This window comes from Pongo abelii, chromosome 1 (assembly GCF_028885655.2).
Source record: "Pongo abelii isolate AG06213 chromosome 1, NHGRI_mPonAbe1-v2.0_pri, whole genome shotgun sequence".
In the NCBI taxonomy this organism is placed as follows: Eukaryota; Metazoa; Chordata; class Mammalia; order Primates; family Hominidae; genus Pongo; species Pongo abelii.
Genome location: NC_071985.2, coordinates 226,197,172 through 226,340,816, shown reverse-complemented (window position 1 = coordinate 226,340,816; position 143,645 = coordinate 226,197,172). Strand labels below are relative to the sequence as shown.

At 44.2% G+C, this 143,645-nt stretch overlaps 3 protein-coding genes and 1 long non-coding RNA gene across 8 annotated transcripts; 2 read left to right on the top strand and 2 right to left on the bottom strand.

The window, feature by feature from the left end:
• Positions 1-24,901: 24,901 nt before the first annotated feature.
• On the bottom strand, positions 24,902-44,987 carry TNFRSF9 (TNF receptor superfamily member 9). The gene is made up of 8 exons (XM_024231995.2): positions 44,924-44,987; positions 44,036-44,219; positions 42,877-42,984; positions 42,349-42,486; positions 41,864-41,930; positions 39,179-39,309; positions 37,266-37,400; positions 24,902-25,124 (listed from the first exon to the last, which is right to left on the bottom strand). Exons 2-8 carry the CDS (start codon positions 44,133-44,135, stop codon positions 25,039-25,041), a joined length of 765 nt encoding a protein of 254 aa, XP_024087763.2. The 5' UTR covers positions 44,136-44,219; positions 44,924-44,987; the 3' UTR covers positions 24,902-25,038.
• Positions 44,988-64,029: 19,042 nt separating this feature from the next.
• On the top strand, positions 64,030-87,664 carry PARK7 (Parkinsonism associated deglycase). Of its 4 annotated transcripts, none has more exons than XM_002811550.5 (7): positions 64,030-64,141; positions 65,143-65,255; positions 67,742-67,843; positions 71,788-71,847; positions 73,351-73,420; positions 80,061-80,147; positions 87,272-87,664. In XM_002811550.5, exons 2-7 carry the CDS (start codon positions 65,166-65,168, stop codon positions 87,430-87,432), a joined length of 570 nt encoding a protein of 189 aa, XP_002811596.1. In that variant the 5' UTR covers positions 64,030-64,141; positions 65,143-65,165; the 3' UTR covers positions 87,433-87,664. The 4 variants fall into 4 exon arrangements, with proteins under 4 accessions (XP_002811596.1, XP_002811597.1, XP_063576265.1 ...); XM_002811551.4 differs by having other exon boundaries at positions 64,031-64,199; XM_063720195.1 differs by lacking the exon at positions 71,788-71,847 and having other exon boundaries at positions 64,032-64,141.
• A 7,503-nt stretch (positions 87,665-95,167) lies between these two features.
• On the top strand, positions 95,168-97,737 carry LOC129059786 (uncharacterized). The gene is made up of 2 exons (XR_008525873.2): positions 95,168-95,506; positions 96,363-97,737. It is a non-coding gene; the product is annotated as an uncharacterized LOC129059786 (long non-coding RNA).
• A 15,434-nt stretch (positions 97,738-113,171) lies between these two features.
• ERRFI1 (ERBB receptor feedback inhibitor 1) lies at positions 113,172-127,771 on the bottom strand. 2 transcript variants are annotated; one of them, XM_002811547.5, is made up of 4 exons: positions 127,578-127,771; positions 116,943-117,140; positions 116,756-116,832; positions 113,172-115,844 (listed from the first exon to the last, which is right to left on the bottom strand). In XM_002811547.5, exons 2-4 carry the CDS (start codon positions 117,065-117,067, stop codon positions 114,661-114,663), a joined length of 1,386 nt encoding a protein of 461 aa, XP_002811593.1. In that variant the 5' UTR covers positions 117,068-117,140; positions 127,578-127,771; the 3' UTR covers positions 113,172-114,660. The 2 variants fall into 2 exon arrangements, with proteins under 2 accessions (XP_002811593.1, XP_054413037.1); XM_054557062.2 differs by lacking the exon at positions 127,578-127,771 and adding an exon at positions 124,493-124,626.
• Positions 127,772-143,645: the final 15,874 nt, after the last annotated feature.

The following is a 143,645-nucleotide window of genomic DNA, read 5'->3' as shown; positions in this document are numbered from 1 at the left end:
GCCAAAATAAATGGAGATGTTTGAACTCTACCCCGTCCACTGTTCTCTCTGGGTTTGCACCACTTCTCTGATTTCTTTTTTCTTCTTCTTCTTTTTCTTTCTTTATCTCTCTCTCTCTTTTTTTTTCTTTTTTCTTTTTTTTAAGATGGGGTCTTGCTCTGTCTCCCAGGAGGGAGTGCAGTGGCACGATCATAGCTCACTGCAGCCTCAACCTCCCAGTCTCAAGTGATCTTCCCACCTCATCCTCCCAAGTAGCAGGCCCCCACCACCACATCCAGCTAGTTTTTGTATTTTTTGTAGAGACGGGGTCGCATCATGTTGCCCAGGCTGGTCTCAAACTCCTGGGCTCAAGTGATCCGCCCTCCTCGGCCTCCCAAGGTGCTGGAATTACAAGCATGAACCACCGTGCCCGACCTCTTTGATTTCTTAGCACAGGGGCTGTGGTGAATAAAACAGAACCCTGCCCCCCTGGCCAGTGCACTAAGGTCAAATCACATATCACATGTGAGCCACTGCCTGACCCCCCGGCCCTGCCCTTAGACTCTGCGTTGCTAATGAATTCCCATGTCATTCCAGGGATAGAGGCCCATGGACCCCACCCTGAATAAACAGAATAACATTTTTGCAATAAAAAATATGGCCAGGCGCGGTGGCTCACGCCTGTAATCCCAACACTTTGGGAGGCTGAGGCGGGCATATCACAAGGTCAGGAGATGGAAACCAGCCTGGCAACATGGTGAAACCCCGTCTCTACCAAAAACACAAAAATTAGCCGGGTGTGTTGGCACAAGCCCAGGAGTTCTAGGCTGTAATGAGCTCTGATCACACCACTACATTCCAGCCTGGGCAACAGAGAAAGACCCTGTCTCAAACAAAACCAAACCTGGAAGTTGTTTATAATCCTTTGTTTATTTTTTGCCTCTATTATTTTTTATATCTGTCCAGATGTTTAACTTGTATCTTCTTCACTGGCTTTGTGCATAAGGAGAGCACACGACTCAGTTTATGGGTTAAAATTAGGCCTAGGCCTGGCATGGTGGTTCACACCTGTGATCCCAGAACTTTGGAAAGCTGAAGTGGGTGGATCACTTGAGGCCAGGAGTTTGAAACTAGCTTGGCCAACATGGGGAAACCCTGTCTCTACTAAAAATATAAAAATTAGCTGGGCATGGTGGTGGGCATCTGTAATCCCAGCTATTCAGGAGGCTGAGGCAGGAGAATCCCTTGAACCCGGGAGGCAGAGGTTGCAGTGAGCCGAGATTGAGCCACTGCACTCCAGCCTGGGTGATAAGAGTGAGACTCCATCTCAAAAAAAAAAAAAAATTAGGCCTAAACTGAAAATGTCTGCAATGATCTTTTTTCCCCCTCTTAATCCTATTCCCTTTAACTCTTAGGGAACAGAGTGATTCAAAGCTGCTGTGCTCAGTGCAGGAGAAAATTCTCAGGACTGAGAATCTCAGTAAAAGGAAGATGAGGAGTGCAGGCTTGTTTTAAAATCAGTAAATTGTCAATTATTAATTGACAGATAACTACCATCTGATGTGATGGAAACTGAAAAATCCTCCTTCAAAATAGGAGCCAAACAAGAGCTTGAATTGACCAATCTCAATTTTTTACTCAAAAATCGCTAAAGTTCATTCAGGAATTTCATTTTGTAACTGAAATAAAAGAGTTGGATATGCTTCATGGGATCTGTGTATATTGAAAAAGCAGCTTTATGAATTATTTATAAAACTCTATTTGAGTGATTTTCACTTCCAAATTACATGAGGTTTCTGCTTCTAAATTTTCTTAGTCCCAGCATATTTCAGGATATGCATCAAGCCATTATGGTACAAAGTCTGGGTTCTCGCCATTTTCCAAGCCAGTGCTGGATATGCTAAACCCTAGATGCAACATGCATCTTTATATCAGTACTTGAGATAAATAACAGTCTGTGTTTCTGTCATCAGACAAGATAACAGAAGTAGAGGGAGCAAATGCCACATTTCCCTTTCAAATGAAAATGCTCCTGAAAATGCTTCCCAAGGAAAATATTATCAGTATAGAGTAGAATTGTTTTCTAGGTGTTATTTGAACTTCAATGTCTTAGTTAAGCTCAAAAACTGTGTTTTCATTTTTTCTGTAATTAGATACTTGAGTTCTCAAAAGTGATATTGCAGATAAGTGGGGAAGGGATGTTTATCCATGGAAAAAAAAAAAAAAGTGTCCCTACCTCACACCAAACATAAAAATCAGTTCTAGATGGATTAATTAAGACAGAGGTTAAAACTTCATCAAATTAAACCTAAACCCAGATGGCTTTACAGGTGATTTCTACCAAACGTTCATGTAACTGAGCATTAATCTTATAATATTATAGTATAAATTATAGGCTTTGTATACAATTTTAATATGTGTGTGTGTGTGTGTGTTGTTCTTAGTGGAAAATGTTCCTGAGGAAGTCTTTAAGAAGTTTTAAAATGTTATTCCATATAGGTTAAAAAAATAAATTATTCTATTACATAAAAATTTTTATAATATAGTCACTGTAATATCTGATAAGATTTTCTGTGCCAGATGCTAGATTTTTTTCAATTTTTCTTTGACAATTAGGTTCATCAGAACCTGTATATTGAAACAGAAGCTTTTTTTTTTAGACAGAGTCCTGCTGTGTCTCCCAGCCTGGAGTGCAGTGGTGCAATCTCAGCTCACTGCAACCTCCACCTCCCAGGTTCAAGCGATTCTCCTGCCTCAGCCTCCCCAGTAGCTGGGACTACAGGTGCGTGCCCCCATGCCTGGCTAATTTTTGTATTCTTTTAGTAGAGACGGGGTTTCACCATGTTGGCCAGGCTGGTCCTGAACTCCTGACCTCAGGGGATCCACCCACCTTGGCCTCCCAAAGTACTGGGATTACAGGCATGAGCCACTGTGCCTGGCTGAAAAAAAAGCTTTATAAATTATGTATAAAATTATATTTGTGTCATTTTCACTTCCAAATTACATGAGATTTCTGTTTCTACATTTTCTTTGTCTTGGCATATTTGATAATGTGCATTAAGTCATTATATAGCTTCTAAGAATCTGTTTACTTTTTACTATGTTAACAATGAGTTCTTGGGGATATTCCTGTTTGAAAATCACTGTACATGTAGTAAATCTATTTCTGGGATGTCCATTCCCATTCCATTGGTCAACTTCTTTTTCCTTCTGCTGATACCACACTTTGTAAATTACTACATCTTTTAATGCTTGTTTATCTGGTAGGGAAAGTCCCTGTATCCTATTCTTGTTTAGGAATGACTTGGCTATTCTTTACCCTTTGCTTGTTTATATAAATTTTAAAGATTTTAGAGTCACATTGTCAAGTTCCTTGAAAATCCCTGTTGAGACATTTATTGAAACTGTACTGACTCTATAAATCAATTTGGAGAGAAAGATATCTTTACAATATGGAGCCTTTCTATCCATGAACATATTATGTCTCTCCATTTTTTAGGTCTTCTTTAATGTCTTTCAGTAATGTTTCATAATTTTTTTTTGAGACAGAGTTATGCTCAGCCTGTTGCCCAGGCTGGAGTGCAATGGTGCGATCTTGGCTCACCACAACCTCCGCCTCCCAGGTTCAAGCAATTCTCCTGCCTCAACCTCCCGAGCAGCTGGGATTACAGGCACCCGCCACCACTCCCAGCTAATTAGTAGAGATGGGGTTTCACTATGTTGGCCAGGCTGGTCTCGAACTGCTGACCTCAGGTGATGCACCCACCTCAGCCTCCCAAAGTGCTAGGATTACAGGCATGAGCCACCATGCCCGACCATGTTTCATAATCTTTATATATGTCGCATCCTTCTTTTGGTAGAGCATTCCTAGCTACCTTCTGGTTTTGTTGTTACTATGCATTGTTGCTGATAGGTTACAAGTCAACTGATTAATGTACATTAATATTATGGCCAACCGTCTTGATAAACTTCTCTTGTTATTTCTAGTATTCTACAGATTTGGGGTTGTCCATGTATACAACCATGCCATCTGCAAATAAGAATGGTTTTGTTTCTTCCTTTGGAATCTTCAAAATTCAAATTTCTTTTTTCTTGTCATAAGTTACTGTCTAGAAACCCCAATACATGTAAAATAAAAGTGGCGATTGTTTTGTCCAAACCTGTGGCTGGAGTTACTCCCAAAAGTGGAGGCAGGGGAATTCCCAAAAAGGAGTACCACAAGCTGTCCTGAGATCAGGCCAGTTAAATTTACAAAGAAAAAAAGCACTAAATGCCAGCCTTGAAAAAAGCATTTATTAGGGGAACTTACATATTGAGAACTGCAGAGTACCCTCAAGATGGACAGAGAGAGAAGGGGTGCTCTGACTAGGTATCTCACAGCAAGTGGGCTCAGAATATAGAGTTTTGTTTTTTGTTTTTTTTTTTGAGACGGAGTCTCACTCTGTCGCCCAGGCTGGAGTGCAGTGGTGCGATCTCGGCTCACTGCAAGCTCTGCCTCCCGGGTTCATGCCATTCTCCTGCCTCAGCCTCCCGAGTAGCTGGGACTACAGATGCCTGCCACTACGCCCGGCTAATTTTTTTGTATTTTTTAGTAGAGACGGGGTTTCACTGTGTTAGCCAGGATGGCCTCGATCTCCTGACCTCGTGATCCACCCACCTCGGCCTCCCAGAATACAGAGTTATATGAAGGTTTGGTCCAGAGCTAGGGACAGTTTTTTTCAAGTAAACCTAGATACCTTCATCAGTGCCTGGGAATGTTCAAGGCCCTGATTTGGGTTCAAGCCTGTTGGACAAAACCTATACAGTTGGCTGGGTTACTGTGTTAGTCCACTCTCACACTGCTATAAAGAAATGCCTGAGACTGGGTAATTTATAAAGAAAAGAGGTTGAATTGGCTCAAGGTTCCATAGGCTGTACAGGAAGCATGGCTGGGGAGACCTCGGGAAACTTACAATCACGGCAGAAGGTGAAGGGGAAACAGGCACATCTTACGTGGCCAGAACAGAAGGAAGAGAGAGAGGATGGAGGTGCCACACACTTTTTAACAACCAGATCTTGTGAAACCTCATTCACTATCATGAGAACAGCATCCGCCCCATGACCCAATCACCTCCCACCAGGCCTCACCTCCAACATTAGGGATTACAATTAGACAAGAGATTTGCTGAAGACACAGATTCAAACCATATCAGAGAGCAGTCAAGGCAATCTGATTTTCGGTAAGGACACAGAAAGAAAACAGAGGCCTAAGGGACCCTACAGCCATAGTGACCATCTTTATCCTGTTTCAGCTCATAAATAAAACACTTTCAACATTTTCTTATTAAGAATAATGTCTACTTTGAGTTGATGCAGTTAGGTGCTTTAAAAAAATAAAATAATAATGTTTACTAATATTTTCTTTAGATATCCCTTATCAGTTAAGGAAGTTCCTGTCTAGTCCTTTTTATTTTTTGAGACAAGGTCTCACTCTGATGCCCAGGCTGGAGTGCAGCGGCATGATCATGACTCACTGCAGCCTCAACCTTCCCAGGCTCAGGTGATCCTCACACCTCAGCCTCCTGAGTAGCTGGGACTACAGGCATGAACCACTGCACCCGTCTTTATGATCTTTTTTAAACGCTGTTAGATTTTGTTTGTGAACTATATTAACATAAGAAGTTATCCCACAATTTAGTGTCTTGAAACAGCAAGCATTTGTTATAACATGTTTTCTCAGGAGGCCAGGAGTGGCTGAGCTGTGTAGTTCTGGCTCAGGGTCTCTCATGAAGTTGCAGTCAATGTGTTGGTCAGAGCTGAAGTCATCTGGAGGCTTCACGAGGGAAAGATTTGCTTCCAGGCTCACTGTGGGACTGTCAACATGTAGGCCTCTCAGATATAGCAACTGGCTTCCTCCAGAGACAGCAATCGCAGAGAGAGTGAGAGTGTACCCAACTGGGAAGCCACAGACTTTTTATAACCTGGAATCATCAGATGCAAGTCACTCCATGCTCAAGTGGAGGAAAGCTTAGCTCCACCTCCTGAATGTAGAAATATCCAATGAATGGCCAGGCACGATGGCTCACACCTGTAATTCCAGCACTTTGGGAGGCCAAGGCAGGAGGATCACTTGAGCTCAGGAGTTCAAGACCAGCCTGGGCAACATAGTGAGACCTCTTCTCTATAAATAATTTAAAAATTAGCCAGGCATAGTGGTGCATGCCTGTAGTCCCAGCTACTCAGGAGGCTGAGGTGAGAGGATCACCCGAGCCTGGGAGGTGGAAGCTGCAGTGAGCCATGATTGTACCACCACACTCAGCCTGGCGACAGAGCCAGAACTTGTCTCCAAAAGAAGAAAAAAGGAAAGAAGGAAGGAAGGAAGGTAGGAAGGAAGGAAGTGAGCAAGGTAGGTTAAATAATGCGTGGGCATGAAACACCACATTAATATTTTGTTTTGGCCAGGTGTGGTGGCTCACGCCTGTAATCTCAATACTTTGGGAGGCCGAGCCAGGTGGATTACCTGAGGTCAGGAGTTCGAGACTGGCCTGGCCAGCATGGCAAAAACCCCATCTCTACTAAAAATACAAAAATTAGCCAGGCGCAGTGGTGGCCGGCGCCTGTAATCCCAGCTACTCGGGAGGCTGAGGCAGGAGAATTGCTTGAACCAGGGAAGTGGAGGTTGCAATGAGCTCAGATCATGCTACTGCACTCCAACCTGGGCTACAGAGCGAGATTCCATCTCCAAAAAAAAAAATTGTTTCATATTTTTGCCTCTTTTTCTTTTACTGTCCTTGCCTGGTTTTGGTATCAAGGTTACACTGGCCTCACAGAATACCTAAGAGAAGATAAACCACTTTCTTCCATCCTCTGGAAGAGTTTTTATAAGATAGAAATGATCCACTCCATGAAAGTTTAAGAGAACTTACCTGGAAAGTCATCCAGGTCTAAGTTTAATTTGACAAAGATTTTTACTTCTGTTTCAATTTCCCTAATCATTTTATGACTATCCATACATTTTCTTTCTTCTTAAGTCAGTTTTGGTAAGTTACGTTTTCTTCTAGGGAATTGGTCATTTTGTCTGAGTTCTCAAATGTATTGGCAAAAAGCTGTTCATAGTAGTCTGTTATCGCATGGTAAGCTTTCATCCTACATAGATAAAGTAATGGAGCTTGGATGTGAAGCAGGCTATTGGAAGGCTACTGCAGTAATCCAGGCCAGAAATAACGCAGGCATGAATTAGGACAGTGGGAGTAGGACGTGAAGAATGGATTGGATTCTAGAAATACACACTGGGATTTGTCGTTTCATTAAATGTGGGTGGTGAAAGAGAGGAAAGAGTCAAAAGGTACTAATCTGATCTCTGCCTTGGAGAGGAGGTGGAAGGAAAATGTTAGCATTTATGGAGGAAAATGTTAGCATTTACTGTAAAGGTTGCCATTCATTGAGGTGTTCTATGGATCAGGCACTGTGCTACATGCTTTATATGTATATATGTATATGCTATATACATATGTATGTATGCAAATATATACATACAGCTGCTATATACTTGTATGTGTATATATATTCATCTGTGTGTGTGTGTGTATATATATATATATTTATATTCTCATTTAATCCTCACAAAAAGCCTGTAAGGTAGGTGCTATTGTCTTCATTTTACAAATGAGGAAATGGACTTCGTGTGAGGAAACGGACTTCGTGGAGGAGCTGGTTCAATCCAGTGCCATCAAAACAAAAACCCTCGGCCAGTTTGGAACATCCTGGGTTTGAGATGCCTGTGAGGATCCACACAGACTGGCCCAGCAGATCACGGAACGTGTGAGGTCTGTAGGGAAAAGCATTTGAGAAAGAAGGAACAGCAAACTCCAATGTCCTAAGCCAGGGAAAAGTTTAGTGGATTCAAGGAGCAGAAGGAAATCCAGTGACCCTAGAGGGAGTGGGTGTGAGGGAGAGGGTGACGGATGAGGTGGGAGAGAATGGCCCTGGTGGCTGAGAGCAGGGCTGGACTCAGCGCTGGTAACACCAGGCTGGGAGGGAAGCTTTGGGGCTCTGTGGCTCTGGGTAGGGAGGACTGTGGAGGGTGGCAATTCTCCACCAGCTCCTCCAACAGGGTCTGGGATCAGACACAGCCTTTGGGCTCCAGGCTGTCTCTGCCCCCTCCAGGTGGGGTCCTGATGGGACCACCCTGACTTTTTGCATGGAAGTTAGAAATTATCTTCTCTCTGGGCTCTGGGCAGAGTGCCTGTCTCTTCAACAGGGAAGGGGTGATTCTCTGGGGGAAAGCGGGAAGTTGGGGAAGTTCTGACAATGTAGTCATTTTGGTAAAGACTCTGAAAATCATTCCCATTCACATCACAGGGGCCTAAAGATGGCCTGGGTCGTCAGTGTGGCTTTTTCTATACTTCCACTCCCCATACATTTTCTTTCTTTGGGTGACTTGCACGTCATTGTTGGACTATTCAGTTATGGGGGAAGGGCATCCCTACTAAGGAGACTCCTATTTCTTTTTGTTGTTGTTGTTGTTAATCTAATTTTTTATAGGGACTGGGGTCTTGCTATGTTGGCCAGGCTGGTCTTGAACTCCTGACCTCACGTGATCTTCCCACCTCGGCCTCCCAAAATGCTGAAGAAGTGAACCAGCTTCCCCAGCCAGCGCCTCCTATTTCCTTCCCTTTAATTAGGCGGCACGTTAGCCTTTAAGGATAATAGACGCGGGCCACTGGCGGCGTGGTTTCAGGTAAGTCGCTGACCCTCTTTAGCCATCTCCTTCCCGTCCCTGAAGAAGAGGCCTAAGTTAGAGAATGCCGGCGTTCCTTCCGCGCCCAGAGCCTTCCCTTTGATCCCGAGGGAGGCCTGCGCGCTGGTGGTGTCTACTGCCCTCTCCTGGTAGAGTGTTTTTTGTTCTCCAGTTTACTGTCTGGCTTTTCTCCCTCCCTCCCTCCTCCCCCCCTCCTCCCCCCTCCTCCCCTCCTTCCCCTCCTTCTCCTCCTTCCCCTCCTTCGTTTTTTATTATTTATTTATTTATTTATTTATTTTTGAGACAGTCTCGCTGTGTCGCCTAGGCTGCAGTGCAATGGCACGATCTCAGCTCACTGCAACCTCCCTTTCCCGGGTTCAAGCCATTTTCCTGCCCCAACCTCCGGAGTAGTAGCTGGGATTACAAGTTCCCGCCACCATCCTTGGCTAATTTTTGTATTTTTGGTAGAAACAGGGTTTCACCATGTTGGCCAGGCTGGTCTCGAACTCCTGGACTCAAGCGATCCTCCCACGTCAGCCTCTCAAAGTGCTGGGATTACAGGCATGAGCCACCACGTCTGGCCTATTGTCTGATTTTTAAATTCCTAAGGAAATCCAAAAGATTGGGGGTTGCAGGAGTAGACGCTTGCACAGGAGTGTCACATAGCTACATTTAAGTGTCAGGCTTAGCAATAGTAAGAGAAAGAAGGGAGGGAAGAAATGAAGAGCCACAGCCCCTTTAGAGTGTGAGAGCTTTCATTTTTCCCATGAAAATAAACTGATACTTTGTTTTTACTTAACCAGTACTTCAAATTTGGATTTCAAAAACGAACTTCATGTGTTTTATTACCCGTCTGATGTACCTTTCACACAAGGGTTAGGCGAAAGAAGTTTGTTGCCCATAACTGCTAAAGTTAGAATTTTAGAGTTTTGTGATTTTAGAAATTTAGATCTTAGAATAATTTTTTAAAAATAAATTTATCTTACAATCTTTTTTCATTGATTTAATTATAACCTAATTTTGGGGGGTTCTAATATAAATTTTTATCTTATACCTGGCTTTTAAGGAATGTGTCTAATGAAAAGTAAAGACGGCCAAGCACATTATTAGCACTTTGGGAGGCCCAAGGCGGAAGGATGGCTTGAGCCCAAGAGTTTGAGACCAGCCTGGGCAACACAATGGGACCAGGTCTCTACAAAAAATAAAAAATAAAAAAATTAGCTGGGTATGGTGGCACATGCCTGTAGTCTCAGCTATTTGGGAGGCTGAGGTGGGAGAATCTCTTGAGCCTGGGAGGTTGAGGCTGCAATAAGCTATGATTGTGCCACTGCACTCCAACTTGGGTGACAGAGCAAGACTCTATCTCTTAAAAAAATTTTTAAAAAAAAGTAAAGACGTGTAGTTAATTTGTTTTTACTTTGATTTCAGAATATATTCTGATTATTGCTGTTTATTACTTAAATATTTACGTGTTATGCAGTATTTATGTGTTATTAAGACATGGAAAAGGGGCTAGGAGTGGTGGCTCACGCCTATAATCCCAGCACTTTGAGAGGATGAGGCAGGCAGATCACCTGAGGTCATGAGTTCAAGACCAGCCTGGCCAACATGGTGAAACCCTGTCTCTACTAAAAATACAAAAATTAGCCAGGCGTTGTGGCAGGCGGCTGTAAACCCAGCTACTTGGGAAACTGAGGCAGGAGAATCGCTTGAACCCGGGAGGCGGAGGTTAGAGTAAGCCAAGATCGTGCCACTGGACTCCAGCTTGGGTGACCAAAAAAAAAAAAAAGCCCACATAGAAAGGGGACTTAAAGGATAATTTAATGAATACATGCATATCCACTGCCCAGCTTAGAAAATAAACATTGCCAACACAGCTAAATACCTCTGCGATGGTTAATTTCACGTGTCACCTTGGCTAGGCTATAGTACACAGTTTTTGGTCAAACATCAATCTAGATGTTGCTATGAGGGTATCTTTTTTTTATATGTGATTAACTTTCTTTTTTTTTTTCTGAGACAGAGTTTCGCTCTTGTTGCCCAGGCTGGAGTGTAATGTCGCAATCTTGGCTCACTGCAACCTCCACCTCCCAGGTTCAAGCAATTCTCCTGCCTCAGCGAGTAGATGGGATTACAGGCATGTGTCACCATGCCTGGCTAATTTTGTATTTTTAGTAGAGACGGGGTTTCTCCATGTTGGTCAGGCTGGTCTGGAGCTCCCGACCTCAGGCGATCTACCTGCCTCGGCCTCCCAAAGTGCTGGGATTATAGGCGTGAGCCACCGTGCCAGGCCATAATTAACATTTATTAGGTTGGTGCAAAAGTAATTGCGGTTTTTGACATTAAAACTGTGGCAAAAACTGCAATTACTTTTGCACCGACCTAATAAATCAGTAAACTTTGAATAAAGCAGATGGCCCTCCACAATGCAGGTGGGCCTCTTCCAATATGTTGAAGACCTCAAGAGAAAAAGACTGCAGTGTTCCAAGGAAGAGGGGAATTCGGCTTCTAGATGGCCTCCAGGCTCAATACTGCAACATCAGCTCTTCCCTGGATGAAATGAACATCTTTCTTCAGTATTTAAGGACAAGTTGTGTTTCTTCCTTGGTGAATTGTTTCTTATTTTCCGGTGGTTCCAAGGTCAGTAGGGATGTAGGGTTTGTTGAGGTTGGGTTGACGGTTTCCTAGGGAAAGGTGGGTGATCGGTTTTACATTTAGCGCTCTTCTTGGACATTTCGTAGTGATGAGGTGGGGCAGTGTCTTGCCGGGGTGAGGGGTGTCTGGGGGGCTTGTCTTGCTGGGCACACGGTGGGGCCTGAAGGGCTCCTTCACAGCCAGTGGGTGGGTGGGGGTCGGGAACACACGGAATTCTTTCCAGGTGAGCATCTTGTTTTGAGGAACCAACTGCTGCCATAATATAATGTTGCCTTTCAGTCTTGAGGCTTTCACTTGGCCAGCAAGTAATTCTTTCAACACCCGTAGAATTGCATGAGGGGCATGGGGTTCTTATTCAGTAGGGGCAGCTCCTGTTTTCATAAAATTTGTGAAGAAGCATTTCATGATAAGTGGAGTAAATTATACTAAATATTGAAATGGGAATCAATTTTTCTAAACGTTCCTTTCCATGTTCCTGCAAAGATGCTGGTTTCACTTGCATTTGAATCAAGGCACACACCTTTCCTTCGCCCATACAGCCAGAGGCCTCTGCCACAGGAACTGGCGAACATCGTAACTGTTTATCTCACTTTATGACACAGCAAAAAAGAAAGAAAGAAAGAAAGAAGGAAGGGAGGGAGGAAGGAAGGAAGGAAGGAAAAGAAAAGAAAGAAAGAAAGAATGAAAGAAAGAAAAAGAAAGAAAGGAAAGAAAGAAAGGAAGAAAGAAAGAAAGAAAGAAAAAGAAAGAAAGAAAGAAAGAAAGGAGGGAGGGAGAACTTCTAAGATCATTCCAGATTTTTTTTCTTGACTTTCCTCCCTACTGTCCCCTTGAAATTCATACTTGCACACAGAAACTCTTCAAACTTCCTGTCTTGAGTACAGGCTGGACAGAAAACTATAGAGAGACATCAGCACCATGAATGACAATACCAACACCAGTACTAACCCAACACCAACAGTGAGAACACCAGTATGGATGCCAGTACCAACCCAACAGCAACACCACGAACACGGGCAGTAGGAGGAAGGTCCAGGGTGCGAATTCAAAATATTGAACACCAGTTAACATAGCCAAAGAGTCTCTAGTGAAGCCGTGATCAAGGAGAGTATGTGCCTAGTATCTATAAACATGCCACAATTACAATCAGAGAGACACATACGATCATTATTAGCCTTTGCCAGTGAAGCTAAAATAATTATTGAAAGAGTATGGACGGCACACAGTGGCTCACGCCTGTAATCCCAGCACTTTGGGAGACCGAGTGGGGAGGGTCACCTGAGGTTGGGAGTTTGAGGTTGGGAGCCTGGGCAAAATAGCAAGACCCCATCTCTACTAAAAATACAAAAAAATTAGCCAGGTGTGGTGGTGCGCACTTGTAATCCCTGCTACTTCAGAGGCTGAGGTGAGAGAATTGCTTGAACCTGGGAGGTGGAGGCTGCAATGAGCTGAGATTGTGCCACTGCACTCCAGCCTGGGTGACAGAGAGACTCTGTCTCAAAACAAAAACAAAAAAGTGTGAGTGGTTGATCTTATAAACTAGTAGATTTAAAAAGTGAAAGAGTGTGAATGGAAGCAGAGCTCTGACTGTCCTTGGGTGTCAAGAAATCAGGTTATGCCAAGTACAATGGCTCACGCCTGCAATCCCAGCACTTTGAGAGGCTGAGGCGGGAGGATTTCTGAAGACAAAGAGTTTGAGACCAGCAGGGCATCACAGCAAGACTTCATCTTTACAAAAAAATTTAAAAAATTTTTTTAAATTTAAAAAATCTTAAAAATTAGTAGTCCTAGCTACTCAGGAGGCTGAAGTAGGAACCCAGGAGTTCAAGGCTGCAGTGAGTTATGATCACACCACTGCACTCCAGCCTGAGCAACAGAGCCAGACCATGTCTCAAAAAAAAAAAAAAATTAGTGACCACAACAAAATGTAAATAACTAACTGACAGTGAGTTTCTGAGCATTATGTCAGAGATTTTTTATTTTTTGGACTCCCTTAGGCCCCTACTTCAACAACTCCAAACTCAGAGTAGGGGGAAAAGAAATACACAATTATCGTTCCTTCCGGAATACTTAGTTTTTGAAGCCTCAACTTCACAGGTAGTTGTTTACCTTTAAAGATTATGGCTAGTAGGCCGGGCACAGTGGCTAGCGCCTGTAATCCCAGCACTCTGGGAGGCCGAGGCGAGCAAACAGATCACCTGAGGTCAGGAGTTCAAGACCAGCCTGACCAACACGGTGAAACCCTGTCTCTACTAAAAATACAAAAATTAGGTCAGAGGTGGTGGCTCATGCCTGTAATCCCAGCACTTTGAGAGCCCGAGGCAGTGGATCACCTGAGGTCAGGAGTTCGAGACCAGCCTTGCCAACGTGACGAAACCCCGTCTCTACTAAAAATACAAAAATTAGTCAGGCATGGTGGTATGCGCCTGTAATCCCAGCTACTCCGGAGCCTGGGGCAGTAGAATCACTTGAACCTGGAGGCAGAGGTTGTAGTGAGCCAAGATCACACCACTGCACTCAGCCTGGGTGACAGAGTGAGACTCCATCTAAAAAAAAAAAAAAAAGCCAGGTGTGTTGGCTTACACCTGTAATCCCAGCTAGTCGGGAGGCTGAGGCAGGAGAATTGCCTGAACCTGGGAGGTGGAAGTTGCAGTGAGCTGAGATTGCACCACTCCAGCCTGGGCAACAGAGTGAGACTCTGTCTCAAAAAAAAAAAAAAAAACAAAGGGATCATGACTAGTAAACTAAGACCACCCCTAGAAGCCAGTAGAACCCAGTACTAGCCAGATCAGACACCAGCTACACAAGCTTGAGAGGCCACTTCTCCCCCTGGGCCTGGACTTCTATTTCCCCTCTCTGATTTAGAAATTCTGTGTCTCTGTGTTATTGATTGGTATGTAAATTGGCATATATTACTCTGTTCTCATGCTGCTAATAAAGACATAACTGAGACTGTGTAATTTATAAGGAAAAAGAGGTTTAAGGGACTCACAGTTCCACATGACTAGGGAGGCCTCACAATCATGACGGAAGGCAAAGGAGGAGCAAAGGTACATTTTTTTTTTTTTTTTTTGAGATGGAGTCTTGCTCTGTTGCCCAGGCTGGAGTGCAGCGGCATGATCTTGGCTCACTGCAACCCCCGCCTCCCAGGTTCAAACGATTCTTCTGCCTCAGCCTCCTGAGTAGCTGGGACTACAGGTGCGTGCCACCACATCCAGCTAATTTTTGTATTTTTAGTAGAGACTGGGTTTTACCATATTGGCCAGGCTGACCTTGTGATCTACCCATCTCAGCCTCCCAAAGTGCTGGGATTACAGCCATGAGCCACCAAGCCTGGCCTCAAAGGCACATCTTACATGGCGGCAGGTAAGACAGTGTGTGCAGGGGAACTGCCCTTTATAAAACCATCAGATCATTTGAGACTTATTCACTATTACAAGAACAGCACAGGAAAGACCTGACTCCATAATTCAATTACCTCCCACCAGGTCCCTCCCAGGACACATGGGGATTATGGGAGCTACAATTCAAGATGAGATTTGGGGGGGGACACAGCCAAAGAGTATCAGCATACATTTTTGAAAGGTAATTAAAAAATATTTTTTAGGACTGGGGTTACGCCTGTAATCCCAGCACTTTGGCAGGCCAAGGTGAGCAGATCACCTGAGCTCAGAAGTTCGAGACCAGCCTGGTCAACATGGTGAAACCCCATCTCTGCTAAAAATACAAAAATTAGCCGGGCATGGTAGTGAGCCCCTGTAATCCAGCTACTCAGGAGGCTGAGGCAGGAGAATTGCTTGAACCCAGGAGGCGGAGGTTGCAGTGAGCTGAGATCGCACCACTACACTCCAGCCTGGGTGACAGACAGAGCAAGACTCTGTCTCAAAAAAAAAAAAGAAAAAAAATTTTAGGTCAAAAGTGGAATTTTATTTTTAAAAAGTTCTTAAACAGCACTATTTTATTTTATTTTATTTTATTTTATTTTATTTTATTTTATTTTATTTTGAGACTGGGTCTCACCCTGTCACCCATGCTGTAGTCCAGTGTCGAGATCTTGGTTTACTGCAACCTCTGCCTCCCAGGTTTAAGCAATTCTTCTGTCTCAGCCTCCCAAGTAGCTGGGACTACAGGCTCCCGCCACCATGCCCAGCTAATTTTTGTATTTTTTGGTAGAGACGGAGTTTCAACACGTTGGCCAGGCTGGTCTAAAACTCCTGACCTCAAGTGATCTGCCCGCCTTGACCTCCCAAGATTACAGGCATGAGCCACCACGCCCAGCCTTAAACAGCACTCTTGTGCCACAGGAGCACACACAGTACAGAGCCATTTCATCTGCAAAGCATATGTATGTGTTAACCTTACACAAGCCATCCAGGAACTTGTCTTTTGAAAGTAACAGCGTGTTGTTTAAGGAGGATTCATTTGTAAAGCTTAATACATGATATTGCTGGAGTTCAAAATGAAGGCCTCAGAAGCAAGTTTTTCTCTAAACTTCTCCTGCCCTCCTGTCTCTGGCCCCTCATTCTTCCCCCAAGGTTACCGTGAAACTAGAAACCCCCTTCCCCAAGGTGGGTCACAGAAACCAGAATCCCTTTTTCCCAAAGCCAGCTGTAAAACCTGAGAAGATTACTCTAACCGCCCCCCTGCCTTTCTTTGTAAAAACCAGCCATAAAGAAATTCCCTGACCTACCTTGTTTGGCTGTAGGTCATCAGGCTCCCATTCCAGAGAGGGTCCTGCCCCACACCCAGAAGGAATGAAGGCTGCACAGAGAGGCCAAGAAGGACCTGCACAGAACCCCCAGGGTCTCCCCACTCAGTCCATCAGCATCAGATCAGGGCCTTTTTGTCCAGTCCTATCTCTACACGGTTGTCCACATTCTGTTGAACCTAAGCATCAAAACTGACGTCTGCATCTTTGGGTCTTCATTCTGAAGGCTCCCATGTAACATAAAACTATGATCAAATAAATTTGTATGCCTTTTCTCCTATTAATTTGGCTTTTGTCAGTTGATTTTCCACAGCTCTTTAGAGAGCGAAGGAGAAATTTTCCATTGGCCCCCAACAGAATATTTTTTGTTTGTTTGTTTTTGGGATTTTTTCAGATAGTGACTTGCTCTGTCTCCCAGGCTGGAGTGCAGTGGCACAATCATGGTTCACTCAACCTGTTGGCAGCCTCAACCTCCTGGGCTCAAGTGATCCTCTTGCCTTAGCCTCCCAAGTAGCTGGGACTACAGGCGTCCGCCACCATGCCCGGCTAATTTTTTGTATTTTTTAGTAGAGACGGGGTTTCACCGTCTCTATCTCCTGACCTTGTGATCCACCCGCCTCGGCCTCCCCAAGTGCTGGGATTACAGGTGTGAGCCACTATGCCCAGCCAAAATCTGAGTGTCTTAATATAACTTATAAAATCTGGCTCTCTGGTCCCTGCTCACCCTGTGGCTTCCTTCCCCTCTCCTCAATCCCAGCCCTGACCCTCCCTCCCATGTGCCCGGGCCCATGGCTCCTTCTGAGAAGCACACTGCCTGGACAGGCATCGCTTCCTCTGCATCCCGCTCTCCCTCCCTTCTCCCTCCCCCCTCCCTCCCCCTCCCCCTCCCCCTTCCCTCCCCTTCCCCCTTCCCTCCTCTTCCCCCCTCCCCCTCCCCCCACTCTGTCCCTCCCTCCCCCGCCTCCCAGCAGAGCTCCCTGGTGCACAGCTGCCCCTTCCCCGCCACCCCCCCACCCGCCACCGCCACCGTGAGTGCCAGGAGGCAGCTGCTCTCACTCCCCTTTTACAGTCCATCCATGGTGCTTGGTGCCTGGTGGCGTTGTGATGAAGGAAGATTCCTCTTAGAGAAGGCATCTTGTACCCCAGTGTGGATCTTATCAGGTTGGACACGTCATTCCCCTCGAATGAAAGTTCCCAGGCGGGAAGTGAGTTTTACCTTATCATGTGGACGTGTGGACCTTATCAGGTTAGACATGTCATTCCCCTAGAATGGAAGTTCCAGGTGGGAAGTGAGTTTTATCCTTGTGCTTGTGTCCTGATCCAGTTCCTGGTGCAGAGTAGACACCTGGATGGCTACTAGTTCAGTGAAGGAGTCATTTGGATCCCATAGTCAGCATCTTCAATGAATGTGTCGGAATCTGCCTCTTCAATGAATTTGGAAAAGTTGTTTGAAAGGCTTCAATGGTTTAGTGAATTTTAAATACAGCTATCTGAATCAATATTGATGTAAAAACAGTTTTGTTTTTTTTTTTTTGAGACAAGGTCTCACTTTGTCATCCAGGCTGAAAGGCAGTGGTACATTCATGGCTTACTGCAGCCTCGACCTCCTGGGCTCAAATGATCCTCCCACCTCAGCCCCCCAAGTAGCTGGAACTACAAGCATGCGCCACCATGCCTAGGTAATTTTTTGTATTTTTGGTAAAGATGGGGTTTTACCATGTTGCCCAAGCTGGGAAAACAGCATTCTTTTTTTTTTTTTTTCCTGAGACAGAGTCTCACTCTGTCTCTCGGGCTGGAGTGCAGTGGTGTGATCTCGGCTCACTGCCACCTCCACCTCCCAGGCTTAAGCGATTCTTGTGCCTCAGCCTCCCGAGTAGCTGGTATTACAGGCATGTGCCACCATGCCTGGCTAATTTTTGTATTTTTAGTAGAGATGAGGTTTCACTATGTTGTCCAGGCTGGTCTCGAACTCTTGGCCTCATGTGATCCACCCGCCTCAGCCTCCCAAAGTGCTGGGATTACAGGTGTGAGCCACCGTGACCAGCCAAAAACAGCATTCTTCTTTTTTTTTTTTTTTTTTTTTGAGATGGAGTCTCGCTCTGTCGCCCAGACTGGAGTGCAGTGGTGCGATCTTGGCTCACTGCAACCTCCGTCTTCCAAGTTCAAGTGATTTTCCTGCCTCAGCCTCCCAAGTAGCTGGGATTACAGGTGCATGCCACCACGCCCGGCTAATTTTTGTATTATTTAGTAGAGACGGGGTTTCACCATATTGGTCAGGCTGGTCTTGAACTCCTGACCTCTGGTGATCCACCCCCCTTGGCCTCCCCAAGTGCTGGGATTACAGGCGTGAGCCACTGCACCCAATCAACAGCATTCATTTTTATGAGACTAATAAGTCAATTGTTGGAAGCAAAAGGAATCTCATACTGGAAATCTTTAGCATCCTTCTGCACTAAAAGCCAAAGTTGACAAAGAATGGCACCTTATTTCATGATTAGCCTTTATGATTTGATGTTGCAATAGTTATAAAAAGCTTTTTAAAATAAGGTCTTTTTTTCTTATTCTTTTTTTCCTGTGAACATCATAGTTTTGTGTTTTATTAGACAGTCCTTTAAATAAAAATGTTGATAAAGATCACTCTCCAAGTCCTACCACACACAGGGCACACATAACCTGCCCTGGCTGCGGTAGGCATCTCTCACCCACATACGGAAACATCTTCCTGTGGGGGAAGATGCCCACTTTAGTAGTCATCCGCCCCTCACATCAAAACTTTCCATCAGAGTGATATCTTCCACTAAACAAAAAAAATCAAAACTTTCTTCTGAAAAAAACCTGAGCTTGTTTTTAGCATTTAGAAAATGATTTATAATTTTTATATCCCTAAATATGCTAATTTATTTTTAATCATAGAAATTTACATTTATTTCTATTAAACCGAATTATGGAACTTTCTAAATTAAACCCAGAAGGAGATCATTTTATTCTGTCTCAATGTTCCTTCCTTATTAATTGTCATTTAGGGGGAGCAATGACTCACATGCCAAGTTCCTGTGTTTTTCATTTATAGCTTTTGCACATGATACCAGAATAGGCTATGATAAAAATATCACAGTCTGTATCATAAACACAGCCTCCTTTATTCATAGAATAAACTGTGGATTTTCGGTTTGTAATCTGGGACACATGACAGCCTGGCTCGGTTATCTTGGATACCCTAACCCTGTGGGGCATGACCAGTCTCTTTCTGTTTGTGGATAGTGAACAGTAGGTAATTAAACACCATGTGTCTAAAGCCAAGAGGAGAAATCACTTTAGAACTTACAGCATCATGATTCGGAAAGACAAAAATATTCACACCTAGCTTTGTTCCTGAAATGGCACCAGTATACTTCCTAAGCTTTGCTTTGCCTACTATTTGGCAAGAATTGTACAGCCAATAATTGTTCTCTTATTCTTATTGGAACACCAGATGACTCAATTCTGTAAAATTATCAACTCTCCCTAAATTGACCTGTAGATTTAATGAAATTCCAATCTAAATCTTTTCAAATTCAGCTTCTAAAATTTATATTGAAGAATAAAGAACCAAGAATAACCAAGACATCTCTTTTCTTTTTTTTTCCTGAGACAGAGTTTCGTTGTCACCCAGGCTGGAGTGCAATGGTACGATCTTGGCTCACTGCAACCTCCGCCCCCCGGATTCAAGCAATTCTCCTGCCTCAGCCTCCCAAATAGCTGGGATTACAGGCACATGCCACCATGCCTGGCTAATTTTTGCATTTTTTAGTAGAGATGGGGTTTCACCATGTTAACCAGGCTGGTCTCAAACTCCTGACCTCTGGTGATCCACCCATGTCAGCCTCCCAAAGTGCTGGGATTACAGGCGTGAGCCACCATGCCTGGCCTAGCTAAAACATTTCTGAAGTAGAAAAAGAAGGTGGAGGGAGATGTCCTACCAGATATCGAGAGCTGTTGCAAAGCTATTGTAATAAACACAGTGTGATACTGGCACAGGATAGACAAATTGACAATGGAAAAGAACAGGGAGCCCAGAAGCAGACCCATGGCCGTATGGAAACTTGATGGATGGTAGATGAGATTGCAGACCCGCAGGAAAAAGATGAAGTATTGAATACATGGCTCACGACCAGTGGTTACCTATATACAAGGCATGGAATCGGATCACTACCTCCCAACAGGCACAAAAGCCAATTCCTGATACGTTAGACTTAAAGATGAAAGACAAAACTTAAAACTTTTGGAATAAAATGTGAGCAAACCTCTTTATAGTATTGGGGCAGAAAAGGATTTCTTTAGCCAGGCAAGAAAAAATATTAACCATATGAGAAAACAGTTATAAATTTAACCAAATCAAATGAAGAACTTTTTGCTTATTACCAGAAAGACCAAGAAATACACCATTAATTAGAGAAAAACAGGAGGGGCACGGTGGCTCACGTCTGCAATTCCAGCACTTTGGAAGGCTGAGGTGGGAGGATCACTTGAGCTCAGGAGTTCAAGACCAGCCTGGGCAACATAGTGAAACCTCACCTCTGCTAAAAATAAAAATAAAAAAGAATTTTATTAAAAATTTTAAAAAGGGAAAAATAAATTACAAAGGAGATATATATATATATATATATTTTTTTTTTTTGAGACAGAATTTCACTCTTGTCACCCAGTCTGGAGTGCAATGGCACAATCTTGGCTCCCTGCAACCTCTGCCTCCTGGGTTCAAGTGATTCTTCTGCCACAGCCTCTGGAGCAGCTGGGGTTACAGGTACCCCCCACCACACCCGGCTAATTTTTGTATATGTTTAGTAGAGATGGGGTTTCACCGTGTTGGCCAGGCTGGTTTTGAACTCCTGACCTCAGATGATCCACCCACCTCAGCCCCGCAAAGTGCTGGGATTACAGGCGTGAGCCACCGTGCCTGGCCACACAGAAGATATTTTTTAACACATATAACTGACCAAAGATTATTATCTAGAATACATAAAGACATTTTAGGAATCAGGACAAACAACCACGTTTGGGTTTGTTTGTTTCTGAGAAAAGGTTTTTCTCTGTTGCCCAGGCTGAAGTGTAGTGATGCGGTCCCAGCTCACTGCAACCTCTGCCTCCCAGGCTCAAAGCGAGCCTCCTGAGTAGCTGGGACTTAAGGTGCACACCACCACACCCGGCTAATTTTTGTATTTTTTGTAAAGACAGGGTTTCGCCATGTTGCCAAGGCTGGTCTCGAACTCCTGGGCTCAAGCGATCTGCCCACCTTGGCCTCCCAAAGAGCTGGGACTACAGGCGTGAGCCACTGCACCTGGCCCCAAGTTTTTTTGCAAATGGGCAAAAAAGCATGAGCAAGCATTTTTTTAAAAAAATAAACACAAATGATATATAAATATGTGACAAGGTGCTCATCAGTAACCAAGCAAATGCAAACTAAGACCACAGTGAGATCTCATTTTATACCCACTGGCTTGGCAAAATTAAGGGCACCTGATAGTACCAAAGGGTAGCAAGGATGTGGATCAATGGGATACTTACATGACACTTATATGACTGACAGGAGTACATTAGGACAGCCACTTTGAAAAGCAATTTGGCACTGCAGTAGACTATTGTTCAGAAATATTTTCTCCTCTCCCCTATTTAAAGATTATACTTTTCTGCCCTATTGATGCCTGGCTTGGCTGCATGATTTCCTCTAAAGGTTATAGTAGAACCAACTAAATAGGAGCAGAAGTGACAGATATCCTTTTGCCATGCGATGGCTAATGTTCCAAATAGAAGCTGTTCCCTCCACCTAAATCCCAGAGTAAAATAACATGGGACAGAGGCATGCAAGCTTGCAATAGGCATGTCATACAAAAGTGTAAGAAATGGCCAGGCATGGTGGCTCGTGCCTGTAATCCCAGCACTTTGGGAGGCTGAGATGGGCAGATCACCTGAGGTTAGGAGTTCGAGACCAGCCTGGACAACATGGTGAAACCCCGTCTCTACTAAAAATACAAAAATTAGCCAGGCATGGTGGCACATACCTGTAGTCCCAGCTACTCAGGAGGCTGAGGCAGGGAGATCACTTGAACCTGGGAGGCGGAGGTTGCAGTGAGCCAAGATTGTACCACTGTACTCCAGCCTGGGAGACAGAGTGAGACACTGTCTCAAAAAAAAAAAAAAAAAGAAAAGAAAAGAAAAGAAAAAAAGAAACACATCTTTGTTGCTTTGTTGTAATCCATTAAGAGTTGGGGAATTATTTGTTACTTCTGCATAACTTAGCATGTCCTAACTGATGTAGGCACCAGCTCGTAAAGTTGAGCATCACATGCCCTAGGACCCAGCAGTTCCACTTTTAGAAACTTTCCCTGGAGACACTTCTGCAGAGGAGATACATAAAATAACATCTATGACAACATTGCCCATGATTGTGAAACACCTGGCAAAAACCTAACGTCTCTTGGTAGAGGATGGATCTATAAATAATGGCATATTTCCATCAGAGTCAAGACAAATGCACTAAAGCTATACATGACAACACAATGAGTCTTTTTTTTTTTTTTTTTTTTTTTTTTTTTGAGACAGTCTTGCTCTTGTCGCCCAGGCTGGAGTGCAGTGGTGCGATCTCGGCTCACTGCAACCTTTGCCTCCCTGGTTCAAGCCATTCTCCTGCTTCATCCTCCCAAGTAGCTGGGATTACAGGCACCCGCCACAACGCCTGGCTAATTTTTGTATTTTTTGTAGAGACAGGATTTCACCATGTTGGCCAGTCTTGTCTCGAACTCCTGACCTCAGGTGATCCACCTGGCTCGCCCTCCCAAAGTGCTGGGATTACAGGCATAAGCCACCATGCCTGGCCACAATAAGTCTTATAAATATAATTTTGAGTGATTCAGGCAAGTCACAGAAGTCTCCATACAGCCCAATACAATTTTCATAAAGCTCAAAAACAAGCAAAACTAAATAACGTAGTTTTAGGATACATAATTATATGATAAATGATTTTTTTAAGCAAGGGAAAGATAGACTCAAAATTCCTAAGAGAGGCTGCCTGGGGATAGGCAGAAAACAGCACGTGAGGGGAGAAAGCAGCACGTGGATGGCAGCTCTGACCTTGACTTTGACCCTGTAAGTGTTCAGACATTAAATATTCTAGGATTTGTGGTCTATGGAGTCTCTGTCACACCTACTCAACACTGCTCTTGTAGTGCAAAGCCAGTCTTAGTACATAAATAAATGTGTGTGGCTGTGTTCCAGTAGAACTTTACCTGTTGACTCTGAAATTTCAGTTTTATATAATCTTATGTGCCATAAGCTGTTATTCTTCTTTTGATTACTTTTAAATTATTTAAAAATGTAAAAGCTGGCTGGGCCCAGTGGGTCATGCCTGTAATCCCAGCACTGGGGGAGGCCGAGGTGGGTGGATCACTTGAGGCCAGGAGTTCGAGATCAGCCTGACCAACATGGTGAAACCCCGTCTCTACTAAAAATATAAAAATTAGTCAGGTGCAGTGGTGCGCACCTGTAATCCCAGCCACTCTGGAAGCTGAAGCATGAGAATTGCTTGAACCGGGAGGCAGAGTTTGCAGTGAGCCAAGATCGCACCACTGCCCTCCAGCCTGGGCGACAGAGTGAGACCCTGTCTCAAAAAAAATAAAATAAATAAAATTTAAAAAGCTATCCTTAGATCATAAGCCAAACAATGGCAGGCATGCCAGGTTTGCACCTGTAATCCCAGCTACTTGGGAGACTGAGGTGAGTGGATCACTTGAGCCCAGGAGTTTAAGGCTAAAGTGTGCTATGATTGTGCCTGTGAATAGCCACTCCATTCCAGCCTGGGCAACATAGCAAGACTGTCTCAAGCAAACAAACAAACAAACAAAGGTAAATGGTGCACCAGGTTTGGCCATGGGAGTTTGGCGGCCCCCACTCTAGTACTGTGGTAGGACAATGAGCTCACAGGTGTTTATTTTCTCACTGTACTTCATACTTATCATATGCAGTTCATTTATTGGCTTTTGTATAAAATATTATGTTAAAAGTTAAGAATTTTTAGAATGTAACCTGGCTTAAAAGGGAGCAGGACAAAGGCAGAAGGTGTGAGGATGGAGAAGACCATAGGATATACAGACACTTGAACTCTTTCCAAAACTTCCTCCAGGCCTGAGGTTTTTTGCCCTTGACCCTAAACTCAGGCACTCTGCTCATACTCCCCCTGACGGTGGAGCATGTCGTGTTACATGACAGAACCCACGGAAACTTTAGTCGGGTACTTACTGCACCTCGTGGCTTATTGTCATATGTCATATTAGCACCAAAAAACAAACCTGCATTGATTTTGATTATAATTGTAGTTGGACCACTGGACTATGTAATTGAATTTAAACTATAATTTTCTTTGGATTTCAAAAAAACTAGCTCAAGCCTGTTAAGTGGTATCTAGAAAATGCTTTTTTTTATCACCGGCTCTGTCCTCATCTGTCTGTTCTGTTAAAAGTGGTGCATTATTTTGGCCGGGCCTGGCAGCTCATGTCTGTAATCCCAGCACTTTGGGAGGCCAAAGTGAGCCTAGGAGTTTGAGACCAGCCTGTACAACATGGTGAAATGCCATCTCTACCAAACAAAAAACAAAAAACAAAAAAGTTAGTCAGCTGTGGTGGCTCTTCCTTGTAGTTCCAGCTACTCAGGAGACTGAGGCGGGAGGATCACTTGAGCTCCCAGAGTTCAAGGCTGCAGAGACCCGTGATGGTGCCACTGCACTCCAGCCTGGGTGACAGAGTGAGACCCTGTAAAAAAAAAAAAAAAAAAAAAAGTGGTACATTTTTAAAGGCCAACTCATTGGCATTTAGAAAAGAACATGTGTTGGGGGAATCCTGGGTATTATGTAGGATGGTGTTCTTGATTTTGAAAGCTGTGATAGCGGATGACTCATATTTCCTTGCTTCTTTTCAAGAAAGTCCCAACAGCCCTATTGACTTCCATTTCACAGTTCACATCCTTCTTCTTCTTCTGGAAATCGGCAGCTACAGCCATCTTCCTCTTGAGTAGTTTGTACTGGTCTCATAAATGCTAAAAAAAAAAATTTTAAGATACATATATTTTGTTGTCTATTTGACTCATTTAACATTTATTTTGCATAAATTATAGCTGCAGAACATCTCTAAGCAGCAAACATTCTCCCCTTTAATTTTAACAAACTCAGCCAGGCATGGTGGCTCATGCCTATAACCTCAGCACTTTGGAAGGCTGAGGTGGGCAGATCACTTGAGGTCAGGAGTTCGAGACCAGCCTGGCCAACATAGCAAAACCCCATCTCTACTAAAAATACAAAAATTAGCCAGGCATAGTGGTGCACATCTATAATCCCAGCTACCCAGGAGGCTGAGGCAGGAGAATTGCTTGAACCCAGGAGACAGAGATTGCAGTGAGTCGAGAGGGCACCATTGCACTCCAGCCTGGATGACAACAACGAAACTCTGTCTCAAAAAAACCAAAAAACAAAAACAGGCCGGGCGCAGTGGCTCATGCCTGTAATCCCAGCACTTTGGGAGGCTGAGGCAGGTGGATCACAAGGGCAGGAGTTCAAGACCAGCCTGGCCAAGATGGTGAAACCCCGTCTCTACTAAAAATACCAAAAAAATTAGCTGGGCATGGTGGTGGGCGCCTGTAATCCCAGCTACTAGGGAGGCTGAGGCAGAGAATCGCTTGAACCTGGGACGTGGAGGTTGCAGTGAGCTGAGATTGCGCCACTGCACTCCAGCCTGGGCGACAGAGTGAGAATCCATCTAAAAAATAATAATAATAGTAATAATAACTTTAACAAACTCATCCACAAGAGAGGTAACAGCAAGGATGAACTTCCTCTAGAGATTATTTGAAATTTGTTTCCTTTTATCAAATATTTGTATTGGTCTTTAAGAACTATTTTCTTTATTGTCTACATTAGCTAAAAAAAAGTCTTAAGCATGAATCACTAAAGCATAAAATATTAGCCATATCCCAATCATAGCTCTAGTTTCAATTCAACAGCACTTATTTTCGTCTTGAGGGTTACTGAGATTTGAGATCCGATGGTTTCTTTGGAACACAATGCTATGACTCCAAGAATGTGAAGGTATCCCCACTACTTGCATCTGTTAGGAACCAAGAACTGATCTGTGCGTGAGCTGCCAGGCTTTCTTTTACATGTTAGTGAAGTGTTTGTGTTACTGCTCAGCAAATTTCAATCCTAAGCAGATATTTATTTACAGACTGGCAAGGCAAAAAGTCCTACCCCAATTTCATAGGCTTGTTGCTGTAAAAAATAACCTAAACCAAATAACCACACCATCTCCTAGAACTTATGAAAAACTGGCAAGATGTTCAGAAATACCAACGGGATGTCTTTTGAAATTGTTCCAAGGATGAATTTCAAAATGGAGATCGCTTCTGGAAAGATTGAGATGTCATGTTTTCCGTATTTGTCCTGCTGAGTACTGCTGAAAACCTCCCAGAAAGGCAGAGAGAGGAAAGCCAATTGGGTCAGGATCTCCAGACCCAAGAAACAACATGGCAATGGGTTTCTTTCTGCCTCATTTCCCTCTGACTGGGAACTAGAGAAGCAGCACTCTAAAAATGCCAATAGCGTGGACAAAACAAAGCAAAAACCAAGAAGAGGCCAGGCGTGGTGACTCACGTCTGTAATCCCAGCACTTTGGGAAGCCAAAGCAAGCAGATCATCTGAGGTCAGGAGTTCGAGACCAGCCTGGCCAACATGGTGAAACCCTGTCTCCACCAAAAACACAAAAATTAGCTGGGCATGGTGGTGCTCACCTGTAATCTTAGCTACTCAGGAGTCTGAGGCAGGAGAATGGCTTAAACCCAGGAGGCAGAGGTTGCAGAGAGCCGAGACTGCACCACTGCACTCCAGCCTGGGCAACAGAGCAAGACTCCATCTCAAAAAAACACACAAAGAACTAAGAAGAGCTTGTACTCTCTAGTTATGAGACTAGGAAAGGGGCAGCATAGCAAGACTAAAAACTTCTTTTTTTTTCGAGATGGAGTCTCACTCTGTTGCCCAGGCTGGAGTGCAATGGCGCGATCTTGGCTCACTGCAACCTCCGTCTCTCGGGTTCAAGCGATTCTCTTGCCTCAGTCTCCTGAGTAGCTGGGACTACAGGCGCCCGCCACCAGGCCCGGCTAATTTTTGTATTTTTAGTAGAGATGGGGTTTCACCATATTGGCCAGGCTGGTCTCAAACTCCTGACCTTATGATCTGCCCATCTTGGCCTCCCAAAGTGCTGGGATTACAGGCGTGAGCCACCACACCCGGCCCAAAACTTCTAGACAATAACCACTCAATTCTAACAAAACACCACAAAAAACACCGTGGCTCTGCCTGCAAGCCCACCAGGAAAGACTGAGTAGAGAGCCTGGACTTCCGCCCTCACGGTGGATTAAGGCTCATCTCCCCCTCCCTCCTGGGGTGGTGTCAGAGGAGGCCTAGTGGGAGCCGGAACTCCCACGTGTCTAGCAGTAAAAAGGAGACCCTCACCCTCCAAGAGGTAGCGCATAGAACCCAAACTTCCTCCACCCCTGCCTGGCCGTAACGAGCTGCCCATCCTCCTTCCTTCCCTAGAGTGATATCAAAGGAACCCTGAGAAAATACAAGATCTAAATTAGATCCAGAAACTGGGCGTGGGGGCTCATGCCTGGAATCCCAGTACTATGGGGGCTAAGGCAGGAGGATTGCTTGAGTCCAGGAGTTCTAGACCAGCTTGGGTAACACAGCAAGACCCTGTCTCTACAAAACATTTAAAAATTAGCCAGGGGTGCTGGCACATGGCTGCGGTCTCAGCTACTCTCGAAGCTGAGGTGGGAGGATCACTTGAGCCCAAGAGGTTGAGGCTGCACTGAGCCGTGATCATGCCACTGCACTCCCGCCTGGGTAATAGAGCAAGCAAGACCCTGTCTTCTAAAAATTTTTTTTTTTTACTTAGGCCTAAATCTAACAAAACACATACAGAACTTGTATAGTGAAAATTACAAAATGCTGGTGAAATAAATTTCAAAATGTATAAATGAAGAGACATACTATGTTCCTGCATTGGAATACAGTCATACAGTGTATAACGATGTTTTGGTCAAAAACAGACGGCATATATGATCGTGGTCCCATAAGATTATAGTGGAGCCGAAAAGTTCCTATTGCCTCGTGATGTCCAACCATCATAACATTGCAGCACAGCTCATTGCTCACATTTGTGGTGATACTGATGTAAAAAACCTACTGAGCTGCCAGTTGTATATAGTGTAGCATATGCAATTATGTACAGCACATAATACTTGACAATGACAATAAATGACTATGTTAGTAGTTTATGGACTTACTATACCATACTTTTTATAGTTATTTTAGAGCATATTCCATATATATATATATATATATATATATATATATATATATATGTAAAACCAGTTAAGGCCGGACGTGGTGGCTCACACCTGTAATCCCAGCCCTTTGGGAGGCCAAGGCAGGTGGATTGCCTGAGCTCAGGAGTTCGAGACTAGCCTGGGCAATATGGTGAAACCCTGTCTCTACTAAAGTACAAAAAATTAGCCAGGCATGGCGGCATGCACCTGTAATCGCAGCTACTCGGGAGGCTGAGACAGGAGAATCCCTTGAACCCGGGAGGCAGAGGTTGCAGTGAGCCGAGACCGCCCCATTGCACTCCAGCCTGGCTGACAGAGCAAGACTCCTCTCAAACAAAAAACAAACAAACAAAAACCAGTTAATTATAAAACAGCCTCAGGCAGGTCCTTTGGGAGGTATTCCAGAGGAAGACATTGTTCTCATAGGAGATAACAGCTACATGTATGTTTTTTGCCCCAAAGATCTTCCAGTGGGACAAGATGTGGAGGTGGCAGACACCAACTCTGTGTGGGTCTAGGCTAATATGTGTGTTTGTGTCTTAGTTTTTCACAAAAAAGTTTAAAAAGTAAAAAACAATTTAAAAACTTTTAAATAGATAAAAGCTTATAGAATAAGGAAATAAAGAGAAAATATTTTTGTACAGCTGTACAATGTGCTTGTGTTTTCAGCTAAGAGTTCTTACAAAACAGTCAAAAAGTTAAAAAAATTTTTTTAAGTTTATAGGCCAGGTGCGGTGGCTCATGCCTGTAATCCCAGCACTTTGGGAGGCCGAGGTGGGCAGATTACCAGAGCTCAGGAGTTTGAGACCAGCCTGGCCAACATGGTGAAACCCCATCTCCAATATAAAAATTAGCCAGGCGTGGTGGCAGCTGCCTGTAGTCCCAGCTACTTGGGGGGCTGAGGCAGGAGAATCACTTGAACCTGGGAGGTGGAGGCTGCAGTGAGCCAAGATCTTGCCACTGCATTCCAGCCTGGGCAGCAGAGCCTGCCTCAAAAAAAAAAAAAAAATTAAAGTTTATGGAGTAAAAAGTTACAGTAAGCTAAGGTTAATTTATTATTGAAGAAAGAAAACATTTTAAATAAATTTAGGTTAGCTTAAGTGTACAGTGTTTGTAAGACTACAGTGATATACAGCAGAGGTCCCCAGCCTTTTTGGCAAGAGGGACCAGTTTTGTGGAAGACAATTTTTCCATGGACTGGGTGGGTGGGGGGATGGTTTCAGGATGATTCAAGCACATTACATTTATTGTGCACTTTATTATTATTACGTTGTAATATATAATGAAATAATTACACAACTCCCCATAATGTAGAATCAGTGGGATCCCTGAGCTTGTTTTCCTACAACTAGACAGTCCCATCTGGGGGTGATGGGAAACAGTGACAGATCATCAGGTACTAGATTCTCATAAGGAGCATGCAACCTGATCCCTCGCTTGTGCAGTTTACAATAGGATTCATGCTCCTATGAGAATCTAATGCTGCTGCTGATCTGACAGGAGGCGGAGATAAGGCGGTAATGCAAGTGATGGGGAGCAGCTATAAATACAGAGGAAGCTTCACGTGCTCGCCCACCACTCTCCTCCTGCTGTGTGGCCCGGTTTCTAATGGAGTCTCACTCTGTTGCCCAGCCAGGAGTGCAGTGGTGCGATCACGGCTCACTGCAACCTCTGCCTATCAGGTTCAAGGGATTCTCCCACCTCAGCCTTCCGAGTAGCTGGAATTACAGGCACGCGCCACCACACCCAGATAATTTTTGTATTTTTAGTAAAAACAGGGTTTCACCATGTTGGCCAGGCTAGTCTTGAACTCCTGACCTCAGGTGATCTGCCCACCTTGGTCTCCCAAAGTGTTGGGATTACAGACATGAGCCACTGGGCCTGGCAAAGATCATATTATTTTCACGGTACCTCTTCTATGTTTAGATATGTTTAGCTACACAAATACCATTATGTTACAGTTGCCTATGGTATTCGGTACAGTCACATGCCCTACAGGTTTGTAGCATAGAAGCGATAGGCTATACCATCCAGCCTAGGTGTATGGTAGGCTGTACCATCTAGGTTTGTGTAAGTGCCCTCTGTGATGTTCACACAACAACGAAATCACCTAACAACACATTTCTCAGAACTACCCCTGTCGTTAAGTGATACGTGACTGTACTTCACATAGTAAAGTTGTTAATTTGCCCCAAACTGAGACGCAGATTTAACACAATTGTTATCAGAATCTCAGCTGGCTTTTTGTAGATATAGATATTATCCTAAAATGTATGTGGAAATGCAAAGGAACTAGAATAGATAAAACAATTTTGAAATGAAATAATAAAGCGGGAGAGACTACCACCCTCTGCCCAATTTCAGTATTTATGTATAACTACAGTAATCAAGGCTGTGTGGTATCGGCAGAAGAGGAAACACAAGGATCAATGGAACAGAAGAGGGAAACCAGATGGCCCCACATAATTGCAGCCAACTGACTTTTGACAAAGGTACAATGAAAGATGACTAATGTTTTCCACTAGTGGTGCTAGAGCAATTGGACGTCCATAGGCCAGCAACAACAACAAAAAAAAACTTGGCTAAAACCTTTCACACCTTATATGAAAAATTTAAAACGAATCAAGGCTGAGCACAGTGGCTCACACCTGTAATCCCAGCCCTTTGGGAGGCCAAGGCAGGAGGACTGTTTGAGGCCAGGAGTTCAAGACCAGCCTGGGCAACATGGTGAGACTGTCTTAAAATAAAAAAAAAAATTACTCAGGCATGCAGAGAGCCAAAGCCCATGAGACGTGACCAACTCAACATTCCGCTGGAGGCTGTATGATCAAACAGCAAAGTGTTCATCATGAATGCAAGATGTGAGCAAACTCACACTGCCCTGCCACCAAAAGGTTTGCTGAGGGACACTACTCCCTGGCTCCTTGAAGTTATCTATTGAGAAATCTAGCACCTATTGTTCAAAGGATGCAGTCTCACAAGCCTGCTGTGAACCAAACACCAAACGGCTAACTGACAATTACCTGACAACCATCCCCGCTTTCTCACTATCTCTTTTGCCTAATAAATACGGAGGGCTGCGTAAAGCTCAGGGCCCTTGTCCACTAGAGGCAAGATGCCCCCTGACCCCTTCTTCCAAATATACTCTTTTGTCGCTTGTATTTTATTCCCACATTCACCCCCTTTGTTCAGTCCAATAGGTCCGCGGCAAGTGCTGGCACACTCCTGTAGTCCCAGCTACTTGGGAGGCCAAGGAGGGAGGATCACTTGAGCCCAGGAGGTGGAGGCTGCAGTAAGCCATGATCACACCACTGCACTCCAGCCTGGGTGACAAGGCAGAGACCCTGTCTCAGAAAAAAAAAAAAAAATCAAGATTTAAATATGAAATAGAAAACCGTAAAAGTTATAAGAGATAGAGGGAAAAAACACCTAAATCTTTGAGACCCAGGACTCAATGAAGAATTCTTAGACATGACTCCATAAATGAAAAAATCCATAAATTGGACTTCATCAAAATTAAAATAGCTTTTCTCTGTGGAACAGCCTGTGAAGAGGATGAGAAGGCAAGCTACTGACTGGGAGAAAATATTTGTAAACCATATATATGCCAAAGGACTCCTATCTAGGAAATATAAAGAACTCTTGAATCTCAACAGCAAAACAAACAGATAATCCAACTAGAAAATAGGCGAAGACCTGAACAACACTTCACTGAAGAAGATATGAAGATGGAAAATAAGCACATGAAAAGATGTCCACCCATAAGGGAAATGCAAATTAAAGCCTCAAGGAGATGTCACTACACACCTATTAGAACAGCTGAAATAAAAACTGTGGCAATGCAAAATGCAAGCAAGGATGCAGAGAAACTCCGATGAGAATGTAAAATGATATACTTCCTCTGGAAAATAGTTTGACAACTTCTCAAAAACTAAACAAGCACCAAACATATAGCCCAGCAATTGCACTCCTGAGCATTTATCGTAGAGATACAAAAATGCATGTCCACAGAAACCCGTAAATAATTATTCCTCACAGCTTTATATGTAATAGTCAAAACAGGAAGCAAACAAAATATCTTTTAATAGTTGCATAGTAAAACAAACTGTGGCACAAGCGTATCGTGGAATACTATTCAGCAAGGAAAAAGAATGAACCATTGAAACACATAGCAACTTGGATGGATATCAAGGGCATTGTGCTGAGTGAAAAAGCAAAATCTTAAAAAAAGTTCATGTTTGTGAAAGTTGTCAGAATCAAAATGGAGTTTGTCCAGGTTTTGTGTCAAAACCCTGACAAATGGGCCAGGCATGGTGGCTCATGCCTGTAATCCCAGCACTTTGGGAGATCGAGGCAGGCAGATCACATGAGGCCAGGAGTTCAAGACCGGCCTAGCCAACATGGCAAAACCCCGTCTCTACTATAGCCTGGCATGGTGGCGGCTGCCTGTAATCCCAGCTACTCAGGAGGCTGAGGCACGAAAATCGATTGAACCCAGGAGGCGGAGGTTGCAGCGAGTGGAGATCATGCCACTGCACTCCAGCCTGAACGACACAGGGAGATCCTGTCTCAAAAACAAACAACAACAACAACAACAAAACCCTGACAAATGGAGCCAGGGAAGGCCATGAAGGGGGTTTCTTATGCATGCATGCCTGATGAAAACAACTATCACAAAAGATATCACAAAAGATGGCAGAAACCACAACCTTGCACCAAGGCTACTGTATCTTACACAAAAAAATACTTCTGCCGGTATTGATCTTTGTAGCAAAGGATAATTGTTTCAAAATAACTTACATAACCGTCCTCAGTTTTTCTTTTTTTTTTCTTTTTTCTTTTTGAGACAGAGTCTTGCTCTGTCGCCCAGGCTGGAGTGGAGTGCAGGATGCGATATCAGCTCACTGCAACCTCCGCCTCCCAGGTTCAAGCAATTCTTGTGCCTCAGCCTCCCAAGTGTCTGGGATTACAGGCATGTGCCACCATGCAGGGCTAACTTTTTGTATTTTTAGTAGAGATGGGGTTTCACCATGTTGGCCAGGCTGGTCTCGAACTCCTGACCTCAGGGTGATCCATCCGCCTCAGCCTCCCGAAGTTCTGGGATTATAGGCATGAGCCACTGTGCCCGGCCTCTCATTTTTTCTTTTAAAAACTCTTGTTACCTTTACCTCCCTGAATACACCCACCGTATTCCCACTGCAATGCTACTCCTGAAAAAATATCATACTCTTTTAGAGAGCCTCTCTCTGTCTATGATTTAACTTGACACATACCGTATGATTCTATTTATACCATATTCCTTAAATAACAAAAGTATAGAGATGGAAGACAGATAAGTGGTTGCCAGGGGATGGTGGGGAGAGGGAGAGGACCTGACTAGAAAGGAATAGTGGGAGGAGATCTCTGCAGTGATGGATAGTTCTGATTTTACTGTGCTGGTTGTTATATGACTCCACATGTGTGATAAAGGGACAAACAACTACACACGCACACTATGCCAATGTCAATTTCCTGCTTTGCCATTGTACTGGAGGATGGAACCCAGAAACGGCATGAGAGATGTTCCTGTCTTGGCAAATTCCTGTGAATCTATAATTATGTCAAAATCGAAAGTTCTTTTGAATGACCTAAAACCTTTTTTTTTTTTTTGAGACGGAGTTTCGCTCTTGTTGCCCAGGCTGGAGTGCAATGGCACGATCTCAGTTCACTGCAACCTCCACCTCCCGGGTTCAAGCGATTCTCCTGTCTCAGCCTCCTGAGTAGCTGGGATTACAGGCACGCACCACCACGCCTGGCTAATTTTTTGTATTTTTAGTAAAGACGGGGTTTCACCATGGCCAGGCTGGTGTTGAACTCCTAACCTCAGGTGATCTGCCCACCTCAGCCCCCTAGAGTGCTAGGATTACAGGCGTGAGCCACAGCGCCCAGCCAGAAGGAAGGCTTCCCTGACCAGGAATCGAACCTGGGTCGCGATGGTGAGTGCGGAATCCTAACCACTAGACCACCAGGGAGTGTCCTAAAAACTTTTAAAAAATGGATTACGGTTCCACTGAAACTCACTAATTACTCATAAATACTTTTGAAAAGCATTTTATAACGAACTTTGTTGCAGTCTGGGGTGTGGATGGAACTTTGTTGCAGAGATACTCTTTTAAATCAGGATTAAGTCCAGCACTTTGGGAAACCGAGGTGGGAGGATCACTTGAGCCCAGGAGTTTAAGACTGGCCTGGACAACATAGTGAATCCCAGTCTCTACAAAAAAATTAAAAATCAATTAAAAATTAGCTGAGTGTGGTGGTATGCACCTATAGTCCCAGCTAGTTAGTAGGCTGAGGCAGGAGGATTGCTTGAGCTCTGGAGTTCGAGGCTACAGTGAGCTGTGATCGCACCATTGCACTTCAGCCTGGGTGACACAGTGAAACTCTGTCTCAAAAAAACGAAAGACAAAACCGAAATCAGGCTTAAGTGAGAACGTAGAGGTTTAAACTGGAGGTGTAGACCTCAAAAAAAGAATGAAAGAGCAAACCACAGAATAGGAAAAGATATTTGCAGCTCATGAACAGCAGACTAAAAACTTCCTATACGTTAGTGAGAAAAGACACAGACAATCCTATGAGAAAATACTCAAAAGACTTGATCAGGCCCTTCACTAAAGAGGAAATCCAAATAGCCAAAATAACATGAAAAGGCGTCTAACCCCACTAGCAACCAGGAAGCGTAAGTTAAAACCACAATGGGATACAACTATCCACCCACCATATCGATAAAAATAATCTGATGGTACCAAGAGTTATCAGGGGATGTGGAGTAACAGGAACCTCATTATCGCCAGGGGAGTGTAAATGGGGTCCAATAATTTTGGAAAACAGTTTGGCATATTCACAACCAAGATAAACATGTTCCTTGTAGCTCAGCAATGTTATTTCTAGGTTAAAAAACAAAACCAAGCCAGAAACATGTGTTTACGTGTGCTGAGATACACAGACAAAAATATTCAAACGTCATTGCATGTAATAACCCCAAGCTGGAAATGATCCCGCCGTCCATCAGTATTAGAATAGGTGAACAATGATGTCATCATTCAACAAGAGTGTGTAACAATGGAAATCAACTAAAGATGAACTCAGCATGGATGAATCTTCATGATACAACGTTGAAAGAAGAAGCAAGATACAGAAAACACAGTGTGATTCTATTTGTATGAAGTTCACAAGCAGCCCAATAAAACTGTGTTGTTACGTAGCAAAACTACAGCAAAAGGAAGTTAATACCATACAAGTCTAGATGTGGTTAGCAGTAGCGGGCAAGGAGGGCTGTGATCTAGAAAGGGCATGCCAAGGGCTTCGGGAATGGGTTATGTTCCACTTCTTGACCCTGGTAGAGTTATTTGAATGTTTGTTTACAACAGTTTGTTAAACTTTATATTTATGCATTTTTCTGTATAGGTCACAATGTATAAAAGTTCTATATTGCTTTAAAAAGAGCCTTTAAATAAATTAGCATAATTTATTAGATAAGACTTTACTGGCTGAGTGCAGTGTCTCACGCCTGTAATCCCAGCACTTTGGGAGGCCGAGGCGGGTGGATCACCTGAGGTCGGGAGTTCAAGACCAGCCTGACCAACATGGAGAAACCCTGTCTCTACTAAAAATGCAAAATTAGCTGGGCGTGGTGGTGCATGCCTGTAATCCCAGCTACTCGGGAGGCTGAGGCAGGAGAATCGCTTGAACCCAGGAGGAGGAGGTTGCGGTAAGCCGGGATCACGCCATTGCACTCCAGCCCGGGCAACAAGAGTGAAACTCCGTCTCAAAAAAGAAAAAAAAAAGACTTTACTAATGCTGTTCCTGCATATATATTTTTAACAATCTCCAAATAGACACATTCTGGTCTTACATGGTGTTTTGGGTTAAAATTTAGCTCTCAAAAAGCTCCTTTTATTATATCCGTCTTATTAAGTCTTATTAAGCCTGTTATGTGTCATTCTAACGTCCATGAAGACAAAAAACAGGTTGCCTTCCATCTATATACTTTTTCAAATAAATATCCATGGCTTTTGTCTAGTGGGTGCTGACTCTGTGCCAGGCACTTGCTGAGTACCTTATAGAAATAATTGTTGAACAAGTGAATGAATGAAATTCATTATTGAAATTTTTCATGTAATCCATACTGGTGCTGTAATAATTCATTTGTTAAACCCCCTTCAAACTCCCTCTTTGTTCTCCCTGCCTTCCTCAAATATGGGTCTAAACTCATTTTAAAGCAGTTCATCACCCAGAGGGACATAGGGGGAACACGGTTTTCTGATTCTTCTTTGCCAGTGTCCTCCACACCACACACACACATGTGTACACACACATGCACGCACACACAGACACGCATGCACACACACACACACACATACACACACATGCAATAATCCAAAGCTGCAGCATATTTAAATCTGTCATTTTTCTAGAACCGAGGTGTGCTCTTCTATATGCAAGCTTTCTCCACCTCAGCACTATTGACATTTGGGGCAGCATCATTCTTTGCTGGGAGGCTGTCCCACGCATGGTAGGAGTTTAGCAGCATCGCTGACCTCTACTCACTAGATGCAATAGCCCCTAATCACCACCAAGTGGTGAACACTGCAACTGTCTCCAGACACCGCAAATATTCCCAGGGACGAAACTGCCCCTATGTGATAACCACGGGGCTATACGAACCTCATTTCTAGAATTTTTTTTAAATCATATGTTCCTTTCTATTATAAAAAACCTGGCCTTGCCAGAGCTCTAATATGATTATGTTAATCTTACGTTGTTTGAATATATACAGGAGTTTCTTTCTGCCCCGTTTAACAACAGAGAAACGGAGCATGAGGAAGAACAGCAGGAAGAGCAACGCAGTCGACGTCAGTGCAAGAAAGAAGGAGATGATCTGCGGAGAGTGTCCTGCAAAACACAGCAAAAGGAGAAACGCATGCAGAAATGTATTGACACCATGTATATATTTACACTGTAAATATATACCATGTATATATTTACACTGGTAAACTCCTAAGCATGAGAAGAATCACAGCCTTGGGCATCTCCAACCTGCTAATGGAGTAGACTTAGAAAACTTTTAAAAAGGCCGGACATGGTGGCTCACGCCTGTAATCCTAACACTTTGGAAGGCCGAGGCAGGAGGATCACTTAGAGTCAGGAGTTCAAGACCAGCCTGGCCAACATAGTGGTGGCAGGAACTTGTAATCCCAGCTACTTGGGAGGATGTGGCAGGAGAATGGCTTGAACCCGGGAGGCAGAGGTTGCAGTGAGCTGAGATGGTGCCACTGCACTCCAACCTGGGCAACAGAGTGAGACTCCATCTCAAAAAAAAAAAAAAAAAGAAAAGAAAAGAAAAGAAAAGAAAAAGAGAAACTTAATGGCCAGGAGCGGTGGCTCACACCTGTAATCCTAGCACTTTGGGAGGCCAAGGTGGGCAGATCACCTGAGGTCAAGAGTTCGAAACCAGCCTGGCCAACATGGAGAAACTCCATCTCTACTAAAAACACAAAAATTAGCCGGGTGCCATGGTGGGCGCCTGTAATCCCAGCTACTCTGGAGGCTGAGGCAGGAGAATCACTTGAACCTGGGAGGTGGAGGTTGCGGTGAGCCGAGATTGCGCCATTGCACTCCAGTCTGGGTGACAGAGAGAGACTCTGTCCCCCCCTCCCCCAAAAAATAAAAGAAACTCAATAATTGGGCAGTTTATCCTTTCTAGCACATAGAAAATATGGGACCCGGGGGCCAGGTGGGGCGGCTTACGCCTGTAATCCCAACACTTTGGGAGGCCAAGGCAGGAGGATTGCTTGAGCCCAAGAGTTTGAGAGCAGCCTGGGCAACATAGCAAGACCCCAACTCTACCAAAAAAAATAAAAAATTAGCCAGGTGTAGTGGTGCGTGCCTACAGTCCCAGCTACTGGGGAGGCTGAGGTGGGAGGATTGGTTGAGCACAGGAGGTGGAGGTTGCAGTGAGCCAATATAAAGCCACTGCACTCCAGCCTGGCACAGAGCAAGGCACTCTCAGGGAAAAAAAAAAAAAAAAAGAGAGAGAGAGAGAAAGAAAAAAGAAAAGAAAATATGGGACCCTGGATGGGAGCAGTGGCTCACACCTGTAATCCCAGCACTTTGGGAGGCCGAGGTGGGTGGATCACATGGTCAGGAGTTCAAGACCAGCCTGGCCAGCATGGTGAAACCCCATCTCTACTAAAAATACAAAAATTAGCCGGGCGTGGCGGTGCGTGCCTGTAATCCCAGCTACTCAGGAGGCTGAGGCAGGAGAATCGCTTAAACCCAGGAGGTGGAGGTTGGAGTGAGCCGAGACTGCACCACTGCACTCCAGCCTGTCACAGAGCAAGACACTCTCTTAAAAACAAAACAAAAAAAAAAAAAGAAAAGAAAACAAAAGAAAAAATATGGGACCCTGTAATCCCCTTTCTTTGGCATTGATAAAGATATAGACTCTGTTTGGGTGAAGTGTCCTCTGGCACTGCTTACAAATGTGTATCTCAGACTGAATAACAAATGCCTGGGAAGAAAACTTCTGGGTCCCTGAGGGCAGGATTCAGGAAGGAATGCACGTGGGAGGTGCCTATTGTGAGATGTCGTGATATTGGGGCGATTTAGATACAATCTGGAATCACCATAAGATATGCACTTTGATGTAAAGGCATAGATAGCCCAGCTACCTGGCTCTCTCGCAGGGGCAGGCGGGGTCGCAGAGGATGCTCCTGGAGAGAGGTCGGCTGGAGATGGTCCACAGACCACGTCCCTCTCCTTCGTCCCATTCACAAGCACAGACTTTCCATCCAAAGAACAGCTTAGACAGTTCAATGAAAAGAATTTAAATAATTAACTTAGGTCCAGAGGATTCTGATTTAAAACTTTGTCATTTTTTACCCAATGAAGTAGCCTAGTGAAAAAGATATGCGGGTCTGGGTTCGAAGGCGATGCAAAGATATTTTGAAAAACTTCCACTTGGCCATCTGGCTCCCTGCAGCTTTCCGTGGCTCTTCCTTCTGTTCAGTGACAGCTTAGTTCAGGCTGTCTTGCCTGGTTAGTCTCTCACCCCCCGTTTCTTAATTGGACTTGACCATCTCCGGCACAGATGAAGGCTAGCATAGGGTTAGGAGGTCCAGCACTGGCATCAGGCAAACCAGGGTTTGAGCCCTGGGTCTGCTGCTTTCCAGAATGACTTTGGGCAAGTCAAAAAATCTGTGTAACCCCAGCATGGTGGCTCACGCCTGTAATCTCAACACTTTGGTAGGCTGAGGCCAGAAAATCACTTGAGACCAGGTGTTGGAGACCAGCCTGAGCAACATAGCAAGACCCCACCTCTACAAAAATTAAAAAACAAACAAACAAACAAAAATTAACTGATGGTGCATGCCTGTGGCCCCAGCTACTCGGGAGACTGAGGTGGGAGGATCACTTGAATCCAGGAGTTTGAGGCTGATCACTTGAACCCAGGACTTTGACGCTGTCTCCGAAAGAAAAGAAAAAAGAAACCTCCCTAAGCCTCAGTTTTCTCATCTGCAAAATTAGGATTGTATGTGCTGCCAGAACTGTTTCAAAGAACAAACGAGTGAGAGTCAGTGACACACTCTTGCACGTCTGACACGCTGAGTAAATGGTAGCTATCATCATCACCGTCATCGCCATCATTGTTGCTATTGTTGTGACACCTTTCCCTCGTCCCTTTACCTACCCCAAATCCACCCATCCTCCAGAGCCCAGTTCAAACCCATTTTTCCATGCAGACTCACCTTAACAACTCCGAAAAATTTGTATTGAAAGACCTTTTTTAAAAAGCCACTTTCCAACCAGGCATACTGGCTCTCGCCTGTAATCCCAGCACTTTGGGAGGCCAAGGCTGATGGATCACTTGAGGTCAGGAGTTCGAGACCAGCCTGGCTAACATGGTGAAAGCCCATCTCTACTAAAAATACAAAAACACTAGCCAGGCGTGGTTGCGCGCACCTGTAATCCCAGCTACTCAGGAGGCCGAGGCAGGAGAATCGCTTGAACCCAGGAGGCAGAGGTTGCAGTGAGGCGAGACCGCCCCATTGTACTCCAGCCTGGGCAAGAAGAGTGAAACTCCATCTCAAAACAAACAAACAAACAAACAAACAAAACAAACAGACCTTTTTTAAAAAGTCACTTTCCAAAGAGAGAATTCAGCTAAGTCCGAGAAAATAGTCAATATTTTTCTTGTGAATCATGATTCCATTTGTCAGCCACTCTGATGCTGGTAAATTGTAAATGACAAAAGCAGAGGGATACCATGATTCCTGTTTTAAAACACTTTATTTTCTCTCCAAAAAGTCACTTTCCAGTCTGTTACAAACCAATACACTTTTGAAATACAATAAAAATGTAAAAGTAAAATAATAAAAATGATTTTCTAGTAAGAAAATGAAATGGAAAAAGAACAAATACATATAAAATACAACGCCCAGATTTTTATTCTTAGTCAACAGACCACATTACTCTGCCAATTTGCCTTAAAAGTTTCTAAATGTTTACTCTCTAACCCTACACCACTGTCGATGGGGGCACAGGACAAGCCATTTGTGGACCAGCACCCATCCACAGACCACAGTGTAAGTTCTGGTTCCACAAAACAACAGTCACATTCTCTCATATACTATTGGCTTTTTACCACCTGTGATGGCCTTGTGTGCCCAAGTGTGGGCCACATTTTGGAGGGTAATGAGCAATTGTTAGTTTCTTCTGTATCATTCTAGGGGCTGGCATTGAACACATGGAGATGGGCTGATCAATGAGAGAAGATAAGAGGCAACAAAGGAATGAGAAGGAAACAGAAAAGAGGCAGACAGCGGCAAAGTTCCACTGGCAATTCTTTTCCTTTCTTTTGAGACAGGGTCTTTGCTCTGGAGTGCAATGGTGCGATCATAGCTCATTGCAGCCTCAACCTCCCAGACTCAGGTGATCCTCCTGCCTCATCAGCCTTCCCTATAGCTGGGACCACAGGCATGTGCCATTATGCCTGGCTAATTTTTTTATTTTTTGTAGAGACAGGGTCTCACCCAGGCTGGTTTTGAACTCCTGGGCTCAAGGAGTCCTCCTGTCTCAGCCTCCCAAAGTGCTGGGATTACAGGCGTGAACCACTGCAAGTGCCCAGCCTCCACTGGCAATTCTGATCTAAATGTTCCAGGCACTATTTCTGGAGAAAATGCCCACTTTGCCTATTGAGTTGCTACGACCTCACAGTGTTCCCACGCTGCCTATTAGTATGTTACATTCTGTCTACACTTGATGGGTGCAAAAAAGCTTCAATGATAGCATTCCTCATCTTCCAAAAAATTTAACCCAGATTCTCTATTCCATAAACTAAAGGAAATTATACGTACTTTGTCCAGGGTCGACAGACGCCACGTTTCTGATCATTAAATGTCCCAAAGCAACAGTCTTTACAACCTTGTATTAAAAATGAAAGCAATAATAAAAGGGAAGCATTTTAATCATTTTGTAACTTTTCCTGTGATGAACTTAATATAAGTCATTACCGTAATACAATCTGCACAAATTGTTCAATAATTCTTGAAACAACACCCTAAGATGGCTAGTTTTTATTCTAGTTGTACACAAAGTATTGTATATGTCTGAAACGTGTGAAGATTAATGGTTCTGGCATTAACAAATGTTCTGATTTCAAATTATTTCCATTTATGAAGAAATAACAGGAATATTTTATTCATTAAAATATGACATATCATATACTCCCTTGTTACTTTAAGGTTCTACAAATCTGTTTGTTTATTTTCAAAGGATCAAGATCTAAGCTAAGTTTGTCTACATCACAAAACTACACTAGATCAAAGAAACGCAAACGTACCTTTTTTTGTCAATTCTTGACCTTGTTTACAATCCTGTTCACACATGCTGCATCCTGCCCCCAGGCAGTGAAATCCTGGAATGCAGTCACACTCTGCATTGCTGGTGGAGGAACACTCCTTCCTGGTCCTGAAAACACCTACAAAGTCCCCCCAGCCCCCAACATTTTATTACACTTGACCTCCAAATCCAGGAAGCGAATTTATGCTCTGCAGTAAAAATCATGCTCACTGTACTTATAGTGTACCCAGTGATTTTAAAGTTTACTTTTAAATCTCCATAAAGACATTTTTACATTTTGGTAAGTAAAAACTTCTCTCTTGTCAAATGAATGTTTCCTCTAATATTTAGAAAGCTCAGTGCACAAATAATTGCTGTCACTGGATATTATGGTCCTGGACCTCCTGGTTGGCAGAAGAATCAGTCTTTGACACTTGAGATTTTCCAAAGAGAGCAGTTAGTAAATGGGAAAGAAAAGCTTATCTTCCCAATTATCTTCTAGAGGAAGAAAATATCTGTGAACTCATACCTTTACACTGCCTGCATATGTCACAGGTCCTTTGTCCACCTGCGCTGGAGAAACTATTTGGAGGACAGGGACTGCAAATCTGATTCCTGTTATTATCACAGAATGTACCTAAGAAAGGCAGACAATAGTGGTACACGTTTGACAATGGGCAATCGTCACCCAAGGCATTCTGAAGTTTACAAGAAAATAAGATGATAAAAGAATGATGAGTTTTCTAGATGCCACAGTGGTGGACATTAGTTTGATTGACTTCCTAAAATGATACATTTGCAAGATTATTCTTTGTGTAATCACAGAATTAGAAATAACAAGATACAGGCCAGGCGCAGTGGCTCACGCCCGTAATCACAGCACTTTGGGAGGCTGAAGCAGGCAGATCACCTGAGGTCAGGAGTTCAAGACCAGCCTGGCCAACATGGTGAAATCCTGTCTCTACTAAAAATACAAAAATTAGCCAGGCGCAGTGGTGCACGCCTGTAATCCCAGCTACTCGGGAGGCTGAGGAAGGAGAATCGCTTGAACCTGGGAGGCCAATGTTGCAGTGAGCTGAGATCACGCCACTGCACTCCAACCTGGGTGACAGAGTGAGACTCTGTCTCAAAAAAAAAACAAAAAACAAAAAACAAAAACAAAACAGATATTGTAACAAATAAATCAGCAGAAAGAAAATATCTATTGAATAAAACAAAATGATTATCTTGATTGATCTAGGAGATGAATATGACTGGATCCAGGAGGACATCAATGTCCCACACTAAAATTTAAATACGACTGACTATCCCCACTCTGTTAAGCCCTTTACTACCCGCTTACTCACTGCTATGCCCCCAGTCTGAGCACAAAGCCCTACACACAAAACTAACATTTATTGAAGTCTTGCCATGTGCCACGCACTGTTCTAAGCCCTTCATTTGATCCTCCCAGCCACCCTATAAAACAGGTTCTCTTATTATCCCCAGATGAGAAAGTCAAGGCACAAGAGGTTGAATGACTTTGCTGTGTTCACACAGCTAGGTTGTAGCATCCAATAAACATTTGTATATGAATGAATTTTCATTTTCCCTTCCTTAAAAGGGAGCTCATTAGCCCTGACTACTAGACTAACTGAACCATACTTCCAACAGAGCAGATCAAATGCACATGATAACTGGGTACTCACCAGCTGGGCAGTTACTACACGGATCCTGCAATGATCTTGTCCTCTCAAAGTTGAGGACCAGCAACAGAGTGGCTACCATGTTGTAATAGCTGTTTCCCATGATGAAATCTGGCACAGGTATAATACTAGCAAAGCTGATTCCAAGAGAATTTTAATCAAATTAGCTGGTCTCACAAATGTCACTCTGCAAAAGATAAACATTTCCAAGGAAAGGTGGTTTCTCCTTTCAAAATTATCTATATTGCAATCATTACCTATACAATTCTATAAGAGGATAACGCAGGGTTTTTCAGCAACAATTAATGATGCAATATTATGGAAAAGTAGCAATTCATAGAAACCACTAGGACAAGGCAGGCGTGATTAAACACACAGCTTTGTGCCGGTTTGCCAAAGTTTGAGGGCGCATTTTCCATCATGTTCTGCCAAAATGCGGAAATAACAATTGCCAGAACTTTTGGGGACTTTCATAGGTACTTTGCAGTACCATCCAGCAATAATGTCAATTACTTACTGCCCCTGAAATAAACTCCTTACAAAGAGAATCTGTCAGGGGCATCAGACAATTCAGTTCAAGAAGAAGCTATCACATAATCACTCTTCCCCCTTTAGCTGAACACCTAACTACTAACATGTGGAAAGACCTCCCTGTTCAACTCACTAACACATTTTCTTAAACAGAGACATGTTTTGAGATGTGAAGTTTGTATGGTAACAAAACTAAGGAGGGAAAAACTCTTCAGGCTAAGTTATTGATGATTATTTAATGGGCTATTGAAGAGAAGTTATTATATATTAGGAGGAAAAGTCTAGAAATGGGCAAAGGGAGCAAAAGTTCTATCCTCACCCCGTCTAAGTGCCCCCACCCACTCCCACAAATGGACAGACCTTGAGATCTCAGGGCTGCCGGAGAACTTTCCACTCCTTGGTCTTCAGGCTTCTGCAGCTCGGGAGGACTTCAGGTCAAACATAGGAGTGCGGTGACTCAGCCGGGGGCGGGGTCTCATGGGAAATTCCCACCACAGCTCTGTGACAGCTCTGTGAAATCGTTCATTTCATATCTGCTGACCCCAAAATCCCCTAGAGCCCCTGTCCCTGCCTGATAATGGCACTTCAAATTGCTTCTTGGAAGCAGCTCTCTACTGTCAGGATGTGTCACAGATGACGCTGGGAAAAGGCTTTTGTCCCTTAAGATAGCTCTCCAGGACAAAGCATTTAGCATGTCCTTAAAATAGTGGATTTGCGATTAGAGGAATGAAACCAACTTCAAAACAGTGATCAGCATTTTGCCATATGCGGTCCCCTAACTCCATAGTCACTGTAATGCAATAGCTGTCATTACTTGAGCACAGCCGATGTGCCAGGCATCAGAGATGCACTGCGGTGAATACACACTATCCTCGAAAGAACCCTAGAACTTGGTATGACTGCTGTTGTTATTGGGAGAACACTATGCAAATGAGGAAAGTGGGGCAACAGGGAGCTGGCAGGGTTGGAACCCAGGTTGGCCCGGTCCCTTATCGTGTTCCTCCGGGCATGGGTGACAGAGGGAGGAAGGAGGGAGAAATGGAGGGAAATGGAAACAGGGGAAGCACAGCAGTTACACGGCAAGTCAATGACCAGGACATGGTTCGGTGAAGCTTAGAGCTAGGAGGGATTTTTAGAAAACCATGATTTCAATTTTTCTTTAAAAAAAAAAAAAAAAGGCGAAAGAGACCAGGCGCGGTGACTCATGCCTGTAATCCCAACACTTGGGAGGCCGAGGTGGATGGATCATCTGAGGTCAAGAGTTTGAGACCAGACTGGCCAACATGGCAAAAACCTGTCTCTACTAAAAATACAAAAATGAGAGGGGAGTGGTGGCAGTGGACCCCTTTAATCCCAACTACTGAGGCTGAAGCAGGAGAATCACTTGAACCTGAGAAGTAGAGGTTGCAGTGAGCCAAGATTGCACCACTGCACTCCAGCCTCGGCCAAGACTCCACCAAAAAAAAAAAAAAGAAGAAGAAGAGGAAGAGGAGGGCAGAGAAAGCAGAAAGAAAAAAAAGAACAGTAAGAGGAGAGGAGGAGGATAAGGAGAAAGAAGAGGGAGAGGAGGAGGAGGAGGAGAAAAATAAAGAGAAAAGGAGGAGGAGGAAGAAGAAAAGAACAGAAAGAGAAGGGGAGGAGGAAGAGGAGAAGGAAGAATGAGGAGGAGAAAGAATGAGAAGGAAGAATGAGGAGAAGGAAGAAGAGGTGTTTCTGGAGGAGGAGGAGGAAGAGGATGCTCCAGGCTGTAGATGAACCTGCCCATCATTGAGCAGCTGGAGAACCTCAGGAAAACCAGGGGAACTGTGGCTGGGGCAGGCGTGGGCTGGGGAAGGTCATCGAGAGTAGTTTGTGCCGTCGCCCTGCCCCGCGGTTCCCAGCACGAGCTCTCCCGTCAGAACAGGAAAACGCGGAGCGACTCGATTGGGGGACAGCGCCGAGATGCGGACTTTCTGCCGCCTCCTGCAGGCAGAGGGACTCGGAGATCAGGCCGCAGAAGCAGAAGAAGGCAGACGGGAAGGAGGAGGAAGGAAAGGAGCCTTGTGGCTTCTTGTCCGACCCTCCCGCCCTTGGCCCGCGTGCCTGGAGCCAGCCCCACCGCGCCCGCGTTTCCTCCTGCGGGACTTCCCTTGGCCCTGGGTCTGCAGCGGGTCCTGCCGAGCTTCCTTCCCTCAGGCAGCCTCTCTCCCCCTGGCCACTCTCGGGGGTGAGGGGGGTTACCGGTTCCCAGTGATTTTTATTCACTTTGCTCTCTCACGCCTCATGTTCCCCATTCTCCTGCCTCAGTTGTGTAATCTTGAGCAAATTTCTCAACCTCCCTAACTCTGTTTTTGCAAGCACATCTTACAGGTGCAGTAACACCATACATCTTCCTCGTGAGTGAGGATTAAATGAGACAATGAGCATGAAATACTTAGCTCAATGCTTGGCACATAGTTCTCAAGAAAGCAGGAACTGTTATGATCAGACTTACTGGTTTGAAATGTTCCTTCCCTACCTCCCACACTGATCATCAGTAGAGCCACACAGGGCAAGTCATGACAGAAAAGGAGAAAAATGCATGAGCTGCCTACAAAATGTGTTCCCAAATACTGACGGTCATCTGAGAGTCATCTTACCTGTGACATCTGTGGGATCCCTCCTTGCTCCACTTTGGCAGATATTGGCTGAATGTCAGAGTGTCACACCATAAAAATCAGACTGCTGATTCCCTCCTAACACTTTGGAAGTCACCATCTAACCAAGTAACCTCCTCGTTTACATGTGGTACTCTGTTTAACATTGCAGTGTGACATTTAACTGGGATGTATTTCATTTAACTAAATGCTACTCACTAGTCTACGTTTTGGACATTCTGTAGGCAGAGACATTACTTCCTCTGAAAGTGACATATTTAGTTTCCCAGCACAGTAATTAGCTCACTATTTCAGGCTTTTATGCCAGTAACGTAAGAGTCTTTACTGATCTAAGAGTCTCAACATTAGTTTTGCCAGCCCACAGTTAAACAAAATCAACCACTTCAGAATTCTGCTACTGAAGGCTGTGCTCAACTTCACTCAGGTGTTTAAAAAATTCATGGCCGGGACCAGTGGCTCACACCTGTAATCTCAGCACTTAGGGAGGCTGAGGCGGGAGGATCGCTTGAGCCCAAGAGTTCAAGATGACCTGGGCAAGATGCCCAGACCCTGTCTCTACAAAAAATACAAAAATTAGCTGGGTGTGGTAGCATGCGCCTGTGGTTCCAACTACTTGGGAGGCTGGGATGGGAGGATTGCTTGAGCCTGGGAGGTCGAGGCTGCAGTCAGCCATGTTTGCACCTGTGCACTCCAGCCTGGGCAACAAAACTAGACTGTCTCAAAAAAAAAAAAAAAAGAATTCATGTTACCGCATGCATTTTTGTGTGATATAAAATCATCATAATAAGCTAAGTCAAATTATATAGTTAACCAGATACACATACTATCTAAGCTAGCCAAAGGTGTAATACTCTTTTGGCATAATTTTCATTTGCTTCATAATATGTATCGTATTGCTTTATCCATTGTAGCCCTGTAATCTTTCAAATGCAACGAAAAGTTTTTCTGTTCCATAAAACCATCTCAAACTAAATCAGAGATGACCCCAACAAGACAGCAACACTTTAGCAGTATTAATAATATTAATAATATGTTTCATCACATCCTAAGCATCTCATTCTAAACCAAGAAATAGGCTGGGCGCGGTGGCTCACGCCTGTAATCCCAGCATTTTGGAAGGCTGAGGCGGGCGGATCACGAGGTCAGGAGATCGAGACCATCCTGGCTAACACGGTGAAACCCCGTCTCTACTAAAAATACAAAAAAAGAATTAGCAGGGCGTTGTGGCGGGTGCCTGTAGTCCCAGCTACTCTGGAGGCTGAGGCAGGAGAATGGCGTGAACCCGGGAGGCAGAGCTTGCAGTGAGCCGAGATCGCGCCACTGCACTCCAGCCTGGGCGACAGAGTGAGACTCCTTCTCAAAAAAAAAAAATAAATAAACCAAGAAATAGATTTTATTTCATTTTGATTGACTATAGGTCTAATCTTGAATATCTCAAGCAGCTAAATACTTTGAGGCTAAATAGCATGAAGGCCCAGCAATTCTAAACAAGATAAAGAAGACATTTAGAAAGAGAAAGCCCTCAAAATAAGCTTCCTATAAAATATTCTTCTGCCCTTCCAAGGCGCATCTTAGAGGGAATCTCTTCTGTGGGATATTCACTGTTTACACTTGTTTTCTGCCTGAAAGACCTATTCTTTCAAGATTAAGTGTTGGCACCCCTACCCCAAACACCCAAACTAGTAGTCACTATTAGACATACCTGGTGCTTGTGATGTCAGTAGGTGTTCTGAGGCCTGGGAAGGAGTAAATTGTTTTTAAACTAGGAACAAAGAAAATGAGTAGGAATCAAAGAGGAAGGAGGCAGAGTAAGGAGAACGAAGTACAAATCATAAGGAGAGGCGGGTGTCAGTAGTCACTGACTTTGCTCACCTTTCCTCCTTGTTCTGCCCTTCCTCCAGGTGGCATCCACTCATATGCTAAGGCTTATCAATAGTTGTCTCCAACTTCAGACCACCCCCAACACTGTGCAGTCCCCAGCACAAGAGTACAAACAGAGGCCTGCTTACCATGTGTCCAAATATTTAGAAATTGTTCATCAATCCAAATACACTGTTAAGTATGTTCTGTCCAGAGCAGAGACACGAACACACACACACAATGAACACAGAGCTGCATCTGTGACTGGGTGTCTGTCTCACAGTGCTGGCACAGAGACGCATAACTCCGTTCCATCTGCTTTCTGGACCCACACTGCCAGGCCTGGGTGAAGACTCCCCAACATCCCTGGATCCATGTCCTTGAAACTCCACTTGAGGGTGACACCGTGCTGTGAGAGTTGTGAGCTGTGCTGTTGCCTCCAAGGACGGCAGGGAGGGTGTGAGCCATAGGAGTACCAGACAGACAAAAGGCAAGTGGATTTGTCAAATCCATCTCAGATACCAAGGGTGTAACAGATTCTTGTATAATCTATTATTATGCAAGAATATCACAGACAGTGGTATTTCCCTGCAGTCCCAAGTATCCTTTTTTTTTTTTTTTTTTTGAGACAGGGTCTCACTCTGTCACCCAGGCTGTAGTGCAGTGGTGCAATCTCAGCTCACTGCAGCTTCCGCCTCCAGGGTTCAAGGGATTCTTCTGCCTCAGCCTCCCGAGTAGCTGGGACTACAGGTGTGCACCACCTTGCCCAGCTAAGTTTTGTATTTTTTGTAGAAAGGGGTTTTGCCATGTTGCTCAGGCTGGCTATCCACTTGCTTGATCCAATTTTTGGTCCACTTGGTGGTTTTGGAAGTTCTTGTATATTACCATGGAGTTCACAGCACTTATGCACAAAGTCTGAGGAAGCCTTTGTAATGTTAAACAATTCATAGTATTCTTGAATATGCACACATGTAATATGTAGAATAAGAACTGCAGCATTGTTTACTAGAATCACCTAGGACTGAGCCCCAGAATGACAATTTCAATTTTTATAAAAATATTTAAAACAATTTAAATTTCAAAAGATTAAAAATCTCAGTTCTTTAATAAAAATAAGTTTTAAATATGCTATATTTATCTACTATAATTTGATTTTATTCTAATACTTTTGGAACTTTTAGAAAAATGAAAAAATGAACATAAAAACAAATTTAAAATTGTACATACTCAAATTCACACATTATATTAAATACATACAAATGCTGTATATGTTAAGTATAATTATATTTCTTAACCCTTTAAGTCATTACTGTCCAAACACAAATTATGCAAAATTATCTATTGTAACAAATGAAATGAAAGCAAAAAAAATAAATTTTATGGATAAAAATACAATAAATTATGAACTATGTGTGTCTTTTTTTTTTTTTTGAGACGAAGTCTCGCTGTGTCGCCCAGGCTGGAGTGCAGTGGTGTGATCTCGGCTCACGGCAACCTCTGCTTCCTGGGTTCAAGCGATTCTCCCCACTCAGCCTCCCAAGTAGCTGGGACTACAGGTGTGTGCCACCACACCCGGCTAATTTTTGTATTTTTAGTAGGGACGGGGTTTCACCGCATTGGCCAGGATGGTCTCAAACTCCTGAACTCAGGTGATCTGCCCTCCTCGGCCTCCCAAAGTGCTGGGCTTACAGGCGTGAGTCACCATGCCCGGCCCTGTATGCCTTTATTTACCACTAATTTAAACATTTTCAGGTCATCAGAAAACATCTACACATTTGTAATATTAATTAAACTCAGTCATCTTTGCCAACTTTGTTACATAAAAATAATTTGTTATTTAGTTACTTTGAACACTTCTCTGTGAAGTAGAATATTCTCCTTGCGCTTGATTTGCCACTATTAAATATTCGGACATGGTGTGTTGGCTCCATTTCTATACTTACTCCAGGCCCCAAAAGTGTTAGAGACAGTGCTGAGAGACACACAGTTGGTAGTCAATAAGCCTTTATCAAATGAACAAATAAATACATGGATTTGTTCACTCCAGTCCTGCGGTCTGCCTGTCTCTTCATGTTCATGATCTAATGTTTTAATTTCACTCTCTTCCTGGGGAAATCATTCTGGCATGCAGACCCCAACCTAAGCTGTCATTGTCCTTTCTCAGGTCTCATGTAAAATGCTTTTCTGATCACGGCTACCACTGGCCGAGGGCTTACTACGTGCAAGGCACTGTTCTATGTGTTTACATAAGTTCCCACAATTATACCTTAGGACAGCCTTTGTCCCTATTTCACAGGCGAGGAAACAAGGGCACAGAGAAGCCAGGTAGCCTGCCTGGTGCCACCTGGCTGGTAAGGAGCCGAGAAAGGATTAGAAACTTGGCTGTCTGGCTGCAGAGCCCATGCTCTTAACCAGACTCTTAACCTGCCTATGCCCAAGGCCTCGTTCGCTTGTGGGTCCTATGCTTGTGGAGCCCTCAGAATAGGATTCGTAATTCATAAAATATACTACAAAGGATTACAAAGGAAACCAACTGAATTGAAATGTACCTGCCAAATATTTTAAAAGCCAATTTGTGATGCACTAATATATGGACTTAACATATATCTGGCATAATTTCAAACTAATCATGAATCAAAATGGTATTCTGGGATATCTGCAAGAACTGTAATGTGATATGAAGATGACTTACAGTACTATCGGTCCCAAGCCATGAGTACTGTTCCTTCAGCTATGCTTTGTGAATTACTATATTCAAAATGGGAAGAAATGTTAGATTTAGATTTCCATTAGAGGTTAGTGAAAATAAAGATGGAATTTAAATCGAAGTTCACAGACTCCTTGGTTTTTATCTGTGCACCCTTGCACATCTGTGGACCTCAGGGTCACAACCCCTGTATGAAGTCTCTTTGCTGTCGCTCATGCGCTTAACAGTTTGAGCTCTGGGAACTCGCTCTTACTCCAAGAGCAAGCTTCACTTTGATTATTTCTCCAGATGCTGTCATTGTATCTTAAGGCAAAAACTCTATGTCATTTCTGTCCCTTACCATCCTCACCAAGACGGCACATGTTTATGGTGTATCACTTTCTGAGTTCCATTCCTTTGGTCCCTTCATCGCTGAATTTAAACAGATTGCGACTACCAATAAATAAATGTTTTCTAATAATAAGAGCTAATACTTAATGGGTGGCTTCCTGCATTGCAGATGTTATGCTAAACACTTTAAATGTTTTATTTAGTCTCAGAAGACAGATTTTGTTTCCTTCTGAAGAGGCTAAATAAAATATTTAAAGTGTTGAGCATAGGCCGGGCGCGGCGGCTCATGCCTGTAATCCCAGCACTTTAGGAGGCCAAGGTGGGCGGATCACCTGAGGTCAGGAGTTTGAGACCAGCCTGGCCAACATGGTGAAATCCTGTCTCTACTAAAAATACAAAAATTATCTGGGCATGGTGGTGTGCGCCTGTAGTCCCAGCTGCTTGGGAGGCTGAGGTGGGAGAATCACTTGAACCTGGGAAGTGGAGGTTACAGTGAGCCGAGATCACACCACTGCACTCTAGCCTGGGCAACAGAGTGAGACTCTGTCTCACAGATGCACACACAAAAAAGTGTTGAGCATAACATCTGCAATGCAGGAACTCCATGAGGTAAGAATTATTGTTCCTATTCTAATGTGAAGAAACAGAAGCCAAGGGAGTTGAATTCCTGAGATAAGGATTAAGGGCAGAATTTGAGGGTTTACTCCAGGCCAGTGTTCCAGCTTTACTTATATTCATTCATTTAATCCTCATAGTGACCCTGTGAAGTACACAGGTTCTGTGATCCCCGTTTTATAGATGGGGAACCTGAGGCATGAGGGATAACTCATGTGTTCAAGATCACTTAGCTAGCATGGGACAGAGCTGGGCTTAAATCCAGACAGGCTGGACTCAGAGAGTGAGAACAGGCTCTCCCACCACACCATACTGTCACATTTAAGGAATGGAGACACCAGGGATGGAACTGGATGTTGTCTCATTCCAAAGCCACCTTAACATCTGGCCAAGAGGTATGACTAACACAGGAGCTAACTGCAATGGTGCATTCCTGTGAATTAGTAAAAAGATGTGTTGACTCAGCAACCAAGGGTAAGACTGTCAATTCCGTGGTTTAAAAGCTGTGTTGGAAACCACATCAGAGCTCATCTACATGAATGACTACCAAGAAACTGACGATCAATTTAAACGATCTTCATCACATGAAGATCAGAATTCACATGAAGAGCAGAATTGACAGCCTCATAGTAGTCACTTTTTGGAGGAAGTTAGACTAACTTAAAATAAGAGCACGTAATCGAAAACCATAAAGTAAACACGGGCTCTTTATTTTTAAATTCGGATGGAGAGAGATAGTTGCTACATGCCATTAAAGGCAAAACTATTCTTTGGGGTGCAGGTGACAACTGTGATCAAAGCAGTATCACCCCAAAAGGCAACATTATCCTGAAGTAACATAACTTTGTACTGAAGGCCAGCTTCTGGCTGTGGGGTACTAGCTCCCCGTCCCTAGCATTCACCTTAACCCTTGGGAAGGAAAGTACTATTAAAATTAAGTAATATACAAATTCATCTCAACTACTGTCAGTTAACATTCTAGTGTTCTTATTCAACAAATCAAAAGCAAGGCAACACCAGGAGGTGGATTTTGTTTCCTTCCGAGCTTTTTAATGGTGATCAGCATTTTCTACCAAATACTTCCACTCACAAGTCATTCTCCACAAAATCCGTCTCCCATTCTTCTGTGTTTCCATTATAATGGAAGACTGTTGGATAAACCATTGGTTTTCCTAAGATTTTTTTCTTCAGTTAAGTATCACCACACTAAATAAGTATCACCACACAAAATAAGAGTTCCACTGTCCCTGTGTGTAAGTTATAGCTACTCCATATATATGCCTATAGGGTCTGTTGCACTCAACCTCAAGCAATTTCCAAGTTTCATTATTATTATCATTAAATTACTCTCTGTCCCTTATCAATTCAGTAAATTTAACTCAACAAGCATTTATCGAATGTCTAATGCAAATCGGCACATTTTCTAACCCATTTACTTCTCCTGTTTTGCATCCTACAACTCCCCTCTAGCCTGACTTGTTTTTAATTTTTAAATTTTTATTTATTTTTGAGATGGAGTCTTGCTCTGTCACCCAGGCTGGAGTGCAGTGGCACCATCTCGGCTCATTGCAACCTCCGCCTCCTGGGTTCAAGCGATTCTCCCACCTCAGCCTTCCGAGTAGCTGGGATTACAGGCACCTGCCATCATGCCCGGCTAATTTTTGTATTTTTAGTAGAGATGGGGTTTCACCTTGTTGGGCAGGCTGGTCTGGAACTCCTGACCTCAGGTGATCCGCCCACCTCGGCCTCTCAAAGTGCTGGGATTACAGGCGGGAGCCACTGCACCCGGCCACTCCCTCATCTTATTTGGGTTTTCTCGTCAGAAAACAGCATTCTTTGGCCAGTGTCTAAACGAGCACCCTCCCCCCACCATTATTCTCCATCTTCTCTCCCTCCTTTGTTTTCCTTCATAGTACATACCACCACCTGGCATGCTATTTATTTGTGCTTTTGTTTACTGTCTGTCGTTTCCCCATGGAACATAAGCTCCATGAGAGGGGACACTGTTCACTGCTGCATCCCTGGCACCCAGAGCACTCCTGAGAAAACATGACAAGCGCTCCATAAATAACTCTGGAATGAGTTTTACTGTCTTGTGTGGCATATATAGATAAAGTGCCATCCCAACAGTTTTCCCAGCCCTGAGTGGAAGGAAGAGGTTACACAAATAACTAAGGCCACACAGCCGTACAGATTCTATAATACGAGGGCAAAGTGCTACGGGAATAGAGAAAGTTTCCTGGAGGGATTGGCACCGTAACTGGGTTTTCCAGGATGGGTAATACATTGAAAGGCTGATAAAGGCCGGGTGCGGTGGCTCACGCCTGTAATCCCAGCACTTTGGGAGGCTGAGGCAGGTGGGTCATGAGGTCAGGAGTTCAAGACCAGCCTGGCCAACATGGTGAAACCGCGTCTCTACTAAAAATACAAAAGTTAGCCGGGCGTGGTGGTGGGCGCCTGTAATTCCAGCTACTCAGGAGGCTGGGGCAAAGAATTGCTTGAACCCGGGAGGCAGTGGTTGCAGTGAGCCGAGATCGAGCCACTGCATTCCAGCATGGGCGACAAAGCGAGACCTCGTCTCAAGAAAAAAAAAAAAAGAAAGAAAAAAAGGAAAAAAAGGTTGATATGGAAGTAGAGGTATTCCCGGCAGAAGGAAATGCTTTTGCCAAAGCACAAAGGAAGTGAAGTTCCAGGAAGTTCCCAGAACAGATAAACTGAGTGAGGGAGTGTTAAGAGGTACGAATGTGGAAGATAAGAAAGAAGGGATTTTTGAAACACATTGTGGCAGGATTCAAACTTTTAATCCCTACATAGCAGTCACTGCCAAATTCAGCAGATTCACAGAACTACAGATATACGAAAGGTCACTAGAATATAGTTCTCATCCTGGATGTAGCCACTGCTTACCAACCTCCAGAGTAGGTGGGCCTCAAGATAAGGAAGGGATCTCCACGATTCAGTAAAGGACAGGGGGCAGGGAGTCAGCCAGGAAAGTTTTGCTAGATTCAAGTGTCTACCGCTGGGTGGAATATGGATTTTGCCTTGCCCATTGAGAGAAATACTGGCGTAACTCCTTGATCACTGTATGTTTCCAAAGCATTGGAATTTGAAAGCATTATGGAAACAGTATTAGAGAATTATAACAGGAAATAGTAAGGGACTCAACATTTCAACTCCTTTGAGCTTGTTTTATGTAAGATCTCACTAGGTCCTCACTAACCTCTGGGCAGGCATTGCTATTCACATTTGCAAGTAAGTTATCTTAAAGGCTTTTTGATAACCCCTGACTGAAACCCTAAGTAATGCGATCTTACTCTCACTTCAAGAAATAAGATGCTGGCTGGGGGCGGTGGCTCATGCCTGTGATCCGAAAACTTCGGGAGGCCAAGGCGGGAGGATCGCTTGAGCCCAGGGGTTCAATATAAGCCTCGGCAACATAGCAAGACCCCGTCTCTACTTCTCAGAAAGAAAAGAAAAGAAATAAGATGCCATGGAAGGGATGGCAGTGTTTTCCATAAACAACCCGAGAGAAACAAACAGAAAACGCTGTCCAAGCCACAGCCTTGCTTCCACAATGGGCTTTGCAGATTTTCCAATGAGCCACCAACGAGGTGGTTAAAACATCAGAGACTGCATCCGATTCCCCAAGACACCAAGGCTCTCGGGATGGGAACAGACAAGTCGTCGTCGTTCTTTGCTGAGCCTGTGGGCTGCGGTCACCAGGACGAATCTGGGCCCAGCAGGTGCCAAGGGCTCGACCTCCCGCCTTGCATCCGGCAGGCCGCACCCACCCCTCGGAAGTCGGAGAGATCGCTGAGGCAAAGCAACTCCAGGGCGCAGAGACCCACACGCGACGCTCTAAAGGAAGTGACCTTTAGGGGCTATTACTCTCAGGCCAGGCCCAGCAGCACCCGGCGCATTTACGCCGGATCTGACCCCTGCAAGCACCGGCGCGACCAGGCTAGCAGCTGGGAACACGCGATGGTCCCGCCCACTGCGACCTGGCTCGGCCAATCCCGGGTGCCGCATGCTGCGGCCGCCGGAAGTGGACCTACGTCATGCGGGTCAGCCGGTCGGTTTCCGGCGCCCAGCGCCCCGTGGGAGTTGTGTCTGGTGGCCCACGCTGGGGGCCTTTTCACACTGGTGGGCGCAGAGGCGAAGCCGTTCCCAGGCCCCTCACAGACCTCGGTGTCAGAATTTCCCCCCTTGCACCAGCGCCGCCTCAAATGTCAGGGCTCGCCCACTCTTCTCCGGTCTCGCCGACATAACCTTTCGGGGGCTCCAGAGGGGAAATTCGCCGTTTCTGCCGGACCGCTCTAGAGCGTGCCTGAACCCGGCCTTTATGGGATGTTGACAGCTACGTTTATTCAGTGCCCCAGAGGCCTTCTTTATGCCCAGTAACTACAATTTAAATTCCTCCTCTGCTTCATTTTGTAGTCGTCTGGTGAATTTGACGTGAGAAATACGATTAAAATAGGCATAAGAAGTTAGTTGAAATCACATTGTAGAGTTCTGCAAATGTAAAATATTAATTTATAGCAATAAAGAAGGCTGTCAAATAACAGAGGGTGAAAGCAGGATAATACTTGGTCAGCACCTGCTGTGTGCCAGGGGCTGTGACAGATGCTGGGAATTCAGCAACCACCAAGACAAGAAGGTTCTCCCGGCGTTCACAGGACTAGGGGAACACACAATAAATAACTAAAGGCAAAATGCTAGAATGATGCGCTCTATCGAGATGAAATATAGAAAATGATTTATTTTTTATTTTTATTTTATTTTATTTTGAGACTGAGTTTCGCTCTTGTTGCCCAGGCTGGAGTGCAATGGCGCGATCTAGGCTCACTGCTACCTCCGCTTCCCGGGTTCAAGCGATTCTCCTGCTTCAGCCTCCCGAAAGTAGCTGGGATTACAGGCGCCTGCCACCACGCCCGGCTAATTTTTTTTTTGTATTTTTAGTAGAGACAGGGTTTCGCCATGTTGGCCAGGCTGGTCTGGAACTCCTAACCTCAGGTGATCCACCCGCCTCGGCTTCCCAAAGTGCTGGGATTACAGGTGTGAGCCACCGCGCCCAACCGAGAATGATTTATTTGAGAGTGTTTACTTAATGAGATGCCAAATGTTTAAGAGTGACCCATGGAAAAATAATAACTTGGCAGCAGTTTTTTTTTGCTGCTAAGATCAGGATAATTCTGAGGGGAGTTGTTTTTTTGGAACGATGACCAGATGGCCATGGGTGGCTACTACTAACACTGTCAACGCCATTTCTCTGTTATTGCCTTGTGACCTCCACAGGCAGAGCAATATTTCATCATTAAAAGTTGCAACTGCTACGAGAAGCTACGTTCCTTGAAAACAGAGTTTTTGGCCAGGAATAGTTGCTTATGCCTGTAGTTCCAGCTACTTGGGAGGCTGAGGCAGGAGGATCCCTTAAGCCCAGGAGGTGGAGGCCAACCTGGGCAACATAGCCAGGCCCGGTCTCTAAAAAAGAAATAAAACCGGTAGTTTCTTCCTTCGTACCTCCCACAGTGCATAAAGAGTTGTCAAACGTCGAGTTAAAAAGGTAGTGGACAGGATGGGGCGGTTCTGCCTGGAAATTGGAGACTGAACTAGGAAGTGTCTTCATTGTCAGTACTACAACAGTATTTTTTGGTAAATGGTTTAATTTTTTGGTTTTATCCTATGAATGTGTGATGAGAAATATGCATGAACTATAGAGTGTCTTGAGTGTAACTGATTTTTAATATTGACAGTATATAGTGGGTAGAGTGTGAAATTTAGCATCAGAAATCTGAATTTGACCAAGACTGCAGGACCTTATACAGTCATTTCACCCTTCTGGACCTCAACCTTCACATCCGTGGAAGGAAAATTGTAACACCTACCAGGAAGTCAATATATAAGGTCTAAAGCTGATAAATGAGAAATAAAATATTAGCATACTGTTTCAAAATACTGATACACTACCAGAAGAAATAATTGAAAGAGTTGAAAATACTTGCTTCTGGGGAGCAGGGCTGAGGGGAAGGACTGAGTTAGAGGGCTGCTGCTGCATGGATTAACTACTGCTCTGTAGCAAAACCTGGCTGCTACAGTTCACCATTGGGTTGTAGTAACTCTTTTTCAGGTTGTTAGTTGTGCAGGTTGGCTAGGGCCGCTCTGTTCCACATGTTCATTCTGAAACCCAGGTTGAGGGAACAGCAGCAACTTGCCTGGGGAAAAAGCTCTTCCTACAGCAATTCAACAGTAGAAGAGCACAACCTAATCATCAGGGCAGACTTTTCAAGGCTTTGTTACAGGTGTCTGTTAACATTCCATGGACCAAAACAAGGCCAAACCCAAAATCAAGGGATAGGAAGTAGACTCCACCCATGCAGGTGGAAGGGGAGTGAGTACTTCTGAAAAATAATCCAATCTGCTGCAAGTAATACTTGACTTTTTAAAACTGTGCAGTGTATTCACTTGGTAAGAATCAATGCTGTGTCCATTTCATGTCTTGACGGTGATGCGTATGTCTCAGGAATGTTAACTCCAGTTGATTCTCTCTGGCTCTCACTGCTGAAACATCTCTCATCTTTACACTATCGTGGCTGTCTCATGCTGTAGCAGACCAGGAGCAGGAGCATTGTTGACTCCTTTTAGGAGTTTACCACAGGGCCCAGGCACGGTGGCTCACACCTGTAATCCCAGCACTTTGGGAGGCCGAGGCTGGTGGATCACTTGAGGTCAGGAGTTTGAGACCAGCCTGGCCAACATGGTGAAACCCTGTCTCTACTAAAAACACAAAAAATTTAGGTGGACGTGGTGGTGTTTGCCTGTAACCCCAGCTACTCAGGAGTCTGAGGCAGGAGAACCACTTGAACCCCGGAGGCAGAGGTTTCAGTGAGCTGAGATCATGCCCCCACACTCCAGCCTGGGTGACAGAGAGACTCAAAAAAAAAAAAAAGTTTACCACGCGGACTGGATCAAAAAAGCCTATCTTCCTTTGGTTTTCCTTCCATCTAACTGTATCCCTCCTTGGTTCTAGAAGCACACATCTGACCACTTGTCTCTCCTCTCTCTCTGTCATTCCTATTTTCCACACTCCTTCACAGCTGCTTCCTTTGCAAATAGCCAAAAGTGAAGTCATTCCAGAACTCCTAAAAGTTTCTTCTTAAATGTCATATGATTAAAGACATTTCAAACTTTTGCACAAGTTCGGTGTTCATCAATATTCACTTTTTTTTTTTTTTTTTTGGAGACACAGTCTCACTCTGTCATCCAGCCTGGAGTGCAGTGGCATGAGATCATGACCCACTGCAGCCTTGACCTCCTGGGCTCAAGTGATTCCCCTGCTGCGCTGTCAGCCTCTCAAATAGCTGTAATTATTTAAATTTTTTGTACAGACAGGGTCTTGCCATGTTGCCCAGGCTGGTCCCCAACTCCAGGGCTCAAACAATCCTCCCACCTTGGCCTCCCAGAGTGTTGGGATGAGACACCCCGCTCAGCTCCAATTTTTAAAATTAAATAAAATAACACACTCACCACCATTGTAAGAATCACATGAAATATACCAAAGTGCTTTGTAAACTAACAAAGAATTTATTTCTTGAAATAAATGTGGCCAGGTGCAGTGGCTCACAACTGTAATCCCAGCACTTTGGGAGGCCGAGGTGGGCAGATCACTTGACGTCAGGAGTTCGAGACCAGTTTGGCCAACATGGTGAAACCCCGTCTCTAATAAAAATACAAAAATTAGTTGGGCATGATGGTGCACGCCTGTAGTCCCAGCTACTCGGGAGGCTGAGGTACGAGAATTGCTTGAACCTGGGAGACAGAGGTTGCAGTGAGCCAAGATGGTGCCACTACACTCCAGCCTGGGCGACAGAGCAAGACTCTGTCTCAAAAACAAAAACGAAAACAAAACAAAGAAAAGAAACGTGATTTTTTTTTTTTTTGAGACAGAGTCTCGCTCTGTCACCCAGGCTGGAGTGTAATGGTGCGATCTCAGCTCACTTCAGCCTCCGCCTCCCAGGTTCAAGCAATTCCCCTGCTTCAGCCTCCTGAGTAGCTGGGACTACAGGTGTGCACCACCACGCCCAGCTAATTTTTGTATTTTTAGTAGAGACCGGGTTTCACCATGTTAGCCAGGATGGTCTCGATCTCTTGACCTCGTGATCTGCCCACCTCGGCCTCCCAAAGTGCTGGGATTACAGGCATGCGCCACTGCGCCTGGCCAGAAACGTGATTTTAATATCTAAATTGAAACCTTAAAAACACTGATGTATTTAGGGCAGGTGCTTTGGCTCACACCTGTAATCCCAGCACTGTGGGAGGCTGAGGTGGGCAGATCACTTGAGGTCAGGAGTTTGAGATTAGCCTGGCCAGCATGGTGAAACCTCATCTCTACTAAAAATACAAAAATTACCCAGGCATGATGGCAGGTGCCTGCAATCCCAGCTACTCTAGAGGCTGAGGTGGGAGAATTGCTTGAACCTGGGAGGCAGAGGTTGCAATGAGCTGAGATTGCACCATTGCACTCCAGCCTAGGCGACACAGCGAGACTCTGTCTCAAAAAAAAAAAAAAAAAAAAAAAAGAAAAGAAATTACTAGAAGAAAACACTGGGGGGCCAGGCGCAGTGGCTCACGCCTGTAATCCCAGCACTTTGGGAGGCTGAAGCAGGTGGATCACCTCAGGTCAGGAGTTCGAGACCAGCCTGGCCAACTTGGTGAATCCCTGTCTGGACTAAAATACAAAAATTAGACAGGCATGATGGAGGGTGCCTGTAATCCCAGATACTCGGGAGGCTGAGACGGAGAATCGCTTGAACCCAGGAGACAGTGGTTGCGGTGAGCCAAGATTGCACCACTGCACTCCAGCCTAGGCGGCTGAGCAAGACTCCATCTCAAAAAAAAAAAAAAAAAAAAAAAGAAAGAAAACACTGGGGAAATGTTCCAGGGTATTGATCTGGGCAAAGACCTCAAAGCACAGACAACAAAAGCAAAAACAGACAAATGGAATTGCATCAAACTAAAAAGTATATGCACAGCAAAGGAAACAACAAAGCAAAGAGACAACACACAGAATGGGGGAAAATATTTGCAAACTATCCATTTGATGAGGGACTAATGACTAGAATATATTTGGAGCTCAACAGCAAGAAAACAATCAGATTTAAAAGTGGGCAAAAGATCTGAATAGACATTTCTGAAGAGATACAAATGGCCAAGAGATATGAAAAAGGGCTCAATGTCACTAATCAGAGAAATGGAAATAAAGACAGTAAGATATCATCTCATCCCAGTTAAAATGGCCTTTATCAAAAAGGGAATAACATGCTGAGATGGATGTGAAGAAGGAACCTCATACACTGTTGGCGAGCATCTCAATTAGTGCAGCCACTATGGAAAACAGTATGGAATCCTCAAAAGATTAAAAACACAACTACCATATGATCCAGCAATCCCACTACTGGTATATATCAAAAAGAAAGGAAGGGCCAGGCACGGTAGCTCACTCCTATAATCCCAGCACTTTGGGAGGCCGAGGCAGGCGGATCACTTGAGGTCAGGAGTTCAAGACCAGCCTGGCCAACATGGTAAAACCCTGTCTCTACCAAAAATACAAAAATTAGCCAGGCATGGTGGCACACACCTGTAGTCTCAGCTACTTGGGAGAGTGAGGCACGAGAATTGTTTCAACACAGAGGCAGAGGTTGCAGTGAGCCAAGATGGTGCCACTGCACTTCAGGCTGGGCGACAGAGCAAGATGGAGTCTCAAAAAAAAAAAAGGAAATCAATATATCAAAGAGATATTTGCACTCTCATGCTTATTGTAGCACTGTTCACAACAGCCAAAATATGGAATCAACCAAAGTGTTCATCAATGGATGACTGGATAAAGAAAATGTAAATATACACAATGAATACTATTCAGCCATAAAAAATAAAATCCTATTTGCAACAACATTGATGGAACTGGAGGTCATTATGTTAAGTGAAACAAGCCAGGCAAAGAAAGACAAGTATCACATGATCTCACTCATAAATGGGAAGTTGAAAAGTGGATCTCATGAAGATAAGTTGGTGGTTACCAGAGGCCAGGAAGGGTAGCCAGGAGAAGGGGATGAACAGGGTGCTTAATAGGTACAAAAACTGGTAGAAGTGCTGGGCAAGGTGTCAAGAGCCCCAGTATCAGAAAGTGGTCGACTTGCTGGTTGGTAAGAAGAATTTATCAACAATAATATAGGTTTGAAAAAGGAAAGTTTTATTAGAAAGAACGCTGCAGAAGACTGCAGCCTCAGCAAGAGAGAACTGAGCATGCCGCGGTGGATTTTTCATGTCCCTTTTCCAATGTCTCATTTTTTGTAAATTCAATCCAAGTTGGGTTCATTTAGCCAGGATCCTTCTAAGCTCATTCAAGAATTTTGGGCTTTAACTATTTCCTTCGATTTAACCTGGTACCAGGTGCCAACTTTAGATAATAGGGATATCTAATTACTTCTAAATTCCTCAGATAAGGGCTGCTTGATGGTCACCAGGTGATCTGTGCTCTCCTCAAGAGGGAATAAGACCCAGTGTTGGAGAGTTCTGTAGGGTGACTATAGTTAACAGTAATCTGTTGTATATTTAAAAATGTTATTATAGAAGAGAGTAACTGGAATGTTCCCAGTATAAAGACAAATGTTTAAGGTGATAGATATCTCACTTACCCTGATTTAATCATTACACATTACATGAAAGTATCAAAATAGCACATGTGCCCAGAAAACACATACGTCTCTTACATATCAATAAATACAACTTGAGATTATGATGTAAATACATCTGACCAACTTGGTACTTATTAGACTTATGTGCTCAGCATTGCTCTAGTCCTGTGGGTGCAGCAGCATCAGGATCATTAAAAAAAACAAACAATGCTGAGAAAAAAACTCACACCCCTGAGACATCCGGGTGTGAATAAATGCGGAAGAGTCGCCCGAGATCGGGAGACCAGGCGAGGGGGAGAGGTCCAGGGAGGCCTGGATCACAGTCCTAACAGGGGCGAAACGGGAAGGCGCGCCAGAAAAGGAACAACGCAAATGGAGCAGGCGTGCACGGAGCGCGAACTAACGAACCCCTCTGACAACAACCCCAGTCCCTCGGCAGCTCCAGAGACCGGCTCCTCACGGGGGTTGGCCGTAGTGACTGTTAAGTCCCGCGGGCGCCGGGGCAGGCCGGACTGTGCCATTCGTGGGGGGGTTCCATGTGGGAGCGAGCCGCCTCACCCAGGGCTGTCCAGCTAGAAACTCCCCGGTGCCACCCCCGCCTCAGTCCGAGGTAGGCTAGGCCGGACGTGACGCAGCGTGATGCCATGGCGGTGTGAGTGAGTCTGCGCAGTGTGGGGCTGAGGGCGGCCGGACGGCGCGCGTGCGTGCTGGCGTGCGTTCACCTTCAGCTTGGAGTGGGGTGAGTGGTGCCCTACGGGCCGGGGCGCCGCGTCCGCAGGAAGAGGCGCGGGGTGCAGGTCAGGGCCAGCGGGGGCGCGGCGCATGTGTGGGCCGTGGCTCTGGGCGGCGTGGGGGCGCTGGACGGTGTCCCGCTGGCTCAGAACCGGCGCGGGGCCTGGATCGGGGCCGCTCTCGCCTCCGGCCTCCCCAGTGGGGCCCTGTCGCTGGCGTTGGATTTGACTGACCGCCAGCGTGGTGGCAACACTGAAGCGTCCAGAATTTTCTGCCTAACCTCTCGCCGGCATGGAACTGGCTAACCGTTTTATTAAACTCTGTTTTGCGTGGACGGTAAACCCTCCAGATAACCTCTAAATAGGCTAAAAAAAATTTGGAACCTCGTTGAGCTGCTGTCGTTGGCAGTGAGAACTCCGCACGGAGAGAGAGAATGTAGTTGGGTTGACTTCAGTGAGGGGATTTCCATCTTTCTCAGTTATTAAAAAAAGTGTTCAGACATTTAACACTGTTGACCCCCACACACAATTTTTTAGTACAGTTATAACTAAGAAAACAAAAATTCCCTCCAAAAAATTACAGGTTAATTGCGAAAGACCACATTTAAATTTTTGCCCGTGAAATTCAGTTTAGTCGTTTCTCTGAAACAGTGCTTCAAAAAAGACTGTCTCCCCACATTGTGTGAAATGCAGGAGACCCACGTACTTGTGTTTTAAAAAACCCCATTTGCAACATATTATTAAAGTTGGATTTAAGAGAACATGGTAGAAGAAAATCTAAGCAATACTACACCTTTGAGCACCCTCATTATGTTTTCATCTCAGAGCAATTAAAACTGTTATACAAATCAACGTTAAGATAACTGCTGCTTTTTTCGTACTCAGTTGTCTATGAAAACCATTTCCCTAGGAAGTACTCACTCTGCTTGAAAATGCTCCTAAACTTTAAATTTTGGGGTATCTCAAGGTTGCAGTGAAAGTTTTTTGAAATCTTTTTTTTTTTTTTAAGCCTTTTAAACATATAACATAAAAATGGCTTCCAAAAGAGCTCTGGTCATCCTGGCTAAAGGAGCAGAGGAAATGGAGACGGTCATCCCTGTAGATGTCATGAGGCGAGCTGGGGTAAGTCCCACATCGATTTTTAGCCACTCCTGTTTTAAATGTTTTTGGATTTTTAAATCATTTTGAATAAAATATTCAAAGTGCTCTATGAAATATTTCAAATATACACAAAATTTCAGAGATTACACAAGAATAAATACCTGTTGATCCACTGCTCACATTTAGTGCTTGTTAATGTCTTGCCATATTTCCTTCAGACCCATTTCTCTTTTGTTTTGAGCTCTGTCGTCCAGGCTGGAGTGCGATGGCAAGATCTTGGCTCATTTCGGCCTCTGCCTCCTGGGCTCAAACCATCTTCCCACCTCAGCCTCCCAAATAGCTGGGACTACAGATGGATGCCACCACACCTGGCTAATTTTTGTATGTTTTATAGAGACAGGGTTTTGCCATGTTGCCCAGGCTGCTCTCCAACTCCTGAGCTCAAGTTGTCCACCCGCCTCAGGCCTTCCAACTCCTGAGCTCAAGTTGTCCACCAGCCTCAGGCCTCCCAAAGTGTTAAGACTACAGGCGTGAGCCACTGCACTGTCCTTAGACCCATTTCTTTTTTCTTTTCTTTTTTTTTTTTTTTTTTTTTGAGATGGTGTCTCTCTGTGTCGCCCAGCCTGGAGTGCAGTGGTGTGATCTTTGCTCGCTGCAACTTCTGCCTCCCGGGTTCAAGAGATTCTCCTGCCTCACCCTCAGCTGGGATTACAGGTGTCCGCCACCACACCCGGCTAATTTTTGTATTTTTAGTATGGATGGGGTTTCACCATGTTGGCCAGGTTGGTCTCGAACTTCTGGCTTCAAGTGACCTGCCAGCCTTAGCCTTTTACAGTGCTGGGATTACAGGCGTGAGCCACCATGCCCGGCCCCTCAGACTCATTTCTTAAAGAGCAAATGCTTCAAAGAAATACATTTGAAGCCCCCTTTGTAAATTTCTCCAATCCTATGCCCCTTCTTCCTTCTTTAAAGATAACTGCTATCCTCGTGCTCTTATGTATCCATGCATGTGTGTCTTTTTTTTATTTGAGATAGTCTTGCTCTGTGGCCCAGGCTGGAGTGCAGTGGTGTGACCTCAGCTCACTGCAACCTCTGCTTCCTGGGTTCAAGCAGTTCTCTGCCTCAGCCTCCCAAGTAGCTAGGATTACAGGTACGCGCCACCATGCCTGGCTAATTTTTTGTATTTTTAGTAGATGGGGTTTCACCATCTTGGCCAGGCTGGTCTTGAACTCTTGACCTCATGATCCACCCACCTCGGCCTCCCAAAGTGCTGTGATTACAGGCATGAGCTACTGCACCCGCCCCCACGTATGTCTTTAAGGTAGCGTTTGACCGTGGTTCTCATTTTGCGTGTTTATGTATTATCTCTCTCTAACAATAGTGAACAGTGAAGTAGAACTAACTCTGTGCCAGCCATCATTCTAAGTGCCGATAAACCTTACAACAACGCCGTGAGTTAGATATCACCATCCTCATTTTACAGTTGAAGAAACTGAGGCACAGAGACATAAATAATGTACCCACGTCACATAGTAAGTACAAAAGCCAGAACTCAGACCTAGGCAGCCTGGCCCCAGAGTCTGTTAACCCTATACTCCTCTGGTTCTCAGAAATGAAGATACATGTCGATTCAGTTTATCCATTTAAAATTGCTGCTTGGTGTTGCACTGAATGCCACAATCTACCCATTCTTCTAATTACAGCATTACAATTCTGTAATAAGTATTCTTGTGTAGGTTTCCTTGTGCAAATGTGTGGAAATTTTTCCAGGTTATAAATCTAAAAGTAGAATGACTAGGCTGAAGGACAGCCCGTAGTCAGCATGACTAGGTTTTGCCAAGTTGCTCTCCAGTGTCCCAGTTTGTAGTCCCACCAGCAGTGTAGGAAAATTCCCACTTTCCCAGTGCCAGCTCTTGGTATTGTTGACTTTAAAAATTTTTGAAAGATAAAGCAGTATTTCGTTGTTTGGACTTGCATTTCTATTTTACAAAAATAACATGAGGTTTAAATGGCAACAGTAAACTTGCAAGATGAGTTATTAATAGGATGATCATATAACTGGTCACCCAAACCAGAACATTTGTGGGAGAAAGGGTGTTCCAGTCCCACAAAGTACAGGAAAGCAGCTATAAGCAGGGTCTGTCCCAGGCAAACCAGGGTAGACCTAGTTATTAAATATATTTAGCCAATGTATTAGCTTAAATTTGGTATAGTTGTGGTGCAGTATTTCCTGTCATGTTACTTTCAAATACAGGGCAGCTGTGTAAATGTTACTCTAGCTGGGTGTGGTGGCTCATGTCTGTAATCCCAGCTACTTGGGAGGCTGAATTAGGAGGATCATTTGAGCCCAGGAGCTGGAGGCTACAGTAAGCTATGATTGTGTCACTGCCCTCTAGCTCAGGTGACAAGGTGAGACCCCATCTCTCTTTTTTTTTTTTTTTTTTTTTAAAGACATGTTACTCTGAATATATGTTTCAGTGTTCCTAAATATAACGTCTTTCTCGTAGATTAAGGTCACCATTGCAGGTCTGGCTGGAAAAGACCCAGTACAGTGTAGCCGTGATGTGGTCATTTGTCCTGATGCCAGTCTTGAAGATGCAAAAAAAGAGGTTTGTAAGCCATACATGGAGTTGTTCCTTCATACGGCTTCTTTGTTTCTTGAAATGTCTAAGACTGTTGTTAGCACAGACTCATTTTAGAAAATTATTTTGCTTGAATGTCTTCCCCTGACAGATTAAGAGGGTGAGGACTTTGTCTTTCTATTCTGTATCCGTAGAATGTGGCAATTGCTTGATACAGAATGTGCTCAGTAAGTGGGTGGCTGGGTGGGTAGGTAGGTGGCTGATTGGATGTGTGGCCAGATGGGTGGGTTGGTGCTTAGATGGATGGCTGCATTGTTTTCCCATCAGTATTTTTCTGGCTTACACAGGCATCCTTGCCTTCTATTACACATTTTTACCTGATGTAAATCAACTGCCACGTTTTCCATTTATTATTATTATTATTATTTTTTTTTTTTATTGTTGTTTTTTAGAGGAATGGTCCTGCTCTCTCCCCTAGGCTGGAGTCCAGTGGTGCAGTCACAGCTCACTGCAGCCTCAACCTCCGAGGTTCAAGCAATCCTCCCACCTCAACCCCCCAAGTAGCTGGGACTACAGGCATGTGCCATGCCCGGCCATTATCTTTTCTAAAGATACTTTCAGAGTTCCACTGTAGTTGTGTTGTTTTTTCAGTATCTTTAGAATTATGGCTCTTACCTTTAAGGACGATGGACACTTTTGGAAGCTAGCATCCCTTTCCTCAGAAACATGCTCCCCCACAGGCGCTTTTGCACACTCCGTCATGGGGTCAGGGTGACAGGAGTGTGGACTGTACCCTCTGACAGCAGGGTCATGGCGGGAAAGGAGGCAGAGTCGGCTCACAGATGGCTGGTTGTACACTGCTGAGGAACCTGGAGTGCGGTTCCCTGGGCCAAGCTGTCCTCAGATACATAGGAAAAAGTTTAATCCTTTCTAATAAGTTTAGATTTTTCATTACTGGGTTGTAGAAAATTAGACTGTTGGTATTTACATATGATTTGTTGAAACAAATTAAAAGTGACAAGCAGAAGTAAATATTCCAGGCCAAGTGCAGTGGCTCACCTGTAATTCCAGCACTTTAGGAGGCCAAAGTGGGAGGATCACTTGGGACCAGGAGTTTGAGACCAGCCTGGGCAACATAGCGAGACTGTTTCTCTTTAAATTAAAAATTTGTAAAAGCCAGGCGTGGTGGTGCATGCCTATAGTTCTAGCTACTCAAGAGGCTGAGGCAAGAGGATCACTTGAGCCTAGACGATTGCTTGAGCCCAGGAATTTAAGACTGCAGCGAACTATGATTGTGCCATTGCCCTTCAACCTGGGTGATAGAGCAAGACCCTGTCTCAAAAATAACAATAATACTTTTTTTCATCTCTGTTTGTGTTTTTGTCATATGATGTCTGGGCATTTTAAAACAGTGGTTACCTTTATTTTCAGTCGACAGATAATAAGTGTACATATTCATGGGATATGTGATGTTTTCATGCATAATGTATAGTGATCGGATCAGAGTAATTAGCATATCCATCATCTCAAACATTTCTTTGTGTTGGGAACGTTCAGTATTCTCCTAGCTATTTGAAATTGTATGTGGTTGTTAACTGTAGTCATCCTATGGGGGTATAGAACACCAGAACCTATTCCTTCTATCTAGCTATAATTTTGTATCTTTTAACAAATCCCTCCCTATCCCCACTTTCTCCTATCCTCCCCAGCCTCTAATATCCTCTGTCCTACATTATACTTCTATGTGATCAATTTTTTTTAGCTTTCACATATGAGTGAGAACATGGAGTGTTTAATTTGCTATTCCTGGCTTCTTTCACTTAATATAATGTCCTCTAGTTCCATTCTTGTAGCCACAAATGACAAGATTTCATTCTTTTTTATGGCTGAATAGTATTCCATTGTGTATAAATGCCACATTTTCTTTATGCATTCATCTGTTGTTGGACCTAGGTTGATTTTGTATCTTGGCTAGTGTGACTATTGGTATAGTAAACAAGGGAGTGCAGGTGTCTCTTCAGTATACTGATTTCCTTTCCATTGGATACATGCCCAGTAGTGGGATTGCTGGACCATATGGTAGTTCTATTTACTGTAGTTTTTTAAGGAAGTGGTTACCTTTTGTGTGTTTTTATTTTTCAGTGCAGATTCTAAAAGGAGTAAAATAAATTCTATACTTTATACATTTTCTTTTGAGTTTTGAGCTTTGCTTGGTTTTGAATCAACAGTAGGATGTTTATGGTCTTAAAAGTGATTCTAAGCCAGCCACAGTGGTTCACACCTGAAATCCTAGCACTTTGTGAGGCTGAGGCAGGAGGATTACTTGAGCCCAGGAGTTTCGAGACTAGCCTGGGCAATGTAGTGAGACCCTGTCTCTACAAAAATAAAAAAAAATTAGCTGGCTGTGGTGGTGCATGCCTGTAGTCCTAGCTCCTGCAGAGGCTGAAGTGGGAGAGTTGCTTGAGCCCGGGAGTTCAAGGCTGTGGTGAGCCATGATTGCACCACTGTACTCTAGCCTGGGTGACAGAGTGAGGCCCTGTCTCTAGAAAAATTTTATAGGTTGCACTAAATACATAATACATTTTTATTTTGTAATTTGTTTAATGACTAGATTTTTTTTAACCACTTTTTAAAGTCCTAAAGTATTGTTGGCCAGGCACAGTGGTTCACGCCTGTAATCCCAGCACTTTGGGAGGCCGAGATGGGTGTATCACGAGGTCAGGAGTTTGAGACCAGCCTGGTCAAGATGGTGAAACTCCGTCTTTACTAAAAATACACAAATTAGCCGGGCACGGTGGCGGGTACCTGTAATCCGAGTTGCTTGGGAGGCTGAGGCAGGAGAATGGCTTGAATCCGGGAGACGGAGGTTGCAGTGAGCCGAGATCCCTGCACTCTAGCCTGGGCGACAGAGCAAGACTCTGTCTCAAAAAAAAAAAAAAAAGAAAAGAAAAATAAATAAATAAATAAAAAGTCCTAAAGTATTGTTAAAACAATTTCCATTTTGTAATTTCAGGAAGTTTGAAATTAATTAGATTTCTAGGATTTTTTTGGGAGGATACTAAAATTCTCCCCCCATTACATTTTTCATAAAGTTAAGAAAAATTTTTTGTGCCTTTTACTTAAAATTTGTTTCTCTATTAATTTTATTATTATTTTTTTTTAGGCAGAGTCTTGCTCTGTCGCCCAGGCTAGAGTGCAGTGGCGCAGCCTCAGCTCACTGCAGCCTCCGCCTCCTAGGTTCAAGCGATTCTCCTGCCTCAACCCCCCAAGTAGATGGGACTACAGGTGTGCACCACCATGCCCAGCTAATTTTCATATTTTTAGTAGAAATGGGGGTTTTGCCATGTTGGCCAGGCTGGTCTCGAACTCCTGAGCTCAGGTAATCTGCCTGCCTCGGCCTCCCAAAGTGCTAGGATTACAGACATGAGCCACTGTGCCCAGCCTGTTTTTCTATGAATTTTTTAAGTTGTTCATGTACATTCTTGTTGAACAATAATTCGAACAATATAGACACATATAAAGTCAAAATGTTAAGTGTCCTGTTGTCATTCTCCCTCTGCCCCATCCCACACTACTCCCATTAGCAACTAAAGTGTCTTCCTTTGTCTGTGACTACCCGTATACACAATATGTGGGGTGGGGGTGCTTGTGATGATTGTACACATACATGCATACATCTACACACAAATATGTATATCCTTGTCTTTTACAGGAAGGAGATTATACTACTCCTGCTACTCTGCAGCATGGACATCCTTGCATGTCACTACATACAGGTTTTCTGCATTTTTTGTAGTTAAAACACCATTCCATCATGTGGATACACCTTAATTTATTTAACTGTTCTATTGGCAGATAGGCTATCTCCTGTACTTCCCACATTTAAAATAGGAAAGTATTATTGGACTGTCACTTTAATGCACAGTTGAAATGAAATGTTTTTGTTTCCTTTATGTTTTAAACTGTTACAGGGACCATATGATGTGGTGGTTCTACCAGGAGGTAATCTGGGTGCACAGAATTTATCTGAGGTAAAAATTCTACTCAATTATACCTCAATAAAGCTGGGGGGGAAGAAAAACGAAAGAATTTCAGCATCTGCTTGTGTTCTGTTAATTTTGTTATTATTCAGATATTTCAGGGAGGAGGCTGTGAAAAAAAAAATAGAAACAACTAAAATTAACAAAATGGTGTTGTAGCATTAACTCAAACTTTTTTTTTTTTTTTTTTGAGACGGAGTCTTGCTCTGTCGCCCAGGCTGGAGTGCAGTGGCACAATCTCGGCTCACTGCAATCTCTGCCTCCTGGGTTCAAGCAGTTCTCCTGCCTCAGCCTCTGAGTAGCTGGGATTGCAGGCATGCACCACCACGCCCTGCTAATTTTTGTATTTTTATTAGAGACGGAGTTTCACCATGTTGCCCAGTCTGGTCTCAAACTCCTGACCTCGTGGTCCGCCCACCTCGGCCTCCCAAAGTGCTGGAATTATAGGCGTGAGCCACCACGCCTGGCCTCAAGAAAACATTTTTAATATTTTCTATGGAGGTCAGGTGCAGTGGCTCAACGCCTGTAATCCCAGTGGTTTGGGAGGCTGAGGCAGTAGGATTGCTTGAGGCCAAGAGTTTGAGACCAGCCTAAGTAACCCATCGAGAGCTCATCTCTACAAAAAATTTTCTTTTAATTAGCTGGGCACGGTGGTGCACCCTTGTAGTCCCAGCTACTCGGGAGGCTATGGTGGGAGGATGGCTTGAGGCCAGGGGTTTGAGGCTGCAGTGAGCTGTGAATGCACCACTGCATTCTAGCCTGGGCAACAAAGCAAGAACCTGTCTTATCAGAAAAAAAAAAAATGTTGCCATGGAAGTAAGCTGAATTGGTGGAACCGTTATGAACAGATGTCGATGAATACAGTCCAAAGTAAGATGATTTAGTTTTTTTCCACCAGCAGAAGAATGATCAGATTTTGTGTTTTGGGAAGGGCAAATTGTCTACTCAGAGTCTTAACTGGGGGAGGCTGTGGGGCTAGGGCTGCCAGCAGGAATGACAGATGCCATCAGCAGAGACCATCGTTCCTCATTTTAAGTCGTATGTGAGGAGTCAGAGGCCAGGGTGAGGGGCACACCAGCAGGCAGAGTTGGGGCTGCCAGAAGCACTCAAGAAGTGGGTTGTGTCGGACACAAGGGATCTTTTCCTGCTAGATTCTGTTCCTCTCTCTGCCATCTGAAAACACCCAAAACACCACATTCCCTCCCTCCCGTTTCTTTCTCCCTGGAGTACAAAATGGCAAGGGTCAAATTGCTTCTTCTGATCTTTAAATGTGGAAGAATGCATTTCTCTTATGAGAAATGCTTTGCTTGGGTTTAAGAATATAATATAGACCATTTTGATTGTTTTTATACCAATGATTTAGAAATATTGTTGGAAAATAGGTCAGAGAGCTTGTGGTTTAAACTAAAATCAGATTCTTCCAAAGTTTCCTAGTGAGTGATTGGTTAGTGGCTTAATGATAACTTGATGTATTTTTGGTTTTCTTTTCACTAGTCTGCTGCTGTGAAGGAGATACTGAAGGAGCAGGAAAACCAGAAGGGCCTGATAGCCGCCATCTGTGCAGGTGACGTGCAGGGGCAGCCTGTGTTGCAGCGTCATTAGTGGGTGGGGTAGGCTTTCATTCGATGGTTTGATTCCAAATAGCTCTTCCCCTTCATAAAGCATGCAGGGCATCTGTGTTGGTGTATTTAGTTTGGGTGGCATGAAGTTGGTGTCATTTCAGAGATGAGGACAATTGTTCTGTTTTCTGCCTCTCCATGACTTTGGTCTACATGCTGTGAAACTTAGTGTTTCCCGTGTTTGGTTGACTTTGGAGGAAAATAAGGCCCTCTGGAATTCAGTAAACAGCTTGTTACAGCAAGTCTCTGTGCCAGAAAGTCTTTGTGCCAGCACACAATCAGCAAAATCCGTCAAACATCAACACAGCAGCTCTGCCCTGTGCTTGCCCTGCAGATTCAGAAGCCCCTTGGTGCTTTCCGCTGGCTTCTCAGGCATTTCTGATTGTCTCAGTACCGAGTGATCTTGGGCACCGTATTATCTGCCACATAATTTGGAACAAGGACATTTGGTGCTTCACAGATGTCCTCTTGTCTTTGTACCTTAGTAATATTTTATTTTCTCATAACCATTTTAAGATCCGTTCTTGTTGCTTTCATATCAGATGATGATCTGCCATCTTGGTTTTTTCCCATGCTGTAATTTTTGCCAGCACCTTCCTTGTTATGTAGGTCTTCATTAAATATTTGTCAGGGCCGGGCGCAGTGGCTCACGCCTGTAATCCCAGCACTTTGGGAGGCCGAGGCGGGCGGATCACCTGAGGTCAGGAGTTCGAGACCAGCCTGGCCACCATGGTGAAACCCCATCTCTACTAAAAATACAGAAATTAGCCAGGCGTGGTGGTGGGCACCTGTAATCCCAGCTACTCGGGAGGCTAAGGCAGGAGAATCGCTTGAACCTTGGAGGTGGAGGTTGCAGTGAGCCGAGATCGCACCATTGCACTCCAGCCTGGGGGACACGAGCGAGACTTTGTCTCAAAAAAATAAAATAAATAAATATTTGTCAGAAGAGTGAATGAATAAACGAATGAATGGATGGTTTGGTAAACATCAACATCAAAACATGTTGCTGTTGCTGTTTTGTTCAATACAGTAAGCTTTTCAAAAGAAGTTATGGGCCAGAGGTCCTGGGGACTTGATACATTCGGTCAGTGGTTCTCAATGTTCTTTTGGTGCACTTGGCAAGGTCAAAGCAGATACTACTGAGGGGACAGGTGTGGTGGCTCATGCCTGTAATCCCGGCACTTTGGGAGGCCAAGGCAGAAGGATCTCTTGAAAGCCAGGAGTTTGAGACTAACCTTGGCAACATAGCCAGACCCCATCTCAACAAACAAACAATAAATTAGCCGAGCACAGTACTGCATGCCTGTAGTCCCAGCTACTCAGGAGGCTGAGATGGGAGGATCACTTGAAGTCAAGAGTTAGAGGCTGCAATGAGCTATGATTGCACTCCAGCCTGGGCAACAGAGTGAGACCATGTCTTTCAAACAAAATGTTTGCCTTTTTTCTTCTCAGTCTTTCAGGAGTGACATCAGAGTAGAATGATACCATCATTTGAGCATCTATTATTGTGTTTTAAAAATTTCCCAGTTTTATTAGGTTGGTGTAAAAGTAATTGTGGTTTTTGCCATTAAAAGTAATTGGCCGGGCACGGTGGCGCATGCCTGTAATCTCAGCCCTTTGGGAAGCCAAGGTGGGCGGATCGTTTGAGGTCGGGAGTTCAAAACCAGCCTGGCAAACGTGGTGAAATCCCGTTTCTACTAAAAATATGAAAGTTAGCTGGGCATGGTGGTGCACGCCTGTAATCCCAGCTACTCGGGAGGCTGAGGTGGGAGGATCACTTGAGGTCAGGAATTCGAAACCAGCCTGGCCAACATGGTGAAACCCCGTCTCTACTAAAAATACAAAAGTTAGCTGGGCAGCTAGCTGGGCATGGTGATGCATTCCTGTAATCCCAGCTACTCAGGAGACTGAGGCAGGAGAATCTATTGAACCCAGGCGGCGGAGGTTGCAGTGAGCCGAGATCACGCCACTGCACTCCAGCCTGGGTGACACAGCAAGACTGTCTCAAAAAAAAGTAATAATTTTTAATAATGGCAGATGTTCATAGATATAACCCACATAAAAGCTAAAGGGATTCTAAGACCTAAATGTTTGAGAACCATGGCATTAGGGGCTGAGAAGAACCACAGAAGTCGACCAGCCTGGCAGGTCTTGTACGTGGGCTTACTACAAGAGTCACCACTAGCCTTTTGACCTGCCCTGAGGCTTAGGTAATTATTTCTGCCAAAGGGCACTGCAGTCACTGCAGCCCAAGCAGCTGCTCCCCTCTTTGGAGAGAAAGTCACAGATCCTTGAGTTTGGTTTTCTTTGGCTCTGCTGCTGTGAAGCAAGCCTCAATCCTAGATGCTTTGACCAAAGGAAGAAAGTTTGGGCTGAGTTTGTTTCCTTATGATTCTGTGGGAAGTAAAAACCGCATGTCAGTTTGTCCTGTGCCACAAAAGTAGCAGAATGATCAGCCACGGCCGGGCGCAGTGGCTCATGCCTGTAATCCCAGCACTTTGGGAGGCTGAGGCAGGTGGATCACCTGAGGTCAGGAGTTCGAGACAAGCCTGACCAACATCTTGAAACCCTGTCTCTACTAAAAGTACAAAATTAGCTAGGCGTGGTGGCGCATGCCTGTAATCCCAGCTGCTCGGGAGGCTGAGGCAGGAGAATCGCTTGAACCTGGGAAGTGGAGATTGCAGTGAAAATTAGCCAGGCATGGTGGTGCACGCCTGTAATCTCAGCTACTCAGGAGGCTGAGGCACAAGAACTGCTTGAACCTGGGAGGCGGAGGTTGCAGTGAGCCGAGATCGTGCCACTGCACTCCAGCCTGAGCGACAGAGCGAGACTTCGTTTCAAAAAAAAAAAAAATCAACCACATTTGGCTTACTGTTTTGTGCTGAGGCTGGATGGAATGCCATGCTAAGAAGCATGGGCCTTATAGTCCTTTAAATCAACATTAAAAAATAAACAGGCTGGCTGTGGTGCCTCATAGCTGTAATCCAAGCACTTTGGGAGACTGAGGTGGGAGGATCACTTGAACCCAGGAGTTCAAGACCAGCCTGGGCATCACAGTGAGACCCCCCACCTCTACACAAAAATATTTTAAAAAATCAGCCTGGTGTGGTGGTGCACACTTGTAGTCCCAGCTACTCAGGAGGCTGAGGTGGGAGGATCACTTTGAGCCCAGGAATTTGAAGTTACATTGAGATGTGATGATCACACCACTGCACTTGAGCCTAAATGACAGAGCAAGACTCTTATCTCTTAAAAAAAAAAAAAAAGTAAAAATAAGCCAAGGGCGGTGGCTCACACCTGTAATCCCAGCACTTTGGGAGGCTGAGGCGTGTGGATCACGAGGTCAGGAGATCGAGACCATCCTGGCTAACACGGTGAAACCCCATCTCTCCTAAAAATACAAAAAATTAGCCAGGCATGGTGGCGGGTGCCTGTAGTCCCAGCTACTCGGGAGGCTGAGGCAGGAGAATGGCGTGAACCCGGGAGGCAGAGCTTGCAGTGAGCCGAGATCGTGCCACTGCACTCCAGCCTGGGTGACAGAGCGAGACTCCGTCTCAAAAAAAAAAAAAAAAAAAATTATATAAAAAACAGTAAAAATAGAAAACACACTGGCAGTGTGTTTATACCATTGAATATCCTGCACCACTGTTGTGGGCACTACACAAAAAATAGGAAAAAATGTGATGATGAGCTGAGCTAATTGAGATGAGGGTTATGGGAATGGAACAGAGGAGTGATGGAAGAGATTTGGATCGTTTAAATTGGCAAACAGAAAAATAAGATTTTTTTTTTTTTTTTTTTTTTTTTTTGAGATGGGAGTTTTGCTCTTGTTGCCCAAGCTGGAGTGTAGTGGTGCAGTTTCGGCTGACTGCAACCTCAACCTCCCAGGTTCAAGCGATTCTCCTGCCTCAGGCTCCTGAATAGCTAGAATTCCAGGTGCCTACCACCATGCCCAGCTAATTTTTGTATTTTTAGTAGAGACAGGGTTTCACCATGTTGGCCAGGCTGGTCTCGAACTCCTGATCTCGTGATCCGCCCACCTTGGCCTCTCAAAGTGCTGGGATTACAGGCGTGAGCCACCGCACCCAGCCAAGATTATTCTGAAATGTTGCAGTTAGGAATTGGAAACATTTTGAACACAAAGAATATTAGCCTAGTCCTTAATATTGAGTGAATGAGGAATGCAAATTGGAAGGGAGTCTATGTTAAGAAGGAAATTAAATGATATTTACTTTGAGTGGGGGAGGGGGAGGAAGTGTGGAGTTGGAGGAGTGGGCAGTTGTCAGCTGAGATGCTCAGGTCTAGGAATAAGGCCTCTGGAAGCGAGGTCTTGGCCACCTGGAGGAGCTGGGGTCGGCAGAGGTGGTCATTTTGCAAGTCACCACAGGGTGGTGCTGTTGGCTGCAGAAGGGGACGTGGTCAGCTGCACCCTCTGCACTGTAGTGCAGAGTACAGAGCGTTTTCATCCATCAGAATCCCAGGTCCTAGGTGAGTGAAACGTCTCTTCTCCAGTATTCCAAATAGGGTTCTGACGCCCCAGAAAGCAGTAATTATGAGCTTACCATGATAAGTAAGAAAGACATCAGTAAATTCCTGCATCCAACTGTAACATAAACTTACTCACATCGTAGCAGTGATTTTATTACCACCTTGAAGGGAGCAGCCTAAAAATTCTCGCTCACCGATCACTTTCCTCACTGTACTATCATCTCTTAAAGTTTACTTTAAAATACAAGATGATGTAGGAATTTCTTCTTAAATTCTTACCAAATAAAAATTAAAAGCAATTTATAAATCCATTCAAATAAAAATTGATAATTAATTATTACAGACTTTTAAAATTTGCTGCCATACATAGCTGTCTTGTGTGTAAAAATAACGTGGAGAAGAGACATTTGAGGCTTTTGATTTAAGAGCTATAAATCAGGACTTAGTCTGAAACTGACACCTGATATTAGGCAGAAAGCTTATGTAATTAGGTAGTATTTGTGTGATCTTCCTGTTTGTAACAGCTACGGTCTGAGTAGCTTGTGGTATATTATATAACTCCTTTCTTGTAGTCTTGTTGAAAAATGAAAGGTCAGTAAGACCAAGACCTCTCAGGTTTGCTGACACTAAAAGTGTACAAACTGTGCCACAGGATCTTAGGCATCCAGGGCACCCTAAGTGTTTCCAAGATCAAGGTGCTGTTCTGAAACATATCCTTCTAAGTGTTATGTGAGGCCTTAGAAAGAATTTTTGTATGTGTAGCTTAGAGAAAAAAGGTAGAATGAATACTTTGTAAAAAGCTTTAAGATGAAATAACAATTAAAGGTATATAAAATCTTTGTTTTTAATCCTTATTTAGGACCATTACATATGCAATATGCTTGTGACCCTCCCTGAAGTTGGCCATTTTCAGTGAATACATTTAAATAAAAATCTGAAGTTAGGACCTGCCAATTTGGAAAGACTTCATTAACTGACACTTCCATGTGGTTCTTTGCTTAAGTAGCTTTCATAACGCGATGCTAGTGCCTTTATATCTCACACTTCCAGGCACTTCACAGGGTGTCTCCTTCAAGGACAGTGTGCTGTCCATTTTAATCCTACCACCTGGCATACCTGGATGGATAGGTGGATGAATAAGTGTTAATTTCCTATTTTATTTATTTATTTTTTATTTATTTTGAGACGGAGTCTCGCTCTGTCGCCCAGGCTGGAGTGCAGTGGCGCAGTCTTGGCTTACCGAAAGCTCTGCCTCCCGGGTTCACGTCATTCTCCTGCCTCAGCCTCCTGAGTAGCTGGGACTACAGGCGCCCACCACCACGCACAGCTAATTTTTTGTATTTTTAATAGAGACAGGGTTTCACCGTGTTAGCCAGGATGGTCTTGATCGCCTGACCTCATGATCCACCCGCCTTGGCCTCCCAAAGTGCTGGGATTACAGGCATGAGCCACCGCGCCCGGCCTAATTTCCCATTTTCAAGTAGAAAATAAAATTACAAAAGAGCAATAAAATCCAGAAGTTCAGAGAGTACCAGCTGCCTTTAGCATGTAACTAAATCTTTTCCTTTTACTAAGATTGAGGTAAGAAGTTGAGCCCGCCCCAGTGATCCTCCCCCTCCTTTGGACTCCTGGTATATGTGGTCCCTGTTCTGGGGGTGGGGAAGGTGAGAGAGGTGAGCACATTTTGTTTATCTGTGTATACTCTGCTGGTATCAAGGTAAATCTTCTTGAGTAAATGGTTATTGAAGTATTTTGAGTTTCTGTGCTTTGGCCGGATGTGCTCAGCAAATCGTTTGTTATAAACATACTTTATCTCTCATACTAGGAAGTGTTTCATTTCAGAATCGTAGCTGTATGTTTGGTAAGAGCCTCTTGATTTTGAAGAATACTTTGCTGTTGCAGTTTTTGTTGTTGTTAGAGAAGGGGTCTGTGTTGCCCAGGCTGATGTTGAATTCCTGGGCTCGAGCAATTTTTCTGCCTAGGCCTCCCCAATTGCTGGGATTACAGGCATGAGCCACAGTGCCAGGCACTATTGGCAATTTTTTAAACATGGGGTTTTCTATATCCGCACTTAGATCTTTTTATTTTTATATTTAGGTCCTACTGCTCTGTTGGCTCATGAAATAGGGTTTGGAAGTAAAGTTACAACACACCCTCTTGCTAAAGACAAAATGATGAATGGAGGTAAGTATATGCTTGTTTTTGTTTGTTTGTTTGTTTGTTTTTTTGAGATGGAGTCTCGCTCCATTGCCCAGGCTGGAGTGCAGTGGTGTGATCTTGGCTCACTGCAACCTCCGCCTCCCGGGTTCAAGTGATTCTTCTGTCTCAGCCTCCTGAGTAGCTGGGATTACAGGCGCATGCCATCACACCCAGCTAATTTTTGTATTTTTAGTAGAGATGGAGTTTCACTTTGTTGGTCAGGCTGGTCTCAAACTCTTTTTTTTTTTTTTTTTTTTTTTAAAGACAGTCTCGCTCTGTTGCCCAGGCTGGAGTGCAATGGTGCGTTCTCTGCTCACTGCACCTTCCGCCTCCTGGGATCAAGTGATTCTTCTGCCTCAGCCTCCTGAGTAGCTGGGATCACAGGTGCGCTCCACCACACCTGGCTAATTTTTGTATTTTTTAGTAGAGACGGGGTTTCTCCATGTTGGTCATGCTGGTCTTGAACTCCTGACCTTGTGATCCACCCGCCTCAGCCTCTGAAAGTGCTGGGATTACAGGTGTATGCCACCACGCCCGGCCTCAAACTCTTGACTTCGTGATCTGCCTGCCTCAGCCTCCCAGAGTGCTGGGATTACAGGTGTTAGCCACCGCACCCAGCCCATATGCTTGGTGTGTTTTTTTTTTTTTTTTTGAGATGGAGTCTCTCGCTCTGTTGCCCAGGCTGGAATGCAGTGGCGCGATCTCGGCTCTCTGCAACCTCCACCTCCCGGGTTCAAGGGATTCTCCTGCTTCACCCTCCCGAGTAGCTGGGATTACAGGCATGTGCCACCACAAGTTTCTTGTAGACTGGGCGCAGTGGCTTCCGCCTGTAATCCCAGTACTTTGGGAGGCTGAGGCGGGTGGATTGCTTGAGCCCAGGAGTTCGAGACCAGCCTGGGCAACTTGGTTAAACTCCATCTCTACTAAAAATACAAAAAAGATTAGCCAGGCATGGTGATGCACACTGGTAGTTGCAGCTGCTCAGGAGGCTGAGGTGGGATGATTGCTTTAAGCCTGGGAGGTCAAAGCTGTGGTGAGCTGTGATCTCGCCACTGCACTCCAGCCTGGAGGACAAAGCAAGACCCTATCAAAAAAAAAAAAAAAAAAGTTTCTTGTGTACCTATAGAATTTTATCTATCACATACTCATTATCCTTTTTATTTTAACTAAAATGAGATCTACTAAATGTATTGTTCTGCAGCTTGCTTTTTTTAACTTAATGTTATATCTTATGTTATCTTTTAACAGCACATGTAGATTTAGATTTGCTTCATCCTTGTTAAGTACAGCTGCTAGTCCAGTGTTGGAATGTGCCGTGCTGTATGTAACTTCTCCTGGGGGTGGGCACGAAGGTGGTTTTCTGCTTTTGCCCTTGTAAACCATGCCGTAATGAACATCCTTGAATGCCGTTGTGAGCATATCTGAGCTCCCTTTGAAAAGTGATGCACTTTTCATTATGCTGCATGTTTTTTAATTACTAAACTTTATTTTTTTAGAGCAGTTTTAGGTTCACAGCCAAATTCCCATCTACCTTCACCCACTCCCCACTCCCCCGCCCCTGGCCATGCATAGCCTCCCCTGCTAGCAACATCCTGCACCAGAATCTGCACCCACATTGACACATCATCATCCAGAGTCCACAGTTTACATGAGATTCTCTCTTGCTGTTGTACATTCTACATACAGTTACATTTGATCCAGAGCAGTGTTTTCCTGAAAATCCATGGTTTGTTTATTTATTTAATGTATTTGAGACAGAGGCTTGCTCTGTCACTTAGGCAGGAGTGCAGTGGTGTGATCTCAGTTCGTTGTAACCTCCACCTCTTGGGATCAGGCAATCCTCTCACCTCAGCCTCCCGAGTAGCTGGAACTATGGGTATGAGCCACCACACTTGGCTAATTTTTAAATTTTTTTGTAGAGACAGGGTCTAACTATATTGTACAGTCTGGTCTTGAACTCCTGGCCTCAAGCAATCCTTCTGGCTTGGCCTCCCAAAGTACTAGGATTACAGATGTGAGCCACTGTGCCCCGCTCATGGTTTTATTTTAGTTGCTAGAAAGGTACTATGTTATCATTAAAACTATCTGTTTGAAAATTGGTACTTTTTGCCGGGCACGGTGACTCACACCTGTAATGTCAGCACTTGGGGAGGCCGGGGTTGGGGGGTGGATCACGAGGTCAGGAGATCGAGACCATCCTGGCTAACACGGTGAAATCCCGTCTCTACTAAATATACTAAAAAAATTAGCTGGGCGTGGTGGCGGGCACCTGTAGTCCCAGCTACTCAGGAGGCTGAGGCAGGAGAATGGCGTGAACCCAGGAGGTGGAGCTTGCAGTGAGCTGAGATCGCGCCACTGCACTCCCGCCTGGGCAACAGAGTGAGACTCCATCTCAAAAAAAAAAAAAAATTGGTACTTTTTAATAAAAGTCTCTGGTTTCTGGGCATTTTAAATGTAGGAATTTAATTTACTTCAAGCTCATGGAGGGATTTTAGAGGGTTGAAAGAAATGGCAAGAACAGAACTGGGCTGCCTTTGTGATGTCTTCAGAGGGAAGACTCAAGCGGAGCGCGCTCCTGCACTACCTGAAGGTGTGCCTGTTGCATCTGTTTTCCTTTAGTGCCTCAAAAACATTGAGGTTGGTCAGGCATAGAAAAAGATCAGATTGTTGATGCTCATACTCGGAGTTTACAAAGCACGTTCCCCTACGTTATCTTGGTGGAGCTTCCTGGTCCCCAGTGCCCAGCAAGGCAGGTGGCATCATCCTGGCTTCACAAACAAGGAGAGACTGAGGCCAGAGCTCAAGCCCAGCCCTCTGCCTTGCATCCAGTTTTGCCTTCCTGCCCCTCCCCTGCTCTGTGGTAGCGAAAGGCTCCCACACACATTTAAGTTACCAGGTGTTGGATTTAGTCAATAACCTCTATTATAAGAAATGGATACTTGAAATGTCTATCCTTTCAGGACACTTTGAGAGGTAGGGCTGCAGTCATCACCTGGGGGTCTGCTCTGGGTGAGGCCCTTGTCCTCATTGTGAACTTCAGATAAGCAATCCCATCTGAAGGCCATAGTCTTTTTTCTTTTTTTTGTTTTTGTTTTTTGATAGATTCAGGGTCTCACTATGTTGCCCAGGGGGTACTTAAACTCCTGGGCTCAAATGACCCTCCCACCTTGGTCTCCCAAAGTGTTGGAATTACAGGTGTGTGCTACCAGCCCCAGTCCCCATAATCTTTTAATTCCTCCGATTTTAGAATAAGTTGGTTATAACTAATGTGTGATTCCGTTTCTCATTTGTCCACTGTTTGATGGCATCTGCATGCCTGGTCCCATACCTGAGCACTGAAGAGCAGGGTCTCTGGAGCCTGGCATCGTGGGGTGGCCCTCAGCTTCCCCACTCACTGTGGGAACTTTCCTTAGTTTCTCTGAGCCTGTTTCCTCATCCGTTGCCTGAGGATAAACCTGCTTCAGGATTGTTGGTGAAAAGACTGCCCTCACCTAGCCTCTATAACGCCACTGCATGCCACCACTGCTGAGTACTGTTTGTTTGCTAGGTTGGTGTCATTCTCATTTTACCAAAAAGTGAAGCTTTGAGAGGTCAGACAGCCACTAAATGGCAGACCTGGGATTTGAACCCAGAACTCTGCTCAGGGGTCAACCGACTGCTCCCCAAAGGCCAGGTAGTAAATATTGCAGGCTTTCTAGGACTTCAGCTCTCTGGCAGCTACTCAACTGTTGCAGCTCCACAATAGCTACAGACAGTACTAAACACGCAGGGTGGCTTTGTGCCAGTGAAGCTGCATTTGCAAAAACAGGCAGCAACCTGGCCTCGGCCCTCAGGCTTGTCGTTGCTGACCTGTGTCCTGAGCCCTCCCATTTTTTTTTTTTTTTTTTTTTTGAGACAGAGTCTCGCTCTGTCATCCAGGCTGGAGTGCAGTGGCACGATCTGCGCTCACTGCAAGCTCCGCCTCCCAGGTTCACGCCATTCTCCTGCCTCAGCCTCCCAAGTAGCTGGGACTACAGGCGCCTGCCACCACGCCTGGCTTATTTTTTGTATTTTTAGTAGAGACAGGGTTTCATCGTGTTAGCCAGGATGGTCTCGATCTCCTGACCTTGTGATCTGCCCTCCTCGGCCTCCCCATGTGCTGGGATTACAGGCATGAGCCACCGTGCCCGGCCCCCCACCCCACCTTTTTTTTTTTTTTTTTTTTTTGAGACGGAGTCTTGCTCTCTCACCTAGGCTGAAGTGCGGTGATGCATCTCGGCTCACTGCACTCCACCTCCCGGGTTCAAGCGATTCTCCTGTCTCAGCCTCCTGAGGAGCTGGGATTACAGGTACTGGCCGCCAAGCCCAGCTAATTTTTGTTTTTTGTTTTGTTTTTTTTTTTTAGTAGAGACGGAGTTTCACCATGTTGGTCAGGCTGGTCTTGAAATCCTGACCTCAGGTGATCCACCCGCCTTGGCGTCCCAGTGTTGGAATTACAGGCATGAGCCACCACGTCCGGCTTCCCATTGCTTTTTCTCTGAAGAGACTTTAAGACTTGGAGTCTGGTTTAAAAAAATAAAGAAATAAAAATCAGTGCCTTCTGCTGGTTGGAACGGGAAGTATAAAATCTGAATTCGCTATAGGGTCACAATCCCAGCCTCAAGTTCGCACAGTGCCTTCTGCCTTCCTGGTGCTGACGGGGTGCATGTTCTGTCTTCGCCACTAGGTGGAGGCAGTTGGTAACCTTAAACCTTTTGCTTTTCCTGGTTAAAAGTCTAACAAGAACCGTAGAACCTTTAAGCATATTTAACCAGTTTAAGCCCTGTTTGCACTGTTTTAGCCACAAAGATACTGTTCAGTGAACCATTTACAGTTGTGCCTCACCTTGTCCCACTCTCAGCTGTGCATCTCACCGTCGCTCTGGAAGACCTAGCCCAGCCAGTTTCTAGGTTAGCATTTGAAATGGTCTTGGCCTGGTTTAACCATCAGTAAATGAGGCCAGATTATGATAAACCTTTTCCCCTCAAACTAGGGATCCTCTTTTTCTCTACAATAGTTAAATTGGAAATTTTTTATGTACTCTATTCATTTATTTTGGTGGGTGACCTGATTTTTAACATTTTTTAGATCAGTCAAGCACAGTAGTGAGAAGAGGAGATAGAGTAGAACAAGGAGTAACTGCCTATGAACGATCAATTGAGATAACTCGCTGCCTTCGACCAGCAGTGGCTTGGTTTCTAATGACAGTAAGACAAGTTCCTATAGGTATTGTTAATCTCCTTGGAAAAGAAATGAACACTGTGTGGTTTCAGAAGCTCATTAATACAGCAGAAGCACTGTGCTTCTGTTTGAAGGGAGGTTTTCGGATGAATTTTTCTGCGTGTTCATTGAACAGACGTTTCCTAAGCTCCTCCTTAGTGCCTGGCACTGGGAACAGAAGAAGGAAGAAGAGAAAGCTGTGCCCTCAGGGTGTTCTCAGGTCTGCACTGAGCTGTGGTGACCAGAGCCACCCGCCTGCCTGCATGGCTGGTACATCAGGAGAGAGCAGGAGTTCACAGAGGAGCTTTGTCACTTCCCCCTCCGCTAAATCTGTTCTGTGTCCCCACATCACTGAGTGGTGTCACCATCATCCAGTCACCTGGGACAGGCAGCTGGGAGTCGTCCTTGAAGCCTCCTCACCTAGGACTTCATTGCAAACCTCCATTTCCTCTGGATCACTGTCACCAGCCTAGTGCAGGCACCACCAGCTCCTACCCAGACAGCAGGTTCCTTTCCATCTCCCTTCTGGTCCCAGCCCAGTCTCTGTGCAAAGGCCAGATCGCAGAGGGCTCCAGGCCCCGTGACATGGAGTTCAGCGTGACCTTCAGGTGCTGGAGAGAGTTGGCAAGGGCTTTCCATGGGGAACTGGCTATGCCCTGCTTTGCACTCTGGACAGTTAGCTTTTGGGTGCTGGGCATGGCTTGAAGGGGTGCCGGAAGGGAGAGCTGTAATCATGCAGAGATCCTTCCCCTTTAAAGCAGGGGACAGGCGAGAAAGGAGATCGAGTCAAGAATGGTGTTTGGTGCCTTTGACCTCACACTTCAGGGGTGCCTCCTGTGTGCCATGGATATCATTGGTCAGACAGGGACTGATGAAGACCCAGCCTTTTTAAAGAGTGAACAGTAAACAAGGAAATGAAATGTTCATAGATTGTGATAGATTGTATCAATGCTGCGAGGGCAGTAAATAGAATGCGGTGATAGAGTCAACAGAGGAACCTAAATTTGGGGAGGTGGGGGTGGTCACAGATACCCTCTCTGAGGGGTTTTTGTTGATGCTGAAACTGAAGGAGCAAGGAACTGGGAAGAGCTGGTCTCTGGGTGGAGGGAGCAGCCCTTGAGTTCTTCCTGGAGCAGGAGAGAACCTGTTGTATTCAGTAAGGGAAGCTCCAGGTGGGAGAGTGATAGGGATGGGTGTGGGGAGGGAGGTTAGGCTCTGTGTGCAGTGGAGAGGCTGGTAACTACCTGCTGTGGAGGGGCAGAGCTCAGGGCATCCATGCTTAAGAGTCCCAGTTTTGATATTATATTTGCCAAGAAATAGCCAACCGGCGGGCCTGGAGGTGTGGGGATGCAGAAGGAAAGTAGTCCTTGAGAGTGAATGTGGTTTCTACCTGCACACGCACACTCACATGCATACCTGCCTCCATTACATTGTGCTGTGGTTGTTTTGAGGCATCAGAGGGTGTGCGTGCCGCCACGTTGATCGGGGTGGCTTCTGCCTTCAGTGCTGCCGCATCCCTTCACCCTTCCCCGGCACTTCAGAATTGACACTTGAGCTTTGTTGTAAAATAGTGATGTGAGTAACTGTCATTCACCGACGTCTCCCCCAACACTTAAAGTCTTAGCAGCTGCATTTAACTTACGCATATTTGTTTCATTCTAACAGTGGTTTCTGTCACCCTTTGCTCTGCACAGTTTTAAAAATACTTTTGTAGTGGGCTTCTAAGAGCTTGGAGTGCCTAGTAAATGTTTTTGAATGGTTAGCTACAGTGTTGGGTTTATATGCTGTAATAGTGAATTTAATTGGTAAGTAATCGTCTTTCTCGTCACATAGCCCATTAGGATGTCACCTTTTCTGTTTCGACTTTGCAGGTCATTACACCTACTCTGAGAATCGTGTGGAAAAGGACGGCCTGATTCTTACAAGCCGGGGGCCTGGGACCAGCTTCGAGTTTGCGCTTGCAATTGTTGAAGCCCTGAACGGCAAGGAGGTGGCGGCTCAAGTGAAGGCTCCACTTGTTCTTAAAGACTAGAGCAGCAAACTGTGACGATCACTTAGAGGAACAGGCCGTTAGGAATCCATTCTCACTGTGTTCGCTCTAAACAAAACAGTGGTAGGTTAATGTGTTCAGAAGTCGCTGTCCTTACTGCTTTTGCAGAAGTATAGTTGTGAGGTCACGACTACACAGAGATTTCTCAGCCTACAAATTGTGTCTATACATTTCTAAGCCTTGTTTGCAGAATAAACAGGGCATTTAGCAAATACTGATTGTTTCTTGTTTTGTCTCTCATTTCTTTTGTGAAATTAAATTCTGTATCACCTTCATCTGCAGCTCTTAACTGTCCATATAGCACTGAAATAAAAGAACAGTGAACACATTTTATATAGCAAGGAGGAAAAGCATACAAACAGAATTTAAGAGGCTTGTGATTTTTTCTGCTTATTAGCTGTGTGTTTTTAATGTGCTATTAAAAAATACCAATGAGGGCTGGGTGTGGTGGCTCATGCCTGTAATCCCAGCACTTCAGGAAACCGAGCCAGGAGGATTGCTTGAGGCCAGGAGTTCAAGACCAGCCTGGGCAACATAGCAAGTCTCCATCTCTACAAAAAAATACAAAAATTGGCCAGGCATGGTGGCACGCACTTGTAGTCCCAGCTACTTAGGAGCCTGAGGTGAGAGGATCACTTGAGCCCAGGGGGTCAAGGCTGCAATGAGCTGTGATCACACCACTGCACTCCAGCCTGGGTGTCACAGCAAGACCCTGTCTCCAAAAAAAAAAAAAAAAGAAAAAAAGAAAAACAAAGTTGGCTGTACTGGTGAATTTTTTACACCAGTTCCTTTTTCCATTATGGAAAGAGTCGTTGGATAAAAACTTTTCAAGGTTGGCCCAACATCTCTTTTCCCTTCCCCAGGTAATAGCACCCAGCATTCCTTGTGAACCACTCAATTCCTCCTGGGCGGGCACGTGATCCAGACCCAGCCAATCAGAGCCCTGTTTACCACTGGCCGTGTGACCCAGGTGAGCTCAGTCAGTCCACGAGACTCATCCGAGGGTCTCATAGCTGCTGGAGTGGCCAAGGGGATGTGCCGGCAACCCAGAGCACTGGCAGCTGTCTCGTCACTGCCAGCGAAAGACCTGCTTGGGACGGCCCTCAGGCTGTGGGTGGCTGACCCTGGTCCAGAAGGCTGGGCAGATGTTAACTTTTACAATGTAAACACGTGTAATTGTCTATTTTAGTAAGTGCTTTAACATGATAATGCTAAGGGAGAGACGATTTCCATGGTGGGGAGTGGGGAGGGAGGCTTCTGAGGAAGTGACATTTCAGGTGTGAAGTAGGAGCAGTGCTTAGGCTTTCATTCCTTCCCCAGCCGTGTGCTCAGTCAGTACCTACTGTGTGCCAAGTGCTGTTCCTGCTGCTGGGAATACGCCAGGGAGAAACACAGCCTTTGTCCTTGAGGAGCTTATGTTGTGGGTGCTGGGGAGAGATGAAAGCAAATACTAAAATACCCACATTCTATGAAGAAAATGAAGGAGGGTAAGGAGGCAGTGACAGGGGAATTGCATGATGGGAAGTCAAGGCCTTTCCAAAAAGAGATCTTAGTGGGAATCTGAGGACTTTTGGGTGTGAAAGAGACAAGTAGGTGTCTGTTCAGAGCGTACCAGGCAGCAGGAGCAGGGAGTGTAGAGGCCCTGCCGCAGGAGCAATGAGGAGTGGGTTAGAGGAACATGGTAGGAGGTGAAGTTGGAGAGGTAGCCAGGGCCACGGTGAGGTGTCAAGACAGAGACAGAACCACCACAGAGAGACCTGACTCACCTGGTTCAAAGACTGGCCCTGCAGAGAAGAGACCCTTCTGGAGCAGGCATGCAGGCAGGCAGGATGCTGGGGCCAGTCAGGTGGCAGCGTTGGGCACCCACTCGGTGTGAGAGGAAGGGCGTCTGCGACAACCCCCATTTTTTTTTTTTTTTTTTTGAGACAGAGTCTTGCTCTGTTACCCAGGCTGGATGGAGTGCAGTGGTGCGATCATCTCGGCTCACAGCAACCTCCACCTCCCAAGTTCAAGCGATTCTCCTGCCTCGGCCTCCCGAGTAGCTGGGATTACAAATGTGCGCCACCATGCCTAGCTAATTTTTTATTTTTGGTAGAGACGGGGTTTTGCCATGTTGGCCAGGCTGGTCTCGAACTCCTGGCCTCAAGTGATCCACCTGCCTCAGCCTCCCAAAGTGCTGGGATGACATGTGTGAGCCACTGCTCCTGGCCACAACCCCCACATTTCTGACTTGAACACAGATCATGTGGAGATTCAGTGTCCTGAGTTTGTGAAGGAGTCCTTGGGGGAGGGGCTGGGATGAATTTAGAGTTCAGATTGGTGAATATGAGGTAAAATACACTTTTGTTGTTTTTTTCTTTAGAGACGGGGTCTCACTGTCGGTCAGGCTGGAGTGCAGTATCTTGATCTCGGCTCACTGCAACTTCTGCCTCCTGGGTTCAAGCAATTCTCCTGCCTCAGCCTCCTGAGTAGCTGGGACTACAGGCACGCGCCACTGTGCCCAGCTAATTTTTGGTATTTTTTGTAGAGATGGGGTTTCACTATGTTACGCAGGCTGGTCTCAAACTCATAGCCTCAAGTGACCCGCCTGCCTCGGCCTTCCACAGTGCTGGGATTACAGGCATGAGCCACCACGCCTGGCCTTGTTTTGTTTTTGAGACAGGGTCTCGCTCTGTTGCCCAGGCTGGATTGTGGTGGCACAACTATGGCTCACTGCAGCCTGGACCTTCCCAGCTCAAGCGATCCTCATGCCTTAGCCACCCAAGTAGCTGAGACTACAGGCACACACCACCATGTCCAGCTAGTTATTTTTTTGTAGAGATAGGGTTTCACTATGTTGCCCAGGCTGGTCTCAAACTCCTGGGCTCAAGTGATCCTTTTACCTCAGCCTCTCAAGTGCTAGGATTGCAGCGTAAGCCACCGTGCCCAGCCCAGTTTTAATAAGGAAAGAAAACTGGACACCTGCTGTTTGTTTACTGCATACCTGCTATTTTTGTTTGTTTGTTTGTTTGTTTGAGATGGAGTCTCTGTCTCCCAGGCTGAAGTCCAATGAATGGCCCTATCTCAGCTCACTGCAACCTCCACCTTTCAGGTTCAAGCAATTCTCCTGCCTCAACCTCCCAAGTAGCTGGGATTACAGGTGCCTGCCGCCATGCCCAGCTAATTTTTGCATATTTAGTAGAGACAGGGTTTCACCACATTGGCCAGGCTGGTCTTGAACTCCTGACTTCAGGTGATCTGTCCGCGTCAGCCTTCCAAAGTGCTGGGATTACAGGCATGAGCCACCGTGCCCGGCAATACCTGCTATTTGAAAGTCACAGGCTGGGCGCGGTGGCTCATGCCTGTAATCCCAACACTTTGAGAGGCCAAGGTGGGTGGATCACGAGTTCAGGAGTTCAAGACCAGCCTGATTAAGATGGTGAAACCCTGTCTCTACTAAAAACTACAAAAATTAGCCAGGCATGATGGCAGGCGCCTGTAATCCCAGCTACTTGGGAGGCTGAGGCAGGAGAATCGCTTGAACCCGGGCAGCAGAGTTTGCAGTGAGCCAAGATCACGCCACTGCACTCCAGCCTGAGCAACAGAGTGAGATTCCATCTCAAAAAAAAAGAACAAAAAGTGAAATTGCTGATCTGAAAACCATTTATTACTAATAGTGAACATCTGTAAACTCAAGTTTGCTAGGTGTTTTGCCAGCATCCCTTACCTCTGAATAAGCTCCTTGGAATTTTAGAGAGATCTACAGGAAGGGAGATAGTGAAAGAAATTGGCTCTTTGAGTTTTTGTGCCCTCAGCGCAGCAGGAAAAGATGTTTCTAGATGAGCATTTCTAAAAGAGCATCTCTAAGAGAAATCAGTATTATCAGAGCCCAGGCATTGCAGTGAAGATGTATTTCCCTTTGCCTGACAGTGTTTGGGATGGGGGCTCCAGGAACCAGCTTTATCTAAACCTTGGGCTTTTTCTAGTCCTTCTTGAATGACTAGCTTTTGGTACGTTGATAACATTTTTAAAACCTCCACTCTCTCTTATGTGCCCGCTTCTTTCCCAGGCTGAGCAAACTTGCTTCCTAATTTCTAGTAAGTTAACGGGGAGGGGACAAACAAAACTTGGGAACTTAAGTGGGAGGGGCGCTATCTACAGTTGAAAAGTGACCTGGAGTCAGAATTCAGATGTGTGATTAAGATGTGTGGCAGGTGGCTTGACTGTGCTCCTCCTGAGTTGGGGGTGAGGGTGTGACAGGCGTGAGCCACTGTGCTCAGCCGATTTTCTTTCACACTTTATACAAAAGGATCAACTTCTATCCAAAATCCCAAGAGGGGTCGCATTCTTCTGCCCCTGCTTTTTCACTTACCATATCTTCGAGAACTTCTCTCTACCAGTATGTGGACATTTATGTGCTGCATCTCCAACTCTGTCCGACCAGTAACCCTAGAAAGTAGTCATTGGTATCATCCATTACAGAGAAGAAAGTCTTTGTAGAGGTCAAGAGCCTACTGGGCCTATGCCATAGGATTCATTTCTGTAACTGCAACATCAAATGTAAAGTATGATTTTACTTTAGTAGCCAACTGTATCATCTGAGTCTGGTTACTTACTCTATATTCTAGGGTGTTGGTTTCCTAAGGAATGAGGAGGACATCATATTCTCCTGCAGCCAGTTCTCCTGTAGAATCATCTGGTTGTTTTTTTTTAGAAAACACCCTCTCTTTGCCCTTAGTAAGAGGAAGCAGCAGCAGGGACCTGGGCATCCAAGGAGCGCTGGGGGTTCTGGGCTGCTCTCAGACTCTTCCCTGTTTATTAGCTACTGCATCTTCCCCATGCACACAAGGGGTCTGTCAGCACAGTGCAGAGGAAGGGGCTGTTCCTTTTCACATCTGGGCTGGACACACTCTTCACGGTTCCAGCATGAGGCCTTTCCAGAGCTGGCCCTTTCCCCAGACCCTAGCTTGAGTCCCAAGGCATCCAGGCTGGGGCCAAGGGCTCTTATGGGACTGAGCACTAAGGAAGGTCTTTAGCACTGGGAAGAATGTGAATGCTGGATTCACCACCATCACCATCACCACCACCATTATCACCATCACCAGCAACATCACCATCTCCATCATCATCAACATCCCCACCGTTGTCACCACCACCACCATCACTATCACCATCATTACCATCACCACAATCACTATCACCTTCACCACCATCACCACCATCACCACCCTCACCACCACCATCACCATCACCATCATCACCATCACCACCATCACCACCACCAGCATCACCCTCACCATCGCCCTCACCACCACCATCACCATCACCACCATTACCATCACCACCACCACCACCATCACCATCACCACCATCACCATTACCCTCACCACCACCATCATCACCACCATCATTATCACCATCATCATCATCTTTTTTACTTCTTGCAGCTTGCAGGTTCCCAAACAAGTCTTGGACCAGCTGATCAGATGGGATCTCCCCACAGGGCTGCATACCTGCTGGGCCTCAGAAATTCAGCTACTTCACAGAGCTGCTTTATTTTGCTTTGCTGTTTCAATTCTGCATGTGATCACATTCTCAGGTTTTCTTTTTTTTTTTTTTGAGATAGAGTCTTGCTCTTGTCACCCAGGCTGGAGTGCAGTGGCACAATCTTGAGATAGAGTCTTGCTCTTGTCACCCAGGCTGGAGTGCAGTGGCACAATCTCGGCTCACTACAACCTCCGCCTCCGCAGTTCAAGCGATTCTCCTGCCTCAGCCTCCTGAGTAGCTGGGATTACAGGCATGCACCACCACGTCCGGCTAATTTTTATATTTTTACTGGAGATGGGGTTTCACCACGTTGGCCAGGCTGGTCTCAAATTCCTGATCTCGTGATCCACCCACCTCAGCCTCCCAAAGTTCCAGGATTACAGGCATGAGCTACCGCTCCCGGCAAGTATTTTGTTTTTAAATTCAGCCTGCTCCTGGAGGTTTTTTCTTGGCTTAAAAATAACGTTAGACTTGAAAGTTCATTGTCTTAAAAAATAAAGAAGAAAAGACAAAATTGTGGCTAATGGAGGCGCAATCTCCAGACACAAAACTTGGATTGATGATGGTAAAATCTGAGAGCCTGTGTTGGAAGACAGCAACCAGGAGCGAGATGTTGCCCTCTTTAGATTTCGTGTCTTTGCTTCAGTGGTTTTCTTTAAAGGCAAGCAAAGGTAAGTAAGCCATAACAAGTGTGCTTGGTTCAGATTTCTTCTTTCCAGAAGAGAATAAGATTTCACAAAGTATACTGAAGAGAAAGTTATGTTTCCTTGTTTTTTTGAGATGGAGTTTCACTCTTGTCGCCCAGGCTGGAGTGCAATGGTGCGGTCTCCGCTCACTGCAACCTCCGCCTCTCGGGTTCAAAGGATTCTCCTGCCTCAGCCTCTCAAGTAGCTGGGATTACAGTCGCCCACCACCACACCCGGCTAATTTTTATATTTTTAGTAGAGATGGGATTTCACTATGTTGGCCAGGCTGGTCTCGAACTCCTGACCTCAGGTGATCCACCCACCTCGGCCTCCGAAAGTGCTGGGATTACAGGAGTGAGCCGCTGCTCCAGGCTGTTTCCTTGTTTTTTAGACCTAGATGGAATGTGGCCTGGCGACAGTCCCGTATTCACCCGGTCCTGAAAATTCCTCCCTCTAGCCCTCCGTATCTGTTGTGCAGCGGTCTTAGGCCCTGCCTGCCTGGCGCCTGGGGCCCTACTGTGTATGTGGTCAGTCTTACAAAATGCAGAATTCTCTCTATTTGCATTGCTGAGTGACTAGCTGAGGCAGGTAGGGTGACTGGGAGGAAGCTTTGTTACAGATAACTTGACAGCCAGGGGCGAGTTTAAAGGATGATGGTAATAAAAGGATAGTCAGGCCTCAAATTTGGGCTTCAGCAGTAAATCAGTGCAAGAATAAAACTTACAAAGGTCACAGGCAAGAGTGAGATCATCCTCTTTTCTAATACTTGCTTATGCTTCTACATCCCTTATTGAGGAATACCAGCCACTCAGCACACTTATGAAAGAGTAAATTATCTCCGGATGGTGGATAATACCATGTCATTAGTCCATGAGGCATCTAGCTCAGCGCCACCTGGGTCTTAAAGCACTTAAAAAATGTAATTATACAACAAATACACCAATACCTGTTCATTGGGAAAGACTCAAATGATAGATGAATACATAAAATACATAAAGCAAGACTTGAAAGTTCTCTGTCCTCCCCTCCCTCCCCTCCCTCCCCTCCCTCCTCTTGCTTTCCCCAAAGTCCCACTTTGAGGTCTCACTTACAGTCTGTTTTCTAGGAATTTACGAATGTGTAACTCTACACACCCACATCCGCACACATTGTGTTTTATATATACACAGAGATTGTACATTATTGTGTCAATTTTTAAAAAATAAAGTAAGGTCGAGCATAGTGGCTCATGCCTGTAATCCCAGCACCTTGGGAAGCCGAGGTGGGCGGATCACCTGAGGTCAGGAGTTCGAGACCAGCCTGGCCAACATGGCGAAACCCCGTCTCTACTAAAAAAAAAATACAAAAATTAGCTGGGCCTGGCGTCCGGCGCCTATAATCCCAGCTACTCGGGAGGCTAAAACAGGAGGATCGCTTGAACCCGGGAGGCGGAGGTTGCAGTGAGCCAAGATCATGCCATTGCACTCCAGCCTGGGCAACAAGAGCAAAACTCCATCTCAAAATAAATAAATAAATAAAATAAAATAAAATAAAATACATAGGATCCTATTGGGTATATTGTTTTGCAAATTGAATTTTTTGAAACAGTATGTCTTAGAAATCTGCTCATGTTCAAGTTTACTTTGTTTATATAATGGTTGAACAGAATGTTATAGTATAACCACACTGTAATTTATTTAACCTTTTTCTTTTTTTTTTTTTCTTTGAGACTGAGTCTTGTTCTGTCACCTAGGCTGGAGTATAGTGGCGCGATTAAGGCTCACTGCAGCCTCCACCTCCTGGGCTCAAGCCATTCTTTCACCTCAGCTGCCTGCCCCTCCACCCCCCAGTAGCTGGAACTACAGGTACCTGGCACTGCAGGCGCATGCCACCACACCTAGCTAATTTTTTGTAGAGATGGGGGTCTCACTATGTTGTCCAGGCTGGTCTCAAACTCCTGGGCATTCCTCTATTAATGGATTTCCCCCATTAAATTTTTTTATTGCAGTAAAATACATACAACATGAAATCTACCATCCTAACCATTTTAAGTATACGGTTCAGTGGTATTAGATACATTCATCCCATTGTGCAACCATCAGCACCATCCATCTCCCGAACTCTTTTTCATCTTGTAAAACTGAGACTTTGTATCCAGTAAACACTAACTTTCCTTTCCCCCTACCCCCAGCCCCTGGCAACCACCCTTCCACTTTCTCTCTCTATGAATGAGAGTACCCTCAGTACCTCCTATCAGTGGAGTCACATAGTATTTGTCTTTCTGTGACTGGCTTATTTTACTTAGCAAATCATGCTCAATGTCTACATTGTGGCATGTGTTAGAATCTCCTTCCTTTTTTTTTGAGACCGCTCTGTTGCCCAGGCTAGAGTGCAGTGGTGTGATCTTGGCTCACCGCAACGTCCGCCTCCCAGGTTCAAGCGATTCTCCTGCCTCAGATCCCAAGTAGCTGGGATTACAGGCGCGCGCCACCACACCAGGCTGATTTTTGTATTTTTTGTACAGACGGGGTTTCGCCGTGTTCTTCAGGCTGGCCTCAAACTCCTGACATCAAATGATCTGCCTTCCTTGGCCTCTGAAAGTGCTGGGATTACAGGCGTGAGCCACTGCCCCTGGCCCATAGTTTCCTTCCTTTTTAAGGCTGAATAAAATTTAAGTGTATGTATGTTCCACATTTTGCTTATCCTTTCATCCCTTTATAGATTCTTGGGTTCCTTCCACCTCGTAGCTGTTGCGAATAATGCTGCCGTTAACATGGTGTCCACAGCTCTTCTGGACCCTGCTTTCGGTTCTTTGGGGTACACACGCAGAAGTGGAATTGCTGAATCATACGGTCATTCTCATTGTGGTTTTGGTTTGCATTTTCCTAATGACTAATGATGTGGAGCATCTTCTCATCTGCTTATTGGCCATTTGTACATCTTAGAAATGTCTATTCAAGTGCTTTGCCCATTAAATTTTTTTTTCCAGGGGCCATGCTAATAACCTGTGTTGTTCCATTTTTAGTATATGTGCTACTGAAGCGTGCACTTTGCCCAGTTTTGAATCGGGTTTTTGTTGTTGTTGCTGATATGATTTTTTTTTTTTTTTTTGAAACAGAGTCTCACTCTGTCTCCCAGACTGGAGTGCAATGGCGCGATCTCAGCTCACTGTAACCTCCACCTCCCGAGTTCAAGTGATTATCCCACCTCAGCCTCCCATGTAACTGGGATTACAGGCGTGTGCTACATGCCTGGCTAATTCTTTTGTATTTTTAATAGAGATGGGGTTTCATCATGTTGGCCAGGCTGGTCTCGAATTCCTGGCCTCAAGTGATCCACTTGCCTCAGCCACCCAAAGTGCTGGGACTACAGGCGTGAGCCACTATGGTTGACCCACGCATAAGCCAACTTTAATGTTTTTCAATAAAGTTTTGTAATTTCCCCATTAAGGGTTTACACATCTTTTGGATTTATTGTTAAGTATTATTAGGTCTGTCTTTTTTTCTTTCTTCTTTCTTTCTCTCTTCTCTTTCTTTCTCTTTTCTTTCTTTTTCTTTCTCCCTTTCTTTTCCTTTCTTTCTCTTTTCTTTCCTTTTCTTTCTTTCTCTCTCTCTCTCCTTCCTTCCTTCCCTCCCTCCCTGTTTCCTTCTTTCCTTCTTTCTCCTTTTTCTTTCTTTCCTCCCTCCCTCCCTCCCTTCCTTCCTTCCTTCCTCTCTTTTTCATGTTAATTCCTTTTTTAATTGTTTTCTGATTGTTGCTGGTATATAGAAATGCAGATACTTTTATTTACTTATTTACTTTTTTAAGAGACAGGGTCTTGCTCTGTCACACAGGCTGGAGTACACTGGTGCGATCAAATTTATGACCTGCTTTTAGGCAAAAAGGGGGAGGGCAGAGAACTCTTTCTGGATCTGTTGATTCTCAGTTGCCTTCAGCTCAAAATAATCTTTAAGCCAAAGTGGCATATTCTGTGGTGGCCTGTCCGGATCCCCTTCAAGCCTCTCTGACCTTTCTTCTGCCCTCCAGCCTAGGTGACAGAGCTAGAGTCTGTCTCAAATAATAATAATAACAATAAATAAATAAAGCACACTTTCCATTCTTGGTTTGCTAAGAGTTGTCATGAGTAGATGTTGAAATTTATTGAATGGTTTTCCATCATCAGTGACATCTTCTGGCTTTTCTCCTTTAATCTATTACCATGGTGAATTATATCAGTAGATTTTCTTTTTCTTTTTTTGAGACAGAGTCTCGCTCTGTCACCCAGGCTGGAGTGCAGTGGCGCGATCTCAGCTCACTGCAAACTCTGCCTCCCGGGTTCATGCCATTCTCCTGCGTCAGCCTCCCCAGCAGCTGGGACTACAGGCGCATGCCACCACACCCAGCTAATTTTTTTGTATTTTTAGTAGAGACGGGGTTTCGCTGTGTTAGCCAGGATGGTCTCCATGCCTGGGTTTTCTTGCATGCCTGAAGTAAACCCAATGTGGTCATTATGTTTTTATACATTACCAGGTTCTCTTTGATAAGTATGTAATTTAGGGTTTTTACATCTCATGAGTAAAGTTGAACTGAAATTTTCCTTTCTTGTACTAATTTTGGAATCAAGGTTACGCTGAAGTCATATCTTTTTTTTTTTTTTTTTTTTGAGACGGAGTCTCGCTGTGTTCCCCAGGCTTGAGTGCAGTGGCGCAATCTCAGCTCACTGCAAGCTCCGCCTCCCGGGTTCATGCCATTCTCCTGCCTCAGCCTCCCGGAGTAGCTGGGACTACAGGTGCCTGCCACCACGCCCGGCTAATTTTCTGTATTTTTAGTAGAGACAGGGTTTCACCATGTTTGCCAGGATGGTCTCGATCTCCTGACCTTGTGATCCGCCCGCCTTGGCCTCCCAAAGTACTGGGATTACAGGCGTGAGCCACCGCACCCGGCCTACAGTCATATCTTGAATTGGGGAGCATGTTAGGCCGTTCTTGCATTGCTATAAAGAAATACCTGAGATTGGGTAATTTATAAAGAAAGAGGTTGATTTGGCTTATGGTTCTGCAGGCTGTACAGGAAGCATGGCCCTGGCATATGCTCGGCTCCTGGGGAGGCCTCAGGGAGCTTTTGCTTATGGTGGAAGATGAAGTGGGAACAGGAGTCTCACATGGTGGAAGCAGGAGCAAGAGACAGGGGTGGGGGAGTAGATGCCACATACACTTGACAACAACCACATCTTGGGAGAACTCACTACCGAGAAAACTGCACCAAGCCATGAAGGATCCGTCCCCATGACCCAAACGTCCCCCACTAGGCCCCACCTCCAACACTGGGGATAATTCAGTACGAGACTTGGGTGGGGATAGATATCCTAACTATATCAGGGAGTATCCCTCTTTTTCTTTTCTATATAAATATTTCTGAAGGGTAAGAATTATCTATTCTTTGAATGTTTCATGGAAATTTCCCCTAAATCCACCTGGGTCTCAAGCTTTTAAAAATTGAGCTGAAATTCATCTAACAAAATGAACCATGCTAAAGCAGACAATTCCGTGGCATATAGCACATTCATAATGTGCAATCATCACTGCTATCTAGCTCTGTAATATTTTCATCCCTCAAAGTAAATCCTGTACTCATTAGAAGTCACTCCTCACTCCCCATTCCCCTCTCCCACAGCCTCTGGCAAACCCTATTTGACTTTCTACCTCTGTGGATTTACCTATAATGAATGTTTCATATAAATGGAATCATAATAACATAATGGAGTAATATTATATGGATGTACCACATTTTATTTATCCATTTATCCACTGATAGACATTTGGGTTATTTTTGTCTTCTGGCTATTGTGAATACCACTGCTATGAGCATTCATGTACAACCATTTATTTCACTACCTGCTCTCAATTCTTTTTTCTTTTTCTTTCTTTTTTTTTTTTTTTTTTTTTTTTTGAGATGGAGTCTTGCTTTGTTTCCCAGGCTGGAGTGCAGTGACACAATCTCAGCTCACTGCAACCTCTGCCTCCTGGGTTCAAGTGATCCTTCTGCCTCAGCCTCCCTAGTAGCTGGGATTACAGGTGCACACCACCATTCCCAGCTAATTTTTGTATTTTTAGTAGAGACAGGGTTTCACCATGTTGGCCACGCTGGTCTCAAACTTCTGATGTCAGGTGATCCACCTGTCTCGGCCTCCTAAAGTGCTGGGATTACAGGCATGAGCCACCACACCCGGCCAAGAGCTGATTATTAAAAAGAGTTTGGCACCTCCTCCATTCCCTCTTGCTCCCTCCCTTGCCATGTGACAAGGCTGGCTGCCCCTCCTCCTTCTGCCATGAGTGGAAGCAGCTTGAGGCCTCACCAGAAGCAGATGCTGGCACCATGCTTCTTGTACAGTCTACAGAACTGTGAGCCAAATAAACCTCTTTTCTTTATAAATTACCCAGCCTCAGGTATTCTCAGGTATTCTTTTATAGCAACACTAAATGGACTAAGATACTTTCATATCTCTTAACCTCTTTTTCATATTTTCAGTTTCTTTACTTTTTTGTACTGTATTCTGTATAATATTGTTTTCTGTGTAATATTTTCAGATCCACTCTCTAGTTCATAATTCTTTATTTTATTTTATTTTTTTGGGACAGGGTCTCACTCTGTCACCTAGACTGGAGTGCAGTGGTGTGATCTCGGCTCACCACAACCTCCGCCTCTCAGGTTCAAGAGATTCTCCTGCCTCAGTCCCCCAAGTAGCTGGGATTACAGGTGTGCACCACTACTGCCTAGCTAATTTTTGTATTTTTAGTAGAGACAGGTTTTCCCCATGTTGGCCAGGCTGGTCTCGAACTTCTGACCTCAAATTATCCACCTGCTTTGACCTCTCAAAATGCTGGGATTACAGGCGTGAGCCACTGTGCCCGGCTCTCACAATTTTTTACTTGTGTTCATTCTGGTGGCTAATGCATCCATTGGTATAATAATTTTAATTATTATATGTAAATTTTATTTTTAGATGTTTTATTTCATTCTTTTTTTTTGGTCTTAGTTCATTTTTGCTGCTATAACAGAATACCTGAAACTGGGTAATTTATATAGAACAGAAATTTATTGTCTCACCATTCTGGAGGCTGGGAAGTCGAATAGCAAGGTGCCAGCATCTGGTGAGGGCCTTCTTGCTATGTCATCATATGGCAGAAGACATCACGTGGTGGAAAAGCAAAGAAAAGGTAGAGGAGGCCAGGTGAGGTAGCTCACACCTGTAATCCCAGCACTTTGGGAGGCCGAGGTGGGTGGATCTCCTGAGATCAGGAGTTCGAGACCACCCTGGCCAACATGGCGAAACCTTGTCTCTACTAAAAATACAAAAATTAGCGAGGCGTGGTGGCAGGTGCCTGTAATCCCAGCTACTTGGGAGGCTGAGGCAGGAGAATTGCTTGAACCTGGGAGGTGGAGGTTGCAGTGAGTCAGGATTGTGCCACTGCACTCCAGCCTGGATGACAGAGTGAGACTCCATCTGAAAAGAAAAGAAAAGTAAGAGAGAGAGCAAGAAGGGTTGAAGCCACTCCTGTGATAATGAGAACCCATTCCTGCAGTCTGACATTAGTCCACTCACAAGGGTGGCACCCTCATGATCTAAACACCTCTTAAAGGTCACATCTCTTAGTACTGTTACAATGGCAACTAAGTTTCTTTCTTTCTATTTTTTTTTTTTTTTTTTTTGAGACAGCATCTGGCTCTGTTGCCCAGGCTGGAGTGCAGTAGTGTGATCTTGGCTCACTGCAACTTCAACCTTCCAGGCTCAAACGATCCTCCCACTTCGGCCTCCCAAGTAGCTGGAACTACAGGCATGAACCACCAAGTCCAGCTAATTTTTGTATTTCTTTTTTAGAGACAAGGTCTTACTACGTTGCTCAGGCTGGTCTCAAACTCCTGGGCTCAAGCCATCCTCCTTGCCTTGACCTTGGGATTATAGGCGCAACTCACCACACCCAGCCTCTAAATTTTTCAATGACCAGAATTAATCAGTTCTGTCCTCTCCTCCAAAAAGGTAAAAACTTTAGTCTGTTCTCACTTCAGTCCTCATTCTTCTTCTCCTTGAATTAAGGATCCTTGAACTTCTCCTTGAACTAAGATCTGGGATCTTAGTTCTCTATTATTATTAATTTTTTAGTTATACATAAAAATTACTTAAACTTCTCTGACTCAAAAAAAAAACTTCTCCATGATGTGATTATTATGCACTGCATGCCTATATCAAAATATTTCATGTATCCCATAATATATACACCTACTATGTACCCGCAAAAATTAAAAATTAAAAAATTTTTAAAATTACTTAAACTTAACTATAAGTTATAATGGCTGCTTTGCTTATAATTGCCCACTGGATACCACATTTTCCTTTTTTTTTTTTTTTTTTTTGAGACAGAGTCTTACTCTGTCGCCCAGGCATGAGTGCAGTGGCGCAATCTCAGCTCACTGCAATCTCCACCTCCCCAGTTCAAATGATTCTCCTTCCTCAGCCTCCCAAGTAGCTGGGATTACAGGTATGTGCCACCACGCCTGGCTAATTTTTTTATTTTTAGTAGAGACGAGGTTTCATCACATTGACCAGGCTGGTCTTGAACACCTGACCTCAGGTGATCCACCTGCCTTGGCCTCCCAAAGTGCTGGGATTATAGGCGTGAGCTTCTGCATCCGACCTTTTTTCTTAGAACTTTGATGATATTAATATTATTGCATTTTCTTTTAGCATTCTGTGTTGCTGGGGCTTGTATAATTCTTACTCCTCTGTAGGTGACTTTTTGCTTTTTGTTTTGCTCTTTGGAAGCTTTATTCTTCTTATCCTTGGTGTTCTGAAATTTTGGGAAACGTATCTAGGTGTAGTCTTATTTTGAAGCAAATCATTTGGCATTCAGAGGGCCCTTTCCACATGAAGACTTGTATTTTTCTTCAGATCTGAGAAATTTTCATGTTATGTTTTAATTATTTAATCTATGCCACCACCCTGTACTCTTCTCAGATTCCAAATGTCTCTTAACCTTTCTTCACACTTTGTATCCCTTGGCATTTTTACTAAACAGCCTGTTCTTGGCCGAGTGCGGTGGCTCACACCTGTAATCCCAGCACTTTGGGAGGCCAAGGTGGGCGGATCACGAGGTCAGGAGATTGAGACCATCCTGGCTAATGAGACCATCCTGGCTAACACGGTGAAACCCCATCGCTACTAAAAATACACAAAATTGCCAGGCTTGGTGGCACACGCCTGGGAGGCCGAGGCACGAGGAGAATCGCTTGAACCCAGGAGGCAGAGGTTGCAGTGAGCCGAGATCGCGCCGCTGCACTCCAGCCTGGGCGACAGAGCGAGACTCCCGTCTCAAAACAAACAAACAAAACAAAACAAAACAACAGTCTGTTCTTTTTTTTTTTTCGAGATGGAGTTTTGCTCTGTCACCAAGCTGGAGTGCAGTGGCACCATCTTGGCTTACTGCAACCTCTGCCTCCTGGGTTCAAGAGATTCTCCTCCGGCCTCAGCCTCCCGAGTAGCTGGGACTACAGGCGCCCGCTCCCATGCCCACTAATTTTTTTTGTATTTTTAGTAGAGACGGGGTTTCACTATGTTGGCCAGGATGGTCTTCATCTCTTGACCTCATAATCTGCCCGGCTTGGCCTCCCAAAGTGCTGGGATTACAGGCATGAGCTACTGCAGTCGGCCCTGTTCTTATTTTTTATTTATTTTTAGATGGAGTCTCTGTTGCCCGGGCTGGAGTGCAGTGGTGCGATCTCGGCTCACCACAACCTCTGCCCTCCAGGTTCAAGCGATTCTCCTGCCTCAGCCTCCCGAGTAGCTGGGACTACAGGCGCGTGCCACCATGCCCGGCTAATTTTTGTATTTTTAGTAGAGACAGGGTTTTACTATGTTGGCCAGGCTGGTCTCGAACTCCTGACCTCGTGATCTGCCCGCTTGGCCTCCCAAAATGCTGGGATTACAGGTGGGGGCCACCGTGCCCGGCCTAACAGCCTGTTCTTATTTCACGAATATAATATTCTGTCTAATCTCCAAGGATTGTTTTAACATCTGTTTGCTTTGTGAAATGTTTGCATGGGGAGTAGTCTTTGCTTATTGAGTTTTGTACTTTTCTTGATATTAATTTTCCTAAAATGCTTGGCAATTTAAATTTTGGGCTCATATTTCAAAATTCCTATTCTCCTGTCTGTTGAACCAGGTTCTGATGACATGAGTTTGCCTCTGATAACCACAGCAGAGGAAACACAGGGCAGTGTGAGGAAGGCTGAGTCCTCTCAGTCAGGAGGGCCTTTCCAGCCCACCTAGAAATAGTGCAGATTTCTTGCTACCCAGGGTCTTGCTGTGCCTCTTGTCACCAATGCTCTGGCCTGTGGGCACACACTCACTGTGACACAGTTTAGCATAAGAGAGGTGGGGAAGGGGGCGAAGGCAGCTGGCTGATCCTCCAAGAGCCCCCAGATAATCACCCTGACTCCACCCCAGGGCTCCTTCCTGTTCCCTATTTCCATAAAGGGAAGAGCTTTCTCAGCACTCACAGCCACCTTCACAGAAGTCATCTCCTATAGATTTTTTTGTTTGTTTGTTTGTTTTTTGAGACGGAGTCTCACTCTGTCCCCCAGGCTGGAGTGCAGTGGCAAGATTTCAGCTCACTGAAACCTCTGCCTCCTGGGTTCAGCAATTTTCCTGCCTCAGCCTCCCAAGTAGCTGGAACTACAGGTGCAAGCCACCATGTCTGGCTAATTTTTGTATTTTTAATAGAGATGGGGTTTCACCATGTTGGCTAGGCTGTTCTCAAACTCCTGGCCTCAAGTGATCCGCTCGCCTTGGCCTTCAAAGTGCTGGGATTACAGGCGTGAGCCGCACCCGGCCCCTCCTGTAGATCTTTTAGCCTTTGGTCTTTACTTTGGTCTTATTTCTCCATCAAACAAGACCCATCTATTTTCTATCCTTCATGAATTCCTGAAACAGTCTGGTATGCCAATAAACACTTTTGTTTTTCAGTAATGCGTTTATTCTGAATTTCAGGAGATTTTCAGATGTGTAGCAGGAGGGCTATGGGACCCTTCATGGCCCTCCATATCCATGTTACATTACACTCCTGGCTATGACCTGTCACATAGTTGTTCTGTGCCACTTTGATTAATAGCACAGTGTACCTTGTCTTGGTTGGTCTTCATGCTTACAGGAAAAAGACCTGCCAACGTCAGGATTTGTAACCAGAAAAGGCGTTGAAAACATATCCTCAAAATCAGGCTATCAAATTTTAGAAGAAAATCTTTCAGACCTAGAATCAGTTATAAAGTGAGATGATAAACAGTTCCAGAAACTGTAAATGGACTGCTTCTAAGCCACAACTTGTCTTCGTACACACTGATGTATACATAATACGGCAAAGTTTTATGTGCAACTGAAGGTGTGGCATTTATGATTCAGAAAGAATGAGTTCGTGTAGATGGAAATGGGCATTTGGGTGGGGATTAGGCAAGGACAGAATTATAATGCACGCCGGGTGGATGGTAACACCTCTTTTTGTCTATACCAAAACTGTTCAGAGAAAACTGTATCCATAAAACTGACTTTTTGTGGTTACTAAATACATAGAATCATTTAAGTATCCAATTTGAGAAAAAAAATTACATGAGTAGAAGTCATCCACAGATGAGTAGTCCAGGTTTTAGAGGAAAAAACTTTAAATGAACATTTCAGTTGGGTAAATCAGTTTCTCAGTGAGAATCTTCTCAATCTCATCTTGCCAGATGACAAATGACTATCTATTATTGTTAAAGTTTGTGGACTCTTGCAAAAGGAACAGTCGAATTGATTCAGCATCAACTAAGCGTGGAAGAAAAAACATATGTAACTGTGAAAACAAAAACAAAACAGATTTCTGGCTGCTGTCCTCAGAAGCCTCCCACACAGATGATGTTCCTGACAGGATCAACAAACGTTGCATTTCACTGTCCCACAGCGCAGCTTCGTCCATCAGCCACTGACTGGCATGGGCCAGGAGCACTTTTGGTCTCGGTGACAGTGACTTCCTTGCTCTGCTGTGAACAAGTGTCCTTTCTGTGAAAGTAGGTCTCATGGTTCTAGGGCTGATCCCAGTGCCATCCCACAACATTTCAGTGTGCCCGACAGCGTGCCTGGCAAGCAGCGAGCTCCTGACAATTGGAAGCTGCTAATGCTGTTACAGACATCTGCAAGCAAGTCAGATCAGCCAGATTCCATCACGTGAGACACCTTGGAGGACAAAGCCACATTGTGTGGAGGAAAACACACCACCATTCAGGCCCATCGTCATCCTGCTTTCTCCTATACTCAGTCTCCCGCAGTGCCAGGTAGGTTTCTGCCTGTACTAAGAAGGGTGAATGGAAAGGTGAGATGTAAAAACAAACAAACAAACAAGGGCTCGAAATGTCTATGGGAAGATAAAATTGTGGCAGTGCTTTAGAAAACAAGAAGCGCATGATTAAATGGACTGTTGTTTTCTTTAGAATGCGGGTATTATAATTGGTATTGAGGTGACGCATTAGGGCTTTGAGGTGCCTCCCCACCCCGGCCTCTGCGCTGGCAGTGAGAACCCAGCCCGTGCTATCTTCACAGTTCTCGGCCCATGGAAGCACAGGCCACCTGGGCTCCTGCAAACAACAGACGTGTAATTAGAGGCTCCTGGGCTGGGATGATGTGGTGCACAGACAAGTCTTATCACGCGTCTGAGCCGCTGTAGGTGCCTGGAGTTGCCTCTGCAGCCCGGAGCAGGTGAGCGGAGGCTCCCGTGACTCACCCAACTGCAGGAACTGTCAACTGGCTTCTGCCCAGCCAAGAACTTTTATCAATCACTAAGTAGAGACACTGTGTACAAGGACACCGGTTCATCCAAGAACATCAGGACAGCCAGGAATTCAAAACACAAAACACAGCTTCCTGCATGTTGCACCCCAGGCGGCTCTGAGGCTCAGCCCAAGGAAGGTTTGGGGCTTGAGCCAGAAAGACACGATTCACTCTGACTTACACAAGAGGGGAGTGTACAAAAGTCATGCAGTCCCAGGGGAAGGCACTGGGCTAAACCCTCATGACTGTAAAATGAAGAAATAGGCATGAAGCATGACTAGGGTGTTTATTTGATGAGGACCCAGAGTTATGTCCAAGGAATGAAGGCGTTGCCTTTCTACAACAGAGCAAAATGTCAAGTTAACTGATAACATGTACATTCCTCAGGACTGGTCCCTGAGTGAGACAATGTTTTTAGTGGGGAAAAAAAGAACAAATACATGTGTTTTCCTGGATGCTGTTTTAGGGAGCTTGCTGCAGGTTTACTTGCTTGCAGTTCCTGCTAGGTTTCAGGATTCCCAGGGTGGGAGGTGATGGGCCAAAGAGAGGCACTCTAAACTGATAGCCTGAGATCACAGCTTCCTCCCTTCCTTCCTTCCTTCCTTCCCTCCTTCCTTCCTTTTCTTTGTTTTTGAGATGGAGTCTTGTTCTGTGGCCCAGGCTAGAGTGCAGTGGTATGATCTTGGTTCACTGCGAACTCCGCCTCATGGGTTCAACTGCCTCAGCCTCCAAGTAGGTGGGATTACAGGTGCCCACCACTGCACCTGGCTAATTTTTGTATTTTTAGTAGAGATGGGGTTTCACCATCTTGGCCAGGCTGGTCTCAAACTCTTGACCTCGTGATCCACCCACCTCAGCCTCCCAAAGTGCTGGGATTACAGGTGTGAGCCACCATGCCTGGCCTTCTGTCTTTCTCTTTTTTTTTTTTTTGAGACGGAGTCTTGCTCTGTTGCCCAGGCTAGAATGCAGTGGTGCGATCTCCGCTCACTGCACACTTAGCCTCCCAGGTTCAAGCCATTCTCCTGCCTCAGCCTCCTGAGTAGCTGGGATGACAGGCGTGCACTACCATGCCTGGCTTATTTTTGTATTTTTAGTAGACGGGATTTCACTATGTTGGTCAGGCTGGTCTTGAACTCCTAACCTCAAGTAATCTGCCCACCTTGGCTTCCCAAAGTGCAGGGATTACAGGCATGAGCCACCATGCCCAGCCCCCACAGCTCTCTTTCTAAGACAAGTGCAAACTAGTACCTGGAAAGGAGTCCTTTCTTTCCATTCCCGAGCCCCCTCCCCACAGCAAAACTCCACCTGCTGCCATGTGGTGGGGACGCTGAGGAACACTGACTATCACAGAGCTGCCTTAATGTAAATGATTTCCTCAGGTGCAGAAAAACATACACACCAAGTATGGTTTGCCACTCTGAATTCTGGACAGATAACATGACGGCAGAAGTAAGCTTGTTTAAACACGCTCTAGTAATAGCTTCTTAGTGGCTGAGGTTAAAGCATAGTGAAATTTGATACATTCAGGTGAAAAGCAAACATGAAAATTTGCATCCTCCCAGCAATCAAATTACATTAGACATGGCTAAATCATATGATTTCATGTAGTTAACAAGCAGTGAAGGGTGAGGCCAACCAAGTTCAGACAAATTGAACCTTCTACCCAGTTCCACTCTCCTCTCCTCCTTTCTCCAAATAAAACCCAATACTCCTCTTTAACAAGTTGTATGATTCACATGCCGAGAGGAAAAGGGCCAGGTTGTTTGTCAATTGATCTAGTCTAAAGAAAACAAGTCCTTGACTGTATTTTAGTTTGAACAAAACTTATTTTCCTAAGGACAAGAATACCTCGAAGCTCTAGTACTAAGTTAGAAATTCACACTATGCCTCCTGGCTTGTCACGCACTTCTGATTTGAAAATATGGAACCTCAAGGCTGTAGATATTCGAGGCCCTTAAGAGAAAAACAATTCATAGTTTTGTTTTTTTTTTTTTTTTTTTTTTGAGACAGAGTCTGGCTCTGTCGCCTGGGCTATAGTGCAGTGGTGTGATCTCGGCTCACTGCAACCTCCACCTCCTGGGTTCAAGCAGTTCTCCCTCCTCAGCCTCCCGAGTAGCTGGGACTACAGGCACACGCCACCATGCCCGGCTAATTTTTGTATTTTTAGTAGAGATGGGGTTTCACCATGTTGGCCAGGCTGGTCTCAAACTCCTGACCTCGTGATCTGCCCGCCTCAGCCTCCCAAAGTGCTGGGATTACAGACGTAAGCCACCGCGCCCGGCCATGAATTCTTAAAGTGTAAAGGAGTGTTTTTATTAGAGCAAATGCAAATTAACCTTGCAGGAAACCATGGCAGATCAAAGTTAACATGCGTTAATTTTATCTTTTCAATGACAATGGCCATAATGCATTATTTACATGACTCTCTCTCTCTCTCTCTATATATATACATATATATATATTTTATTTTTTGAGACAGAGTTTTGCTCTTGTTGCCCAGGCTGGAGTGCAATGGTGCGATCTTGGCTCACCGCAACCTCTGCCTCCCAGGCTCAAGCGATTCTCCTGCCTCAGCCTCCCAAGTAGCTGGAATTAACAGGCTCGTGCCACCACACCCAGCTAATTTTGTATTTTTAGTAGAGATGGGGTTTCTCCATGTTGGCCAGGCTGGTCTCAAGCTCCCAACCTCAGGTGATCCGCCCGCCTCGGCCTCCCAAAGTGCTGGGATTACAGGCGTGAGCCACCATGCCCAGCCTGACAACGTATTTTTAGAGTTTTATTAGCTTTTTACAAAATGCCAGAAGGCCAAAATTGATTTCTAAATTAATTTTAAAAAGTAGCACCTAAGTTCATTTTGATAGTAACTACTTCCAGATAAAATCCTATATGAGCATTGTGCCAATGTCAGTTTCCTGATTTTGATAAATTCTATGTCATCACTGGGGGAATCTGGGTAATGGGCATAGGGGATCTATTTTGCAACTTCTTTTGAGTGTATAATTACATCAAGATGAAAAATTTAAAAAAAACTATATAAGAAATACAAAACTGTGCTAGGAGCTTCACTTATTTTTAAGAGAAAAGCTCCAGTATACCCTAAAACTATTATGTGATGAAATTAAGAACCAAAATAGAGACTAGCTTAAAATACATGTTGATTCTTGAACCAGCAGACATATGAATATGGCTCTCTTTTCTCCAGTCAACTGTGAATTGCTCTGGAAGACGAAACTCTATGGCCTTTTTTTTTTTTTAAATTTTTTAGGGCCCTAATAGTGAAGAAGCATCCTCTTTTTTTTTGAGACGGAGTTTCACTGTTGTTGTCCAGGCTGGAGTACAGTGGCTTAATCTCAGCTCACTGCAAATCTCCGCCTCCCGGGTTTTAGTGATTCTCCTGCCTCAGCCTCCCAAGTGGCTGGGATTACAGGCATGAGCCACCACGCCCAGCTAATTTTTTTGTATTTAGTAGAGATGGGGATTTCACCATGTTGGTCAGGCTGGTCTCGAACTCCTGACCTTAGGTGATCCACCCGCCCTGGCCTACCAAAGTGCTGGGATTACAGGCGTGAGCCACCGCACCCAGCCAAGAAACATCCTCTTAAAGAGAGTTCTTACTTTTCACTGCACAGTTAAGACATCTCTTGAGACCTAGAGATGGATAAGCAACAAACAGTATTAAACTTCCATTAGTGTGTTTTTGGAATTTATTAAAAATAAGAGGATACACATCACAATACTTGACTGTTGCAGCATAAGAACTGACAAAATTGGCTGGGCGCAGTGGCCCATGCCTATAATCCCAGCACTTTGGGAGGCCAAGGCGGGTGGATCATCTAAGGTCAGGAGTTCGAGACCAGCCTGGCCAACATGGCGAAACCCCGTCTCTACTAAAAATACAAAAATTAGCCGGGCATGGTGGCGGGTGCCTGTAATCCCAGTTGATCGGAAGGCTGAGGCAGGAGAATCGCTAGAACCCTGGAGGCGGAGGTTGCAGTGAGCCGAGATGGTGCCACTGCACTCCAGCCTGGGTGATGAAGAAGACTTTGCCTCAAAACAAAAACACAAAAAACTGACGTTTACTATTACCCAAATTTTGGATTGACTTGTAAGAGAGCCCCTTTATCCTTGGCTCCTGTTTGCTGCCACGAAATGGTACCTACTAATCAGTCCCTTAGGTGTGCATAGCACTACAGTGTGCTCTGGCATGGCCTCACATATACTGACAAGGAACTTAAAGCTCAGGGAAGCGAAGTGAATCCTTCCTATAGAAAGTGGGAGGGAGGTCAGCCGGGTGTGGTGGCTCACACCTGTAATCCCAGCACCTTAGGAGGCCGAGGCAGGCGGATCACCTGAGGTCGGGAGTTCAAGACCAGCCTGACCAACATGGAGAAACCCTGTCTCTACTAAAAAAATGCAAAATTAACCAGGCGTGGTGGCGCCTGCCTATAATCCCAGTTACTTGAGAGGCTGAGGCAGGGAGAATCACTTGAACCCGGGAGACAGAGGTTGCAGTGAGCCAAGATTGGTACCACTGCACTCTAGCCTGGAGCCTGGGGTGACAAGAGCAAGACTGTCTCTCAAAAAAAACAAAACAAAAAAAGTGAGAAGTCAAGACAGGAACCTGGGTTTTAGGCCAGTACTTTGTTCTGTGACATAACCATCTTTGAGAACTCAACAGTGCATAAAGTGGCAGCTAACACGCAGCTGATTTCCTATTGGCACCTTACTTAGCAACAGAGAAGAGTGTCAGAAGTGCCGGGCTTGACCTATGCCACGAGAACTCTTTAGAATTCACTTGCTTTGTGTGCTGGTTGAGGAATAAGTTGGCAGGCAGAAGGTGCTAGGGGATGTGTTCCGGTGGTAGTGTGGCATTGGCATGGCGGCTAGGCACATTTGCTTAGCCAGGAAATAGCAGGGAAAAGGTACACGCTTGCAAACACAAGTAAAAATACAAAGGTATGATGGAAAGCAAACAGAACTAATGAAACATGTTCTTGACCATATGACCAAGAAAAGCTAGTGGAGGGCAGGGGAAAGGCAAAAAGTCTCAGAAGCAGATCAAGTTCTGCAAGTGCTGCATTCAGACATCCAATCAGCAGGGACTTACTGGACCCCTGGGTCAGGCAGCGCGTCATGACAGGGCACAGGAAGCTGAGTCCCTGCACTTGGGGAACTGTCCCTCTTTGGCAAGGGTGCCGTGCACACAGGCCTGCATGATCTGGAACTTAACTGTTTCTACTACTCTCAGGTATCTTTTACTGTTTTTCTCCATCTCCACTGGCCAAGGCAGTCTTGTCTCAGTTCAGGACTACAGTAGCCTCTGTCCATTAAGTCTTCCCGTTTCCTTTTGCTTCTCTCCAATCTGTCCTCCACACAACAGCCACTGTCCTCTTAAATCACATCACCTTCTCTCCTGCTTAGGATCTTTCAGTGGCACCCACTACGCTTTTCCAGGCCCCTCCTCCTCCTGACAGCCGCTTTCTGGAAGCTGCTCAGGTGTTTCCTGCTTCAGGGTCTCACACATCGTCTGCTTCCTCCACTGGTAACACAGCTCCCTGTTCACTCCCCTCCCTCAGCTTCCATTCTAACCCTTCAGAGCTAAACACCTCACAGTTCCCATTATCAGTCCTCATTGCTCCCATTGTTCATTACCTTTTTATTTAGCACTTAATGTAAGACGTAATCATAATTAACATGATCTGCTTTAAATTCCATAAGGGAAGGGGATGTGTTTTCGCAGGATCCAGCATGGGGCTGGGATTTAACAAATGTCTGTTGACTGAACGTCCCAAGCCTGCTTCTTCATCTGTAAAATGCCATAAATGACACTCAGCCTTTAGATGACAAAAACAGTTCTCATGTATGGGGCCCTCACTATGTACCAGATACTATAGTTTATATGCAGTTGTCACAAAATAATTCCCACCTCTCTGCCCATTTTACCAATGAGAAAACTGAGGTACAGGGATTTAAAATAATCTGCCTCACACAGAATTACAAAGAGATGAAGTTGGAACTTCAACCCAGATAATTTGAGCCCTCACTCTTCACTCTGGAGAGTGGCAAGACAGTGCAGGTGCCGGATGAAGGTCGTGGAGGGCTCCCACCCTCTCCCAGGGGACAAAGGAGCCTGCAGAGGACAGTGAAGAGAACCAGGCACAGGGCTAGGTGACATGGGACTAGGCCCCCTCACAAACAGCACTCCAGCCCCTGCCTCCATCCAAAGGCTGCCAGGAGCCCATTTGTCCACTGTGGACTTGCCATCTCCGTGACAGGCCAAGGCAGGCGCAGATTCCATGGGTGGCCTTAAACAAGCAAGAAGCAAAGCCTGCCAAAGGGCCCAGAGTAACCGGGACCTTGTCCTAAAAATCAGAATGAGTCAAACCAAGTCTACACATCAGAACTGGTTTCTTCTGTCACGTTTTCCTTGATGTGGACTCCCACCCACCAACGTTGTTTCTGATAGTAGCCCCAGAATCCAGTTCTCTTTCAGTTGTTAAAGGTAAAAACAAACAGCTCATTTCCACTGTATACTTTCATAATATGTGAAAAAGATTGCACAAATTATGTTTCATTCTAAAGAATAAGAGTTTCAAGAATACATTAAACTTCAAAGAATCTTCGCTTGTGCTTAAAAATAATGCTGTCAAATTGCTTCATACACTTTATAAGACTTTAGGCAAGAAACATTACTAATGGTATCATAAATAAGTATTGTAACTTTATTAAAATGAAAAGACAATATTCAAAATAATGCAACAAAATGAATAAAATCCTTTGTCCAATACTGTACACATAATGCAGAAATCAGTGCATTTTTCTTAAGCATGTTTTAACCTTCATTTAGTTCATACTAAAATATAATAAGCTTTAAATAGCTCAAATAATATTCAGCAGTTTAAACTGTAAACAGCTTGTTTAACTGTTAAGAGAACATTGCAGTAATGTACCTCTGTTAGTGAGCACCTTCTCTTCTGTGCTTATCTCTTCAAGATAAATACATGGAAGGATGTGAAAATCAGAACACAAACTATGTGTCTCACTGCATCTAAGTGAAGCAGCCAGCTGTGAGAGTTTTCAAAGCAGAAAGATGCTGATGTGACCTCTGGAATTCAGACATACTGAGCTGTGGGTCAGAAGTGTTTCACTTAAAAAGCAAACAATCCCCAGGAAATACTGAATACGAACCAGCAACACAAGGCCAGCTTGTGTTGTATTTGTTTATTAATACAGTCTAAAAAAAAAAAAAAAAAAGCAAAACCACAACACACATCCCCAAACAATAACTCTCAATCACATAGCTAATTGCTTCATTATTTTGTAAAACTGACATCCTAACACTGGCACCTAGTATACTTTTCCATCTGAGTCTAACGTACCCCACTGCCTCTAATACGGCCCGCACTATGATGAGCCACTTCAGTGGGTGGGACCAAGCAGGAACTGTAAGGGAAAATTAGTCACTAGTTCTATTATCGTTTTATTTTTCAAGATGTGTGACAAGTACAGGTGACAATATGGTTGCCAAGTAACCTGCTCTCCCTCCCTCAACAAGATGCAACATGAAACCTGGAAGTATGAGGCCTTGGGATGATTTTTAACCTAAGTAGGTACACCCATGGTAAAGAATGGATACCCTGCCCTCCATGGAAAAGACTGCCTGCAAAAATAAATGAAACAAAATAGAAAAGGCCTAAAAGCCAGAAATCTTCAAACTTACTAAACAAAAATATGTTTTAATGATTCTGATCTAAACAATACTGTATCTTCTTCCATTTGCTCAATTTTCAGTCTATCAGGACTCATTTCTCCAGCTTGAGTTTATTATTCTGAATATATATTACTCTACGACAGTAACTAATTGGTTAACCTGCAGCTATGGTCTATGGTTATACCACAAGTTTATATATAGGTATGTAATGTACGCGTATATAAAAAGCTTCCCCATCCTCCCCTCCCCACCATCACATCTTTAAATTATAGACTTGTAAGACTTTTTTCCAACACTAAAAAAGTCAAGGTTCTCAGCATAACAGCATCTCACAACTGCTCTAAACCTTCCACATGAAGACAGAGAGTTCAACTATTTTATTTTGCAATCTAAGGGATTTTTCTGTGCACTTCAATCAAACTGGAAAATTGAGAACCATTTGCTCCTATGTAACCTCTGCTGAACCATGACCCCAAGGTCTAAGGAGAAACCACATAGGATAAATGTTTACGCTTCATGTGGCCACCCAGATCCATTTTTGTTTTTGAGTCTGGCTTTTCTGTGGCTGAAGATATACTGCAGTCAGCAGGTAATGGCTGGATTTGGGCGCTTGCATTTGTTTCTTCTGCTTCCCTAAAAAATTTTTCGTATTTGTCCAGGTATGGTGGTCGTTCAGGTAGTAGGTAATAATGTGTTGAACTAACCTTCTTCCCATTTTCAATAATGGGCAGAATGCAAGGAACCTTATTGGCAGATCCTTCACTGTTCTGTCTTTGCAGTGCTTTGCTGCTGACATACTTGGGATCAGGGGCAAAGCTCTGTGTCGGGGGCATGACCCCATTGAGGTAAGACGGAAGGCTTTTGGGACTCGGTGTGCGCGAGTTACTCGGTGACAAAGGTTCTCTTGGCGGTACTTTGGGAGGCCTGTCTTCGTCACTATAGGTGCTCGAAGTAACTTCTGCTGACCATCTTCTATAATCTGGCTTTACTGGTCTAGGAGGTATGGGAACTCTGGGGGGAACCTCAGGTTTGTCTTCATCGGAGTTAGGAGAAGCTCTGTGTATACAACAGTTGGATATCCTTATGGCTGGCTTGTTAAAGGAGCCAGCTGGTCCCGAATGAGACCTTCTTAATCTTCGGTGGGTCTGAGGTGGAGGAGGATTTGGATCTGGGACACCTCCATTTTGGTCAGACACATAGCTGAGATCTGCTGCAGAAACAGCTGGGGTATCAAAATATGCATAGTTGATTTGTCCACACCCACGGAAGCTTCGCCTGCCAGGAACATCATATTTGAAATCAGAAAGTGTAGCGTCTTCTAAAAGGAAGTCTGTATCTGAGCTAGTTAGGAATTCCACCTCACAGTCTGTGTCATCCAGAGAGAGGGCTTCAGAGATTGGCAATGGTGGAAGAGGCCTAGAACCCCGTTCACAAAGAGGGGCACAGGGGAAAAGGGAAGGGGAGTTTTTTATGGGTGTCAGTGGAGGGGTGGAAGCACAAACCCCGTTCACTGTGAGTTTCTTAAAACCACATACAATTTGATCCTCTTCATGTGGTCCCAAGTTTTCACTTGGAATAAGAAGAGGGGGCAAGCTGGACTTTTGAGATGGACCATTTTCTGCAAAGCAGTGGCCATTCATCGGAGCAGATTTGGAAGCGTGCCCTGGAATGAACAAGAGATATTAATAAAAGATCAACAATCCTCTCTCCACCTGTGTGAGGGAGAGAGCACCCCAGCTACCTATGCTTCCACAGCTTTCTTCCTGAGTGAAACACTTGACTGCTGTCACCCTGAGAACACCCATGCAACAACCACAGGTGTAATTAGAGAGCAGAAGATTGTTAACACACATGGTGTGGTTCAAAGAACAAACTATCTCCTCTATCTCCCTTGGACATGTGCACAGTGCACACCCACACATCACAGGCAAGTTTTGTGATGTGTGTAAAATTCACAGAAGATGAACAGCATATAATTTACATGAATACCATACCGTACCAGCCTTGCCATCTAAGACATGCGACCGTACTAGGCATGTAGGGTACCAATGAGATAAGACAAAGTCCTTATTGCTGGCACATCATAATATCGTGAGTGAATGAACTTGCCTGCAATGTGTTCAGTTCACACACAGCTCTTGACAAAGATCCAAGGAACAGAATATTCACATTAAAAATACTATTTTCTAAGTTTTGAGGAACATTTATGCTATTTTCATCTATTACTGTCAAACATGCATTCGATACTAGTATGAAAGGTGGGAAATCTCGCCTAAGGTTTCATGAAGTAAAGTATGCATCAGAGCTGGTATGAGAACTAATTCTTGATTTTAGAAGATCCCACGTCCACGAACAGTCCTACTTAGGAATCAGTGACTCAGAATGAAGGCAGTCGAGTACAATAGCTTGAGAAAAACACAGTTATCTTCTGAATCTGTTGCCACTAGGGGTCAGGCTGTTGTTGGAAATAGTTCAGGTTTCCTCATTTAAAAAATAATGCTGGAGGACAAGCTAACCTGAATCCAGACTGTTCTTCTCAAATGCTTACTGTGATCAGATTTTCAGAATACATACCAAGTGGTATTAGGCGCTCCTGAGCAGAAGAGTTCAGACTGTAGGCCATGGTTATCGGGTCAATATTTAAAAAGTTGCTGAAAGGACAGGAAGATACTTTGGTCATAAGCGAAGAGCAATCACAGCCTCTCTCATTTTAGTGTCGCATATTTATCCAGATTGCAGCAGCATTACATCCTCTACTTACTTTTTAAACTCACTGCAACTGCTCCAGCAGGTCTTCCTCATATTCCCCATGGCTCGGCCATTATGTAGAAATCCAGTTTTTAATGGAACTCTGATCTCCTGAGCAGCAACTCCTGCTATTGACATTGTGCCTTATTCTGGGACATCTCCAAACCTGTGAGGCCCAGGCATTTTAAAATCAACCAGTAGCTTTCATTCCCTAGGGGGGTAGAAGAGATGAGAGAATAAAGAAAACAATTCAGAAATACCTCCATTAGGACAGTCTAAATTACAGCAAAGCTAATATGAGAGAATTTGGGGGGATGCTGAATAGAAAAAATTAGTTGTGGACTTTCACTTCATTCTTACATCTCGTGAGGGTACTTATATGTAAACGCTAAAAATGATTTTTTGTGTAAATGCTAATCCAAAAGACATGAAATGTTTTAGTGAAATGAGAAATAATCTATTGCCAGCAAAAGCAGACCTCCTACTGCAGAGCCTGAGAGTTGCACAACAAATCACACTCACTTGGCAATGCACACAGACCCTCCCCTGACCTATTAAACCAGCCTTCTAAGTTACGGCTGCACTGGGCATGAAGCACCAGTGGATCCTGCTTATTTTTCCCAAGCTAAAAAAGTAATTTCAGAAGCCACTGTATTTTATGCTGCAGAACTAATACTCACTAAAACACAATGCTGAAACTAAGCAAGGGTTTCTACAGTATTGGCACCTGACTACCCCAGGGTCTAGCATTTATCTGGATGTTGTATTTCAGGGTTGGCCATGGGAAGACAAATTCTCCAGTTACTACTTGTTCAAGGAACAAAGAGTAATATATGAAGATACTAATTTCCATTATCCTGTAAAAATCAAGTTCTGCAAGATTACTAGCTTCAGTAAAAGCCTGGGACAGCTTCCTCCCTCCCTTTTAAAGATAAGTTAAAGGTACATTCTTTACATTCTCCTTTGTGAAATACCCAGTAACTCATATCTTGCTTAGCTGCAAGGCATGGATAACAAAATAAGTACATTTTTCTTAAATTAGTAGTTCCTCAACTTCAGGACCGCCAATCCCCCTTGTCAGATGTTACAGGTCTGGAGTCCCTAGAGCCCCCTTTTCACTTTCCTTTTTTATTATTCGTTATGTGTTAGTCAGCATCAATCTCTGCTGTCTTCAGATAGCCAAGTTTACTTATAAGTTTAGGTTTTTTTCCTTAGGCACCAGGATATTATTTGTCAACTATCTGTATAACACTGACCCCTTTTGGGGGCATGTACATATACACTCTTTAACACGATCTCATTCTCTCACTAAATATTAGTAAGGGACCAGTGCAAACAATATCTGCACAGCTGAGTGCTGGGCACTGTGCAAAGGACTGAAGATGACCGTGACACATTTGCTGTGGGGGAGAGGTACACAAGTTTTTTTTTTTTTTTTGCTCAGCAACTTCAAATCTATTATTTACAAATCTGTCACCTCCTACTAGACTGTAAGCTCAGGACAGAGGCTGTGTCTCAATCACCTTTTAACAATCAGTACCTGGAACATTAGAGGGTGCTCAGTAAGTGAATGTCGAATGAATGATTGTATAATACCATCTAATTATCATAATCAGTATCAATTCAATATACACATTGTCTAAGGCACAGGGTTTTTTTTTTAAAGCTAAAAACCTTTAAAAAATACTCTGCAAATGTTTATTATTATTTTCCCATTAGAAAGGAACACAGTGATAGTAATGTTCTACAGGTTCAAGATCTCAGTAATAAAGTAGAGAAGGGAGATCCAATGACTGGTTCTCTGCATTTTACCCTTCCACAGTCAGCTGTTCTACCAGGCAGAGATTTTATGATAGGGTTAAAATATTATTTCAGATAGTCAAGCATTATTTTTCTTTAAATCAGTCTCTCAAATATATGATAAAGAAAGCATTCTGTCATTTAAGAATTCTAATTGAGAGGTCTGTTGAGGATTGGTTTTTCAGATTACTTAAATGAAGCAAATGTGTTATCTACCATCAAGCTATAAAAAATTTAGAAACCAATTTAAAAATACTGCTAGCCTCTCCCTCCGTGTACTTAGCCCAGTGGTTTATCAAGCTTTTTCTAAGCATTCTACAAGCACTGGCAAGACTATGAGGAAAGTATCTGTGGTAATATAAAAATGAAAGGCAAGATAGGAAGAAGAATATGGTATTTAAGTAGTTTGAAAGCACACGTTTGAAGATCGCTCATCCAGATTACAGGAAAATGCTGCAGGGGATTCTGGAGGCCCAACCCCCACCTGTCTGCAAGCCAACAAGTACTACTAGTAATTACTGTGTGTCAGCCTCCTAATGCCATCTAAATCTTAGCTTTCAACAGAATGATTGTGTAACTATCGCCTCTGCAGAAATTGCCTTGGAATTCTAAACTTACATTTCAATGGTCACTTAAAATTATTTATATGTTCTAGAAAAAGTTATTTTTTATTCATTGTTTCCATCACCTACTTGTTAGCTTTCTTAAGAAAAAAATTTTTTTAGTATAAAAAGAATTGTGTTCACTAAGCCAGCTCACTTCTGACCACAATAGTGTCTTTGTGTATTCATAGAAGGTGACCTGCCTCTAAATTTCAATGGGGAATTGTGAATGGGCCATGTTATGAAACTGTCCGAACTTCCTACTTGCTAGCATGGGAGACGAGGGGGGCAATATAACTGCCATGTTCTCTTCTTTTGGAAAATAACTTCAAACTGTAGACTCAAAAAGGGCAATGTGCTACAGGTTTGGAAAGAAGCTTTTAAAAACAATGTTTCTCAGATTGTAAACCGAGGGTATGAAACCACCTGAAACTTTCTCTCTCTCTAAAAACCTTCTAGTATTCAGTGCAAATATGGAAGCGGGGGGCGGGGGGGGGGTGGCGGAGTAAATAAATCCATTTTACCAACCTCAAGCTAAAAAGAAACAAACTCTTCCCAAGTGACGTTTAATGCTGCAATTTTTCACATTTTATCTGTCTTACAACTAACTCATTAGCGGAAAACAATTGCAAAAATGTACCTATGTGGGAAAATCAGTATCTAAAAAGTACAAGATGGGATTATGTTATGGAATCCAAGAATAGGAAAGTGAATGTGAATCCAGGCAGCATGGTTTAGATGAGGACCCAAATAACCTTAGGCATAACTTCTCCAAACTTCATCAACTATTTTTAGCTTTTTTAGTGGGTCTAAAATGCAGTTAAATACCAAATTTCAGATGTGAACCACCTTTTCCTGTTAACAGGAAATTGAATTGATTCTTTTTTAAATTCAACGAAAAAAGAAGCCCTAAAATCATTTGCTTCTTGAGGTTATCCTTTTATTAATCCACTTGTATAGCTTCAACTCATAGACAACTCCTGAATCAATGACTCCAGCCTGGCTCAAGCTTCAACTTTGCATTTCCTATTGTCTGGTGATTATCTTTCCACTTGGATGGCCCTCTGGCATCTCAAACTCTACAAACCAAACTCCTCCTTTCACTTCATACTCCATTCCCCACTCCCCAAACCAGTTCAGGGTCTAAGAGGATCACACTTCTCAAGGCACCATTTTTAACCTGAGGCCATGTACATTCAATTGCCAAGTTCCACAGACTACTTTTACACGGTTTCACAAATCTTACCCTTCCATTGACAGGCATCATTCTTCCTGGGGTCTGGAAATATGCAACCTATTCTACAACACTAGTACCAAGTCAATATTCCTTAACAACAGCTCAAACTAAGATTTGCTGCTGCTCAAAAAATCTTCAAAGGCTCCTAAATAAAACCTCCTGAGCCTGGCATTTAGGGCCTCCACAATATAAACCTAAGCTATATTTTCAAGTTCGCTTCTATTTTCCCCGAATCTCTGTTACAATTCAATTTAACCTTTAAGGTCAACTCTACCCTACCTTCTCCACGAAGCCGCTCCCTTTTATGAAACACCAGAGCAGCGGTGCTCTGTTCTTGTGTTATTTTGTGCTGGGCCCCAATTCCCCTTCCACTCTTCAAATCATCTAGGACAGAGCTGATGTCTGATTTATGCTTTCCCCCTGTAGATCTTGGCATCATTCATGTCTATTATTTATTAAATGGATACTGAGAAAATATCCATCTCATTTTTAAAAAGTAATGACATGAAAGATTCACATACACTGTGAGTCAGTGAAGAGCTCAGGGGATAAGCAGATTTATAAAGGATAAAGTTAATGCGTGCTGGAGTGAGGTGACTGCCCAATAATAATGTAACAAGCTTAGGATATCTAACAGGAAGGAATTTTTATGAAATTCATTTCCAGAATTCAAAGAAGACAGTTTGTAGACTGAGTAAAAATTATAAGCTTCAGTGGTTAACAGTGTAGCTTTCTAAACTGGTTTCTGTTATAGTATATTTACTTGAAGCAATTGGGAGGGTACTTTCTGAAAACAGTGTTTTGCCTTCTCTTAAAACACTATTCCTTCTAGACTGTGTTTTTGCTGCTGAATTTAAGGTCACTTTCATTTTTCTAAAAAAGTTACACCAAAAGCACACTGCACCTTCTTCATTAAGGTGAAATCACATGCCTTTAGCTTGAGGACAGTCTCTTTGAAACTGCTTAAAAAAAAAAAAAAAAAAAGAAAGAAAGAAAGAAAGAAATGCAGGCTACCTTAAGGCAGTAACCTAGATATACTCACCTGGCCACCAGATCTCATTAATAAATCTCAGAGGCCATCCATGGGAGGAGGAGGAGCACATTTTTGTCCTACAACTCATCCAGTTCTGCCCAGTGCTTCCTTATTTAAGAGTGTGATGTAATTTCCTCCTTTCAATCTGGTTCTAGAACCTGATTTCTGTTTATTCAGGGTGATAAATGGTCTTTTCAGTTCCATTTAAGAATCACCTACATTAAGTACTTCCACAACCAGGGAAGATAATAAGGTAACTACATTTAGAGGCAAAATTTATAAAAGGAAACTGATTTAGGAATATGACAAACTCCGTGATTTTAGATCCTCCCCAAATATACCAATCTCTGCATGTTTATTTTTTAAAATGTCTAAAATAATCACCTGTGAGGAAATTAAACAACCAAACAAACAAAACACCAATTTTTTATTTTTATTTTTTTTTGAGACGGAGTCTTACTCTTGTCACCCAGGGTGGAGTGCAATGGTGCACACCACAATCTCCGCCTCCCAGGTTCAAGCGATTCTCCTGCCTCAGCCTCCCGAGTAGCTGGGATTATAGGCATGCGCCAACACGCCAGGCTAATTTTTGTATTTTTAGTAGAGATGGGGTTTCTCCATATTGGTCAGGCTGGTCTCAAATTCCTGACCTCAGGTGATCCACCTGACTCGGCCTCCCAAAGTGCTGAGATTACAGGCGTGAGATACCGCGCCCGGCCCAGATTTCATTTTAATAGCCTATGATTTAGGTAGGGGTAGGAAAAGAAAGAGGGAAGCAAGTTAAGAAAACTTTCTTAGTTGTACTCTCTACCATGGTAAGCATAAATAGCCTTTAAATTAAAAACATAGATTACTTTTAAAATAATGTCATATTTTAATGTAATTAAAATACTCCTGCATGAATTCAAGAAAAGCTTGATGGCTTCAGTAAATATTAAAATATAGTTCAGTGTGGCAAAGATGAACATTTGTGTCTGTGTTTGCAGCGCCATTCCTCAGAGGCTCTTAAACATGTCCAAAACATAATGGACCATTTGTAGGTGGTGAAATAGAGGCAACAGAGAAAATAATTTATCTTTAAACTGTCAAATAAAAAATAAATGACATAATTTATTCAATAATTCAGAATGCTTTCTAGCTAAGTATTTTTAAAAATGGTAAACTAACAAAAAACCCATTCCCTCAACTACCATAATCCAGTCTTTCAACTCACTTAAGCCTCCCACACAATTTTAGTGTGACAGCAGAAAAGTAGGATAGCAGGAATATATTCTTTTGTCCTTTGTATTTTTCCTACAGAGTAGCACAATCAGTAACTATATATACACACAGAGGGAAGAAAAATATTATTTCTTTTTGACATATAACAATAGATTATTTCTTATTATAAAAGCGAATTCTAATCTAAAGACAACGAGCACAATGGTCTAATGATGGGACGCAAGTCTTTAAAACTTCAAATTTATTTAACAAGCATTTAAGTTATCCGATGGGTAACTCTAGATTGTTACAATTAATATAAAACCATTAATAATAACTAACATTCACTGGACATACAACTGCCAGGCAAGCATGGTTTTAAGTGCTTTATGTGTATGAACTTATTTAATCCTCTCTACAATGCCATGAGGTGGGCTACTATTATTACTCTCACTTACTTGAGGCACAGAGTTAAAGAACTTGCTCAAGGTCAAGCCTGGTAAGCAATGGGGCCAGGACTTCAACAGACAGCCCGGCCTCAGTGTCCAGGCCCTTCACCAACACACCACACTGCCTCTTCCAGTCCCTACGGCTTTTTAAACTGGCAAAATACGATCCGACTGACTATAATGCTCAACTTGTAAGGGTAGCACAGATCCTTTTTTATGGATTTACTGGTAATAGTTTTTCTTGGGTAACCTGTAGCCTATGAAAGTTCCTGTTTTACTTCAACTCCCTCAAATTCTCCTATTAAAAGTTATTAATTGTAGATCTGGCCTATGTATCCTCTAAAATGGGTGGGCTAAGGCATCAATTTGACATTCTATTACCACTTCAAACAACTATTTTGAAGCCCTCAGTCTTTAATGATCCCCGGATGCCCCACCACAACAGAACTCTTTACAACATGGTTATTTCATATAACACAAGTCTGTTTTTACTCGTAATAAGCAGTTACTACATATACCCAACGGGCCTCCTTTTAACACGGTTTCACAGCACGGATCCCAATGATGGCATTATAATCACACTGTATTGTAAAATCCGGAATTTAACAATAGAATACCTTATATTTGTAAAGCACTCAACAAGTTACAAAGCACCTTCTTACACATTATGTCACCTGATCCCCACAACATCCCTGTAAGAAGAGGCAGGGATTATAATCTCCATTTTGCAGATGAGGAAACAAAGTGAGGTTAAGTATCTTGCTATAAGCAAAAAGGCTATCATGGCTCTTCTGTCCTATAATCCAGCATTTTCCCCACACTTTCACTACCTCTCCACTCTATAGTATCTTCATTTTAGGCAACAACCTCATTTCTCCTTGTAACATTCTCGTTTACAAATGGAGAAACTGAAGCAAAAGGCTGTTAAGTTAAATGCTCAAGACCTAAGTGCTAGTCAATAGCAGAGGCAGGAACAGAAACTCAACTCATAGTGCTCATTCAGCTCAAAAATTCTTAGACGGCAAGGATTAATTCTTTTCACAAATATTTATCAAGTGCTTATTCTGGATTAGATACCATGTGAGGTGAAAAATAGAGATGGTTGCTGCCTGAAGAAGCCTTCCATCGAATGAGGGAGGAAGAGAATAGCCAAGCAAGCAAACAATTTTAAATGGCGATACCTTCCAAGGAAACAAGCAGGGTACAGCAAAAGGATAAGGAGGCAGAGAAGCATATACTTACACAGGTGGTTTGGGAAGGCCTCTCTGAGTAGGTGACTTTTACAATGGAAATCTAAAGGCTGAAAAAGAGGCAGCCCTGAAAAGAGTCAGAAGACAATTCTACTGAGCGAATAGTTGTTTAAAAAACAATCTGTAACTAGTCCAGTTTCATATCTGGGGTATTGAATAAGAGCTTTTGGATAATGTCTTCCAATCCTTACCTTCCTATTGTTTCCAAGTTGAAAAGGGCTCCATTTCTGTAGCCAAAGCCCCACATTTTTTTTTTTTGTTTTGTTTATTTTTTAAAGACAGGGTCTCACTGTCACCAGGCTGTAGTGCAGTCGTGTGATCTTGGCTTACTGCAACCTCTGCTTCCCAGGCTCAAGCAATCCTCCCACCTCAGCCTCCTGAGTAGCTGGTACTACAGACATGCGCCACCACACCAGGCTAATTTTTGTATTTTTTTGTAATGACAGGGTTTCACCATGTTGCCCAGGTTGGTCTCATACTCCTGGGCTCAAGCCATCTGCCCGCCTTGGCCTCCCAAAGTGCTGAGATTACAGGCGTGAGCCACTGAGCCCGGCCAAAAGCCCCACATTTTAAAGACACATTCATTCAGACCTGCAAGAGTGGTCTTTTTGTAATGTTGCCCAATTTTATGGTGTGAGGAATTGGACTACAGTATCAACAAAGACTTCAAATCTGAGAATCCTCCCCACCACCTTCTGACATCTGAACCCCTCAGTAACTTTTCCCTACATTAAAACTAATTAGGGTAGTAACTTACATTTAGGACCCTCAAACTCATTCGCCTCATCTACCTTTACAAAGCACGTGTTTATGCTGTGTGAACAATGCCAGCATACCACAACTGGACTGCGTTTATGTAGGGAGTTCTTTATTAGCTTTTATATAGCCAGACACCCGCAAAGGATGCTAAATGTATTCAAATGTATCCAGATGATGAGGTACCAATTCAAATTTATTTAGATTAAGAGCAGAGTTGTTTCTCTGGTAGAGGGAGCCTATGCCATTCAAATTCCTGGAATTACCCTTGGCACCTCCTTTCCCCTCCTCTGCTCCTTTCTAAAGCAATCTGATGGTATGCAGACAATCAGGTCAGTTTCAAGCATGTTAGATTGTGCCTGTAATTTACGCAAATTGCTTTGAAAAGCCACCATTAGTTTCAGCAGAAAGGAAGTATTATCTAGCTCAACTTTTGAGAAGCAGCAGTCGAGAGGTACTTTCATACAAAAACTCAAGCATAATTAAATCTTATAGAGTGACCAGTATATATTGTGAACTGCAAGTAGGAAAACCGATGATTGAAACAATAGTTTTACCCGTCAAAAATATCAATAATTCAGACATTTCATAACAGCCATAAAAAAATTAAACAGATTTGCTTTCCAACCCTTATCAATGACTGATCCAATCCTGCTGAGCCTTAAAAGGTAAGCTATTTATCAACATCAACTATGTGCAAGGCTGCATAAGATAGAAGCTATACAAGGCAGAGTGCCTACCCTTAAGGAGTTTACAATCTAATATATCTGTCAGGTTATAAATCGTTAGTCCAAGACCTCTATCACTTATTATCGAGTGTCCCCTGGAACACACAGGTGAAAATAAACTTCTGCTTGAAGTGAAGGGAATGACAAATAGTTTCTGAAGTCCATGCTAAATCCTGTTATTTTTCTTCAAACTTGCTAATATCTGGAAAAGAGCTTGCTTTAGCAAGAAACCAGCTTCTTTTATTTTGGTCTTTGCAAAATTTGGTCATTTGCTGATACCTAGCCTGTTTTTGGTCTCTGTTCAAATAAAATTTCACTTAAAAATGCGTATTGTAATTACAGAAATATAAGAAAAGAAATGCAGTTAAAAAAATAGGTACGGTGAACTTGGGATGTTCAGTCTCAACAGATGTGTGTACCCACTGCGTTCTTACACATTTATAAAAGGTTGAACATTTGTTCTGGAAGGGAAAAAAAAGGGCATTTTAACCTCACCTTTCTTCACCCCTGACAGTTGCCTAGAAACCAGTCTTGCCCTACCTGTGTTGCAGGTGTACCTCAAGTCACCGACACATCTCTTTTAAAGCTACAGTCTCCATTCTGACTTAAGTTTATGACTAACCATCTATTCATATTTTTATCAGGTAAGAGACTGGTTTCTTTCAAGCAATGATGAAATCCTAATAAAGACTTAGCAAGCACCAATACAGCACCATTCACGGTTAAAGAGTCATCTAATTTGTACAGGGCTGTGATATACATATAAATACACAAAATTCCCAATAAGCATTCACGTCTTGAACAACATAATTCTGCAGTCCCATTCCATTCAAAGCCGTACTTAAAACATTCAGAGCAAAGAATCACGTTTCTAGGAGAGAAGGAACAGTTCAGAACAGCTCAGACGAATTTTTAAATACTGATTTCGGCATTACCATCGCCGCTGGGAGATTAGGCAGAGGGACCGGGGCTGACCGCCAAAGAGAACCGGTACCAACCACCGCAAACAATCACCGAGGCTCCCACCCCAGCTTTCAAGACAGGATTTACGGGTACACGGTGTGAACAAGACAACGCAACCCCGATTTTTACAAAGAAAAAAAAAAATCAAACAAGCCCCCAGGCCCGAAGACGCTCATCCCCGCCGGACAACCCCGCGAGCGCAGACTGCGGGACGAGGATCTTCATGCTCGCCGCTCCCGAAGCCCCGTCCGCTCCTGCGGTCCCGGTGCTGCGGGGACGTGTCCCAGGAGCTCGGGTGCATGGCCCCGGCCAGCCGAGGGGCCGCGCGGCGACCACGGCCGGCGTGGAGAAGAAGGCGGGCGCCGGCACTTCGCGGCGTCCCCAGGCCCGGGCTGCGCTGCCGGGGAGGGTCCCGCCCTCCACACCTCAATGAAGAGAAGCCCGCGAGCGACCGGCCGGCCCCTCCCTCCGTCCCAGAGACTCCGCGTCGCGGCGACCCTCCCCGCGCCCTCCACGCCCCCGCCCTCGCGTCGGGGAGCCGCCTGGATCCCGGCGCCCGGCGCGGGGCCCCCTGAGGAAACGGAGCGCTGCGTGGCCCTCCCCACCCCCTCAGCGCGCCAGGCCCCTTACCCCGGAGGAGCGGCTGCTGCCCCGCGGCGCCCTCCCGCGCATGTCCGTCCCGGCTGGCTCAGCGCCGCGAGCTCAGGGGCCCGGACATCGCGCAGGCGCCTCTCGCTGGCTCGCGCTCCCGCTAGCGATCTGCCTCGCACTGGGCCGCAGTCGCCGCGGTTGCAGCCGCCGCCTCTATATATAGCATGTGCCGCGGGGCCGTGAGGTCGCCGCGTCCCGCCCCGCCTCCTCCCGCAGCCAATCAGGGCGCGCGCCGCTTAAAGAGGCGATGCCGTGGCCGAGGCGTTGCGCCGGGCCCACAGTCTAGTAGCGCGGCGCTGCCGGGAGCCGGCTTTGTCTCCGGGGGAGGCGTCTCCGGGCTGACCGCGGCCGCAGCTCCGCTCCTCTGCCCGAGCCGTGCGGCAGCCCTGGGAGCCTCTGAACGCCGAGCTTTCCTGAGAAGCCCGCGGCCATCCGGGCCTCGGCCGCCGTTCCTGCCCGAACTGAGGGCACATCGCGCCTCGCGCGGGATTTCCCATAAATTCAGGCTCCGGGCAAGATTGTGTGTTTTTCCCTCTCCGCGGGCCGCCGCTGGCCGTGTGGGCCGAAGAAGCCCTGGAGGGGGAGAGGGGAGCCGCTCTCGACTGGGCCTGCGGCGTGGGAGGGACAGTGAGGACACTTAGGGACTGTGTGGGGCAGTGAAGGACAGTGTGGGATGAGGAGGGACGGTGTGGGCCGGTGAGGGACTGCGTGGGACAGTGCGGGACAATGAGAGACGGTGTGGGACAGTGAGGGACAGTGTGGGACAGTGAGGGACAGTGTGGGACGGTGAGGGACAGTGCGGGACTGTGGTACAGTGTGGGACTGTGTGGGACGGTGAGGGACAGTGCGGGACTGTGGTACAGTGTGGGACGGTGAGGGACAATGAGGGACAGTGAGGGACTGTGTAGGACAGTGTGGGACGGTGAGGGACTGTGTGGGGCAGTGAGGGACTCTGGGACTGTGAGGGACTCGGACAGTGAAGGATGGCAAGGGATAGTGTGGGACAGTATGGGACAGTGGACTGAGGTACAGTGAGGGGCGGTGAGGAACAGTGAGGGACTGTGTGGGACAATGAAGGATGGCAAGGGACAGTGTGGGACAGTGGACGGTGAGGTACTGTGAGGGTCGGTGAGGGACAGTGTGGGACTGTGAGGGATGGCGAGGGACAGAGTAGAACAGCAAGGGAGGATGAGGGGACAGAGTGGGCCGGCGTGGGGCGGTGAGGCCACGCGGGGGAAGCCCAGGGATCCTCTGACTGCGTTGGAAAATGGAGGAAAGGTCCCGCTGGAGGTTGAGCCCTTCAGGGTCGCTGTGGGTTTCCAGGAGGAGCTCCCCCACTACTGACTTAGGGGGCCCTCGGCTTCCCAGGTTTGTGTTTACTCAGGCGACCTGAGCTGGCCCCGAAGTCTTTTGGCTTTGGAGAGGCCATGGATGCCCAAGGACAAAGCCCCAGCGGGCCTGTGGGAGGAGGTTTCTCGAGGCGCCAGTGATGCAACTTAGGCTTATAGTTTAACCGTAAAATAAATAATACAAATGATAACAAACCAAGAGTGACTAAAGTAAGAAAAAAAGCAAACAGACGGAAACCCTCTAGTTTTAACTAGAACAAATTCCCTGGCTGGTCCTCTGTTGCGAGAGCCCGGAGACCTGTCGCTGACCTCTAGCCTCCTGGAGCCCCTGCTTGCACTTCAGCAATAATGCCTGATAGTTAGACACTGAGCACTAGCTAATTGGGGTAGTTTAACATATGGAATGAGATTCTGGCCTTATTATCAGGTTAACTATTAACTCTACACCCCATGAAATGATTTGCCTTTCCCCCACTATTATTTACTTACATTCTTTTTAATTTAATTCAAAGGCCTAATTTTGAATTCAAGGCCTTAAGCACGAAAAGGAAAAAAAAAAAGAAAAACAATCTGAAATATCTTTGCCCTCTCTCAGTTGCAAAGCAAACGTTTTGCAGAGAGAAATCTGGCTTCCTTTCTGATGGCTCTTCTGGCTTACAAGGGGCTGTTGGGTCATTTTCATGCTTATGCCATTTGTCAACAATTCAGTTAACCTGTCTCCTTACTGCCATTCATTTAGTATTATTTTAGGATGATGGAAATGAGTCACAACTAATTGCAGAGTTCCTTACCAACTAACTAGGTTTTTTGATCCAAAGAAAATCTGTCCCGATTTTCCTCCCATTTTGGCGTCATTTATGTTTGTGGCTTACCCATATGCTGTTATCAGTGTAAAAAAAAGATCAGTGTGAGAACTTGCCAGGGTACATCTTTTCAAACCTCACAGGACAGGATTTACTGAATGGGCATCTAAAGGAGCTGAAGTTTCATCTGAAAGGAGCCCTGGCTATACTATTTCAAGTCACTACAATACAGTTGTAATTTGTGCTTCGGCCTTATTGGCATGCTTTTACATTCCCCTATTCATAAAACAGTGATAATCACCAGAGCAACCATCAAACACACCCCTTCTTTAGAGAAAGAAGATCAACAGGATACTCACTCTACAGTTGTGAGCTGTATGATGTGCTAATGTTTTGGTAAATTATCAAAAATCATAAAATCACATAAGTAATACGTGATTAATCTGATTTTTCTATTTTAAACAACTTGCAAAATAAACTTGATTTATTCATTTTTTGGGAAAAACCTGTTTAGCCGCTAGTTTGCCACGTTTAGCTTACAGTTATATAATATGGCTTTCTCAGCTGTGGAAGAATTACATGAGAAGACTTACACCCCACAAATTTTTTATCTAATAGTCTGTTAATGATGTGTTATAATAACATTGATATGTCAATAATATTGTAGGACATCTTGGGAAGAGTTTAAAAGCAAAATGCTAAGCATCTTGAAGTAATACTAGCATGTTGTGTTTATTAAGTGATTATTCATTGACCTTTAATAGATTAGAACACTACACCAGCGATTCGGGGAAATAGTCTCTTTTTCCTGAACCCAATTTGTTTTAAATTATCTCCAGAAAAGCATGACATTTAAAGTAAGACAGTGTTTTTTATATCTCTCACAGTCTGCTTAATTTTGAGGCCATTTTCCAAGGAATTTATATTAGTTGATTTTTTTAATAGAACTCAACATCTAAAACACTAGACTTGCATCACATTGACCCAAATTGTCACTTTTCACTTCCCCTTCTTTCAGTGTCAGAAGAAGCTGTCTTTGGAGTGAGAACAAGGGTGAGGTTCTGGCTCAGAAACCTTAGAATCACGGACACTGTTTTCCTGAAAACATTGCTTCTTTCTCTCCTCTCAAAGAAATGCCACAAGTCGTATGTAAGTATAACATGCTGGACAGGAGCCTTATTAAATTTATATTTGTATTTTGATATTATTTTAATCCTGTAGAAGAACATATACATTTTGGTGTTTATTCTTCTTGATTATAGATGTTCTTGTGTTTCTACTTTGTTTATAAGAAATATTTTAAAGTTGAACACATTTTGTATGTTCCTCTTGGTCCTAGAGGCTTTGTTTCTGTCTATACATAATATAAAAGTATATTATGCACTTAGACTATTTTATAGATAAGTGTGCAATAAAAAAAATACAACCAAGAGAGGAATTACATTTCCTAGAGGGCGTTTGCTTAGTGTGCTACATTGCATTTTGGGAACATTCATATTTCTGTTCATGGATGTTTCCAAAACGCATGCATGTACACACACACACACACACACACACACACACACACACACACACACACACACACTCACATATAAAATAAACTCTAGATGATTCATTTTATTTTTTTGAGATGGAGTCTCACTCTGTCCCCAGATTGGAGTGCAGTGGCGCCATCTCAGCTCACTGCAACCTCCGCCTCCCGGGTTCAAGCGATTGTCCTGCCTCAGCCTCCTGAGTAGCTGGGACTACAGGTGGGTGCCACCACGCCCGGCTAATTTCTAGTAGAGACGGGGTTTCACCATGTTGGCCAGGATGGTCTTGATCTCTTGACGTCATGATCCGCCCGCCTCGGCCTTCCAAAGTGCTGGGATTACAGGCTTGAGCCACTGCGCCTGGTGAACTCTGGATGATTCTAAAACACACATGCTGATAAGAGCCTGGATTTACCCATGAGGAGTACCACAACCCCAGAGAGATTTCCATGGACTTTTCACTTTTCAACCTTAGTGGCCATTTGAAAAGTAGCACAGAAAATACATTTCTTGGCAACATTTCATTTTTCCTTTTTCTGTTTTTTTTTTGTTTGTTTGTTTTTGTTTTTTTGTTTTTTGAGATGGAGTTTTGCTCTTGTTGCCCATTCTGGAGTGCAATGGTGTGATCTCGGCTTACCGCAACCTCTGCCTCCCGGGTTCAAGCGATTCTCCTGCCTCAACCTCCCGAGTAGCTGGGATTATAGGTATGCACCACTACGTCGGCTAATTTTGTACTTTTAGTAGAGACAGGGTTTCTCTATGTTGGTCAGACTGGTCTCGAACTCCCGGCCTCAAGTGATCTCCCTGTCTCGGCTTCCCAAAGTACTGGAATTATAGGCCTGAGCCACCACGCCCAGCCCATTTTTCCATTAGTTAATTAGGGGTACTGCTCTCCCTTCCTAGTTTTTCCCCAAAAAGGATACTTCGCCTGTGAGAAGTCTGAGCAGGTTGGTTTTAATTTCCCAGTCTATTATTTTAAGTGTTAGGGCCAGGGCTTCATTGCTTTTTCTTAGTATGAGTTTTAGACAGGCTGTTTGCATAGTTGTTTATTTTTAACTGAGCTACCTTTCATTTACCAAATGCTCTCTTAACATTAAATGCTATTGGTGGTTATTATGTTTCTAATTCTATCCCATCTCCAAAATGTATAACTGTTGGAAATTTTTTAGTCTTATGGATATATTAATTAATTAATTTTTATTTATTTATTTATTTTGAGATGGAGTTTCGCTCTTGTTGCCCAGGCTGGAGTGCAATGGTGCAATCTCAGCTCACTGCAACCTCCACCTCCCAGGTTCAAGCGATTCACCTGCCTAAGCATCCCAAGTAGCTGGGATTACAGGCATCCACCACCATGCCCGGCTAATTTTTAGTATTTTCAGTAGAGACGGGGTTTCACCATGTTGGCCAGGTTGGTCTTGAACTCCTGACCTCAGGTGATGCACCTGCCTCGCCCTCCCAAAGTACTGGGATTACAGGTGTGAGCCACCGTGCCTGGCCAAGTCTTATGAATACATTAATTTAGATACATAATCTAGATGTTTACAAGACAATTTTTCAAATTTCGTTTAGACGCTAGCCTGACTTTATTTTCAAATTATTTAAACATTTAAGCATTTTCTCCTAAGTAAATGCTGTATTTCCTATTAGCTGGCCAGTAGGGTGTGCTCTAGTCCCTTGCCAAATTAATTAATTAATTAATTTAAAATGTTAATATAAACTCTTCATTGAGAGATTTCAGAAATACATTTCACTTCTTCATTGCCACTGGTCACATATGAGATATGTTTATATAGATGCAGGTTATATGCAAATGCAGGGCATAAGGAAAGTAACACTGCTATATTAAAAAAAGAAAACTTTGAGATGCTTACTCCTTGGCTTAGTTCTAAAATAATTTGGTATTATTTTACCAAGTTGATGCCTTGGTAGCAGGTATTTTCTTTTATTCTGGATAAAGAAGAACAAGAAAAGTGGTGTAGGAATGAAAGGCATACGCTCTGGACTCAGGGTTTCGGTTTGAACACCGGCTGTTCCACTTCAGGCAAGTCACTTAACCTCTTGAGGCCTTGTAATATGGGGATAAGAGTGGTTCCTATTGGACAGATAATTGAGATAGTACATGTAAAAGAGCTTATAATATTGTCTAGCACAATCAGCATTCAATAAATGTTAGATTTATTATTATTATTATTTGAGACAAAGGCTTGCTGTGTTACCCCGGCTGGAGTGCAATGGCGTGATCTTGGCTCACTGCAGCCTCTGCATCCTGGGTTCAAGCGATTCTTGTGGTTCAGCCTCCTGAGTAGCTGGGACTACAGGCGTATGCTACCATGCCTGGCTAATTTTTGTATTTTTGGTAGAGACAGGTTTTCGCCATGTTGGCCAGGCTGGTCTTGAACTCCTGGCCTCAAGTGATCTGTCCGCCTTGGCCTCCTAAAGTGCTGGGATGACAGGCGTGAGCCACCGCGCCTGGCCTGTTTTTATTATTGTTATTCTCGTTGTTGTGGTTACATATTCTTTGGGAGATTTTTGAACATCTGTGATTGCAAGATTGAAAAATTCTTGATTGCTTGATAGTATACATGAATTAATTAGTCCAGAAGGTTGTTTCCTTAAATCCCAGGGGGCATAAATGACTTATAAGATAAAATGTCTTAATTGACTCTGCAGTATTCCACTTAAGAGACTATAAAACCTTAAGACAAAGAAAGGGCTCTGTATTAGTTGATAGCACCAGCAATCCATAGGGGAGATATGCTAAGGGCACAGAGAATCTTCTTCGCATTCCTGAAGGCAAGCTCACAAGTAACTATAAGTCTGTGAGCAGTTACTTCTAAGCCCATAGTCATAAACCTCCATAGACATGTTTCCTTTAAAAAACACATTTAGCCTATACATAAATCTATTTAACATAAAGTCCTTGCAGAACCTTTTGATAGGAACAGCTTTACAATTTTCTCTGGAATGTATAAGGACAACAGATATACTCAATGACTTGATGCAGTAATGTTGTAAAAGCTGAATGAATGCCAACACTTCTTGGGATTTCTAACTGCTCATTCATACATGTATTCATTTATCCATCAATAAATATCTATTGAGGCTGGGCAGGGTGGCTCACACCTGTAATCCCAGCACTTTGGGAGGCCGAGGCAGGTGGATCACCTGAGGTCAGGAGTTCAAGACCAGCCTGATCAACATGGCGAAACCCCATCTCTACTAAAAATACAAAGTTAGCTGGGCATGGTGGTGGGCACCTGTAATCCCAGCTATTCGGGAGCCTGAGGCAGGAGAATCACTTGAACCCGGGAGGTGGAGATTGCAGTGAGCTGAGATCGCGCCACTGCACTCTAATCTGGGCAACAAGAGCGAAAATCCATCTAAAAAAATTTATATATATATATAGCTCCTACTATGTGGCAGTCCTATGCTAGGTATCCAGCAGTGTGCAGGAGTTTCAATCACTGTCTTTAGTGAGCTTTCAGTGCAGTGGGAGCTATAGATAAGAACACAGGAAGCTGTGATGTCATGCTGTGATAGGAGCCTGTGGGGTGCTATGGGAGTACGTAGGATAGACACAAACCGCGAGAATTGAAAGGTGATTCAGAGTGGACAGGGGGACGACAAAGGGAGAAGGATGTTCTTAGGAGGGCAAAGAGCAAATGTTCAGAATGTGACATGTCCGAGGAAGCCAAATTCACTGTAAATGAAGGTAAGAAATGAGGCTGGAGAGGTTAACTAGAGGCCAGATTTTACTTGACTGCAGAAGTGTTAAGAAGTTTGGACTTTGTGCTAAAAGTAGAGGAGTCATTAACAAGGTTCAAGTGGACAGTGAAAGTTGACATTTGCATTTTAGAGAGATTCTTTTGTTGCCAGAGGCATTGTATGACCAGAAAGTTTAGAACTTGGGTCTGGGGAGTGCTGGGCCATCTTCTTAGTTCTGAGTTATCATTTCCGGCTAGGGCATCAATTCTCCTAACTTGGAGACAGACATTTGCACCAATCCTTGGCAGTAATTATGTTTATTTTATTTTTAAAATTTATTTATTTATTTATTGTAGATGGAGTCTTGCTCTGTTGCCCAGTTTGGAGTGCAGTAGCACCATCTTGGCTCACTGCAACCTCCACCTCCTGGGTTCAAGCAATTCTTCTGCCTTAGCTTCCCGAGTAGCTGGAATTACAGGCACCCGCGACCGTGCCCAGCTAATTTTTGTATTTTTAGTAAAGATGGGGTTTTACCATGTTGGCCGGAGTGGTCTCGAACTCCTGACCTCAAGTGATCTGCCCACCTTGGTCTCCCAAAGTACTGGGATTACAGTTGTGAACCACCGTACCTGGCTCCCTGGCAGGAATTATGAAACAGACAGGAAAAAAAGAAGGGGACGTAGAGAGAAATATGCACAGATTTTTGGAGAGGCATTGCCTTTCAGAGAATGTTAGGTACAAAAGGCTGCTTTTTAATTTTAAAACAAGCTTTTACATAATTGAAGTTGGAAAGAACAAAACAACACAGTTAAACTATCGAACAATTTAAGGAGAGTAAAACATTTGTGTACCAAGGTATGCAAATTTGGGTATAATCATTAAAGAAACAAATTTACCAGGCCCCTAGAGGAACACAAACTGGGTATAATTATTAAAGTATCAGTGTCAAGGCTGGGCGCTGTGGCTCACGCCTGTAATCCCAACATTGTGGGAGGCCAGGGCAGGAGGGTTGTTTGAGCCCAGGAGTTCAAGACCAGCCTGGGCAACATGTTGAAACCCTCTGTCTACAAAAAATACAAAAATGGGCTGGGCATGGTGGCGCGTGCCTGTAGTCCCAGCTACTCAGGAGGCTGAGGTGGGAGGATTGCTTGAGCCCAGGAGGTTGAGGATGCAATGAGCTGAGATCACTCCATTACATTCCAGCCTGGGTGACAGAATAAGACTCTGTCTCAAAAAATAAAATAAAAAATAAAGTATCAGTGTTAGTTGAGTTTTACTAAACTACTCATATTTGCATTTTGCTTTTTTTAAAAAAGTTATTGAGTAGGAAAATGTTTTTTAGCCATGTCACAGAATCATAAAGCTGTGAATTAGGTTTAATTTTTATTATTTTTATTTTTTGAGCCAGAGTCTCACTCTGTGCCCAGGCTGGAGTGCAGCCTTGATCCTGGGCTCTAGCGATCCTCCCGCCTCAGCCTCCAGAGTAGTTGGGGCCACAGGTGTGGCCCACATGGTGTGCCACCATGTCCGACTACTGTTTAAAAAAACTTTTTTTTTTTTTTTTTTTTTTGTAGAGATGGCATCTTGCCATGTCTCCCAGGCTGGTCTCGAATTCTTGAGCTCAAGGGATACTTCCTCCTTGGCCTCCCAAAATGCTGGGATTACAGGTGTGAGCCACCGTGCTCGGCTGAATTAGGTTGTAAAATTAATGTATGTAGTTCATTTTCTGTACTTCTGTTAATTCTCCATTCCTATGACTGTCACACTAAATTGTTTTCTTTAAGAAGCTAGTGGGTCCTCTTCTGCTGTGTTGATTTTAATGAGGTCATGGAGCGAGTTTGCCTTCCAGCATCTGAAAGGGAGAAGGCACCGCTTCAGCTGGAGAGACCACTGGGGAAGCTGGGTCCTCATAGAACAAAGTGTGAGTCAGGAGCAAGCAGGTGGAGGACGTGTTCAGTGACAAGGTGGTGAATGTAGGAATTTGTTGCATTCATGGCACATGGTAAGTCCTGTGTGCCCCATAGAAAAACTTGTCTTACCTAAGGCAGAAGTCTTTGGTAAGAGGAATTTCAAAGCACTCATTCATTTATTCAACCAGTACTGACGACTGCACCTGCATGCCAGGCACTGTCCTACCACTCACTGAGTGTGCATTGGTGAACAAAATGGATCTAACCCTTGCCTCTGTGAAACTTCCAGTCTAATGGAGAAGACAGATGATACATAATTAGCAGATATGTAAGTGTGATGGTTAATAGCGTCGACTTGATTGGATTGAAGGATACAGAGTATGGATCCTGGGTGTGTCTGTGAGGGTGTTGCCAAAGGAGATTCACATTTGAGTCAGTGGGCTAGGAAAGGCAGACCCTCCCTTAATCTGGATGGGCACAATCAAATCAGCTGCCAGTGAGGCAAGAATATAAACCGGCAGAAAAATGTGAAAAGAGAGACTGGCCTAGCCTCCCAGCCTTCGTCTTTCTCCCGTGCTGGATGCTTCCTGCCCTCGAACATCGGACTCCAAGTCCTTCAGTTTTGAAACTTGGACTGGCTCTTCTTGCTCCTCAGCCTGCAGATGGCCTGTTGTGGGACCTTGTGATGATGTGAGTTAATACTTAATAAACTCCCATATATATATTATATATATTCCATGAGTTCTTTCCCTCTAGAGTACCGTGACTAATACAGTAAGTCATTCTAAAAGTAGTGGGCTCTCAGAAAATCCTGAAACAGAGGGCAATGGGGTGGTGGCGGGAGATGAGTTTTTAGACTGAGCGGACAGGGAAGGCAACCTTGGGGGAGATGAGATGTTGAGACCTGAAGTGTGAGAAGGAGCTGTCCAGGTGAAAAGCCTGGGGAAAGTACACTTTGGTACAGAAACAGCAGGAATAAAGGCCAGAAAATAGGAGAGAACTTGGTGTGTTGGAGAAACTTGGAGGAGGTCAGTCTGAAATCACGTAGGAAGCTATTGCCTGTGTCTAAGTGAGAACTGATGGCTTGAGGGAGAGTTGTGGTACTTGGAATGGAGCAGAGCAAAAAGGTTCCACGAAGACTGATTCTAGGTTTACATTTTGGATTTAAGCCGGGCGCGGTGGCTCACGCCTGTAATTCCAGCACTTTCAGAGGCTGAGGCAGGCGAATCACTTGAGGTCAGGAGTTCAAGATCAGCCTGGCCAACATGGCGAAACCCCGTCTCTATTAAAAATGCAAAAATTAGCTGGGCATGGTGGCGCCCACCTGTAGTCCCAGCTCCCAGCTACTTGGGAGGCTGAGGTGGGAAGATCACTTGAGCCTAGAAGGTCGAGGCTGCAGTGAGTGGAGATCATGCCACTACACTTCAACCTAGGTGGTAGAGTGAGACCCTGTCTCAGAAAATTAAAATAAAATAAATAAATCTTGGATCTAGAATGGACAGGACTTAATGGTAACTTCCACATGAGAAATGAAGGAAAAATAAAATAAATGATGGTTCCAGCTTTCTGGCTTAAATAACTGGGTGAAGGATGGTGCAGTAGTTTACTGAGTAGGAGATGGAGGGAGCTGGGCATTGGAGTATGGGAGATGGTACCCCCTGATAAACAGTGGGGCTTATAACTTAGCTGAAGACCTAATGGCAAGAGAGATATGAAGCACAGTAAGTTTTCCAAAATGCTTCATTTCAGCAGTCCTGTGGAAAATGTGGGTAGAGATGGGCAACCTGGTTTCATGTTACTCAAGAAAGCTTGTGCAGAGATCCTGTGGTTAGTAACCTGGATTCTAGGGATGAAGGGCAGCTCACTCAGAGGCTCAGCTCCTTGGTCTTCAGCCACTGAGGGTAACAGAAACAGTGGCTGGCTGGCAGTCTTATTTTGGGAAATACGGGTTCCTATCCATGATCTGTCTCTTGGAGTCAACAACATTACAAAAGCAACAGATATCTAATGGAGACATCACTAGAACTCAGGACTTTGGGTTTAATACTCCTTTTATAAGAGAGGATATAAATTTCAAATCATTTATGAAGGTCAGATGAATATTGATTGATCCTTGAATTAGATTTGCCAGTGCATCTGGAACCATAATTTCTTTTGAGTTGTTTCTGACCTCTTCCTCAGTCCGTCTAAGACTGTGGGATTAAAGTAATCTTTCCAAATTATACTTTTAAAAATAATGACTGTAAATGCCTGATATCTTAAAGGTGTCAGATTTTTTTTTTTTTTTTTTTTTTTTTTTTTTGAGATAGAGCCTTGCTCTGTCGCCCAGGCTGGAGTGCAGCGGCAATTTCAGCTCACTGCAACCTCTGCTGCCTGGGTTCAAGTGATTCTCATGCCTCAGCCTCCCGAGTAGCTGGGACTACAAGTGCCCGCCGCCACAACTGGCTAATGTTTGTATTTTCAGTAGCGACAGGGTTTCACCGTGTTGGCCAGGCTGGTCTCCAGTTCCTGACTTCAAGTGATCCACCTGCTTCAGCCTCCCAAAGTGCTGGGATTACAGGCTTGAGCCACCACGCCCAGTCAGATTTTTTTTTTTCTAGAACAGGCGTGTGTGTGTAATTAAGACACATGACCATTCCTGTGTTGTTGAGTTTCTCTTGTAAAATAGGTGTAATTAAGTGTAATTAAGTCATTAACCTTAGGGAGCTGTGATTCATAAAAACTGGGAAAAAAATGTAACAAAATCTTAGTTTTCACTGACTTAGAAATATAATAAAATCGACTTCCTATTAGTGCACACCATCCTGAGGCATCAGAAGGTACCCCAGGACATCCATGGTAACCATTACATTAATTCAACAAACATGTACTGCGTATCTTACTACATATATTTCTAATGGTTTCTACTTTTTCAAAGTAAAATCCAGAAAAATTTCTAGTCATTTGAACTTTGCTTCTATTTGAAGTTTTCTTTAATTCTTTATATGCATTTGTCCTGTCTCATTAGAGTATATGATCCTAGTAAAGATTATGATTTCTTTTGTATCTCTTATAGCACACAGCACCATTGTTGACTGTCTTGGCCATAAGCTTAAACTATAGGATGGAGAATTTGGGTGGATACAAACAGTCTAATTGATATAAAAATGGAAAGGAAGCCTCATCAGACCAAGGCTGTAGATTCTACCTCCTTAAAATTTTTCGAGAATCGAATAAACTCTTTGAACCAGTATTTTTACCAGCACTCTAAGGAAATAGGCCAGGCGCGGTGGCTCACGCCTGTAATCCCAGCACTTTGGGAGGCTGAGGCAGGTGAATCACTTGAGGTCAGGAATTCAAAACCAACCTGGCCAACATGGTGAAACCCCATATCTACTAAAAATACAAAAATTAGCCGGACATGATGGCTTGTGCCTGTAATCCCTACTCAGGAGGCTGAGGCACAAGAATCGCTTGAACCTGGGAGGTGTAGGTTGCAGTGAGCAGAGATCCTGCTGCTGCACTAAGCCTGGGCGACAGAGTGAGACTCCATCTCAAAAAAAGCAAAAAACTGAGGAAGTAATCACAATACAGAAAGCTTTATACCCAAAGAGGTTCAATATGGTGTTATTCATAAGAGTGAAAAACTGGCCTGGTAGTAGGACAACTGGCCAAGTAAAATACAGACCATCTATTCATATGCTAATGAGAATTTTATAATTAGGAGTAATATGATTATGAACATTTTGTAATTGAGAATAATGCCTAATAATAGCTAACACTTTTGTAGCATTTACTAAGAACTAGATACTGTTCTAAGGCTTGACATATATTAACTTAACTTTCACAACAACCCTACGAGGTACATCCTATTGTTGTACCCAGTTTACAAGGTGAGGTTAGGTCATGTGCTCAAAGTCACACAGCTAGGAACTAGATTCCAGCCTAGGCAGTTAGTTTCCTTTTAACCACCACAAATTCTTTCATGATCATGTTCAGTGAAAAAAGTCAAACACATAGTACCTGGCTGACAAAACAATCTGTACAACAAATTTCTGTGACATAAGTTTACCTATAACACAAACCTGCATATGTACCCCGAACCTAAAATAAAAGTTTTTTTAAAAAGTAGAATACAAAATTGAGTATGGAATATCTATCCTCATGTTATCAGTTAGGATTTTTTGTTAGTGACAGGAAACCCAACTCAAATTGGATAAATAAAAAAAGGAATGCAGTGGATCAGTACTGGAAAAGACTAGGATGTCACTGCACACATTGCTTTGTTCACATGTTCAGATGACATCATCCAGGGCAAGACTTTCTCTAACTTTTGGCTTTATCCATGTTTGTGTTGACTTCATTTTGAGGTTCTTTGGTGGCATGATGGCTGCCAGCAAACCCTGGGATCATCTAATTAAAAATTTTAAAAATAACTTATTTAATAGTTTGAACAAAAACCCTGGGCCTGATTCTCACAAATTGAGACTGAAGGCCAGGGGAGTGCAGTGTTCCAATTGGCCAAGCCTGCATGTGGGACCTCATTTGGAACCATGGGGGGAGAATCAAATCCATCTGAGGCTCAAGTGTAGAGGAGGACCAAGAGTAGAGGAGGACCAAGAGTAGAGGAGGTGATAGCTTCCCAGAGTAAGACTGAAGAATGGACTAGGAAAAAAAGGAAATGGATATTGTCAGCATACATCAAGTGTCCACAACAGCCATTTTCTTATGTACAGCATTTGACACTGTTCACTTACAAATTTCTTAAAGTTTTCTGTTCTTTGACCTCAGTAACACTACATGTCACACATTTTGATGCCTCTCCTCAGTCCTGCTCAGTCATTTATTCTTCTCTTCCTTGTATGCTTAGATGTTGGCATCTTTGAGGCTTTCTTTACTTATTCCTTAGTTTAGTCATCTCATTCTATTCCTGAGCTTTTATTATGACCTCTATGTAAATTACACCAAAATCTAATTGTAGTCCTATTTTCTCTCCTGGCCTGTAGTCCCTTTTTTTTTTTTTTCTCCTAGCCTTTAATCCCATATTTTTAATTTCTTACCAGTGCATCTCTCCTGGATATTTGTTGCAGACTGGCTTCCTTGGCAAGCAGTCTTTGAGATGGAGATGAACATGGAGGACATTTATTAGAGTGTTGAAGGGAGGGTGAAGAAAAAGAATTGGGCAGAGGGAGAAGTTAAGTTGTGATCCAGGTACAACATAGGCCTTAGCTGACTACATGGAAAGCTCTGGAACAGGATTGACCCTTTGGAGTTGTCCTAACTTGGGCAAGAGAGCTGGACCTTTATTCCTCTAACTCTTATTGGTCAGTCATTGATATGGCTTGCCTTTGGAAGGAAAAATAAGCTTGGACAAGGCAGTTTTCTTCAGCTGAGGCACTCTCCAAACAGGGTTGACAGCTAAGGGCCATGTTCTGGCAGCATTCCCAGGAGCTTGAGGAATAAGGCTTTTCGTAACTCAGTGGGGATCTGGGTAGCTCATCATGGAAACTTCCTTTTGTTCTCTCTGTTGTTAGTTTATCCTTCCTCACTCCATTTTCCTAGTAGTTCTGTTGATGTTTCTACTTTGATATTTTGAGGCTATATTATCGGGAGCATATGTGTTTAGAATTGTTAAATCTGTCTGATAAATCCAACATTTTGTTAATTTGTAGTAAGTCTCTATCTCTATTAATAATTTTTGCATTAAAGTCTGTTTTGTTTGATACTTCTTTACTTTCTTTCTTTTTTTGTTTTGTGTTGTGTTTTGAGACAAAGTCTCACTCTGTGGCTCAGGCTGGACTGCAGTGGCATGATCTTAGCTCACTGTAACCTCCACCTCCTGGGTTTAAGCAATTCTTGTGTCTCAGCCATCTGAGTATCTGGGATTACAGGTGTGTGCCACCATGCCCGGCTAATTTTTTGTATTTTTAGTAGAGACAGAGTTTTACCATGTTGGCCAGGCTGGTCTCAAACTCCTGGTCTTGAGTGATCTGCTTGCCTCAGCCTCCCAAAGTGATAGGATTATAGGCGTGAGAGACCACACCTGGCCTGTTTGATATTTCTAGAGTCACAATGGCTTTCTTTTGGTTAGTACTTTGGTGTATCTTTTTCTAAAATTTTCTTTTTACTCTTTGGATGTCCTTAAGTTTTTGGTCTGTTTTGTAAACAGCACAGAGCTGGATTAAAAACATCTTTGTCTTCCATTGGTGAGTGTAGTTCACTTATAATTATTATGATTACTGATACATTTTACTGATAATTTCAATTCATTTATACCATGCTATTTTGAACTTTCTATTTGTCTTGATTTTAAGAGTTTTTCTTTCTCCTTTCTTGCTTCTTTTCTTTACTTATTGCGTTTTTTTCTCATCTCATGCTCCCAATTTGGAATTTATACCCTCTATTTCTCTTTTTTGGTGGTTACCTAGAAATTGTGAAATGCTTAACATAACAAACTAAAGCTAGTATCTTTACTCTCCTGAAAAATACGAGAAACACTTAAGAACATGTTAATTAACATCACTGCCTCCTAATTTTCATGTTCTTCCACCTCCCAATTTTCATGTTTTTGTCCAGAATTTAAACTTATGTTTTCTTTTTTTTTTTGAGATGGAGTCTTGCTCTATCACCAAGCTGGAGTGCAGTGGCGAGATCTTGGCTTACTGCAACCTCTGCCTCCTGGGTTCAAGTGATTCTCCTGCCTCAGCCTCTCTAGTAGCTGGGACTACAGGTGCGCACCACCACCACACCCAGCTAATTTTTATAT

Excerpts from the sequence above, each read along its gene's own strand:
- PARK7 (XM_002811550.5), top strand. The coding sequence starts at position 65,166 with ATGGCTTCCAAAAGAGCTCTGGTCATCCTGGCTAAAGGAGCAGAGGAA. Across the intron at positions 65,256-67,741 it reads ATGTCATGAGGCGAGCTGGG|ATTAAGGTCACCATTGCAGG; the intron begins GTAAGTCCCACA and ends TCTTTCTCGTAG. Across the intron at positions 80,148-87,271 it reads AGACAAAATGATGAATGGAG|GTCATTACACCTACTCTGAG; the intron begins GTAAGTATATGC and ends TCGACTTTGCAG.
- TNFRSF9 (XM_024231995.2), bottom strand. The coding sequence starts at position 44,135 with ATGGGAAACAGCTATTACAACATGGTAGCCACTCTGTTGCTGGTCCTC. Across the intron at positions 42,985-44,035 it reads GTGTAGTAACTGCCCAGCTG|GTACATTCTGTGATAATAAC; the intron begins GTGAGTACCCAG and ends TGCCTTTCTTAG. Across the intron at positions 42,487-42,876 it reads CATATGCAGGCAGTGTAAAG|GTGTTTTCAGGACCAGGAAG; the intron begins GTATGAGTTCAC and ends GGGACTTTGTAG.
- ERRFI1 (XM_002811547.5), bottom strand. The coding sequence starts at position 117,067 with ATGTCAATAGCAGGAGTTGCTGCTCAGGAGATCAGAGTTCCATTAAAA. Across the intron at positions 116,833-116,942 it reads AGTTGCAGTGAGTTTAAAAA|CAACTTTTTAAATATTGACC; the intron begins GTAAGTAGAGGA and ends CTGTCCTTTCAG. Across the intron at positions 115,845-116,755 it reads GGAGCGCCTAATACCACTTG|GGCACGCTTCCAAATCTGCT; the intron begins GTATGTATTCTG and ends TGTTCATTCCAG.